The 144,179-nt window shown below is 39.7% G+C and overlaps 2 protein-coding genes and 6 non-coding genes across 8 annotated transcripts; 4 read left to right on the forward strand and 4 right to left on the reverse strand.

Annotated features, from left to right (window-relative positions):
- Positions 1–16,357: 16,357 nt before the first annotated feature.
- LOC130984823 (small nucleolar RNA R71) lies at positions 16,358–16,465 on the reverse strand. The gene has a single exon (XR_009088730.1). It is a non-coding gene; the product is annotated as a small nucleolar RNA R71 (small nucleolar RNA).
- A 21,287-nt stretch (positions 16,466–37,752) lies between these two features.
- Positions 37,753–37,860, forward strand: LOC130983933 (small nucleolar RNA R71). The gene has a single exon (XR_009087900.1). It is a non-coding gene; the product is annotated as a small nucleolar RNA R71 (small nucleolar RNA).
- A 7,801-nt stretch (positions 37,861–45,661) lies between these two features.
- LOC130984421 (small nucleolar RNA R71) lies at positions 45,662–45,769 on the reverse strand. Its single transcript, XR_009088359.1, has one exon. It is a non-coding gene; the product is annotated as a small nucleolar RNA R71 (small nucleolar RNA).
- Positions 45,770–51,945: 6,176 nt separating this feature from the next.
- Positions 51,946–52,344, forward strand: LOC130980737 (uncharacterized). The gene has a single exon (XM_057904387.1). It carries the CDS (start codon positions 51,946–51,948, stop codon positions 52,342–52,344), a length of 399 nt encoding a protein of 132 aa, XP_057760370.1.
- An 11,412-nt stretch (positions 52,345–63,756) lies between these two features.
- LOC130984681 (small nucleolar RNA R71) lies at positions 63,757–63,864 on the reverse strand. The gene has a single exon (XR_009088598.1). It is a non-coding gene; the product is annotated as a small nucleolar RNA R71 (small nucleolar RNA).
- Positions 63,865–84,911: 21,047 nt separating this feature from the next.
- Positions 84,912–85,019, forward strand: LOC130984623 (small nucleolar RNA R71). The gene has a single exon (XR_009088541.1). It is a non-coding gene; the product is annotated as a small nucleolar RNA R71 (small nucleolar RNA).
- A 23,671-nt stretch (positions 85,020–108,690) lies between these two features.
- On the forward strand, positions 108,691–109,143 carry LOC130980738 (extensin-like). The gene has a single exon (XM_057904388.1). It carries the CDS (start codon positions 108,691–108,693, stop codon positions 109,141–109,143), a length of 453 nt encoding a protein of 150 aa, XP_057760371.1.
- Positions 109,144–121,859: 12,716 nt separating this feature from the next.
- Positions 121,860–121,967, reverse strand: LOC130983399 (small nucleolar RNA R71). The gene has a single exon (XR_009087393.1). It is a non-coding gene; the product is annotated as a small nucleolar RNA R71 (small nucleolar RNA).
- Positions 121,968–144,179: the final 22,212 nt, after the last annotated feature.

Here is a 144,179-nt window from a genome sequence, read left to right on the forward strand (position 1 = left end):
AGGAAAACAAGGAACTTGCATCAATTTCTGCTATTTTTTTTTTCTTTCATTTTTTTTTGTTTCTCACGGTAATTTTTAACTCGGCAGACTAAGAACTAATCCGCTACAATACTGAGTTCTATTTAAGGGTTTATCGCTAACCAATAAGTTACTGCATGCACAAGGTAGAATTCGAACCCTCAATACTTGCTTAAACGAATTAATGAGTTATTCTTTTCTTTTCTTCTTTTTATTCACTTGATATTAATTGTGTCAATTGAGCCCAAAATTTTACAGCTAACTCTAAACCCTTTAACTTAATTTCAGTTCAAGACCCCAAAATTACAAAAATATATTTTACAATCTCTTAACATTAATTAAACACCCCAACCAAAAAAAAAGTTAATTAAGCACAAAAAAATTAAAATAGGGCTAGTCCTAAAATTTCTAAAATAAATTGGAGAAAATCCTACCTCAAACTTCAATGCCTCTTGTTTAGTCATATTTTCTTGTTCGAAAGGGTTCATTATTGTTGTCGCCATTGTTGTGAGTCTATGACATGCGAGTACTAGGGGTGGCAATGGGCGGATAGGGGTAGATTTTTGTCCTACCCGATACCACCCCATCTTACAATAACTCGCATAGAACTCGTCCCACTCCTACTTACGGGTAGAAAAAGGTTGAACCCTAACTTGCTCCACCCCTATAATTATTAAAATTTTTATAACTATAATCACATACATAACATAAATTAAAATAAAAATTTAAATATAATACAATATTATTAATTATTTTACTAATTATTTTACATATATCACATACATTATATATTAACATTTTATATATTATATATATACCGAGGGCGAGTAGAGACGGGTATTACCTAAATCTGATCCTGCACCTGCCCTGCTCAAGACTCCGCCTTGCACCTGAGCGGGTAGTTAGCTACAGATTCGGTTAGTGTTGCCAGTCCTAACGAGTACCTGGAGGAGATAAAATCGGTGGACAACATGGTAGCTATTTCTCCTCTCTGACGAGGTGAGTTTTTTCTTCTTCTCTCCCTCTCTTAAAGTTTCTGTTTTGTTTGTTTTTTCTCTCCTTTTATGTGATTTGAAAATAGAATTTTTTTAAAATGAGATTTTTCTTGTGCCGCTTGAACTGTGAACTCAAGTTCCATCCTATGAGTGGCATATTTTAAATAGATGCAGTTTAATATTATTTCTTGATTCTTTTCAACCTGCTCAAGATAAGAAGAGTTCAAAGGTCCATTTTTTGGAGATGTATAATTGGTGTTTTGTTCAGAATATCTATTTTGAGTCCTTTTCCTGTGTTGTGTGTATCTAATAATTGTTCTCATACTTTATTTTATGTTATCTCTATCTGTAGTTTATGGGTTTTAATTATCACATGAGATTAGAAAATTTATAAATGGTATTTTGATTGTCTAAATATGATTAAAAAATTTATAAATATGGATGATGAGATTGTTTCTAAGACTCTTGTTCAAGCATCTGGTTGTGTTGATTCTGGCAAAAAAACTAATGTTTAGAGATTTTTTAAGAAAATTTGAAAAAATAAAGATGGTGTTGAAAACGTTGCATGCAACTTTTGTAATCATGAATATAAAATTGAGAGAAACTCGAAAATAAAAAATAGTTACAGGACTTCTCATTTGAATTATTATATAGCTTTTTGTAAATCTATACTCCCTCAGTATTAGATTTGATGATAATATAGAGGGTCCTTTAACTAAAATTGACCAGAATGTTCATCAAAAAAAATTCGCTCAACCTATAGTAAATAATATAATCTTACTTATAGTTTTGTTGAGTATAAATCTATTAGAGATTGTATTAATTATATTAGTCCAATGGTTATGATGCCTTCTAGAAATACTTTAGTATCAGATTTTAAAATGATTTACTCAACAGAAAAAAAAAAAATTAAAGCAGAAGATGTCTAGTATACCTAATAGAATTTGTTTGACATCTAATGTATAGACAACATCTATCACTGTAGGATATATTTGTTTGGCAGTTCACTTTTTTTTTTGAGAATTGACGACTAGTGAGTAAGATTTTGAATTTTTGTCGAATGATTCCTACCACATTGCGACTGATTTGGAAGCAGTCTTATTTAACTCTTTAAAGTAATGGGTTATTGATTAAAAAGTATTCTCTATTATTTTAGACAATACTTCTTCATATGACAACATGTAAAACATCTTGAAAATCCACCTACATAAACAGAATAGTTTACTTTGCAATGGATATTTATGTATGTTGCTCCACTCTCATTTTAAAGTTAATTGTACAAGGATTAAAGGTAACTATTAAAGCTTTATTTAAAATATGTGAAAGTGTGAAATATGTGAAAGCTTCAGAAGAAAGAATGATAAAATTTAAAGGAATGTGTGCAGCAAGCAGAAATTAAAGATGATGATCTAAAATCAGATGTTCTAATTCGATGAAATTCTGCATATATGATATTAAAAAGTGCAATTAAATTTGAAAAAGTATTTGACATCTTCAATGTTGTAGATGGAGCTTGTAAACATTGTCCAATAAATGAAGAAAGGAGCTTAACAAAAAAAAGAGTGAATTTTTTGAGCCATTTTATAAAACTATAAACTTGATTTCGGGTTTATTATATCCAACATTAAATTAAATTTATATTTTATGCAAGTTTAAAAAATTAAATGTCTCTTAGAAGACAATTAAATTAGTGATGATCTTGCTATTATGAATATGACTTTGAAAACGAAGGTGAAGTTTGATAAATATTAAAAAGATTATAGCATTATCTTGACTTTTGAGACAGATTTTTATTCTTAATTAAAGTTAAAGCTCTTGAGATTTTATTAAAAAAAAAATTAGTTTCTTCAACCTCTTAATTTAAGGCAAATGAAGTATTGAAAAAATTTAAAGTTGTATGGAGAGTATATAAATACTTTTAGTGGTTTAACAATTTTTTAAAGTAGTAATTAATCTCTTAAGTCATCTGAAAAGGAAAGACTTACAAAGAAGAGCAAAATAGTGATAAAGGTATTTGATTCCAATCTAGTATTATTTTTCTCCTATTATGTCTATTCATTATTTAAATAATCTTTATACTACATTTTTTAGGAATTTAGAGAATTTGATTGTGAAACCCAAATATCTACGAATAAAGATGAGAGATTTAACTAAAAGAAAATTTGATTCATACCAATAAAGATGATTTGAAGTTTAATGTGCTGAATTTTCGGAAGACTAATGAGGATAGGTTTTTCACCCTATCAATTATGGCCAGAGATATTTTAAGTATTTCTATCACTATGGTAGCATCTGACTCTGTATTTAGTATTGGTGAATGTACTTTAACAAAATACAGAAGTTCCACTCTTTATGAGTATGTTCAAATGTTTATTTGCACAAGGAGTTGGTTATGTGAATTTGTTCTAAATTATGATGGTAAAAATTTGTATTTTTTTTGAAATAACATTTAAATTTATTTTTTAATTATTTTTTAATTGGTTGATTTTAGATGTGACATTGGTAAAATTCATGAAAAAGAAGTGTCAACAGAATTGATACATTCATAAATTTAGAAGATAAATTTTTATGTAAATTTTATTATAATTTTTTATTAGAGATATTATTAATAGTAGATAGTGATACTAAGAAAAAAGGTGATAAAATAGTAAATGTCATTTTTAATTTCTTGATGTATATAGTTAAAAATTAGATTTAATATAATTAATGCATATTATTTAATATTTATTTTTTAATTTTTTATTTTATATACATAAAAAAAGAGAAAGGGATAAAAGAAGTTAATGATTTTTAATAGTTTTATATGTGTTGTTAAGATAGAGAACAATGTATATATATAAAAAAAAAGGGTTAGATGGCCTGCAGATTAGCCCTAGGATTTTTGGCTGTACGGATTTTTTGAAAACTTGATTATAGGACCACTCATATTAACACCACTATTTAATATTCATTTGAGCAAATGGTTTATATTGTGGTATTTTGGTTTATATTGTGGTATTTTGGTGGGTGGGACGGGCTAGTCCACTGGCAAAAATTTTTTTTTAAATAAAAGAATAATTTATTTTATACAAATTAATAATTATATAATTTTTAAATATATTTTTTATTTTTTTATTATTTTTTATTTATTATTTGATTTTATTTATTTATTTTACATTCTCCTATATATATTTAAATTATGTGACTTGTTTTTTAAAATAAAGATGATTTTATTAATAGATATTATTTTAAACAATTTTATTAATGTTAAGAATTTTAATAAAATAATAAAAAATTATATCATAATTTAATTATTTTTTATTTATATTTAATATTTTAATTGTCATTTTTATTAATTTTTAATAAGAAGTTAAGCAGATTATCCCATCAATTTATCATAATAACGAAATGAACTAACACTTTAAATCCACTTTATTTAATGGGGTAGGATAGAGCAGGGTGGGGCAAGACGGAGCGGCCGACTACCCATTTTGCTACTTGTACTTATTTTTATAGTATTTTTATTTTGTTTTAATACTCGTGTAGTTTTTTATACTTGAGTTAATTTCGATGACTTACTTCTCATCATGATGAAATTTTTTTATTGAAATTTTAATGTATTCTTATAATTTTTACTTCTCATCGTGAGAAGACATTTTGTTTGAAGTCATAATGTATTCTTAGAAGTAGAAAATTGTGCATTGTATTTCTATAAAAGTATAGTGTCACGGTCTTGGACACACTCCAAAGCTATCGTGCCGGCATTCGAACTTACTCAACCTCTTGAGTTAAGACCAAGTTAGCCTAACCCTCAATACTTAGCAAGAAAGCTAAGAACACAAGAGAAAGGAAGCTTGGTGGAAAGAACACTTTATTGCTCAAGTGTTTGTTACAAATGATTCACACATGACTCACACTAACTCTCACCTCCTATTTATAGCCATCCACTTCCTTAATGGATGGTTAGGATTAAATCTAATCAACGGTCTAGATTAATCATCTAGAACCTTCTTTACAAATATCTATCCTACCATAACTTTCTAAATATTTCTAGATTATTTCATACCACTCTTTATACTTCTATATACATCTACACTCTTCTAGAATACTCTATGACCTTTCAGAGCCTTCTAGAATCTTCTAGGGTATTCTGAGACCTTCTTGGACTTTCTAGAATATTCCAGAACCATCTAGAGCATTTTCAAACACTCTAGAAAACTATACAAACACTGTTAAATTTAACCTTCTAAAATTTACCGTGACATTCTCCCCCACCGAATGCGCAGACGTCCTCATCGCGTTTTGTTCATGATAGCGCTCTAGGTGTTCTTGGAATTGCCACAGATCTTCACGAGCTTCCCAACTAGCTTCGGTTATCGGGAGCCCTTTCCACTTGATCAAGTATTGGATACTTGGTGGTACCCCTCTTCGTCGCACGATGCGATTAGCTAAGATCTCTTCGATTTCTTTATCAAAGGATCTAATCACCACGGGCGGAGCACGACTCAAGTCACCTCTACTCGGTTCGTCTTGGTCTCCATTATATGGTTCAAGCATACTCACATCGAAGACCGGGTGGATCTTCATAGAGGGAGGGAGTTGTATTTTGTAAGCAACCACCCCAACACGTCCAATGATCTCAAATGGCCCTTCGTATTTATGGATTAAATCCTTATGAACTTTGCGAAAGGATTTGAATTATTGTGGAAGAAGTTTGATCATTATCTTGTCTCATACTTGATAGCTTGCATGCCTCATCTTCTTATCTGCCCATTTTTTCATCCTCTTGGCAGCTTTGTCGAGGTAAGAACGAGTGACATTTTCTTGTTCTTCCCATGACTTAATTATATGATAAGCTCCAGGGCTCTTTCCTGAGTAAGAGGAAGAAAGAGAGTGAGGTGTAAGCGGCTGTTGTCCAGTCACAATCTCGAATAGGCTCTTCCCTGTAGACTCACTCCTTTGCAGATTGTATGATAACTGAGTAATATCTAGGAGTTTTGTCCAATCCTTTTGATTAGCCTTTACAAAATGCCTCAAGTAACATTCAAGTAAGGCATTCACTCTCTCAGTCTGCCCATCGGTTTGAGGATGGAAGCTTGTTGAGAAATGAAGCTCCAACCCAAGGAGTTTGAACAACTCTGTCCATAGTCGTCTTTTGAAGTGTGGATCTCAATCACTAATGATGTTCTTAGGCAATCCCCAGTACTTCACCACATTCTTGAAGAATAGTCATGCTGCTTCCTCTACAGTGCAGTCAGTAGGGGCAGGTATAAAGGTAGCATACTTCGAAAATCGATCCACTACCACGAGAATAGATCCAAACCCCTCGGACTTTGGTAATGCAGAGACGAAATCTAGAGAGACACTTTCCCATGGTCGCTCTGATGGAGGCAGAGGTTCCAACAACCTGCTTGGTGCCTTGTTTTTAATCTTATCTTGTTGGTACACAAGACAAGTCTTCACATAGCTCTCCATTTCATCTCTCATTTGAGACCAATAATAGGAAGATTCAATAAGTGCCAAGGTCCTTTGCTGACCTTGGTGACCAGCCCACTTGGTGTCGTGACATTCTCTCACTAATTTTCTTCTTAGATTTTCCCATTTAGGGACATATAGTTTTCTCCCTTTAGTGTAGAGAAGGTCGTTTTCTAGCCAAAATCTTTTTGTCTTACCTTCTCTAGCCAACTCCACTAACTTCTTGGCTAATGGATCGTGATGCAACCCTTTCTTGATGGTATGCATAATATCTCCTTCAACCATAGAAATGGCCGCTAACTCAGCCTTGCGACTCTTTGCATCTGCTACCACATTAGTCTTGCCTGACTTGTATTCAAATTTGAAATCAAACTCAGCCAAGAAATCTTGCCACCTAGCTTGTTTAGGGCTTAACTGCTTCTGAGTTTGGAAGTAGCTTGTAGCTACATTGTCTGTCTTGACGATGAAGTGTGAACCAAGCAAGTAGTAATGCCAAGTTCTCAGACAATGCACTACCACGGTCATCTCTTTCTCTTGGACGGTGTATTGCCACTCTGTATCATTCAACTTGCGACTCTCAAAGGCAATCGGATGTCCTTCTTGTATCAGAACCTCTCCAATAGCATAGTCAGAAGCATCAGTATGGACTTCAAATACCTTTGAGTAGTCAGGTAGTGCTAGTACTGGTCCTTCTGTGATAGCAGCCTTCAACTCATCAAAGGCCTTTTGACACTCCTTTGACCATTCCCAAGAGTGATTCTTCTTGAAAAGATCAGTTAATGGTGCAGTCTTGGCGGAGTATCCCTTGATAAACCTCCGATAGTAATTAGCTAACCAAAGGAATGACCTCAATTCAGATACCTTATTTGGTGACTCCCACTCTTTGATAGCCTTCACCTTTCCTTGATCCATACAGAGAGTTCCTTCTTTAATGATGTGTCCCAAGAAGTGGACTTTGTCCTTTGCAAAGGAACACTTTTCCTTCTTTACATATAGGTTATTCTCTCACAAAATCTTGAACACGGTTCGTAAGTGTTCTACATATTCCTTCAAGTATTGCTATAGACAACAATGTCATTCAAGTAGACCACTACAAACCAATCAAGGTAAGGTCGAAAGATCTCGTTCATCAAGGTACAAAAGGTCGCAGGAGCATTGGTCAAGCCAAAAGGCATACCAACCACTCATATGATCCATACCTCATGATGCACGTGGTCTTAGGCTCATCACCATCGGTAATTCTCACTTGGTGATATCCTGACCTCAAATCTAGCTTTGAGAACCACTTGGCTCTACCAAGTTGATCAAACAAATTGGCTATCAAAGGAATGAGGTATTTGTTTTTTATGGTTACCTTGTTAAGTACTCGATAGTCGATGCATAGTCTCAACGAACCATCATGCTTCTTTTGGAACAAGACTGGTGCGCCATAAGGTGCCTTCGATGGACAGATGAACCCAGCATCTAGTAAATTCTTGAGTTGTTTCTTTAATTCCTCAAGTTCTGGCAGTGCCATCCTATAAGGTGTTGAGGCAGGCGGCTTTGCTGCTAACTCCAATTCAATCTTGTGGTCCACCTTCCTCCTAGGTGGTAGCTGTTTTGGAAACTCGGGAGGCATCACATCCTTATTTTCTTCAAGGACTTCCTTGATTTTGGAAGGAACGTCTTCTCTTTTGGATGTTGACTCCTCTTATAATAGAGCCAAATATGTAATCTCTCCTTTTTTGAACCCTTTCTTGAATTGTATAGCAGAAAGTATCGGTGGTCCGCCAATTTTAGAGACTGTAGGGACCATGCATGGAGACTCTTTCCCATGACGCATTGATAAACCACTATTTTATGGTCTATCTTGTGCTCAATTGAGTGGTTTTTATCAAGTCTTTGCACACTTATTCATACTAATTGCATGATTTTTCAATTTCTTCCCAATTTTGTTCTATGAAAACTTGCTTCCTAAGTCTTTAAATTGTGTATTTTTAGTGTCCTTTTTATACCATTCGATGCCTTGATCTATGCATTAAGTGTTTTCAGAATTTATAGGGCAGAAATAGCTTAGAGGATGAAGAAGAAGCTTGCATAAATAGAAGGAGCACAAGAATTGAAGGAGATAGCCAGCGAGGAGCGATGCGTGCGCGTACCTGAAGCGTACGCGTGAATTGGAATTTGCACCGCGACGCGTGCGCGTACCTAACGCGTACGCGTGACACGCGAAGATGACCATTGACGCATACGTGTGACTGACGTGTACGTGTGACATGTGCCATGTGTAGAAAACGCATAAAACACTGGGGGCGATTTTGGGCTGAGTTTCGACCCAGTTTTCGGCCCAGAAATACAGACTAGAACCAGGGGATAGTAGAGACTCAGCAAACATTCACACATTGACTCATTCATTAGTTTTTAGTTTTAGTTTTTGAATCTTAGAGAGAAAATCACTACTTTCTCTAGGGTTCCTGACATTCATAGATTTCGAGTTTTGATGCTTTTGATGCTTTTACTTTGGATATTGAGAAGAGTTACTACCTTTGTGGAGCTCCCATTACTTTAGTTTGTTTCCTTATTCCTTTTCTCTTTTAATTGCCCATTAACCCTGTTCAGATACGTATGTTTATGGTTTTGGGACTTATTAATGCAAAGAACTATTTTTACCTTTAATCAATTTTCAGTTATTATTCAATTTATCATGTCCTCTCTTTATTCCCCTTATATGCCTATGAACGTAGTATTCATGTCAATAGAGTAGATTCCCAACTTGACTTGGGAGTTGATTAAGAGGAGAACCTTGAGTTGGAAATACTCAAGTGTTAATTTTAATTGGAAGTTGTTGGCTGACTTTCTAGTCTCTAACTCTAATCCTTCCTTATGATAGGATTAGGACTTCAGGATAAAGTTGGTTGGTTAGTTACTTGACTTTCCTTTATTCAGTAAAGGATAACCAAGTAGAACAACAATCTCTTACTATTACACTTGGGAACATCTGACAAGGATAGAACTTCCGATTAATCTTCTCCCAGTCATGGCTTTTTATTATAATTAATTAGATCTCTCTTTCATTTTCTTCGCTTTAATTCTATTCTTCAACTCTTAAATTTCTCGAAAAACTTCTGATTAATAAAATAGCACTCTTTTGTCAACTCGTTGGGAGACGACCTGTGATTCCTACTCCTAGTATTTGTATCTCTAAATTTTATGACAACCCTTTTAAATTGATACGCAGAATCTTCATTGGTTAAGAGCTATACTCGCAACATTAGTTCATTATAAATTCTTAATCGATAATTTTCCGCACGTTAATTTTTGGCGCCGTTGCCGGAGAGTTGCAACAGTGTGCCAAATTATTAGTTGGTGTACATATTTTTAATTTTTTGCATATTTTATTTTATTTTATTACCTTGAGCTGTATGTTTCTTTCATTGAATGATGCGTTCACTACCTGATCGGAGCTTAGCCATTTTTGATCCAGAAATTCAAAGGACTCTTTCACGTATAAGGCGAGCTCGGCGTCGGTTAGCCTCTGAGGGTGGTGAAGTGGTTACTAGCAATTCACCAGTCCTATCTGAGGACGAATCTAAAGCTTCATTTAAGGGAGAAACAAGCTCCTCTTTTACTAATTCTGTTGATCTATGCACAGATAACATGGCAGCACCCTGAAGGGTTACTCTCCAGGAAACAAGAGCTCCGAACTTTACACTACCCCCTTTCCAAGTGCGTCACCCAAATTTGGGTGCAGATGTTGAACTAAAAACTGGGCTACTCAATCTATTCCCTATGTTTTATGGCTTGGCTGCTCAAGAACCTCTCAAGTACCTCAGAGATTTTCAGACATCCTGCTCTACTATTAGGCGTCATGGTGCAGATGAGACTACTATTTTGCTATCCGCCTTCCCATTTTCTCTTGAGGGAAAGGCGAGGGAGTGGTACTACACTCAACCTGAAGCAGTTATTACTAACTGGGATACGCTCAGGAGAGAATTCTTAGAAAAATACTTTTAAGCTGAAGTGACTGATAGACTAAGGAAAGAAATTTCTTGCTTTATTCAAGGCGACAAAGAGACTCTATACGAGTATTAGGAGTGCTTCAAGAACCTCCTAGATGCTTGTCCCCATCACATGATTGACAAGTTGGTATTGATCATCTACTTCACACAGGGCATGAAGTCTCAGGACAAGACTACATTAAATGATGCAAGCAATGGTTCTCTGAAAAAGTACATGACCACGGATGAAGCATGGCAACTGATCGCTGACCTGGCTGAATCTTCTCAAAATGCCAGGCATAGGAACAACCATCCCAAGGCTGTTGCAGAGGTTTCTTCTAGTAGTGAGAATACTGCTCTCACATAGACGCTATGTGAGATGACCAACTTACTGAAGCAGATACATCTGAATCAATAACAACCTCAGCCTCCTCCATCACAACAAAGTCAACAGTTGGTTCCTCAAAGAGTATGCGAAATATGTGCCGATTATACTCATTACACTGATGAGTGTCTACAACTCCAACAGGAAGACAACACCTTGGCAGCTACTCATAATTTCTATAAGCGCCCGAATCAAGGATACTATCCACAAGGTGGCAATTATAACCATGGTGGAAACTACAATCAAGGTTGGCAAGACAACTCTAACCAGGGATGGAGAGATAATTCCAACCAAGGATGGAGGGACAACTACAACAGAGGGGGCAGAGACAACAATGGTGGAAATCAGAGATGGAACAACAACAACAATCAACAGAACCGGTCTCAGTAGAACCAGAACCAGCCTTACCGAGCACCTCACCAAAGGCAAAACCAGGGATCTCAAAACAACCAACAGCAAGGCCTGCCTTCCTCTTCTAATGATGAGTTGCTACACTCTATTGATCAGAGACAGAAGACCATGGAGAACACACTTACTTCTACCTTAAACGGTCTAAACTCTACTTTATAAGCTCTCGTCTCACAGATTGGATCAATAAATACCTCATACAATCAGTCAGCCAGCTCAAATACACTTCCTTCTCAACCTTTACCCAAACCCAAGGGAGGAATCAATGCCATTACTTTGAGGTCTGGGACTACACTGCCGAAGAGGAGTCATGAAGAGCCAAGCTCAAAAGCAGACAACCCAGTTGGGAATATTATTGAGGTAGAGGACGTTGAAGAAGAGGATGCATTACAGGAAGTGGTTGAAGAAGAAGAGGCTCCACCAAGGGATGAGGCACCAAAAGGCGCTGAGGCCACAGGGGATGCCATTCCTCTCCCATTTCCCCACCTTGCTAGGAAGCCTAGAAAGCATATGGAGTTAGACCCCAAAATGGTAGAAATATTCAAAAAGGTTGAGGTAACAATTTCCCTTTTTGATGCCATTCAGCAAGTACCTAAATATGCTAAGTTTCTAAAAGATTTGTGCATGCATAAAGATAAAATAAATGAATTAGAAACTATTCCTCTAGGTAGTTCTATTTCTGCTTTAATGGGTGCCATACCAAAAAAATGTGAGGATCCGAGTCCATGCATGGTTACTTGTGTTATTAATGGTGTACAATTTTCTGACTGCATGTGTGATTTAGGCGCATGTGTGAGTATTATGCCATTATCTGTATATGATGCTTTGAGGCTCCCTCCCTTAAAGAGGTCGGCAACACGTTTTGTTTTAGCAAATAAGAGCATTATTTCAGTGGCTGAAATTGCTGAGGACGTACTAGTGAGCATTAAGGGGCTAATATTTTCTATTGACTTCTACATTTTGGAGATGCCCCCTAATGAATCAGGTAGACCATCATCCATCCTGCTTGAAAGGCTATTTCTGAAGACTTCAAGGTTCAAATTGGATGCCTTCTCAGGAACCTACTCTTTTGAGATAAATGGCAGAACAGTGAGCTTCAATCTGGATGAAGCGATGAAGCACCCATTGGAAGATCATTCCATCTTTCCGTGTGATATTATTGATGAGTGATGAGCGGATAATTTGTATGCTTTTTGGCATTGTTTTTAGTATATTTTTAGTATGATTTAGTTAGTTTTTAGTATATTTTTATTAGTTTTTAGTTAAAATTCACTTTTCTGGACTTTACTATGAGTTTGTGTGTTTTTCTGTGATTTCAGGTATTTTCTGGCTGAAATTGAGGGATCTGAGCAAAAATCTGATCCAGAGACTCAAAAGGACTGCAGATGCTGTTGGATTCTGACCTCCCTGCACTCGAAGTGGATTTTCTGGAGCTACAGAAGCCCAATTGGCGCGCTCTCAACGGCGTTGGAAAGTAGACATCCTGGGCTTTCCAGCAATATATAATAGTCCATACTTTGCCCAAGATTTGATGGCCCAAACCGGCGTTCAAAGTCACCTCAAGAAATTCCAGCGTTAAACGCCGGAACTGGCACCTAATTGGGAGTTAAACGCCCAAACTGGCACTAAAGCTGGCGTTTAACTCCAAGGAGAGTCTCTACACGAAATTGCTTCATTGCTCAGCCCAAGCACACACCAAGTGGGCCCGGAAGTGGATTTTTATGTCATTTACTCATTTCTGTATACCTTAGGCTACTAGTTTTCTATAAGTAGGACCTTTTACTATTGTATAAGAGAGGCTTTTAATCGAGACTTTTGGTAGCTATCTTTGTTTTATGCTATCTTAGACTATTGGGAGGCTGGCCATTCGGCCATGCCTAGACCCTGTTCTTATGTATTTTCAACGGTGGAGTTTCTACACACCATAGATTAAGGTGTGGAGCTCTGCTGTACCTCGAGTATTAATGCAATTACTATTGTTCTTCCATTCAATTCCGCTTGTTCTTTATCCAAGATATCACTTGTTCTTCAACATGATGAAGGTGATGATTGACGCCCATCACCATTCTCACTCATGAACAAGGTGACTGACAACCATTCTTGTTCTACAAGCATTTGAGGCTTAGTGAATATCTCTTGGATTCCTGATTGCACGATGCATGGTTGATCGCCTGACAACCGAGTGCTCGCCTGACAAACGAGCCAACCATTCCGTGAGATCAGAATCTTCGTGGTATAGGCAGGACTTGATGGCAGCATTCAAGAGAATCCGGAAGGTCTAACCTTGTCTGTGGTATTCTGAGTAGGATTCAATGACTGAATGGCTGTGACATGCTTCAAACCTGTAACCTACTGGGCGTTAGTGACAGACGCAAAAGAGTGATTCTATTCCGGTAGGGGAGGGAACCAAACCGGTGATTGGCAGTACTGTGACAGAGTGCGTACATTAGCTTTCACTGCTCGGATGGGAGGTAGCTGCTGACAACAGTGAGACCCTACACGAGCTTGCCATGGAAAGGAGTAAGAAGGATTGGATGAAGGCAGTAGGAAAGCAGAGAGACGGAAGGGAAGGCATCTTCATACGCTTGTCTGAAGCTCTTACACCAATGATATACATAAGTATCACTATCCTTATCTTTATATTATTTTCGTTCATCATCACATACAATTGAGTTTGCCTGACTAAGATTTACAAGATGACCATAGCTTGCTTCAATGCTAACAATCTCCGTGGGATCGACCCTTACTCACGTAAGGTATTACTTGGACGACCCAGTGCACTTGCTGGTTAGTTGTGCGAAGTTGTGTAATGCCATGGAATTGAACCACCAAGTTTTTGGAGTTCATGACCGGGGATTATGAGAGTTGTGAAAAAGTATTGTTCACAATTTCGCGCACCAAGTTTTTGGCGCCGTTGCCGGGGATTGTTCAAGTTTTGAGCAAGCTTTTGGTAACAATGCCGGGGATTGTTCAGTTTGGACAACTGACGGTTCATCTTGTTGCTTAGATTAGGTATTTATTTTTTTCGAAATTCTTGAAGATGAATTCTAGAGTTTCATGATGATTTGTTGAAATCTGGCTGGCTGAGAAGCCATGTCTAATCTGATTGGACCGAGGTTTCAACTTATCACCACAAGAGCTTGTTGATTTTCATCAATTTTGCTTTTGGAGCAGTGATCTGCTAAGACTTGGCTGACCTTTGGTCATGTCTAGTGTTTTGGACCGAAGCTTTCTTTGAAAGCTTGGCTGGCTGTGAAGCCATGTCTAATTCCTGGACCGGAGTCTTAGACTAGCATTGCACTGATTCCTGGAATTCTCATTAAGAATTTTGATACCTTTTCCCACTTAATTTTCGAAAAATACAAAAAAAAAATTGTAAAACCATAAAATCCAAAAATATTTCTTGTTTGAGTCTAGAGTCTCATCTTAAGTTTGGTGTCAAATGCATGTTTTTGTTATATTTTTCGAATCCATGCATATATTTCTTGTTTTGATCTTTGAATTCTTTTGGCTTGAGTGTTTATGTGTCTCATATAGTGTCAGTAGTACACAAACTGCTAAGTTTGGTGTCTTGCATGCATTGTTATTTGCTTCTTGTGCATTTTGATTATTAAAAAATCCAAAAATATTTTTAATTTGTGTCTTTTCAAGTCAATAATACAAAGAATTGAAGATTCAGAACATACTGCAGAGGAATTATACAGAAAAAGCTGAGCATTCAAAAATGCCCAGTGAAGAAGGCAGACTGGCGTTTAAACGCCAGCCAGGGTACCTGGTTGGGCGTTTAACGCCCAAAGAGGTAGCATTTTGGGCGTTAAACGCCAGAATGTATACCATTCTGGGCGTTTAACGCCAGGATGGTGCTAGGGGGAAGATTTTGTTTTCAAATCAATTTTTTTTTTCAAGTTTTCAAAGTTTTTCAAAACCAAATCTTTTTCAAATCATATCTTTTCAATCAAATGTTTTCAAAATCAATTTCTTTCCTTTTTCAAAGATACTTACTAACAATTAATGATTTGATTGAACATTTTTTGCCTTTTCTATTAAGGAAGGTTTTATGTTTGAATCATATCTTTTCTTGTTAGGCAAGTCATCAATTTTTTTTAAAATCATATCTTTTCAAATTGTGTTTAAATCATATCTTTTAAAAATTGTTTTCAAATCATATCTTCTCAATCACATCTTTTTAAAACCATAACTTTTCAATCAAATCCTTTTAATCACATCTTTTTCAAATTAGTTTTCAATCAAATCTTTTTAATTTCTAATTTCAAAATCTTTTTCAAAAATCACTTGATTTCTTTTTCACTTTGAATTTTCGAAAATTATCAATCAAATTTTCAAAATGTTTTCAAAATCTTTTAATTGAATTTTCGAAAATCCTCTTCCCTCCTTCTCACATCCTTCTATTTATGGAGTACCACTCCTTCTAAATGCACAATTCGAACCTTATCTAATTAAAGTTCGAATTCTCCTTCTCCTTCTTCTTTCTATTTCTCTTTTCCTCTAACACTTCAAGGAATCTCTATACTGTGACATAGAGGATTCCACATTTTCTTTTTCTCTTCTCTTTCATATGAGCAGAAGCAGAGACAAAGGCATTCTTGTTGAAGCTGATCCTGAACCTGAAAGGACTTTGAAGAGAAAGCTAAAGAGAAGCCAAAGCACAACTCTCTTTAGAGGACCTGACCGAATTCTTCAAGGAAGAAGAACCCATGGCAGCCGAAAACAACAACAATGCCAATAATGCAAGGAAGGTGCTGGGTGACTTCACTGCACCTACTCCTGATTTCTATGGGAGAAGCATCTCTATCCCTGCCATTGGAGCAAACAACTTTGAGCTTAAGCCTCAACTAGTTTCTCTAATGCAACAGAATTGCAAGTTCCATGGACTCCCAATGGAAGATCCTCATCAGTTCTTAGCTGAATTCTTGCAAATCTGTGACACAGTCAAGACTAATGGGGTTAACCCTGAGGTCTACAGGCTGATGCTATTCCCTTTTGCTGTAAGAGACAGAGCTAGAATATGGTTGGATTCTCAACCTAAAGAAAGCCTGGACTCTTGGGAAAAGCTAGTCAATGCCTTCTTGGCAAAGTTCTTTCCACCACAAAGATGGAGTAAGCTTAGAGTGGAAGTCCAAACCTTCAGACAGAAGGATGGAGAATCCCTCTATGAAGCTTGGGAAAGATACAAACAATTGATCAGAAAATGTCCTTCTGACATGCTTTCTGAATGGAGCATCATAGGTATTTTCTATGATGGTCTCTCTGAACTATCTAAGATGTCCTTGGATAGCTCTGCTGGAGGATCTCTTCATCTGAAGAAGACGCCTGCAGAAGCTCAAGAATTGATTGAAATAGTTGCAAATAACCAATTCATGTACACTTCTGAAAGGAATCCTGTGAACAATGGGACTAATCAGAAGAAAGGAGTTCTTGAGATTGATACTCTGAATGCCATATTGGCTCAGAATAAAATATTGACTCAACAAGTCAATTTGATTTCTCAAAGTCTGTCTGGAATGCAAAATGCACCAAGCAGTACTAAGGATGCTTCATCTGAGGAAGAAGCTTATGATCCTGAGAACCCTTCCATGGAAGAGGTGAATTACCTAGGAGAACCCTATGGAAACACCTATAATTCTTTATGGAGAAATCACCCAAATCTCTCATGGAAGAATCAAGAGAGACCTCAACAAGGTTTCAACAACAATAATGGTGGAAGAAACAGGTTTAGCAATGGCAAGCCTTTTCCATCATCTTCTCAGCAACAGACAGAGAGTTCTAAGCAGAATACTTCTGACTTAGCAACAATGGTCTCTGATTTAATAAAGACCACTCAAAGTTTCATGAATGAAACAAGGTCCTCCATCAGAAATTTGGAAGGACAAGTGGGTCAGCTGAGCAAGAAAGTTACTGAACTCCCTCCTAGTACTCTCCCAAGTAATACAGAAGAAAATCCAAAAGGAGAGTGCAAAGCCATAAACATGGCCGAATAAGGAGAGGAAGGAAAGGAGGAGGACGTCACTGAGGAAGACCTCAGTGGGCGTGCACCAACCTCCTCTGAGTTCCCCAATGAGGAACCATGGGAATCTAAGGCTCAAATTGAGACCATAGAGATTCCATTGGGCTTACTTCTGCCTTTCATGAGCTCTGATGAGTATTCTTCCTCTGAAGAGGATGAGTATGTCACTGAAGAGCAAGTTGCTAAATACCTTGGAGCAATCATGAAGCTAAATGACAAGTTACTTGGAAATGAGACTTGGGAACCCCCTTTGCTCACCAAAGAACTGGATGACTTGTCTAGGCAGAAACTACCTCAAAAGAAGCAGGATCCTGGAAAGTTTTCTATACCTTGTACCATAGGCACCATGACCTTCAAGAAGGCCTTGTGTGACTTAGGGTCAAGTGTAAACCTCATGCCCCTCTCTGTAATGGAGAAATTAGGGATCCTTGAGGTGCAAGCTGCAAGAATCTCATTAGAGATGGCAGACAATTCAAGAAAACAAGCTCATGGACTTGTAGAGAATGTTTTGGTGAAGATTGAAGACCATTACATCCCTACTGATTTCATAGTCCTAGAGACTGGGAAGTGCATGGATGAATCCATCATCCTTGGTAGACCCTTCCTAGCCACAGCAAAGGCTGTGATTGATGTTGATAGAGGAGAGTTGATCATTCAAGTGAATGAAGAATCCTTGGTGTTTAAGGCCCAAGGACATCCCTCTATCATCATGGAGAGGAAGCATGAAGAGCTTCTCTCAAAACAGAGCCAAGCAGAGCCCCCACAGTCAAACTCTAAGTTTGGTGTTGGGAGGCCACAACCAAACTCTAAGTTTGGTGTTGAACCCCCACATTCAAACTCTAAGTTTGGTGTTGGGAGGTTCAAACACGGTTCTGAGCATTTCTGAGGCTCCATGAGAATCCTCTGTCAAGCTAATGACATTAAAGAAGCGCTTGTTGGGAGGCAACCCAATGTTTTATAGTTAACTAGTTTCTTTTGTTATTTTATCTTTTTTTGTAGGTTGATGATCATGAGAAGTCACAAAAACAATGAAAAAAGCAAAAACAGAATGAAAAACAGGAAGAAAAACAGCACACCCTGGAGGAGAAGAAGCTGGCGTTCAAACGCCAGTAATGCTAGCTGTTGGGCATTTAACGCCCAGTCTGGCACCATTCTGGGCGTTTAACGCCAGAAAGGGGCACCAGACTGGCGTTAAACGCCAGAAAAGGGCAACAACCTGGCGTTAAACGCCAGGAATGGGCACCAGCCCGGCGTTTAACGCCAGAAATGGCTCAAAATGTGAATTTTGATGCCACTTGGTGCAGGGATGACTTTTCCTTGACACCACAGGATCTGTGGACCCCACAGGACCCCACCATCACTCTCTCTCTTCTTCCCCCATTCACCAATCACCTCAAAACCTCTTCCCCAAACACCCTTCACCTATCAAATCCCATCTTTCTCTTCACCACTCACATCCATCCTTCATAAATCCCCACCAACCTCACCCTTCAAATTCAAAACCACTTTCCCTCCCAAAACCCACCCCTAATGGCCGAACCTTTACCCCCCTCTCTCCTATAAATACCCTTCTTCAACTCTTCATTTTCACACAACCTAAACACCCTTTCTTACCCTTCTTGGCCGAACACACTACCATCTCCCTCTTCCTCATTTCTTCTTCTTCTACTCTCTTCTTTCTTCTTTTGCTCGAGGACGAGCAAACATTTTAAGTTTGGTGTGGTAAAAGCGTTGCTTTTTCATTTTCCATAACCATTTATGGCATCCAAGGCCGGAGAAACCTCTAAAAAGAGGAAAGGGAAGGCAAAAGCTTCCACCTCCGAGTCATGGGAGATGGATAGATTCCTCTCAAGGGTGCATCAAGACCACTTCTATGAAGTTGTGGCCTTGAAGAAGGTGATCCCCGAGGTCCCCTTTTCACTCAAAAAGGGTGAATATCCGGAGATCCGCCATGAGATCCGAAGAAGAGGTTGGGAAGTACTTACCAACCCCATTCAACAAGTCGGAATCTTGATGGTTCAAGAGTTCTATGCCAATGCATGGATCACCAAGAACCATGACCAAAGTGTGAACCCGAATCCAAAGAATTATCTCACTATGGTTCGGGGGAAATACTTGGATTTTAGTCCGGAGAGTGTGAGGGTGGCGTTCAACTTGCCTCTGATGCAAGAAGATGAGCATCCTTACACTAGAAGGGTCAACTTTGATCAAAGGTTGGACCAAGTCCTCACAATCATATGTGAAGAGGGCGCACAATGGAAGCAAGATTCAAGAGGAAAGCCGGTTCAATTGAGAAGGCATGACCTCAAGCCCGTGGCTAGAGGATGGTTAGAGTTCATACAACGCTCAATCATTCCCACTAGTAACCGGTTCGAAGTTACCATAGACCGGGCCATCATGATCCATAGCATCATGATTGGAGAAGAAGTGGAAGTTCATGAGGTTATAGCCCAAGAACTCTACAAGGTGGCGGACAAGACCTCCACTTTGGCAAGGTTAGCCTTTCCTCATCTCATCTGTCACCTCTGTTATTCAGTTGGAGTTGACATAGAAGGAGATACCCCCATTGATGAGGACAAGCCCATCACCAAGAAAAGGATGGAGTACACAAGAGACCCCTCTCATCAAGAGATCCCTGAGATTCCTCAAGGGATGCACTTTCCTCCACAAAATTATTGGGAGCAAATAAACACCTCCCTAGGAGAGTTGAGTTCCAACATGGGACAACTAAGGGTGGAGCATCAAGAACACTCCATCATCCTTCATGAAATTAGAGAAGACCAAAGAATCATGAGGGAGGAGCAACAAAGACAAGGAAGAGACATTGAGGAGCTCAAGCACTCCATAGGACCTTCAAGAGGAAGGAAGAGCCGCCATCACTAAGGTGGACCCGTTCCTTGATTTCCTTGTTCTTTATTCTTCTGTTTTTCGAATTTTATGCTTATGTTTATCCACGTTTGTGTCTTGTGATCATTAGTGTCTTAGTGTCTATGCCTTAAAGTTATGAATGTCCTATGAATCCATCACCTCTCTTGAATAAAAATGTGCTTAATTGAAAAGGAAAGAATTGCATGAATTCTGAATTTTATAATAGTTTAATTATTTTGATGTGGTGGCAACACTTGTTCTCTGAATGTATGCTTGAACAGTGCATATGTCTTTTGAATTTGTGGTTCTTGAATGTTGGCTCTTGAAAGAATGATGAAAAAGGAGACATGTTATTGAGGATCTGAAAAATCATTAAAAATGATTCTTGAAGCAAGAAAAAGCAGTGAATACAAAAAAAAAAAAGAGAGAAAAACCGAAAAAAAAGAAAAGAAAGAAAAAGAAAGAAATAAAGTTGTGATCCAAGGCAATAAGAGTGTGCTTAAGAACCCTGGACACCTCCAATTGGGGACTTTAGCAAAGCTGAGTCACAATCTGAAAAGGTTCACCCAATTATGTGTCTGTGGCATGTATGTATCCGGTGGTAATACTGGAAGACAGAGTGCTTTGGGCCACAGCCAAGACTCAATAAATAGCTATGTTCAAGAATCATCACACTTTACTAGGAGAATCATTAACACTATCTGGATTCTGAGTTCCTAAAGAAGCCAATCATTCTGAATTACAAGGGATAGAGTGAGATGCCAAAACTATTCAGAGACAAAAAGCTAAAAGCCCCGCTCATCTAATTAATACTGATCTTCATAGATGTTTTTGGAGTTCATTGCATATTCTCTTCTTTTTATCTTATTTGATCTTCAGTTGCTTGGGGACAAGCAACAATTTAAGTTTGGTGTTGTGATGAGCGGATAATTTGTATGCTTTTTGGCATTGTTTTTAGTATATTTTTAGTATGATTTAGTTAGTTTTTAGTATATTTTTATTAGTTTTTAGTTAAAATTCACTTTTCTGGACTTTACTATGAGTTTGTGTGTTTTTCTGTGATTTCAGGTATTTTCTGGCTGAAATTGAGGGATCTGAGCAAAAATCTGATCCAGAGACTCAAAAGGACTGCAGATGCTGTTGGATTCTGACCTCCCTGCACTCGAAGTGGATTTTCTGGAGCTACAGAAGCCCAATTGGCGCGCTCTCAACGGCGTTGGAAAGTAGACATCCTGGGCTTTCCAGCAATATATATAGTCCATACTTTGCCCAAGATTTGATGGCCCAAACCGGCGTTCAAAGTCACCTCAAGAAATTCCAGCGTTAAACGCCGGAACTGGCACCTAATTGGGAGTTAAACGCCCAAACTGGCACTAAAGCTGGCGTTTAACTCCAAGGAGAGTCTCTACACGAAATTGCTTCATTGCTCAGCCCAAGCACACACCAAGTGGGCCCGGAAGTGGATTTTTATGTCATTTACTCATTTCTGTATACCTTAGGCTACTAGTTTTCTATAAGTAGGACCTTTTACTATTGTATAAGAGAGGCTTTTAATCGAGACTTTTGGTAGCTATCTTTGTTTTATGCTATCTTAGACTATTGGGAGGCTGGCCATTCGGCCATGCCTAGACCCTGTTCTTATGTATTTTCAACGGTGGAGTTTCTACACACCATAGATTAAGGTGTGGAGCTCTGCTGTACCTCGAGTATTAATGCAATTACTATTGTTCTTCCATTCAATTCCGCTTGTTCTTTATCCAAGATATCACTTGTTCTTCAACATGATGAAGGTGATGATTGACGCCCATCACCATTCTCACTCATGAACAAGGTGACTGACAACCATTCTTGTTCTACAAGCATCTGAGGCTTAGTGAATATCTCTTGGATTCCTGATTGCACGATGCATGGTTGATCGCCTGACAACCGAGTGCTCGCCTGACAAACGAGCCAACCATTCCGTGAGATCAGAATCTTCGTGGTATAGGCAGGACTTGATGGCAGCATTCAAGAGAATCCGGAAGGTCTAACCTTGTCTGTGGTATTCTGAGTAGGATTCAATGACTGAATGGCTGTGACATGCTTCAAACCTGTAACCTACTGGGCGTTAGTGACAGACGCAAAAGAGTGATTCTATTCCGGTAGGGGAGGGAACCAAACCGGTGATTGGCAGTACTGTGACAGAGTGCGTGCATTAGCTTTCACTGCGCGGATGGGAGGTAGCTGCTGACAACAGTGAGACCCTACACGAGCTTGCCATGGAAAGGAGTAAGAAGGATTGGATGAAGGCAGTAGGAAAGCAGAGAGACGGAAGGGAAGGCATCTTCATACGCTTGTCTGAAGCTCTTACACCAATGATATACATAAGTATCACTATCCTTATCTTTATATTATTTTCGTTCATCATCACATACAATTGAGTTTGCCTGACTAAGATTTACAAGATGACCATAGCTTGCTTCAATGCTAACAATCTCCGTGGGATCGACCCTTACTCACGTAAGGTATTACTTGGACGACCCAGTGCACTTGCTGGTTAGTTGTGCGAAGTTGTGTAATGCCATGGAATTGAACCACCAAGTTTTTGGAGTTCATGACCGGGGATTATGAGAGTTGTGAAAAAGTATTGTTCACAATTTTGCGCACCAATGAGACTGTAGCTGCAGTCCATCAGGAGGACGAAGAGGAGACGCTTATGGAGCAAGAGGCAAGTGTGGGGACACCCCCTGAGTTCACTGAAGAGACCTCGCTACCATGAATAGCTCCAGCTGATCAAGAGCCCCCCATGAGCGGAAAATGGAGTTGAAGTCCCTTCCTCCCCACCTCAAATATGCTTACCTTGAGGAGAATCAAAAGCTCCTAGTTATCATTGCAAGAGAACTCACCTCCCAACAGGAGGAGCAGTTGCTTATTGTGCTGAGAAGACACAAGAAAGCTATTGGATAGAGCTTGGCGGATATAGTAGGCATCAGCCCTCAAGTCTGTGAGCACCGGATATTTTTAGAAGTGGGAACAAGGCCTGTCCGTCAACCTCAAAGGCGGCTGAACCCCACCATTCTAGAGGTGGTCAAGAAGGAAGTAACCAGACTGCTTGAAGTTAATATCATCTACCCAATCTCGGATAGTGAATGGGTCAGCCCAGTACAGGTGGTTCCAAAGAAATTTGGAGTCACAACAGTGAAGAATGAGCATGGAGAGCTCATTACAACTAAAGTGCAGAACACCTGGAGAGTATGCATTAATTACAGGCGTCTCAACCAAGCTACCCGCAAGGATCACTACCCCTTACCCTTTATCGATCAAATGCTTGATCACCTGTCAGGTAAATCACACTACTGTTTTCTAGATGGTTACACTGGCTATTTTCAGATTCATATAACTTCTGAGGATTAGGAGAAAACTACTTTTACGTGCCCCTTTGGAACATATGCATATAACAGGATGCCTTTTGGCTTATGTAATGCACTGGCAACGTTCCAAAGATGCATGATGAGTATTTTCTCAGATCTTCTTGAGAACTGTATGGAGGATTTTATGGATGACTTTAGTGTGTATGGTGATTCTTTTAGCCTTTACTTGGATAGTTTAGCTAGAGTATTAGACAAGTGTGTTAGTTCAAACCTTGTATTAAATTTTGAAAAATGTCATTTTATGGTCCAACAAGGTATTATTCTAAGACATGTTGTTTCCAATACTGGTGTTTCAGTTGATCCAGCAAAGGTAGATATTATTTCTGGGTTACCTTACCCCTCTTTTATGAGGAAAGTCCGCTCGTTTCTTGGTCATGCAGGTTTCTACCGGTACTTTATCAAGGACTTTAGTAAGGTAGCATTGCTCTTATCCCGATTGCTGCAGAAGGATGTTGAGTTTCAGCTGAGTACAGACTACAAGGAGGCGTTTGATAAGCTGAAGACCGCCTTGACCCAAGTCCCTATTGTGTGGGGGCCTGACTGGAGTCAACCCTTTGAGATAATGTGTGACGCCTTGATGCCAGTGCATCTTGGCTAGTTTCACTGACTTTTTCTTTATTGTTTTAGGGTAGTTTCATGCATTTTCTTAGTAAATAAGAAAGTTTTGGATGAAAATACACTTACACCTTGATTCAAGAAAACATTTTGAACTTTACATGATTTCATGAGAATTAGGCAGGAATTGAATGATATAATTGATGATGCATAATTTCATGACTTGGAACAGAGTTTTGATGCACTTTAATTGCTTGATTTCAGGACAAAGGAAGCAAGAAGGAGCCACGTTAGTTGTCACATTAAGCTAATTAACGTAACCACTAACATGGAATGGGGACAAGCTTGTTGCGTTACTGGAAAAAGTGATCGTCAATAACGCCTTCGACGCCATCATAGCCCACGTTAGTTGCCACGTTAAGTACATTCACGTGGTAGCTAACGTGGAGGAAAAGAGAAGCTCCAACGTTAGTGGTAAAAGTGAATGCCACTAACGTTCCACAAAGGCACATTACTAACAAAGGCCAGACGTCAAGCTAATGACATTAAAGAAGCGTTTCATGGGAGGTAACCCATGTTTTATATCATTTCCTTTTAATCTTTGATAGTAGTTAATAAAGCAAGGTTCATGAATTTTAAACTAACCTTGACAAGCACTTATAAGAACCTCTACATGAAGCATATAGTGAATGACAAGTTTGGTGTTCAAGGCACACTAAGAGAGCTTGAACACAATTCATATTATGTCAACCTTAGAGCCTTAATCAAAAAATTTTTTTACCACATGATCACAAACTAAGTTTGGTGTCACCAACGTTGCATGCATGAGCACTTGATTGGTCGATTGGTTTGCATTCATGAATGGCTCTTAGTTAGCCAAAAGCAAATAAAAAAAGGGGAGTGGCTAGCCTCCAAAATTTATTTTTTACCGCCATAATTCAAACTAGTTTCTTGTCTCTTTTGTCTTGCAAGGATATTAAAGGGAATGTTGGAAGAAATTAAAGGGACAACCAATTGAAAGGGGGGTTCGGCCACTTCACCAAAGAAACTACATACTTGTCTTCAAGGGGAATACCTTGGGAAGTGTTGCCATGTAACATTGGGAGTAGGATAACCTTAGAGACCAAACCAATCAATTCATAAGGATGGTGATCCTTGTGCCCATCTAATGCTAAACCCCAACCGTCCATTATTGAGCCGTACCATTAATCCACACCCTTCAATCACCAATCATCCTCCTATATAAATGACCCTCACTCCATACCTCTCCATATTGAAACATCCGTCCATTCCATCTCTTGTTCTTCTTTCTTCCGAAACTTTACACCTTCACAATACCAATTCCCACTCATGGCATCATCGAGCTCTAAAAGAAGAAAAGGGAAGGAGCCTATGGAGCAACCCCCTTTTGATGAGAAAAAATTTAGAACCTTTTACCATGTATTACAATTTGGGTGGATGGCTGAGAAAGAAATCATATATGAGTTAGGCCTCCAAGTCACAAAAACTGAGTGCCCTGAAATCACAGAGAAGATGGTAAAGAGAAGATGGGAGCTCCTCACTGATCCGGTCACAAGAGTAAATACAACTCTTATAAGAGAGTTCTATGCAAACGCGGTCAGATATGATAAGGCAGATGAATCCTATATCAGCTTCGTAAGAAGGATGACAGTGGATTTTAGTCCCATGAGCATCATGAGGGTGTTAAAACTACAAATCATACCATTCAAAGAAGAGAGCTATCAATCCATAATAGATAGCAATCCCAACTATGACCAGATTGTAAAAAATATCTGCATACCAGGAGCAGATTGGGTAAGAGATAAGAAACCCAAATTCATTAAGAGAGGGGATCTCACCCCTGAAGCAAAAGGGTGGTTCAAAATTGTAAGGAGATCCATCCTTCCCGCCGAAAACAACTCAGAGGTAAACCTTAAGATAGCAACAATGGTACAATGTATACTCAAGGGGGGAGAGATCAAGGTTCACGAGCTCATAGCTCAAGGTATTCGGAGTTTGCTGAGAAAAGTGATTCTGGAGGAAGATTAGGCTACCCCAGCACCATTTTTCGTCTGTGTGCAAAGGCTGGGGTGGTGTTCGAAGATGGAAACCCCGAGTGGATAAAAGTCGGCATCCCAATTACCCTTCGACGGATGCATGCCGTTGCACCTCTCCTACCTCAACGAAGACTAAGAAAGAGGCCAGCCCATCAAGTGGAAGAAGGACGAAATCCGGAGGAAGAAGCCCCAACCACTTTAGACATGTATCAATTACAAGAAGCTATTGATGGCTTGTCTAGGCAATACATGGAAAATCAAGGGGCACAGAAGGAGCTTCAACTACAAATGATGGATCGCCAAGAAGAATCACTCTCTAGATAGATGAACCAACAAGGAGAGTGGCAAAAGCAATTGATGGAGTAGCAACTGGAACAAGGGAGACAGTGGGGTGAATCCTTCCATAAGTTGAACCAAAAGCAAGACCAACAACAAGAAGCCATCCAATAGCTAATCAACATCCAAGCACATCAAGGTGCACACATTCATGAGATGCATCGGAAACAAAGAGAATAGGCAGATCTCTTCGATGAATACAGAGCCTTCTCGGAAGGAGTCTATATGAGTGAAACCGGTTACCATGTAAACACTCAAGCCAAGCTCGGATACTTAGTCAGACAACTGCCTGTATTGCACCCTGGGATTACAAGGTATGAGGACGTAAAGGATGAATTAGCACGAGTGGAACGAGAGAGAGCCGAAAAGAGTCATTAATCAGTAAAGAAGGCACTGGAAGAGTGGAAAATAGCCAGAATAAATCGGATGCAAGGAAGTGCAAGTGGACATAAAGAGGACAAACAAGGGAGAGAGCATGAGCATTCCAATAAGTAAAAGGTGGTGGAGTTCCCTTTTCGTTTATCTTTTTTAAGTTTTAAATAAGGAAAATCATGTATGAAATAGAACATGCTTCCATAGTAGCTTAGGAACTGGTGCACGAAATTGTGATCATCAATGGCGCCATCAACATGGTATGCTCAATTGCAATCTCAACTCTTTATCAAAACTTCGCACAACTAACCAGCAAGTGCACTAGGTCGTCCAAGTAATAAACCTTACACGAGTAAGGGTCGATCCCACGGAGATTGTTGGTATGAAGCAAGCTATGGTCATCTTGTAAATCTCAGTTAGGCGAATTCAAATGGTTATGGATGATTTATGAATAAAACATAAAATAAAGATAGAGATACTTATGTAATTCATTGGTGAGAATTTCAGATAAGTGTGTGGAGATGCTTTGTCCCTTCCGTCTCTCTGCTTTCCTACTGTCTTCTTCCAATCCTTCTTACTCCTTTCCATGGCAAGCTGTATGTTGGGCATCACCATTGTCAGTGGCTACAGTCCTGTCCTCTCAGTGAAAATGTTTAACGCGCTCTGTCACAGCACGGCTAATCATCTGTCGGTTCTCAATCAGGTTGGAATAGAATCCAGCGATTCTTTTGCGTCTGTCACTAACGCCAGTCTTCAGGAGTTTGAAGCTCGTCACAATCATTCAATCCTTGAACCCTACTCAGAATACCATAGACAAGGTTTAGACCTTCCGGATTCTCTTGAATGCCGCCATCAATTCTAGCTTATACCAAGAAGATTCCGGTTAAAGAATCCAAGAGATATCCACTCAATCTAAGGTAGAACGGAGGTGGTTGTCAGGCATACGTTCATAGGTGAGAATGATGATGAGTGTCACGGATCATCACATTCATCAAGTTGAGGAACAAGTGATATCTTAGAACAAGAATGAGCTAAATTGAATAGAAGAACAATAGTAATTGCATTAATACTCGAGGTACAACAGAGCTCCACACCTTAATCTATGGTGTGTAGAAACTCCACCGTTGAAAATACATAAGAACAAGGTCTAGGCATGGTTGTGAGGCCAGCCTCCCAATGATCTAAGATAGCATAAGACTACTCAAAGATAGCTACTCAGATGAGAATACAATAGTAAAAGGTCCTATATGTAGAGAACTAGTAGCTTAGGGTTTACAAAGATGAGTAAATGACATAAAAATCCACTTCCGGGCCCACTTGGTGTGTGCTTGGGCTGAGCATTGAAGCTTCTATGTGTAGAGACTTTTCTTGGAGTTAAACGCCAGCTTTTGTGCCAGTTTGGGCGTTTAACTCCTATTCTTGTTCCAGTTCCTTTGTTAAACGCCGGGCAGTTTTGAGCTGGTTTGGAACGCCGGTTTGGGCCATCAAATCTCGGGTAAAGTATGGACTATTATACATTTCGGGAAAGCCCAGGATGTCTACTTTCCAACGCAATTGAGAGCGCACCAATTGGGCTTCTGTGGCTCCAGAAAATCCACTTCGAGTGCAGGGAGGTCAGAATCCAACAGCATCTGCAGTCCTTTTCAGCGTCTGAATAAGATTTTTGCTCAGGTCCCTCAATTTCAGCCAAAAAATACCTAAAATCACAGAAAAACACACAAAATCATAGTAAAGTCCAGAAAAATGAATTTTAACTAAAAACTAATAAAAATATAATAAAAACTAACTAAAACATACTAAAAACATACTAAAAACAATGCCAAAAAGCGTATAAATTATCTGCTCATCAGGAACCTTCAATTCTACCTTTAAGATTTCAGTGTTTAAGTCATAAGTGTATTGGTCTAAGTCCCTAGCTTTCATCTTCATCTTGCTTATATGTATTCTTGTCCTTTTAAGTCAATTAAAAAGAAAATAGTATGGAAAACAAGAGTGGGTTTATCTTGTGAAGTGAGCTCTTAAGTTTGTGGTATGGTAATTAATTAGCTAAGTTGGTTCACCAACAAGGTAATTAGGCAATTATATGCTCTAAGTCACATACTTGGAACACATCCTTTTGAGACTAACCAAATAACATGATCCTAATAAGAAAAGAGAAAGAATAACAAGAGTTTGAAAAGGAAAGGAAAACAATAAGAAATAAGGCTAGGCACCAAGGGTTTGAATATTGAGGCATATGTCTGTGGTGTTCCTGTGCAAGGAATATGCTTGGATGAATAAGCTCTCAAAGGTGCCTTATCTCTTGGTAACTGGGTTAACTAACCCGGGATTATCAGCTGAAAGTCCACTATCAAGAGCAACCTTTGCTACAGAGCACTTAGTAACCCAAAGAGGTGCTGGACCCCAAGGTCTCAAGAAAAAAAAAAAACAAACCATGTGCCTGTGGTATGCATGTATGGGGGAAAGAGACTTGAGGGAGAAAGTCCTTAGGGGTGTCTTAACACCTAGCACCTTGAACCAACTGGTTCGGGAGTGTTGGCTAAAAGCTTATCTTAAAGAGTCGCCCTCTCACAGAACACTTAGCCTAAAAAGAAAGCAATAAACCTTGGAAAAGAGGGAAGGATCAATAAATAAGAAGTCTCAAAGGATGCAATCAAGCAAGTATTCAAGGGCATTATAAGGACCTGAAGACCAGTGAAGGAATGAACCCAAGTTGCTATGCATGAAACCCCATAAACCAAGAACTTGACTTCTATAACAATGGATTGTTCATCTTGTTCTTTCATTCATTTTTTCTATGTTTCAGTACTTGCTTAGGGACAAGCAAGCTTTAAGTTTGGTGTTGTGATTCCAGGACATCTTGGCTAGTTTCACTGACTTTTTCTTTACTGTTTTAGGGTAGTTTCATGCATTTTCTTAGTAAATAAGAAAAAATTTTGATGAAAATACACTTACACCTTGATTCAAGCAAACATTGTGAACTTTACATGATTTCATGAGAATTAGGCAGAAATTAAATGATATAATTGATGATGCATAATCTCAGGACTTGGAACAGAGCTTTGATGCACTGTAATTGCTTGATTTCAGGACAAAGGAAGCAAGAAGGAGCCACGTTAGTTGTCACGTTAAGCTAATTAATGTAACCACTAACGTGGAATGGGGACAAGCTTGTAGCGTTACTGGAAAAAGTGATCGCCAATAACGCCTTCGACGCCATCATAGCCCACGTTAGTTGCCACGTTAAGTACATTAACGTGGTAGCTAATGTGGAGGAAAAGAAAAGCTCCAACGTTAGTGGTAAAAGTGAATGCCACTAACATTCCACAAAGGCACATTTAGCCACGTTAATCTAATTAACATGAACTCTAACGTGGGGGGAGGAAGCAATCGCCAACATTAGTGACACTCACCTTTGTCACTAACGTTGGACTAAGCCAAGAGTGCCCACGTTAGTGGTCACGTTAAGCCCACTAACATGAAGAGTAACGTGGAGCTAAGCTTGATGGGCCAACGTTAGTGTCACTCACCTTTGTCACTAACGTTGGAGATGGCAATCACCACCACGTTAGGGGTCATGTTAATCCAATTAACGTGAACTCTAACGTGGGAAGGAGACCCAAGAGCCAACGTTATTGAAAAAGGTGAACGCCAATAACGTTTACGAAGGACCAAGATGGCAACGTTAGTGGTCACGTTAGTGCCACTAACGTTGAAGTTAACGTGGATCACTAGTGGGTTGGAACATTAGTGGAAAAGGTGATCGTCACTAACGTTCTTGAACCCACATTCTCACTTAACGTTAACACCACTAACTTCCTAACTAACGTCCATGCCTGACTCACACTTTTCTGCAAGCAAAGCTGAGCCCACTAAAGATTGTAACTGCTTCAACTCAAGATCAAAGGCCCATATCCAAGACTTGAAGAACTAACTAGAAAATCAAGAAGAGTAGTATATATAGGAGTAGTTTTGAACTAGAAAGAAGCTTGGCAATTTGGAGAACTACACCTTGTATATTTACTTTTATGCACTTTACTGGGGAATGTACTCTTTTCTACCATTTTCCATTTCCAGAGCTATGAACAACTAAACCCCCTTTCATTGGGTTAGGGAGCTCTGTTGTAATTTGATGGCTCAATTATAGTTTACATTCTTCTTCCTCTTTCTTTTCTGTTGATTTACTAGAAAGCTTTCGATTTTAATTCAATTGGTTAGTTGTCTTGGAAGAGAAACTCTCCATAATTGGATCTCCTCTGAGCCTTGGAAAAGAGATGATGAGATCATGCTAGAAATGCTTTCTCATGTTGGACCAAATTGGGGTTTGGACGGATATACTGACATGTAATCCTCCCAACACTTTGATTTGGAAATACATGTGGTATAATCAGTGACCATACTTAATCTCTTCCCATGAGCAATTAAATCAAGGAATTGGGCAATTGTTCAAGCTTAGAGAGATTGGGTTGCCAAGGAATTGGGATCCAATCACCAAAGATTGCCAAGGAGATCAATGAATGCATTGATTGAGGAAAAAATGAGAATGAATTTGATCCGGAGAAGGCAACATCTCCTAAGCCCAATGAATCTCCCATTTCTGATCTTACCCATTGGTGTGCGAAATTGTGATCACTACTTTTCACAACTCAAATAATCCCTAGTAATGGCCCCAAGAACTTGGTGCTCAATACCATGGCATAAACACAACTTTGCACAACTAACCAGCAAGTGCACTGGGTCGTCCAAGTAATAAACCTTACGCGAGTAAGGGTCGATCCCACGGAGATTGTTGGTATGAAGCAAGCTATGGTCACCTTGTAAATCTTAGTCAGGCAGACTCAAATGGGTATAGGTGATAAACGCATAAAGCATAAAGATAAAGATAGAGGTACTTATGTAATTCATTGGTAGGAACTTCAGATAAGCGTATGAAGATGCCTTCCCTTCCGTCTCTCTGCTTTCCTACTGTCTTCATCCAATCCTTCTTACTCCTTTCCATGGCAAGCTTATGTAGGGTTTCACCGTTGTCAGTGGCTACCTCCCATCCTCTCAGTGAAAATGTTCCTATGCTCTGTCACAGCATATGGCTAATCAGCTGTCGGTTCTCGGTCAGGCAGGAATAGAATCCAGTGATTCTTTTGCGTCTGTCACTAACGCCCCGCCTGCTAGGAGTTTGAAGCACGTCACAGTCATTCAATCATTGAATCCTACTCAGAATACCACAGAAAAGGTTTAGACCTTCCGGATTCTCTTGAATGCCGCCATCAGTTCTTGCCTATACCATGAAGACTCTGATCTCACGGAATGGCTGGCTCGTTTGTCAGGCGAGCACTCGGTTGTCAGGCGATCAACCATGCATCGTGTATCAGGAATCCAAGAGATATTCACTAGAGCCTTGGTTGCTTGTAGAACAAAAGTGGTTGTCAGTCACCTTGTTCATAGGTGAGAATGATGATGAGTGTCACGGATCATCACATTCATCAAGTTGAAGAACAAGTGATATCTTGGACAAAGAACAAGCGGAATTGAATAGAAGAACAATAGTAATTGCATTAATACTCGAGGTACAGCAGAGCTCCACACCTTAATCTATGGTGTGTAGAAACTCCACCGTTGAAAATACATAAGAACAAGGTCTAGGCATGGCCGAATGGCCAGCCTCCCAAAGAGGGTTCAATCATCAAAACATGATCAAAAGCTCTCAAATACAATAGTAAAAGGTCCTACTTATAGAAAACTAGTAGCCTAGGGTGTACAGAGATGAGTAAATGACATAAAAATCCACTTCCGGGCCCACTTGGTGTGTGCTTGGGAGCAATGAAGCAATTTCGTGTAGAGACCCTTCTTGGAGTTAAACGCCAGCTTTTATGCCAGTTTGGGCGTTTAACTCCCATTTAGGTGCCAGTTCCGGCGTTTAACGCTGGAATTTCTGAGGGTGACTTTGAACGCCGGTTTGGGCCATCAAATCTTGGGCAAAGTATGGACTATCATATATTGCTGGAAAGCCCAGGATGTCTACTTTCCAACGCCGTTGAGAGCGCGCCAAATGGGCTTCTGTAGCTCCAGAAAATCCACTTCGAGTTCAGGGAGGTCAGAATCCAACAGCATCTGCAGTCCTTTCAGTCTCTGAATCAGATTTTGCTCAGGTCCCTCAATTTCAGCCAGAAAATACCTGAAATCACAGAAAAACACACAAACTCATAGTAAAGTCCAGAAAAGTGAATTTTAACTAAAACTAATAAAATATACTAAGAACTCAACTAAAACTACTAAAAACATACTAAAAATGATGCCAAAAAGGTACAAATTATCCGTCATCACAACACCAAACTTAAATTGTTGCTTGTCCTCAAGCAACTGAAGATCAAATAAGATAAAAAGAAGAGAATATGCAATGAACTCCAAAAACATCTATGAAGATCAGTATTAATTAGATGAGCGGGGCTTTTAGCTTTTTGCCTCTGAACAGTTTTGGCATCTCACTCTATCCTTTGAAATTCAGAATGATTGGCTTCTTTAGGAACTCAGAATCCAGATAGTGTTACTGATTCTCCTAGTTAAGTATGTTGATTCTTGAACACAACAACTTTATGAGTCTTGGCCGTGGCCCAAAGCACTCTGTCTTCCAGTATTACCACCGGATACATACATGCCACAGACACATAATTGGGTAAACCTTTTCAGATTGTGACTCAGCTTTGCTAGAGTTCCCAATTAGAGGTGTCCAGGGTTCTTAAGCACACTCTTTTTGCCTTGGATCACAACTTTATTCTTTCTTTTTCTTTCTTTTTCTCTTTCTTTTCTTCTTTTTTTTTCGCCTCTTTTTTTTTGTGTATTCACTGCTTTTTCTTGCTTCAAGAATCATTTTTATGATTTTTCAGATCCTCAGTAACATGTCTCCTTTTTCATCATTCTTTCAAGAGCCAACATTCATGAACCACAAACTCAAAATACATATGCACTGTTTAAGCATACATTCAGAAGACAAAAGTAATGCCACCACATCAAAATAATTAAACTGTTATAAAATTCAAAATTCATGCAATTCTTTTTCTTTTTCAATTAAGAACATTTTTTTTAAGAAAGGTGATGGATTCATAGGACATTCATAACTTTAAGGCATAGACACTAAGACACTAATGATCATAGACAAACATAAGCATTAATTTTCGAAAAACAGAAAATAAAGAACAAGGAGATTAAAGAACGGGTCCACCTTAGTGATGGCGGCTCTTTCTTCCACTTGAAGATCATATGGAGTGCTTGAGCTCCTCAATGTCTCTTCCTTGTCTTTGTTGCTCCTCTCTCATGATTCTTTGATCTTCTCTAATTTCATGGAGGATGATGGAGTGTTCTTGATGCTCCACCCTTAGTTGTCCCATGTTGAAACTCAGTTCTCCTAGGGAGGTGTTTAGTTGCTCCCAATAGTTTTGTGGAGGAAAGTGCATCCCTTGAGGAATCTCAGGGATCTCATGATGAGAGGGGTCTCTTGTGTGCTTCATCCTTTTCTTAGTGATGGGCTTATCCTCATCAATGGGGATGTCTCCCTCTATGTCAACTCCAACAGAATAACAGAGGTGACAAATGAGATGAGGAAAGGCTAACCTTGCTAAGGTAGAGGACTTGTCCGCCACCTTATAGAGTTCTTGGGCTATAACCTCATGAACTTTCACTTCTTCTCCAATCATGATGCTATGAATCATGATGTCCCGGTCTAGAGTAACTTCGGACCGGTTGCTAGTGGGAATGATTGAGCGTTGGATAAACTCCAACCATCCTCTAGCCACGGGTTTGAGGTCATGCCTTCTCAATTGAACCGACTTCCCTCTTGAATCTCTCTTCCATTGGGCGCCCTCTTCACAAATGTCAGTGAGGACTTGGTCCAACCTTTGATCAAAGTTGACCCTTCTAGTGTAAGGATGTTCATCTCCTTGCATCATAGGCAAGTTGAATGCCAACCTTACACTTTCCGGACTAAAATCCAGGTATTTCCCCCGAACCATAGTAAGATAATTCTTTGGATTCGTGTTCCCACTTTGATCATGGTTCTTGGTGATCCATGCATTGGCATAGAACTCTTGAACCATCAAGATTCCGACTTGTTGAATGGGGTTGGTAAGGACTTCCCAACCTCTTCTTCGGATCTCATGTCGGATCTCCGGATATTCACCCTTTTTGAGTGAAAAAGGGACCTCAGGGATCACCTTCTTCAAGGCCACAACTTCATAGAAGTGGTCTTGATGCACCCTTGAGATGAATCTCTCCATCTCCCATGACTCGGAGGTGGAAGCTTTTGCCTTCCCTTTCCTCTTTCTAGAGGTTTCTCCGGCCTTGGATGCCATAAATGGTTATGGAAAAACGAAAAAGCAACGCTTTTACCACACCAAACTTAAAAGGTTTGCTCGTCCTCGAGCAAAAGAAGAAAGAAGAGAGTAGAAGAAGAAGAAATGAGGAAGAAGGGAATGGCTTTTGTGTTCGGCCAAAGAGGGGGAGAAGTGGTGTTTAGGTTGTGTGAAGATGAAGGGGTGAAGAAGGGTATATATAGGGGAGGGGGAAGGGTAAGGTTCGGTCAAGTGAGGGTGGGTTTTTGGGAATGATTGAATGGGAGTAGGTGGGGTTTTATGAGGATGGTGAGTGGTGAAGAGGAAGATGGATTTGATAGGTGAAGGGTTTTTGGGGAAGAGGTATTGAGGTGATTGGTGAATGAGTGAAGAAGAGAGAGAGTGGTGGGGTTGGTGGGGATCCTGTGGGTCCACAGATCCTGTGGTGTCAGGAAAAGTCATCCCTGCACCAAATGGCATTCAAAATCACGTTTTGAGCCATTTCTGGCGTTAAACGCCGGGCTGGTGCCCATTCCTGGCGTTTAACGCCAGGTTCTTGCCCTTTTCTGGCGTTTAACGCCAGTCTGGTGCCCCTTTCTGGCGTTAAACGCCCAGAATGGTGCCAGACTGGGCGTTAAACGCCCAACTGCTAGCCTCACTGGCGTTTAAACGCCAGTGGGTTCTTCCTCCAGGGTGTGCTATTTTTCTTCCTGTTTTTCATTCTGTTTTTGCTTTTTCAATTGATTTTGTGTCTTCTTATGATCATCAACCTACAAAAAACATAAAATAACAAAGAGAAAATAGATCAAATATAATATTGGGTTGCCTCCCAACAAGCGCTTCTTTAATGTCATTAGCTTGACAGAGGACTCTCATGGAGCCTCAGAAATGCTCAGAGCAATGTTGGAACCTCCCAACACCAAACTTAGAGTTTGAATGTGGGGGTTCAACACCAAACTAAGAGTTTGGTTGTGGCTTCCCAACACCAAACTTAGAGTTTGACTGTGGGGGCTCTGTTTGACTCTGATTTGAGAGAAGCTCTTCATGCTTCCTCTCCATGGTGACAGAGGGATATCCTTGAGCCTTAAACACAAAGGATTCTTCATTCACTTGAATGATCAGCTCGCCTCTATCAACATCAATCACAGCCTTTGCTGTGGCTAGGAAGGGTCTGCCAAGGATGATGGTTTCATCCATGCACTTCCCAGTCTCTAGGACTATGAAATCAGCAGGGATGTAATGGTCTTCAATCTTCACCAAAACATCCTCTACAAGTCCATGAGCTTGTTTTCTTGAGTTGTCTGCCATCTCTAATGAGATTCTTGCAGCTTGCACCTCAAAGATCCTTAGCTTCTCCATTACAGAGAGAGGCATGAGGTTTACACTTGACCCTAAGTCACACAGAGCCTTCTTGAAGGTCATGGTGCCTATGGTACAAGGTATTGAAAACTTCCCAGGATCTTGTCTCTTTTGAGGTAATTTCTGCCTAGACAAGTCATCCAGTTCTTTGGTGAGCAAAGGAGGTTCATTCTCCCAAGTCTCATTTCCAAATAACTTGTCATTTAGCTTCATGATTGCTCCAAGGTATTTAGCAACTTGCTCTTCAGTGACATACTCATCCTCTTCAGAGGAAGAATACTCATCAGAGCTCATGAATGGCAGAAGTAAGTCCAATGGAATCTCTATGGTCTCATTTTGAGCCTCAGATTCCCATGGTTCCTCATTGGGGAACTCATTGGAGGCTAGTGCACGCCCATTGAGGTATTCCTCAGTGGCGTCCACTTCCTCTTCCTCCTCTCCAAATTCGGCCATATTGATGGCCTTGCATTCTCCTTTTGGATTTTCTTCTGTGTTGCTTGGGAGAGTACTAGGAGGGAGTTCAGTAACTTTCTTGCTCAGCTGTCCCACTTGTGCCTCCAAATTCCTAATGGAGGACCTTGTTTCAGTCATGAAACTTTGAGTGGTTTTGATTAGATCAGAGACCATGGTTGCTAAGTCAGAGATGTTCTGCTTAGAACTCTCTGTCTGTTGCTGAGAAGATGATGGAAAAGGCTTGCCATTGCTAAACCTGTTTCTTCCACCATTATTGTTGTTAAAACCTTGTTGAGGTCTTTCTTGATTCTTCCATGAGAAATTTGGGTGATTTCTCCATGAAGAATTATAGGTGTTTCCATAGGGTTCTCCTAGGTAATTCACCTCTTCCATTGAAGGGTTCTCAGGATCATATGCTTCTTCTTCAGATGAAGCATCCTTAGTACTGCTTGGTGCATTTTGCATTCCAGACAGACTTTGAGAAATCAAATTGACTTGTTGAGTCAATAACTTGTTCTGAGCCAGAATGGCATTCAGAGCATCAATCTCAAGAACTCCTTTCTTCTGATTAGTCCCATTGTTCACAGGATTCCTTTCAGAAGTGTACATGAATTGGTTATTTGCAACCATTTCAATTAGCTCTTGAGCTTCTGTAGGCGTCTTCTTCAAATGAAGAGATCCTCCAGCAGAGCTATCCAAAGACATCTTGGATAGTTCAGAGAGACCATCATAGAAAATACCTATGATGCTCCATTCAGAAAGCATGTCAGAAGGATATTTTCTGATCAATTGTTTGTATCTTTCCCAAGCTTCATAGAGGGATTCTCCATCCTTCTGTCTGAAGGTTTGGACTTCCACTCTAAGCTTACTCAATTTTTGAGGTGGAAAGAATTTTGCCAAGAAGGCATTGACTAGCTTTTCCCATGAGTCCAGGCTTTCTTTAGGTTGTGAGTCCAACCATGTCCTAGCTCTGTCTCTTACAGCAAAAGGGAATAGCATAAGTCTGTAGACCTCAGGGTCAACCCCATTAGTCTTGACAGTGTCACAGATTTGCAAGAATTCAGCTAAAAACTGATGAGGATCTTCCAATGGAAGTCCATGAAACTTGCAATTCTGTTGCATTAGAGAAACTAATTGAGGCTTAAGCTCAAAGTTGTTTGCTCCAATGGCAGGGATAGAGATGCTTCTCCCATAGAAGTCGGGAGTAGGTGCAGTAAAGTCACCCAGCACCTTCCTTGCATTGTTTGCAGTGTTGTTGTTTTCGGCTGCCATGTCTTCTTCTTCTTTGAAGATTTCTGTTAGGTCCTCTGTAGAGAATTGTGCCTTAGCTTCTCTTAGCTTTCGCTTCAAGGTCCTTTCAGGTTCAGGGTCAGCTTCAACAAGAATGCCTTTGTCTCTGCTCCTGCTCATATGAAAGAGAAGAGAACAAGAAAATGTGGAATCCTCTATGTCACAGTATAGAGATTCCTTGAGGTGTCAGAAGAACAGAAAAATAGAAGAAAGAGGTAGAAGAATTCGAACTTAATCAGAGAGAGTTCGAATTGTGCATTGAGAAGGAGTGGTACTCCATAAATAGAAGGATGTGAGAAGAGAGGAGGAGCTTTTTTTTGAAAATTAAGTTAAAGAATTTGAAAACATTTTGAAAAACACTAATTAATTTTCGAAAATAAGAGTGGGAAAGAAAACAAGTGATTTTTGAAAAAGATTTTGAAATTAGAAATTAAAAAGATTTAATTGAAAACTATTTTGAAAAAGATGTGATTGAGAAGATATGATTGGTTTAAAAAAAATGTGATTGAGAAGATATGATTTGAAAAACATTTTTAAAAGATTTGATTTTAAAAATTAATAACTTGGCTATCAAGAAAAGATATGATTCAAACATTAAACCTTTCTCAACAGAAAAGGCAACATACTTGAAATGTTGAATCAAATCATTAATTGTTAGCAAGTATCTTTGAAAAAGGAAAGAAATTGATTTTGAAAACATTTGATTGAAAAGATATGATTTGAAAAAGATTTGATTTTGAAAAACTTTGAAAACTTGCAAAAAAAAAATTGATTTGAAAACAAAATCCTCCCCCTTGTGCCATCATGGCGTTAAACGCCCAGAATGGTATCCATTCTGGCGTTTAACGCCAAAATGCTACCTTTTTGGGCGTTAAACGCCCAACCAGGCACCCTGGCTGGCGTTTAAACGCCAGTCTGTCCTTCTTCACTGGGCATTTTGAACGCCCAGCTTTTTCTGTGTAATTCCTCTGCTGCATGTTCTGAATCTTCAGTTCCCTGTACTATTGACTTGAAAATAGAACCAAGATCAAATAAATAATACATGCAAGACACCAAACTTAAAATTAGACACTAGACTCAAACAAGAAACATAAAATCTTTTTGGTTTTTTTTTTATTTTGAAATTTTTTTTGTGTTTTTTCGAAAATTATATGGAAATAGAAAATAAAAGTTCAGAATTCTTAATTTGGATTCCAGGAATCATTGCAATGCTAGTCTAAGACTCCGGTCCAGGAATTAGACATGGCTTCACAGCCAGCCAAGCTTTCAAAGAAAGCTTCGGTCCAAAACACTAAACATGGCCAATGGCCAGCCAAGCCTTAGCAGATCATTGTTCCAATAGCAAGATTGATAGAAATCAACAAGCTCTTGTGATGATTAGTTGAAACCTCGGTCCAATGAGATTAGACATGGCTTCTCAGCCAGCCAGATTTCAACAGATCATCATGAAACACTAGAATTCCTTCTTAAGAACTCTGAAGAAAAATACCTAATCTAAGCAACAAGATGAACCGTCAGTTGTCCATACACAAAACAATCCCCGGCAACGGTGCCAAAAACTTGGTGTGCGAAATTGTGATCACTACTTTTCACAACTCAAATAATCCCTAGTAATGGCCCCAAGAACTTGGTGCTCAATACCATGGCATAAACACAACTTTGCACAACTAACCAGCAAGTGCACTGGGTCGTCCAAGTAATAAACCTTACGCGAGGAAGGGTCGATCCCACGGAGATTGTTGGTATGAAGCAAGCTATGGTCACCTTGTAAATCTTAGTCAGGCAGACTCAAATGGGTATAGGTGATAAACGCATAAAGCATAAAGATAAAGATAGAGGTACTTATGTAATTCATTGGTAGGAACTTCAGATAAGCGTATGAAGATGCCTTCCCTTCCGTCTCTCTGCTTTCCTACTGTCTTCATCCAATCCTTCTTACTCCTTTCCATGGCAAGCTTATGTAGGGTTTCACCGTTGTCAGTGGCTACCTCCCATCCTCTCAGTGAAAATGTTCCTATGCTCTATCACAGCATATGGCTAATCAGCTGTCGGTTCTCGGTCAGGCCGGAATAGAATCCAGTGATTCTTTTGCGTCTATCACTAACGCCCCGCCTGCTAGGAGTTTGAAGCACGTCACAGTCATTCAATCATTGAATCCTACTCAGAATACCACAGACAAGGTTTAGACCTTCCGGATTCTCTTGAATGCCGCCATCAGTTCTTGCCTATACCACGAAGACTCTGATCTCACGGAATGGCTGGCTCGTTTATCAGGCGAGCACTCGGTTGTCAGGCGATCAACCATGCATCGTGTATCAGGAATCCAAGAGATATTCACTAGAGCCTTGGTTGCTTGTAGAACAAAAGTGGTTGTCAGTCACCTTGTTCATAGGTGAGAATGATGATGAGTGTCACGGATCATCACATTCATCAAGTTGAAGAACAAGTGATATCTTGGACAAAGAACAAGCGGAATTGAATAGAAGAACAATAGTAATTGCATTAATACTCGAGGTACAGCAGAGCTCCACACCTTAATCTATGGTGTGTAGAAACTCCACCGTTGAAAATACATAAGAACAAGGTCTAGGCATGGCTGAATGGCCAGCCTCCCAAAGAGGGTTCAATCATCAAAACATGATCAAAAGCTCTCAAATACAATAGTAAAAGGTCCTACTTATAGAAAACTAGTAGCCTAGGGTGTACAGAGATGAGTAAATGACATAAAAATCCACTTCCGGGCCCACTTGGTGTGTGCTTGGGCTGAGCAATGAAGCAATTTCGTGTAGAGACCCTTCTTGGAGTTAAACGCCAGCTTTTATGCCAGTTTGGGCGTTTAACTCCCATTTAGGTGCCAGTTCCGGCGTTTAACGCTGGAATTCCTGAGGGTGACTTTGAACGCCGGTTTGGGCCATCAAATCTTGGGCAAAGTATGGACTATCATATATTGCTGGAAAGCCCAGGATGTCTACTTTCCAACGCCGTTGAGAGCGCGCCAAATGGGCTTCTGTAGCTCCAGAAAATCCACTTCGAGTTCAGGGAGGTCAGAATCCAACAGCATCTGCAGTCCTTTTCAGTCTCTGAATCAGATTTTTGCTCAGGTCCCTCAATTTCAGCCAGAAAATACCTGAAATCACAGAAAAACACACAAACTCATAGTAAAGTCCAGAAAAGTGAATTTTAACTAAAAACTAATAAAAATATACTAAGAACTCAACTAAAACTACTAAAAACATACTAAAAACGATGCCAAAAAGGGTACAAATTATCCGCTCATCACCCATTCTCTTTAATTTCTGCCATTTATCTTCATGCTTATTTTTCCAAATCCCCATTTAAGATTCTGCAATTTACTTTTTGCACTTTACTTTCCCGCTATTTAAATTTTCTGTAATTCTCAACTCAATTGCTGTTAGCTCAACTAGCACATCTTTCCAACTAAAGTTGCTTGACCAATCAATCCCTGTGGGATGCGACCTCACTCTATTGTGAGTTTTTACTTGAAGACAATTAGGTATACTTGCCGAAGGAAAATTTGTTGAGAGACAAGTTTTCGTGCATCACGCCTCCAATTATGCAGTAGGAGTGGCACTGGCTCAGTGCGATGGTAAGGACCCTTTTATTATTGCCTATGCCTCTAAGACCTTAGATACTGCTCAGTCTAATTACACTACTGATGAACGGATAATTTATACATTTTTTGGCATTATTTTTAGGTAGTTTTTAGTAAGATCTAGCTACTTTTAGGGATGTTTTTATTAGTTTTTATGCAAAATTCACATTTCTAGATTTTACTATGAGTTTGTGTATTTTTCTGTGATTTCAAGTATTTTCTGGCTGAAATTGAGGGACCTGAGCAAAAATCTGATTCAGGCTGAAAAAGGACTGCTGATGCTGTTGGATTCTGACCTTTCTGTACTCAAAATGAATTTTCTGTAGCTACAGAATTCTAAATGGTGCGCTCTCAATTGTGTTGGAAAGTAGACATCCAGGGCTTTCCAGCAATATATAATAGTCTATAATTTATTCGCGTTTAGACGATGCAAACTGGAGTTCAACGCCAGTTCCATGCTGCATTCTAGAGTAAAACGCCAGAAACACGTCACAAACCAGAGTTAAACGCCAAAAACACGTTACAACTTGGCGTTTAACTCCAAGAGAAGCCTCTGCACGTGTAAAGCTCAAACTTAGCCCAAGCACACACCAAGTGTGCCCCGGAAGTGGATTTCTGCACTAAGACTTATTTCTGTAAACCCTAGTAACTAGTCTAGTATAAATAGGACTTTTTACTATTGTATTTTCATCTTTGGATTATCTTTTGATCCTTTGATCACGTTTTGGAGGCTGGCCTCTAGGCCATGCCTAGACCTTGTTCTTATGTATTTTCAACGGTGGAGTTTCTACACACCATAGATTAAGGTGTGGAGCTCTGTTGTACCTCGAGTATTAATGCAATTACTATTATTCTTCTATTCAATTCAGCTTATTCTTATTCTAAGATATTCGCTGCACTTCAACATGATGAATGTGATGATCTGTGACACTCATCATCATTCTCACCTATGAACGTGTGACTGACAACCACTTTCGTTCTACCTTAGATTAAGCGCGTATCTCTTAGCCTCCATTCCGAAAGATCGGAGTTTTCGTGGTATAAGCTAGAATTATTGGCGGCCATTCCTAAGATCCGGAAAGTTTAAACCTTTTCTGTGGTATTCCGAGTAGGATCTGAGATGGGATGACTGTGACGAGCTTCAAACTCGCAAGTGCTGGGTGTAGTGACAGACGCAAAAGAATCACTAGATTCTATTCCAACATGATTGAGAACCGACAGATGATTAGCTGTGCGGTGACAGCGCATTTGGAACATTTTCACTGAGAGGATGGGAGGTAACCATTGACGCCGGTGAAACCCAAACATACAGCTTGCCATGGAAAGGAGTATGAAGGATTGGATGAAGGCAGTAGGAAAGCAGAGATTCAAGAGGGATAAAGCATCTCCATACACTTATCTGAAATTTCCACCAATGAATTACATAAGTATCTCTATATTTATTTTATGCTTTATTATCTTTATATTCGAAAACCATTATAACCATTAGAATCCGCCTGACTGAGATTTATAAGATGACCATAGCTTGCTTCATACCAACAATCTCCGTGGGATCGACCCTTACAACGTAAGGTATTACTTGGACGACCCAGTGCACTTGCTGGTTAGTTGTGCGAAGTTGTGACAAAGTGTGATTCACGTTTAAGAGCTCCAAGTCTTTGGCGCCATTGTTGATGATCACAATTTTGTGCACTAAGTTTTTGGCACCATTGTCGGGGATTGTTCGAGTTTGGATAACTGACGGTTCATCTTGTTGCTCAGATTAGGTAATTTTCTTTTCAAAAAGTTGTCAAAAATCTTTCAAAAATTTTTTTATTTGTTTTTGTTTTTCAAAAAAAGAAATTTTCAAAAAAAAAATACAAAAAATTTATAAAATCATAAATAAAAAATATATATTTTTGTGTTTCTTGTTTGGGTCTTGTGTCAATTTTTAAGTTTGGTGTCAATTGCATGTTTTTAAAATTTGTGCATTTTTCGAAAAACTCATGCATGGTGTTCTTCATGATCTTCAAGTTGTTCTTGACAAGTCTTCTTGTTTGATCTTTAAGTTTTCTTGTTTTGTGTCTTTTGTTGTTTTTCATATGCATTTTTGCATTCATAGTGTCTAAACATGAAAAATTTCTAAGTTTGGTGTCTTGCATGTTTTTCTTTTCTTGAAAATTTTTCAAAAATAAGTCTTGATGTTCATCTTGATTTTCAAAGTGTTCTTGGTGTTCATCTTGACGTTCATAGTGTTCTTGCATGCATCATGTGTTTTGATTCATAATTTTCATGTTGTGAGTCATATTTGTGTTTTTCTCTCTCCTCATTAAAAATTAAAAAATAAAAAATATCTTTCCCTTATTTGTCTCATAAATTTTCGAAATCTTTGGGTTGACTTAGTCAAAAATTTTTTAAAATAAGTTGTTTCTTGTTAGTCAAGTCAAGATTTCAATTTTAAAAATCTTATCTTTTCAAAATCTTTTTCAAAATCAAATCTTTTCTTTATCCTTTTGTTATTTTCGAAATTTTTTTTAAATTGATTTTCAAATCTTTTTCTTAATTTTATTTCATAATTTTTGAAAACTTTACTAACAATTAATGTGATTGATTAAAAAATTTGAAGTTTGTTACTTTCTTGTTAAGAAAGGTTCAATCTTTAAATTCTAGAATCATATCTTTTAGTTTCTTGTTAGTCAAGTAATCAATTTTAATTTTAAAAATCAAATCTTTTTAATTTCCTTTTCAAATCTTTTTCAAAATAAATTTCAATCATATCTTTTTCAAATCATATCTTTTTCAAAATCAATTTCAAAAATATTTTCTAACTCCTTATCTTTTCAAAATTGATTTTTAAATCTTTTTCAACTAAATAATTAACTTTTTGTTTATTTCTTATCTTTTTCAAAACCACCTAACCACTTTTCTCTTTCTAATTTTCAAAAATCACCATCCATCTTTTTCAAAATTCTTTTTAATTAACAAATTGTTTCAAATTTTAATTTTGATTTAATTTTTGAAAATCACTAACCATTTTTCAAAAATAATTTTTGAAAACTCCTCTCTCTCACCTCCTTCTATTTATTTATTCATTTACTAACTCTTCTCTTCATCTAAAATTCGAACCCTCTCTTCTCCTCTGTGTTCGAATTTTTCTCATCCTTCTTCTATTCTTTTCTTCTTCTACTCACATAAAGGAATCTCTATACTGTGACATAGAGGATTCCTCTTCTTTTCTGTTCTCCTCTTTTTCATATGAGCAGGAGCAAGGACAAGGACATTCTTGTTGAAGCAGACCCTGAACCTGAAAGGACTCTGAAGAAGAAGCTAAGAGAAGCTAAAGCACAACAATTCAGAGAAAACCTTACAGAGAATCTCGAAAAAGAAGGAGACATGGCCGAACCAAATAATAATGCAAGGAGGATGCTTGGTGATTATACTACACCTACTTCCAACTTTTATGGAAGAAGCATCTCAATCCCTGCCATTGGAGCAAACAATTTTGAGCTGAAGTCTCAACTAGTTGCTCTAATGCAACAGAACTGCAAGTTTCATGGACTTCCATCAGAAGATCCCTATCAGTTTTTAACTGAGTTCTTGCAGATCTGTGATACTGTTAAGACTAATGGAGTAAATCCTGAAGTCTACAGGCTCTTGCTTTTCCTTTTTGCTGTAAGAGACAGGGCTTGAACATGGTTAGACTCACAACCTAAAGATAGCCTAGACTTTTGGGATAAGCTGGTTACGGCCTTCTTGGCCAAGTTCTTTCCTCCTCAAAAGCTGAGCAAGCTTAGAGTGAATGTTCAGACCTTCAAGCAAAAAGATGGCGAATCCCTCTATGAAGCTTGGGAAAGATACAAGCAGTTGACCAAAAAGTGTCCTTCTGACATGCTTTCAGAGTGGACCATTTTGGATATATTCTATGATGGTCTATCTGAGTTCTCTAAGATGTCACTGGACCATTCTGCAGGTGGATCCATTCACCTAAAGAAAATGCCTGCAGAAGCTTAAGAATTCATTGACATGGTTGCAAATAACCAATTCATGTACACCTCTGAGAGGAATCCTGTGAGTAATGGGATACCTCAAAGGAAGGGAGTTCTTGAAATTGATGCTCTGAATGCCATATTGGATCAGAACAAAATGTTGACTCAGCAAGTCAACATGATTTCTCAGAGTCTGAATGGATTGCAAAATGCATCCAACAGTACTAAAGAAGCATCTTCTGAAGAAGAAGCTTATGATCCTGAGAACCTGCAATGGCAGAGGTGAATTACATGGGTAAAGCCTATGGAAACACCTATAATCCCTCATGGAGAAATCATCCAAATTTCTCATGGAAGTATCAACAAAAGCCCCAACAAGGCTTTAATAATGGTGGAAGAAACAGGTTTAGCAATAGCAAGCCTTTTCCATCATCTTTTGAGTAATAGACAGAGAATTCTGAGCAGAGCCCCTCTAGCTTAGCAAACATAGTCTCTGATCTATTTAAGGCCACTTTAAGTTTCATGAATGAAACAAGGTCCTCCATTAGAAACTTGGAGGCACAAGTGGGTCAGCTGAGTAAGAAAATCACTGAAACTCCTCCTAGTGCTCTTCCAAGCAATACAGAAGAGAATCCAAAAAGAGAGTGCAAGGCCATTGATATTATCAAGATGGCCGAATACAAAGAGAAAGGGGAGGACGTGAATCCCAATGAGGAAGATCTAATGGGACATCCTCCAGATAGAAAGGAGTTCCTTATTGAGGACCTAAAAGAATCTGAGGCTCATATAGAGACCATAGAGATTCCATTAAACTTCCTTCTGCCATTCATGAGCTCTAAGAACTATTCTTCCTCTGAAGAGGATGAAAATGTAACTGAAGAGCAAGTTGCTCAATATCTGGGAGCCATCATGAAGCTGAATGCCAAGTTGTTTGGTAATGAGACTTGGGAAGATGCACCTCCCTTGCTCATTAGTGAACTAAATACATGGGTTCAGCAAACTTTACCTCAAAAGAAACAAGATCCTGGTAAATTCTTAATACCCTGTACCATAGGTACCATGACCTTTGAGAAGGCTCTGTGTGACCTAAGGTCAGGTATAAATCTCATGCCACTCTCTGTAATGGAGAAATTGGGGATCTTTGAGGTACAAGCAGCAAGAATCTCATTAGAGATGGCAGACAAGTCAATAAAACAAGCTTATGAATTGGTAGAGGATGTGTTAGCGAAGGATAAAGGCCTTTACATCCCTGCTGATTTCATAATCCTAGACACTGGGAAGGATGAGGATGAATGCATCATCCTTGGAAGACCCTTCCTAGCCACAGCAGAAGCTGTGATTGATGTTGACAGAGGAGAGCTAGTCCTTCAATTGAATGGGGACTACCTTGTGTTTAAAGCTCAAGGATCTTCCTCTGCAACCATGGAGAGGAAGCATGAAAAGCTTCTCTCAATACAGAGTCAAACAAAGCCCCCACAATCAAACTCTAAGTTTGGTGTTGGGAGGCCACAACCAAACTCTAAGTTTGGTGTTGAACCCCCACATTCAAACTCTAAGTTTGGTGTTGGGAGATCCCAACAATGCTCTGAACATCTGTGAAGCTCCATGAGAGCTCACTGTCAAGCTATTGACATTAAAGAAGCGCTTATTGGGAGGCAACCCAATTTTTATTTATCTATATTTCTATTGTTCTTTTATCTTTTATTAGGTTTATGATCATGTGGAGTCACAAAACAATAGCAAAAATTAAAAATAGAATAAAAAATAGCTGAAGAAAAAACACACCCTGGAGGAAGAGCTGTCTGGCGTTTAAACGCCAGAAACAAGCACCTGTCTGGCGTTTAACGCCAGAAACAAGCACCAAGCTGGCGTTTAACGCCAGAAACAAGCATCAGGCTGGCGTTAAACGCCAGAAACAGGCTACATATGGGCGTTTAATGCCAGAAACAAGCTACAGTGTGGCGTTAAATGCCAGGATTACACTGCAAGGGCGTTTACACACCTAATAGGAGCAGGGATGATAAATTCTTGACTCCTTAGGATCTGTGGACCCTACAGGATCCCCACCTACCCCACATTTCACTCTCTCCCTCCATCTTCTCCATTCTCTTCCTTCCTCCCCTTCATTCTTTCTTCTTTTGCTCGAGGACGAGCAAACATTTTAAGTTTGGTGTGGTAAAAGCATTGATTTTTGTTTTTCCATAACCATTTATGGCACCTAAGGCCGGAGAAACCTCTAGAAAGAGGAAAGGGAAGACAAAAGCTTCCACCTCCGAGTCATGAGAGATGGAGAGATTCATCTCAAGGGTCCATAGCTCAGTAGTAGAGCATTTGACTGCACATCAAGAGAGCCCACTCATGGACCTCAACAAGAGCATGAGGAATTCTCTCATCAATAAATCCTTGAGATACCTCAGGGGATACATTTTCCCCCACACAACTATTGGGAGCAACTAAGGATAGGAGCACCAAAATCACTAGGGATGGAACAACAAAGGCAAGGAATAGACATAGAGGAGCTCAAGAACACCATTTGTCCTTCAAGAAGAAGGCGCCACCATCACTAAGGTGGACTCATTCCTTAACTTTCTTGTTCTTATCTCTCTGTTTTTCGGTTTTTGAGCTTCATGTTTGTCTATGTTTGTGTCTTTATTACATGATCATTAGTGTCTAGTGTCTATGTCTTAAGGATATGAATAATTCCATGAATCCTTCACCTTTCTTAAATGAAAAATGTTTTTTAATACAAAAGAACAAGAAGTACATGAGTTTCGAATTCATCCTTGAATTTAGTTTAATTATATTGATGTGGTGATAATACTTTTTGTTTTCTGAATGAATGCTTAAACAGTGCATATTTTTTATCTTGTTGTTTATGAATGTTAAAATTGTTGGCTTTTGAAAGAATGATGAAAAAGAGAAATGTTATTGATGATCTAAAAAATCATAAAATTGATTCTTGAAGCAAGAAAAAGCAGTGAAGAACAAAGCTTGTGAAAAAAAAAAGAAGTGGCGAAAAAAAATTTAAAGAAAGAAAAAGAAAAAAAGCAAGCAAAAAAAAACTAATAGCCCTTAAAACCAAAAGGCAAGGGTAAAAAAGATCCAAGGCTTTGAGCATCAATGGATAGGAGGGTGCAAGGAAATAAATCTAGGCCTAAGCGGCTAAATCAAGCTGTCTCTAACCATGTGCTTGTGGCATGCAAGTCCAAGTGAAAAGCTTGAGACTGAGTGGTTAAAGTCATGATCCAAAGCAAAAAGAGTGTGCTTAAGAGCTCTGGACACCTCTAACTGGGGACTTTAGCAAAGCTGAGTCACAATCTGAAAAGGTTCACCCAGTCATGTATCTGTGGCATTTATGTATCCGATGGTAATACTGGAAAACAAAGTGCTTAGGGCCACGGCCAAGACTCATAAAAGTAGCTATTTTTAAGAATCAACATACTTAACTAGGAGAATAAATAACACTATCTGAACTCTGAGTTCCTATGGATGCCAATCATTCTAAAACTTCAAAGGATAAAGTGAGATGCCAAACCTGTTCAGAAGCAAAAAGCTACAAGTCCCGCTCATCTAATTAAGACTAATATTCATTGATATTTTGGGATTCATAGTATATTCTCTTCTTTTTATCCTATTTGATTTTCAGTTGCTTGGGGACAAGTAACAATTTAAGTTTGGTGTTGTGATGAACGGATAATTTATACGCTTTTTGGCATTGTTTTTAGGTAATTTTTAGTAAGATCTAGCTACTTTTAGGGATGTTTTTATTAGTTTTTATGCAAAATTCACATTTCTGGACTTTACTATGAGTTTGTGTGTTTTTTGTGATTTCAGGTATTTTCTGGCTGAAATTGAGGGACCTGAGCAAAAATATGATTCAGGCTGAAAAAGGACTGCTGATGCTGTTGGATTCTGACCTCCCTGCACTCAAAATAAATTTTCTGGAGCTACAGAACTCCAAATTGCACAGTCTCAATTGTGTTGGAAATTAGATATCCAGGGCTTTCCAGTAATATATAATAGTCCATACTTCATTCGAGTTTAGATGACACAAACTGGCGTTCAACGCCAGTTCTATGCTGCATTCTAGAGTAAAACGCCAGAAACACGTCACAAACCAGAGTTAAACGCCAAAAACACGTTACAACTTGGCGTTTAACTCCAAGAGAAGCCTCTGCACGTGTAAAGCTCAAGCTCAGCCCAAGCACACACCAAGTGGGCCCCGGAAGTGGATTTCTGCACTAAGACTTATTTCTGTAAACCCTAGTAACTAGTCTAGTATAAATAGGACTTTTTACTATTGTATTTTCATCTTTGGATTATCTTTTAATGCTTTGATCAAGTTTTGGAGGCTGGCCTCTCGGCCATGCCTAGACCTTGTTATTATGTATTTTCAACAGTGGAGTTTCTACACACCATAGATTAAGGTGTGGAGCTCTGCTGTACCTCGAGTATTAATGCAATTACTATTATTTTTCTATTCAATTTAGCTTATTCTTATTCTAAGATATTCGCTGCACTTCAACATGATGAATGTGATGATCCGTGACACTCATCATCATTCTCACCTATGAACGTGTGACTGACAACCACTTTTATTCTACCTTAGATCGAGCGCGTATCTCTTAGCCTCCATTCCGAAAGATCGGAGTCTTCGTGGTATAAGATAGAATTATTGGCGGCCATTCCTAAGATCCGGAAAGTCTAAACCATGTCTGTGGTATTCCGAGTAGGATCTGAGATGGGATAACTGTGACGAGCTTCAAACTCACGAGTGTTGGGCGTAGTGATAGACACAAAAGAATCACTGGATTCTATTCTAACATGATCGAGAACCGACAGATGATTAGCTGTGCGGTGACAGCGCATTTGGACCATTTTCACTGAGAGGATGGGAGGTAGCCATTGACGACGGTAAAACCCGAACATACAGCTTGCCATGGAAAGGAGTATGAAGGATTGGATGAAGGCAGTAGGAAAGCAGAGATTCAAGAGGGATAAAGAATCTCCATACACTTATCTGAAATTCCCACTAATGAAATTCCCACCAATGATAGGAGTGGTTCACAGAATTTAGTGGTAGACCACTTGAGTCGTCTAGAGTACATCAAGGATGACCCCACTCCTATCAATGATGCTTTTCCATTTGATAGGTTGTAGGCAATATTTGAAGTAACCCCTTGATATGCACCTATAGCTAATTATCTAGTTAGTCATACCTTCCCTCCTGATTTTACTAAACATCAAAAGGACAAGCTTAAAAGCAAGTCCAAATATTATATATGGAATGACCCATATTTATGGAGATATGCTGCTGACCAGTAATTAGAAGGTGTGTGCCTCAATCAGAACTCCAGTCAATTTTAGAGGCCTGCCACTCTTCTGAGAGTGGTGGACATTTTGGCCCTCAAAGAACAGCTAGAAAAATATTAGACTGTGGATTCTGGTGGCCCACCCTTTTTAAGGATGCTGTTGCCTTTTATAAATCTTGTTCCACATGCCAAAGATTTGGTAATATATCCAAGAGGGATGAGATGCCCCAACAGCTTATGCTGTTATGTGAAATTTTTGATGTTTGGGGCATTGACTTTATGGGTCCATTTCCAAACTCTAATGGTTTCTCATACATACTGTTGTTGTGGATTATGTTTCTAAATGGGTGAAAGCAATCCTGGCCGCACTGATGATGCTAACATTGTTGTCTCTTTTGTTAGAAATCATATTATCTATCACTTTGGATCACCATGAGCAATCGTGAGTGATCAAGGCACCCACTTTTGTAATAGGAGATTAACAGGCCTTCTAAAGAAACATGGCATCATTCACAAGATAGCAACAGCTTACCACCCCCAGATCAATGGGAAAGCCGAGGTATCTAGCAGAGAGATAAAGCGCATATTGCAGAAGATGGTCAAGCCCCATCGGAAGGACTGGAGCACCAGACTTGTTGATGTACTCTAGGCTTACCGGACAGCATACAAGACACCCATAGGAATGAGTCCATTCCGCCTAGTCTATGGCAAAGCTTGTCACCTTCCAATGGAGGTAGAGCACAAAGCTTTCTGGGCGGTAAGAGAATGCAACATGGGGTTTGAGAAAGCCGGAGCTGAAAGGAAGCTGCAACTACAAGAATTAGAGAACCTTCGCCTAGAAGCTTATGAGAACTCCAGGCTGTACAAAGAGAAGGTGAAGGCTGTGCATGATAAGCACATCAAGAGGAGAGAGTTTAGCCCTGGGGAATTAGTCCTCTTTTACAAATCCAGGTTGCGGCTCATGCCAGGCAAGCTGAGATCAAGATGGGAAGGTCCCTACAGAGTAGAAAAAGCAGAGCCATACGGAGTCTTTCACCTGAACCATCCTTCAAGCTCTAATTTCATCAAAGTCAATGGACATCGTCTGAAGCTGTATCATGGCGAGAAGATGAAGAACAACAAGGAGTTAGAGATCTTCCTCTTGGAAGATCCACCAATAGCAAAAGACTGAGCTTGTGGACCGTTGATGAGCGGATAATTTATACGCTTTTTGGCATTATTTTTAGTATATTTTTAGTATATTTTAGTTAGTTTTTATTATATTTTTATTAGTTTTTATTTAAAATTCACTTTTCTGGACTTTACTATGAGTTTGTGTGTTTTTCTGTGGTTTCAGGTATTTTCTGGCTGAAATTGAGGGACCTGAGCAAAAATCTGATTCAGAGGCTAAAAAGGACTGCAGATGCTGTTGGATTCTGACCTCCCTGCACTCGAAGTGAAATTTCTGGAGCTACAGAAGCCCAATTGGCGCGCTCTCAATTGCTTTAGAAAGTAGACATCCTGGGCTTTCCAGCAATATATGATAGTCTATACTTTGCCCGAGATTTGATGGCCCAAACCGGCGTTTGAAATCAGCTCAAGAATGCCCGGCGTTAAACGCCAGAACTGGCACAAAAGTGGGAGTTAAACGCCAAAACTGGCACAAAAGCTGGCGTTTAACTCCAAGAAAAGTCTCTACACATGAAAGCTTCAATGCTCAGTCCAAGCACACACCAAGTGGGCCCGGAAGTGGATTTTTATGTCATTTACTCATTTCTGTAAACCCTAAGCTACTAGTTTTCCATAAATAAGACCTTTTGCTATTGTATTTTTATCTTGGTTCTTCTGGTTCCCTCTCTGGGGCCGAAGCCAATGATCACCATTATCACTTATGTATTTTCAACGGTGGAGTTTTTACACACCATAGATTAAGGTGTGGAGCTCTGCTGTACCTCGAGTATCAATGCAATTACTATTGTTCTTCTATTCAATTCGGCTTATTCTTGTTCTAAGATATCACTTGTTTCTCAACTTGATGAATGTGATGATCCGTGACACTCATCATCATTCTCACCCATGAACGTGTGCTTGAAACCACCTCCGTTCTACTTTAGATTGAGTGGATATCTCTTGGATCCCTTAATCAGAATCTTCGTGGTATAAGCTAGAATTGATGGCGGCATTCAAGAGAATCTGGAAGGTCTAAACCTTGTCTGTGGTATTCTGAGTAGGATTCAAGGATTGAATGACTGTGACGAGCTTTAAACTCGTGATTGTGGGGCGTTAGTGACAAACGTAAAAGAATCACTGGATTCTATTCCGACATGATCGAGAACCGACAGATGAATAGCCGTGCTGTGACAGAGCGCGTTGAACATTTTCACTGAGAGGACGGGACTGTAGCCACTGACAACGGTGATGCCCAACATACAGCTTGCCATGGAAAGGAGTAAGAAGGATTGGATGAAGACAGTAGGAAAGCAGAGAGACGGAAGGGACAAAGCATCTCCATACGCTTATCTAAAATTCTCACCAATGAATTACATAAGTATCTCTATCTTTATTTTATGTTTTATTTATCTTTTAATCATTAATCCTCCATAACCATTTGAATCCGCCTGACTGAGATTTACAAGATGACCATAGCTTGCTTCATACCAACAATCTCCGTGGGATCGACCCTTACTCGCATAAGGTTTATTACTTGGACGACCCAGTGCACTTGCTGGTTAGTTGTGCGAAGTTGTGATAAAGAGTTGAGATTGCAATTGAGCGTACCATGTTGATGGCGCCATTGATGATCACAATTTCGTGCACCAAGTTTTTGGCGCCGTTGCCGGGGATTGTTTGAGTTTGGACAATTGACGGTTCATCTTGTTGCTTAGATTAGGTAATTTTATTTTATTTTGTTCTTCATAATTTTTAAGAATGAATTCTAGAGTTTCATGATGATCTGTTGAAGTCTGGCTGGCTGTGAAGCCATGTCTAATCTTATTGGACTGAGGTTTCAACTTATCATCACAAGAGCTTGTTGATTTCTACCAATTCTGCTGTTGTGAGTAATGATCTGCTAAGGCTTGGCTGGCCATTGGCCATGTCTAGTGTTTTGGACCGGAGCTTTCTTTGAAAGCTTGGCTGGCTGTGAAGCCATGTCTAATTCCTGGACTGGAGTCTTAGACTAGCATTTCAATGATTCCTGGAATTCTCATTAAGAATTTTGAAACCTTTATTTTACTTCTCCATATAATTTTCGAAAAAATCCAAAAAAATTATAAAATCTTAAAATAAAAAAATATTTTTATGTTTCTTGTTTGAGTCTAGTGCCTAATTTTAAGTTTGGTGTCAATTGCATGTTTCTATTCTTCTTGCATTTTTCGAATTCATTCATGTGTCTTCATTATTCTTCAAGTTGTTCTTGATGATTTACTTGCTCTGATCTTTAAATTCTCTTGTCTTGAGTGTTTTGTTGTTTCTCATATGCATTCTCAATTTGTTAGTGTCAATAGTATACAAACTTCTAAGTTTGGTGTCTTGCATGCATTATTTATTTGATCTTAGTTTCATTTTGATTATTCCTCATTATTAAAAATCCAAAAAATTTTTTTATCTGTGTCTTTTCAAGTCAGTAATACAGAGAATTGAAGATTCAGAACATACAGCAGAGGAATTACACAGAAAAAGCTGGGCATTCAAAATGCCCAGTGAGGAAGGAAAACTGGCGTTTAAATGCCAGCCAGGGTACCTGGCTGGGCGTTTAACGCCCAAAAGGGTAGCATTTTGGGCGTTAAATGATGTGTGGAAAACGATCCAACACAAAACTCACCGGCAAGTGTACCGGGTCGCATCAAGTAATAATAACTCACATGAGTGAGGTCGATCCCACAGGGATTGAAGGATTGAGCAATTTTAGTTTAGTGGGTGGTTTAGTCAAGCGAATCAAGTTTTGGTTGAGTGATTTGTGTTTAACAGAAATTAAATGACAGTAAATGTAAAGGGGGAAGGGAGAAATACAGTAAAATAAAGAACAGAAGAGTAAAAGTGCAGAAACTTAAAGAGCAAGAAAGTAAATGACTGAAACTTAAAGTGCAAGAAACTTAAATTGCAGTAACTTAAATGGCAAGGAAGATAAATTGCTTGAATGTAAAGGGGAATTGAGGAATGGGATTGCAGGATCTAAACAAAGAAGAAGTAAATTGCAGTAAAGAAGATAGCAGAAATGGAATTGGATGCAAACAGAAATTTAAACAGTAGGGAATTTAAAGTGCAGTAAAGGTTCACAGAGGAACCAAAAGTGATCTCAGGATCCCAAGGGCTTAGGTAGCAGAGCCTAAAACCCAATTTCCTTCCCAGATCTGAAGTTACTAAGCAATTGACAGAAAATTAAAGATGAAGCAGTAGAAGAACAGAATTTGGATTGAATTATGCAGAAAATAAAATGCAAAGAGTTTGAATGGGAATTGGGACAGAATTTCCCCAATTTCACACACCCAATACTCAGAAAACAGTAAGTAGAATTGCCCAAGGGAAATGAGGAAGGAGATCAAGCAATTCTCCTTTGATCCTCTTGATGCTCGGACCAATCTCTCAAGAAAGCTCAGAAAGGAAGTTCAAAAATTCAAAATGAAAGCCAAAAATGCAAAGCTCAAAAGTAAAGGTAACTAAAAGTCCTAATTACATCAAACTAAGTCCTATTTATACACTTTCTATTCTTGGATGATGGGATTTGGATGGGCTTTTGGATTGGTGAAGAAATGAATTCAAATCAATTTTTAATTTGAATTTTGGCCCAAAAACCACTCCCAGGAGGCTGCCCTGCCCTTGTGGAGGGCAGGGCAGAAAATTGATGCTTGGTGCTTGGAGTTGGTGCGGCCTTGGTGCTTGTGGTGCAAATTTGTGCGCGTCTGGTAGGAGGTTGGTGCGCCAGAGGCTGCCCTGCCCGCGCCAAGGGCAGGGCAGGAAGGCTGATGCGCGCGCTTGGTGCGCCATGTTTGAGGAGCGCGCGTGCGCGTGTTGTACGCTGATGCGCGGATGCTCCCTGCCCGCGCCAAGGGCAGGGCAGGAATGTGTTGATGCGCCAAGAAGGGGATGTTGCGCGCGGTTGGTGCGCCAGGAAGCAAATTTGGTGCGCCAGCTTTTGAATGCTGCCCTGCCCGCGCCAAGGGCAGGGCAAGGTTGCCATATTGCACGCCTCGGGTTCGACTCTGGGAGGAAGCAAACACGCTAGTTTTTCTTTGGATTTCTTGGCACGCTAGTCACCCTTAGTCCTTGGCTCCCTCATGGTCCCTTGCTCGAGCCTTGTAGCATGCATAATTGACATTTTTATCTTGATTTTTTTTCCTCATGGAGCCCGATCCTGCTCTCCACAAGGGCAGGGCAGAGTTTGCTTCTCTTGGCTCCAAGGCACCATTTTGTGCTCTGCCCTTGGAGTGGGCAGGGCAAGGTTGCCTTGTCTTGGTTTGGTCACTTGATGCTGCCCTTGTGGAGGGCATTCTGCCCTTGTGGAGGGCAAGATTGCTTCCACTATGAGTTCGGCACACTTCTCCCTTGATTCGGCCACGCTTTTCTTTCCTCGGCTACACTTTTTATGCCACGCTTTTTATTTTCTTTTCTTTTCTTCACCTACAATAAACCAAAACAACCACTCAAAGTATCACTAAATTCAAGAGGCTTATAAATCAATTAAAATGCAATTAAAATTAGCTTAAACCTCATGATTTATCATTAATTTCATAGTGGTTGCTTGATTTAGAGAAGTTATGCATTTTCACTCCAAATCACTAACTTAGGATGCAAGAAAGTGCATAAATGCTACCAAAACAAGTGAAATTAGCTTGAAAAATGGGTATATGATGACTTGTCATCACAACACCAAACTTAAACCTTGCTTGTCCCCAAGCAAGCATCAAAACTAAGAGAAAATGGGATGAATAAGAAAATAACATAAATCCTTATTATGCAGATAGCAGAACTTCAATATATGGGGCATTTATGCAGACAATGATACTCATTTATTATTGCTGCTGCATAATACACATTTTGCATCCAAGGTTTGCTAGACTTGCTGTTATAAGACTCTCCTTTTGATCACTCCCTTGCTAACTTCTTTTTGGCTTATAATGCTTTAACAAGCTTATTATTCTTTAAGAGGTTTGGTGTTAAATGTTGCAGCTTAGCCTTTGGCTTCATTTTCTTTTATTTTGCTCAACATCTTTCCACCACAGACACTTAGCTCACTAATTCTTCCTAGGATCATTGATGCCCAGCATCTCTTTGGATCACTAAGTGCTTTGTATCTAAGTTGCTCTTTATTGTGGATTTTCAATTGGCCATCCCAAATCAGTTGATCTAAGTGACCGGGTTTCAAAATACCCCTTAGAATTTACTCATCCAAGCAGATCTCAGTACAAGAACACCACAGGCATTTGTCCTAGGGTCCAAACCATTGGTGTCCAACCTTTATTCTTTGTTTTTCTTGCCATTTTGGCTTTTTCTTTCTTCCTTTTCTTTCTGTTTTTGTTACCAAGGGTGTTTCATTGTTGATAAAGGTCTATATAACAGCAAGCTAACTTACAATTGAATGAGAATGATATTATGCAACACTTATTTCATGAGTTATGCATTTAATCAAACACATGTGCCACCACCAACTTCCATTCATACTCATGCAACATTGGATCTTTCTCTTTTCAATTCAAACCAAACTCTTTTATTTAAGCATATGGGAAACAAAGCAAAATTTAAATCTGAGTGATGGATACAAGCATTATGCAGACTTATCATTTTCACAAACAATTTCACTTGCAACTAGATGAACACTTTAGCAAGGCATATAATGGTTTCCAAATTCAAAATATCACACAGCAGCAAGAGTTAAGTTCAGATACAACCTTTGTAGTTGCAGCCCTTTGATTTTTCTTTCTGCTATGTTCCCTTTGAGTCAAAATGCATAGTGTCTTCAATTATTGATTCATGTCCTGCATAATCCTCAAAGTTGCTTGCTTCTCAAGCCCTTGATCATATGGTTAGTAAGCATAACTGAGTGTGGTTTCAGGATTTGTTTTGGTGTGTGAACACCAAACTTAATTGTTTTGCCACTGTCTCAGATGTACAAAGTTAACCATATTTGAAACCATGTATCCTTGCTAAAGGTTAATGGAATTAAAGCTAGAAAACAATTTAACAGTTGAGTAATGTGGTTGATTGCTTGGAGTTAGAATCATGCAAGAGGTGAGAATGTATTAAATGATATTTTTGGTGGAACACCAAACTTAGAAGTTTTCATTCTTCCTCAATTTGTTTTGGTGTGCAACACCAAACTTAGCTCCTTGCAATCCATACCAATTACTCAACATTTTTTATTGAAGAGCTATGAAAAGAAACTACCTCAGGTTGGGTTGCCTCCCAACAAGCGCTCTTTTATTGTCATTAGCTTGACATCTTCATTTTTTTGCTTCAAGGAGGTTGAAAATCGCAGTGTCTCAGCTTGTCTTTCTTTACTGTGAATTTCCTTCCGGTTCCCTCTTTGATGACCTCTATAGATTCTTGTGGAAGAATCTTAGTTACAATGTAATGCTCAGGTAACTGTGGGGACACCTTCAAAGGTTGAATATTGATCATCACTCGATCCCCTGGTGAAAAATCTCCGGTGAGGATTTTTTTCTTTCCTTTAGTTTTATCCTCTGTTTCTTCTTGATAGAATTCCTTTTTGTGTTTTTCTTGGCTGGTGCTTCCTTTGTCTAGTATTTTCTCATTGTCCTCTATGATCTCTTTCCATCCTTTCTTCTTTGTAACATCCTTGTTATTGGTTGGTTTGCCTTCAATGGTTTTGAAGAAAGTATTTGGTTTCTTCTCACCTATATCTGCAAAGTGCTTTGCCACTTGAGCTATCCGCTCCTCAAGTCTTCTCATTAACATATCTTGGTTCTTTGCTGTCTCCTCTTGATGTTTCATCATTCTCTCCATTAGAATCTCCAGGTTTGTGATTCTCTGAGAGTCTTGTGAGGTTGGTTGGTTATGACATGTTAAAGGTAGGAAGGGTGGGTGTGGTGGAAGCATGTAGTGGTTGTTATTGCTGTAATGATGTTCTTGTTGATTTGTGAAGTTGTGGTTATTACAACTGAAATCCCTTGGTTTGTAGTCTTGGCATTCATTTCTTCTCCAGTTGAAATGAGTCTGGGGGTGTCTGTGTTGTGAATGTTGGTTTTGAATAATGTTGATGGTTGGGTGATGTTGATTGTCTGTGGTCATGGAGTTACCCTGGTGGAAATTTCCTTGTTCTTGACGTTGAGGCTCCCTCATTCTCAGATAAGAATGGGGTCTCCATGGTGGGAATTTGGTAATCTCTGCAGCAGATAGATCCATATTTTGCTGTGGTTGATGATGCATTTGTCTGTTTAAGTCATCTAACACAGTCACCCCTTCGATGTTTATTACTTCTTTTTCTGGGATTGCATTCTGTGATTTCTCAATTGAGTGTTGGTTGTTGACTCCTTTGTCATTGAAATCTGAAATTTCTTGGGTAGTTGTTGTTGCTTTGAGTAACCCATCTGAGAAGTGATCCACTGCTTTTCTTGTTTCTGGAGTGAGTCCTTCATAGAAAGCTCGGAAGCCCACTTTATCAGTTGCTTTCTTGTATCTTTCCCAGGCTTTAAAGAGCGGTTCTTCATCTCCTTGTATGAATAGATGTTCTTCCTTTTTCAGCTGGATGATCTGTCTAGATGGGGTGAATTTGGCCAGAAATTTGATAACCAAATCATCCCAACTAGTGATACTTCCTTGGGGAAAACTTTCAAACCATTGTGTAGCTTTACCCTTTAATGAGAAGGGAAATAGCAGAATCTTGTAAGTGTCTTGATCTGAACCATCGGTTTTGACTGCATTACAAGTCTTTAGAAAAGTGGATATGTGCTGCTGAGGGTCCTCCGACGGATTTCCTTCATAGGAACAATTGTTCTTGATGAGAGTGATGAGTGGTGGCTTCATGTCATGATATCCTTTGTCTGTAAGAACTTGATTTCCTGTGATATGCACACAATCAGGATGACCAAACAGCAACACGCTTGAGAATTAAGTGCAATTATTTGGGATAAAATGTTAGTGGGTTAATAGAGGCAATTTATCAAACAGTTAGTGTGTTAGTAGGAGTTAGAATAACAGAAAAAGAAAAAGTGCTTAATCTAGACCTCCACTTCACTTAATCATTGTCAATCTATTTCAATCCCCGGCAACGGCGCCAAAAACTTGATGTGTGGAAAACGATCCAACACAAAACTCACCGGCAAGTGTACCGGGTCGTATCAAGTAATAATAACTCACATGAGTGAGGTCGATCCCACAGGGATTGAAGGATTGAGCAATTTTAGTTTAGTGGGTGGTTTAGTCAAGCGAATCAAGTTTTGGTTGAGTGATTTGTGTTTAACAGAAATTAAATGACAGTAAATGTAAAGGGGGAAGGGAGAAATACAGTAAAATAAAGAACAGAAGAGTAAAAGTGCAGAAACTTAAAGAGCAAGAAAGTAAATGACTGAAACTTAAAGTGCAAGAAACTTAAATTGCAGTAACTTAAATGGCAAGGAAGATAAATTGCTTGAATGTAAACGGGAATTGAGGAATGGGATTGCAGGATCTAAACAAAGAAGAAGTAAATTGCAGTAAAGAAGATAGCAGAAATGGAATTGGATGCAAACAGAAATTTAAACAGTAGGGAATTTAAAGTGCAGTAAAGGTTCACAGAGGAACCAAAAGTGATCTCAGGATCCCAAGGGCTTAGGTAGCAGAGCCTAAAACCCAATTTCCTTCCCAGATCTGAAGTTACTAAGCAATTGACAGAAAATTAAAGATGAAGCAGTAGAAGAACAGAATTTGGATTGAATTATGCAGAAAATAAAATGCAAAGAGTTTGAATGGGAATTGGGACAGAATTTCCCCAATTTCACACACCCAATACTCAGAAAACAGTAAGTAGAATTGCCCAAGGGAAATGAGGAAGGAGATCAAGCAATTCTCCTTTGATCCTCTTGATGCTCGGACCAATCTCTCAAGAAAGCTCAGAAAGGAAGTTCAAAAATTCAAAATGAAAGCCAAAAATGCAAAGCTCAAAAGTAAAGGTAACTAAAAGTCCTAATTACATCAAACTAAGTCCTATTTATACACTTTCTATTCTTGGATGATGGGATTTGGATGGGCTTTTGGATTGGTGAAGAAATGAATTCAAATCAATTTTTAATTTGAATTTTGGCCCAAAAACCACTCCCAGGAGGCTGCCCTGCCCTTGTGGAGGGCAGGGCAGAAAATTGATGCTTGGTGCTTGGAGTTGGTGCGGCCTTGGTGCTTGTGGTGCAAATTTGTGCGCGTCTGGTAGGAGGTTGGTGCGCCAGAGGCTGCCCTGCCCGCGCCAAGGGCAGGGCAGGAAGGCTGATGCGCGCGCTTGGTGCGCCATGTTTGAGGAGCGCGCGTGCGCGTGTTGTACGCTGATGCGCGGATGCTCCCTGCCCGCGCCAAGGGCAGGGCAGGAATGTGTTGATGCGCCAAGAAGGGGATGTTGCGCGCGGTTGGTGCGCCAGGAAGCAAATTTGGTGCGCCAGCTTTTGAATGCTGCCCTGCCCGCGCCAAGGGCAGGGCAAGGTTGCCATATTGCACGCCTCGGGTTCGACTCTGGGAGGAAGCAAACACGCTAGTTTTTCTTTGGATTTCTTGGCACGCTAGTCACCCTTAGTCCTTGGCTCCCTCATGGTCCCTTGCTCGAGCCTTGTAGCATGCATAATTGACATTTTTATCTTGATTTTTTTCCTCATGGAGCCCGATCCTGCTCTCCACAAGGGCAGGGCAGAGTTTGCTTCTCTTGGCTCCAAGGCACCATTTTGTGCTCTGCCCTTGGAGTGGGCAGGGCAAGGTTGCCTTGTCTTGGTTTGGTCACTTGATGCTGCCCTTGTGGAGGGCATTCTGCCCTTGTGGAGGGCAAGATTGCTTCCACTATGAGTTCGGCACACTTCTCCCTTGATTCGGCCACGCTTTTCTTTCCTCGGCTACACTTTTTATGCCACGCTTTTTATTTTCTTTTCTTTTCTTCACCTACAATAAACCAAAACAACCACTCAAAGTATCACTAAATTCAAGAGGCTTATAAATCAATTAAAATGCAATTAAAATTAGCTTAAACCTCATGATTTATCATTAATTTCATAGTGGTTGCTTGATTTAGAGAAGTTATGCATTTTCACTCCAAATCACTAACTTAGGATGCAAGAAAGTGCATAAATGCTACCAAAACAAGTGAAATTAGCTTGAAAAATGGGTATATGATGACTTGTCATCATTAAATGCCAGAATGGATACCATTTTGGGCGTTTAACGCCAGGATGGCACAAGAGGGAAGATTTTGTTTTTAATTCAGATTTTTTTTCAAATCTCCATAATTTTTCAAAATCAAATCTTTTTCAAATCATATATTTTCGATCATATATTTTCAAAATCAATTTCTTTCCATTTTCAAAAATACTTGCTAACAATTAATGATTTGATTCAACATTTCAAGTATGTTGCCTTTTCTGTTGAGAAAAGGTTTAATGTCTGAATCATATCTTTTAAATTGTTAGCCAAGTCAATAATTTAAAAATCAAATCTTTTTAAATTGTTTTTCAATCATATCTTTTCAATCAAATCTTTTTAAAACCATAACTTTTCAATCATATCTTCTTAATCACATCTTTTTCAAAATAGTTTTCAATCATATCTTTTTTATTTCTACTTTCAAAAATCTTTTTCAAAAATCACTTTATTTCTTTCCCACTTTAATTTTCGAAAATCATGCTTCAATTTTTCAAAATTTCTTTTAATTATTTTAAAATCTTTTACTTTAATTTCAAAAATTCTTCCCCTCGTCTCACATCCTTCTATTTATGGACTAACACTCCTCCTCAATGCACAATTCGAACTCTATCCCTCTTGATAAGTTCGAATTCTTCTACCTCCTCCTTCTATTCTTCTTTTTCTCTGACACCTCAAGGAATCTCTATCCTGTGACATAGAGGATTCCATATTTTCTTGTTCTCTTCTCTTTCATATGAGCAGGAGCAAAGACAAAAGCATTCTTGTTGAGGCTGACCCTGAACCTGAAAGGACCTTGAAGCGAAAGCTAAGAGAAGCTAAAGCACTACTCTCTGTAGAGGACCTAACAGAAATCTTCAAACAAGAAGAAACCATGGCAGCCGAAAACAACAACAATGCCAACAATGCAAGGAAGGTGCTTGGTGACTTTACTGCACCTACTCCCGACTTCTATGGGAGAAGCATCTCAATCCCTGCCATTGGAGCAAACAACTTTGAGCTTAAGCCTCAATTAGTTTCTCTAATGCAACAGAATTGCAAGTTTCATGGACTTCCATTGGAAGATCCTCATCAGTTCTTAGCTGAATTCTTGCAAATCTGTGACACTATCAAGACCAATGGGGTTGACCCTGAGGTCTACAGACTTATGCTATTCCCTTTTGCTGTAAGAGATAGAGCTAGGATATGGTTGGACTCACAACCTAAAGAAAGCCTGAACTCTTGGAAAAAGCTAGTCAATGCCTTCTTGGCAAAGTTCTTTCCACCTCAAAAATTGAGTAAGCTTAGAAGGAAAGTCCAAACCTTCAGACAGAAGGAAGGTGAATCCCTCTATGAAGCTTGGGAAAGATACAAGCAATTGATCAGAAAGTGTCCTTCTGACATGCTTTCTGAATGGAGCATCATAGGTATCTTCTATGATGGTCTGTCTGAACTGTCCAATATGTCATTGGACAGCTCTGCTGGAGGATCTCTTCATCTGAAGAAGACGCCTGCAGAAGCTCAAGAACTCATTGAAATGGTTGCAAATAACCAATTCATGTACACTTCTGAAAGGAATCCTGTGAACAATGGGACGAATCAGAAGAAAGGGGTTCTTGATATTGATACTCTGAATGCCATATTGGCTCAGAACAAAATATTGACTCAGCAAGTCAATATGATTTCTCAAAGTCTGTCTGGAATGCAAGCCGTACCAGGCAGTACTAAGGACGCTTCATCTGAAGAAGAAGCTTATGATCCTGAGAACCCATCAATGGAAGAGGTGAATTACATGGGAGAACCCTATGGCAACACCTATAATCCTTCATGGAGAAATCACCCAAATCTCTCATGGAAGGATCAACAGAGACCTCAACAAGGTTTCAACAACAATAATGGTGGAAGAAACAGGTTTAGCAATGGCACGCCTTTTTCATCATCCTCTCAGCAACAGACAGAGAATTCTAACCAGAGCCACTCTGACTTAGCAATCATGGTCTCTGATCTAATTAAAACCACTCAAAGTTTCATGACTGAAACAAGGTCCTCCATTAGAAACTTGGAGGCACAAGTGGGTCAGCTGAGTAAGAAAGTTACTAAACTCCCTCCTAGTACTCTTCCAAGCAATACAGAAGAGAATCCAAAAGGAGAGTGCAAGGCCATTAACATGACCCACACAGACAAACATGGAGAGGAGGAAGAGGCGGTGATCGCCACTGAGGAAAACCTCAATGGACGTCCACTGGCCTCCAATGAGTTCCCTAATGAGGAACCATGGGAATCTGAGGCCCACACTGAGACCATAGAGATTCTATTGGATTTACTTCTGCCATTCATGAGCTCTGATGAGTATTCTTCCTCTGAAGAGGACAAAGATGTCACTGAAGAGCAAGTTGCTAAATACCTTGGAGCAATCATGAAGCTAAATGACAAGTTGTTTGGTAATGAGACTTGGGAAAATGAACCCCCTTTGCTCATCAAAGAATTGGATGACTTGACCAGGAAGAGATTACCTCAAAAGAGACAAGATCCTGGGAAGTTCTCAATACCTTGTACCATAGGCACCATGACCTTTGAGAAGGCTCTGTGTGACTTAGGGTCAAGCATAAACCTCATGCCTCTCTCTGTAACAGAGAAGCTAGGGATCTTTGAGGTACAAGCTACAAGAATCTCACTAGAGATGGCAGACAATTCAAGAAAACAAGCTTATGGACTTGTAGAGGATATTCTGGTAAAGATTGAAGATCATTACATCCCTGCTGATTTCATAGTCCTAGAGACTGGGAAGTGCATGGATGAATCCATCATCCTTGGCAGATCCTTCCTAGCCACAGCAAAGGCTGTGATTGATGTTGACAGAGGAGAATTGATCATTCAAGTGAATGAAAAATCCTTTGTGTTTAAGGCTCAAGGATATCCCTCTATAACCATGGAGAGGAAGCATGAAGAGCTTCTCTCAAAACAGAGTTAAACAGAGCCCCCACAGTCAAACTCTAAGTTTTGGTGTTGGGAGGCCACAACCGAATTCTAAGTTTGGTGTTAAACCCCCACATTCAAACTCTAAGTTTAGTGTTGGGAGGTTCCAACATTGCTCTGAACATCTGTGAGGCTCCATGAGGGCCCACTGTCAAGCTACTGACATTAAAGAAGCGCTTGTTGGGAGGCAACCCAATGTTATATTTATCTATTTTCCTTTGTTATTTTATGTTTTCTATAGGTTGATGATCATGGGAAATCACAAAAATAATTGAAAAAGCAAAAACAGAATGAAAAACAGAAAGAAAAATAGCACACCCTAGAGAAAAAGCTTGCTGGTGTTTAAACGCCAGTAAGGGCAGCAAATGGGTGTTTAACGCCCAGTCTGGCACCATTCTGGGTGTTTAACGCCAGAAAGGGGCACAAGACTGGCGTTTAACGCCAGAAAGGGGCACCAGACTGGCGTTAAACGCCAGAAATGGGCAGCAACCTGGCGTTTAATGCCAGGATTGGCAGAAAAGGCATTTTTGCACGCCACTTGGTGCAGGGATGAGTTATCCTTGACACCTCAAGATCTGTGGACCCCACAGGATCCCTACCTACCCCACCACTCTCTCTCTTCTTCACACATTCACCAATCACCTCAACACCTCTTCCCCAAAAATCCCTCACCTATCAAATCCCACCATTCTCTTCACCACTCACATCCATCCTTCATAAAACCCCACCTACCTCACCATTCAAATTCAAACCACTTACCCTCCCAAACCCACCCATAATGGCCGAAACCTACACCCTCTCTCCACTCCTATATAAACCCATCTTCACTCCTTCATTTTCACACAACCTAAACACTACTCCTCCCCCTTGGCCGAAAAATAAAGCCCCCCTCCATCTCCTCTATTTCTTCTTCTTCTACTCTCTTCTTTCTTCTTTTGCTCGAGGACGAGCAAACCTTCTAAGTTTGGTGTGGTAAAAGCGTTGTTTTTTGTTTTTCTATAACCATTTATGGCATCTAAGGCCAGAGAAATCTCTAGAAAGAGGAAAGGGAAGGCAAAAGCTTCCACCTCCAAGTCATGGGAGATGGAGAGATTCATCTCAAGGGTGCATCAAGACCACTTTTATGAAGTTGTGGCCAAGAAGAAGGTGATCCCCAAGGTCCCTTTCAAACTCAAAAAGGGTCAACTTTGATCAAAGGTTAGACCAAGTCCTCATGGATATCACTAAGAAGAGGATGGAGCAAACAAGAGATCCCACTCATGGACATGAGGAAATTCCTCATCATGAAATCCCTGAGATGCCTCAAGGGATGCACTTTCCTCCATAAAACTATTGGGAGCAAATCAACACCTCCCTAGGAGAATTGAGTTCCAACATGGGACAACTAAGGATGGAGCACCAAGAATATTCCATCCTCCTCCATGATCATTAGTGTCTAAGTGTCTATGCCTTAAAGTTATGAATGTCCTATGAATCCATCACCTTTCTTAAATGAAAATGTTTTTATTACAAAAGAACAAGAAGTACATGATTTCGAATTCATACTTGAAACGGGTTTAATTATCTTGATGTGGTGACAATACTTTTTGTTTTCTGAATGTATGCTTGAACAGTGCATAAGTCTTTTGAATTTGTTGTTTAAAGAAAGTTAAAATTATTGGCTCTTGAAAGAATGATGGAAAAAGGAGAAATGTTATTGAGGATCTGAAAAATCATCAAATTGATTTTTGAAGCAAGAAAAACCAGTGAATATTCAAAAAAAAGAAAAGAAAAAGCAAGCAGAAAAAGTCAATAGCCCTTTAAACCAAAAGGCAAGGGTAAAAATAAAAAGGATCCAAGGCTTTGAGCATCAGTGGATAGGAGGGCCCACAGGAATAAAATCCTGGCCTAAGCGGCTAAACCAAGCTGTCCCTAACCATGTGCTTGTGGCGTGAAGGTGTCAAGTGAAAACTTGAGACTGAGCGGTTAAAGTCGTGATCCAAAGCAAAAAGAGTGTGCTTAAGAACCCTGGACACCTCTAATTGGGGACTCTAGCAAAGCTGAGTCACAATCTGAAAAGGTTCACCCAGTTATGTGTCTGTGGCATGGATGTATCCGGTGGTAATACTGGAAAACAGAGTACTTTGGGCCACGGCCAAGACTCATAAAGTAGCTATGTTCAAGAATCAACATACTTAACTAGGAGAATCAATAACACTATCTGAATTCTGAGTTCCTATAGATGCCAATCATTCTGAACTTCAAAGGATAAAGTGAGATGCCAAAACTGTTCGGAGGCAAAAAGCTACTAGTCCCGCTCATTTAATTAGAGCTAAGTTTCATTGATAATTTGGAGTCCATAGTATATTCTCTACTTTTTGTCCTATTTGATTTTCAGTTGCTTGAGGACAAGCAACAATTTAAGTTTGGTGTTGTGATGAGCGGATAATTTATACGCTTGTTGACATTGTTTTTAGTATGTTTTTAGTATATTTTAGTTAGTTTTTATTATATTTTTATTAGTTTTTATTTAAAATTCACTTTTCTGGACTTTACTATGAGTTTGTGTGTTTTTCTTTGATTTCAGGTATTTTCTGGCTGAAATTGAGGGACCTGAGCAAAAATCTGATTTAGAGCCTAAAAAGGACTGCAGATGCTGTTGGATTCTGACTTCCCTGCACTCGAAGTAGATTTTCTGGAGCTACAGAAGCCCAATTGGCGCGCTCTTAGTTGCTTTGGAAAGTAGACATCCTGGGCTTTCCAGCAATATATGATAGTTCATATTTTGCCCGAGATTTGATGGCCCAAACCGGCGTTCCAAATCAGCTCAAGAATGCCCGGCGTTAAACGCCGGAACTGGCACAAAAGTGGGAGTTAAACGCCCAAACTGGCACAAAAGCTGGTGTTTAACTCCAAGAAAAGTCTCTACACATGAAAGCTTCAATGCTCAGTCCAAGCACACACCAAGTGGGCCCGGAAGTGGATTTTTATGTCATTTACTCATTTCTGTAAACCCTAAGCTACTAGTTTTCCATAAATAAGACCTTTTGCTATTGTATTTTCATCTTGGTTCTTCTGGTTCCCTCTCTGGGGCCGAAGCTAATGATCACCATTATCACTTATGTATTTTCAATGGTGGAGTTTCTACACACCATAGATTAAGGTGTGGAGCTCTGCTGTACCTCGAGTATCAATGCAATTACTATTGTTCTTCTATTCAATTCAGCTTATTCTTGTTCTAAGATATCACTTGTTTCTCAACTTGATGAATGTGATGATCCGTGACACTCATCATCATTCTCACCTATGAACGTGTGCCTGACAACCACCTCCGTTCTACTTTAGATTGAGTGGATATCTCTTGGATCCCTTAATCGGAATCTTCGTGGTATAAGCTAGAATTGATGGCGACATTCAAGAGAATCCGGAAGGTCTAAACCTTGTCTGTGGTATTCTGAGTAGGATTCAAGGATTGAATAACTGTGACGAGCTTCAAACTCGCGATTTTGGGGCGTTAGTGACAGATGCAAAAGAATCACTGGATTCTATTCCGACATGATCGAGAACCGACAGCTGAATAGCCGTGCTGTGATAGAGCGCGTTGAACATTTTCACTGAGAGGACGGGACTGTAGCCACTGACAATGGTGATGCCCAACATACAACTTGATATGGAAAGGAGTAAGAAGGATTGGATGAAGACAGTAGGAAAGCAGAGAGATGGAAGGGACAAAGCATCTCCATACGCTTATCTGAAATTCTCACCATTGAATTACATAAGTATCTCTATCTTTATTTTATGTTTTATTTATCCTTTAATCATTAATCCTCCATAACCATTTGAATCCGCCTGACTGAGATTTACAAGATGACCATAGCTTGCTTCATACCAACAATCTCCGTGGAATCGACCCTTACTCGTGTAAGGTTTATTACTTGGACGACCCAGTGCACTTGCTGGTTAGTTGTGCAAAGTTGTGATAAAGAGTTGAGATTGCAATTGAGCGTACCATGTTGATGGTGCCATTGATGATCATAATTTCGTGCACCAACCGTCCAACTTAAGGACGTAAAAGCAAAGTGCTAGGTGGGAGACAACCCACCATGGTATGATCGTTCCTTTTCATTCCTAACTCCATTTTATTTTTGTTTTTTCCTAGTGTTCATTCACAGTTTCTGCATATTCATCTGCATTAAAAAAAAGGGTGTTCTGCGCGCAAGCATCGTTGACGCGTACACGTCATGCGTGAAATCACAACACCAAGGAAGATAGCAAAGAGTTGGGCAGGAGTGGTGTTGGAAGTGTGCTTTGCGCACAGGCAAACCCACGCGTACGCGTACCTCACGCGTGCGCATCGCTTGCGCTTTCAGCAGCCCACTCGTAAGCGTCCCTGACGCGTATGCGTGCCTTTAGAAATCGGCGTAAATGGGTGTTGAACCCAAAAGTTGTGCTGGCTTGGGGCTGGAATTGTGCTAGAGGCACAATCTTTATCACGCGTACGCGTGCCTGACGCATGCGCGTCATTTTTACCTTGTCCCCATCCACATATGCGCGTACCTGACGCGCACGCGTCGTCTGCCTTTCTAGCCCTCGTGCGCACCAACCTCAGAGTTGTGCGTATGCAGGGCTGCCTTCGCGCGATTCGTACAATTTGAGAGCGCGCGGACGCCTCCTAGACGCATACGCGTCGCATGCGACGAATAATTAAAACAGCACGCCGCCCATATTTCTTTTCCTTCCCCCAATCCTAATTTCTTTCCTCCCCCTTTCTTTCTTCTTTCTTCTTCTATCTTTTCTATCTTCTTCTATCTTTTCTATCTTCTTAGTCTTTTTCTCCTCTTATTTCTTTCCCACTCACATCCTCCATTACCTCTCTCTCTTCATCTTCTTCTCAAGGTTCTTTCTTCCTATCTTCTTCTTTCCTTCTTACTATTTACCTATTCTTTTTGTATTCTTTTAATTGGTGTTAAAAATTTAAATGGATGATTGTTTTCATCTATAATTGCTTGCGGACATTTTAGGGAGTGATTTGACAATTAATATTAATTTTTGGGGTTGAATGCATGTTTGGATTTCATATTTTCCCTAACATATGTTACATGCATACCAAGTGTTTGTGGAAAAGCCCGTATGGCATTGTGCATTCTTAATTATTCTATTCTTCTACTCTACTGCCTGTTTTTCACAAAACCCTTGCAATCTTTTATTAATTAAATATAATTGTCCATACAAACGTGATTGTTAGTTTGTTACATTTGATAATCAAATTGAGCTTTTAATGCTTGATCTATGCTACTCATGCCTTTGCTGGCATGCTAATAAACATCTTGCATCTAATTATCTTAATTTATCATGCTATATTTCCATTGATGTCCTACTTACATGGAATCGTGACCATGTGTTTACGACATTCTTCTTTACCTTGGCATGGATTATCACTTGTACTTCCTCCTCCCGGTTCTAGCTATTTGATTTCATGTCCCTGTCTTTTCTCTCTTTTCAGGATGGCCACCAGGAAGGGTAAAGAGAAAGCCTCTGACAAGCCATCGGTGAGGAGAGGAACGAGGAGAGCACCAGCTGCGGAACCATCCTCAACATCGGTCAAGCCATCAACAAAGCGGGTCAAGAGGATCATCAAGGTCAATGAAACCGAGAAAGCCTTTCCAGCAAGAGACACTGCGCGGTTCACTAACCACTACTGTGAGCGGATGTTCCCCATCATGGCTAAGCGGAACTACAATAATGAGCACCTACTCATCCTCCCTACCAACATTGTTGATCTTGTAGAGCCCCGCATTGAGCACAGACAATGGGGATTCTTACGAAAGCAGCCACGGCAGGTCAACCTCTCATGGGTAGTAGAATTCTACTCCAATTTTCACATGCTAGCCCTGCAGTCTATCTATGTCCGTCAGAAGCAAATCCCATATCTGAAGGGGCCATTCAGCGAGCTTTAGATCTCCCCTCTGCTCCAGAAGAATTGGACGTATACCAAGAAGCTTCTGTCAAGCGCCAAACATACAAATTCAACTGGGACGACGTCCTCAGAGTTATAGCACAACTTGGCAGCAGATGGATCTACGGATACCATCGATCCCGACCTAAGGGCATATGGGCTTCAGCACTTACCTTAGAGGCTCGAGTGTGGGCACAAATCATGTCCCACTATGTCTTTCTGAGCACTCACGAGTTCTCCTTCACTGCGGACATAGCTGTTTTCATCTGGTGTATCCTTACAGACTAGCCTCTAAACTTACCGAGACACCTCTGGCAAGCCATGGGACACGTCCAGATTGTGGGCAACCTACCTTTTCCCGCATTGATTTCAAATCTAGTCGTAGCAGTCGGAGTTTCCTATAGAGCTGGGAACATCAAGGCCATGCTTTCTTGGGATGATCAGTATGTTCCGAATGGGAAGTACATCAGACCCCAAGCAGCCACTACAAGCCGTACTGAAGACCCGGCCAGCAGAATTTCCTCTCCTTTCACACCACAAGCACCTTCAACACATCAGCTGCTCCTTCAAACACATCAGAGGTTAAACCGGCTGAACCAGCAAGCAAAGTGAATGGAGTGCTGTAACAAGCACCGATTTAACTACCTCAAGGAATTGATTATTAGCAACCACTCACCTCAAGAAGAGCCAGATACTCCGGACTCCACTTCACCCACCAGCTCAGGGAGCCATGATGAGCCCAATTGTGGAGATGCTGTTACCAGCCCCGCTTTGTTCCTGACTAATGGCACTGAGGACGGTGCCAAGTTTTAAATGTGGGGAAGTTAGTACCTGACTTCCGGAGGTAATCTCTCTTTCTTAACACCAATATATTATTATTTTTTTAGATAGGATAGATTACATGTAAATAACTGCTTGCATGTATGATCTGCTTGGTTAAAAATAATGAGTTTCTTTTCAAGACTCTATTCTAGAATATTTTACTAATTAAAATTGAAAAATCTGTGTTAAAATAGTTTGGAGACTGTAATTTGGAACATAGATTATAGCTAAGAACATACAACCTATGAGATTTTGAGCTTAATTAGATGATTACATTATTTAACCATGAATTTTTATTCTTGTGTGTTTCCTTCTCTATGATTGCAATTCATGGTTTGTTCCATTCTGTATGTCCATTGTTTAGTGTACTCACATGCATACATATGATTGAGGCCATCATTTGTTATTAGCTCACTTATCCCAAATAGCCTACCATTTCAATTACCTTTGTTTGCCACTTTGAGCCTTTTAATCCACATATGTTCTTTATATTACCACATCACTAGCCTTAAGCGAAAAAACAATTAATGACCTGATTTGAATCATTGGTTAGCTTAAGATAGTGTGTTAACTAAGTGTGGGGAAATTGTGGAAACATGGGTTGATAGGAATGTGTTATCTTCCTATTTTATTTAAATATTGGGAATTTAGGTGCCTAATCATGTGAAAAAGGAAAAACCATATGCATTGAAATGTTATGTTTGTTTTCATGTTCAAAAAAAAATAAATAAATAATAAATAAATAAATAGGGGATAACATTACCCCAATGCTAAGTTTAATAAAAGATCAATGCATATGTGGTGAGATTAAAAGTTGATACATGAGTATGTGATGCAAAAGTGGGAATTTTGGGTAGCTAGGCATGATCTTAGAATTGCATAAAGTGTGTGTGTGTGTGTGTGTGTGTATGTGTGTGTTAGGTGAGAACTTAGGTTAGTCAAAGATTCAAGTGATAGCTCACTTAGCCATACATATACCCTCACCCTCATCTTAGCCACATTACAACCTTGAAAAGACCTCATGATATTTTCATTGGTACATTAAATATTTGTTGATTGGTTAGATGAAGAACAAAGTTTTAGAAAGCGTGACTAGAGAAGAGTAGAGTGATTAACCCTAGGCACTTGAGAGATTAGAGTGCATATACACTACCATGGGCTATTAAGTTCCCTGCTTTCATGGGCTATTAAGTTTGCTTGTTTTTATTGTATGATTTGAATTAGTGAAATTTGATTTATATTTGTCTTAGAGAACTTGTTTACTTTTAACCAAGTAGAAAAAAACATCTCAGCATATAGTTGCATTCATATATAGGTTGCATTTCATGAGTCTTACTTTCCCCTATTCATTCTTTTTGTCTCCTTGAGCTTAGCATGAGGACATGCTAATGTTTAAGTGTGGGGAGATTGATAAACTACTATTTTATGGTCTATCTTGTGCTCAATTGAGTGGTTTTTATCAAGTCTTTGCACACTTATTCATACTAATTGCATGATTTTATAATTCCTTTCTAATTTTGTTCTATGGTTGAAAACTTGTTTCCTAAGCCTTTAAATTGTGTATTTTTAGTGTCCCTTCATACCATTCGATGCTTTGATCTGTGTGTTAAGTATTTTCAGGCTTTATAGGGTAGAAATGGCTTAGAGGATGAAGAGGAAGCTTGCATAAATAGAAGGAGCACAAGAATTGAAGGAGATAGCCAGCGAGGAGCGACACGTGTACGTACTACGCGTGAATTGGAGTTTGCACAGCGACGCGTGCGCGTACCTTACGTGCAGAAAATGCAGAAAATGCTGAGGGCAATTTCAAGCTGAGTTTCGACCCAGTTTTTGGCCCAGAAACACAGACTAGAACTAGGGGATAGCAGAGACTCAGCAGACATTCACACATTGACTCATTCATTAGTTTTCAATTTTAGTTTTTGAATCATAGAGAGAAAATCACTACTTCCTCTAGGGTTCTTGACATTCATAGATTTCGAGTTTTAATGCTTTTGATGCTTTTACTTTGGATATTGAGAAGAGTTACTACCTCCGTGGAGCTCCCATTACTTTATTTTGTTTCCTTATTCCTTTTCTCTTTTAATTGCCCATTAACCCTGTTCAGATTCGTATGTTTATGGTTTTGGGATTTATTAATGAAAAGAACTATTTTTACCTTTAATCAATTTTCAGTTATTATTCAATTGATCATGTCCTCTCTTTATTCCCCTTATATGCCTATGAACGTAGTATTCATGTCAATGGAGTAGATTCCCAACTTGACTTGGGAGTTAATTAAGAGGAGAACCTTGAGTTGGGAATACTCAAGTATTAATTTTAATTGGAAGTTGTTGGCTGGCTTTCTAGTCTCTAACTCTAATCCTTCCTTAGGATAGGATTAGGACTTAAGGATAGATTTGGTTGGTTAGTTACTTGACTTTCCTTTATTCAGTGAAGGATAACCAAGTAGAACAACAACCTCTTACTATTACACTTGGGAACATCCGACAAGGATAGAACTTACGATTAATCTTCTCCCAGTCAAGGCTTTTTATTATAATTAATTAAATCTCTCTTTCATTTTATTTGCTTTAATTTTGTTCTTCAACTCTTAAATTTCTCAGAAAACTTCTGATTAATAAAATAGCACTCTTTTGTCAACTCGTTGGGAGACGACCTGGGATTCCTACTCCCAGTATTTTTATCTCTAAATTTTGTGACAACCCTTTAAATTGATATGCGGAATCTTCATTGGTTAAGAGCTATACTCGCAACGTCAGTTCATTATAAATTCTTAATCGCTAATTTTTCGCACGTCACGCATACTACGTCGTAGTATAGCATAGGTATTATATTTGCCTTCCTTTGCAAATCGAGCCCGATGACTATTTTAAAATCGTCCATAGGTGCTACTGAGAAATCCACAAGGCCCATCTTCAACCCAAGCCTCTTTGCTTCATCAGACGTGATGAAGTTGTGTGTAGCACCAGTGTCGATCATAGCCATGACAGCTCTTTCATTGATAAAGGCTTTGACATACATCAAGCCTTTCTTTTCTGCAGTGCTTACCTCTTTACCCTTCACAGCATTTATGTGTTGGATCGATCCAACACACTCAGTTACTTGAGTTTGAGCTTCTCGTTCCTCGGCGATAGATGCCAAAGTCCCTAGTTTGGGACAATCCTTCATTGGTGTGGTCCCTTGCACACGAAGCATCCTCCTTTGGGAATAAAAGCCTTCTTCTTTTCTTCGTACTCTTTCTTTGAAGAGTATTTTCCTTCCTTCTTGGTTGAGAAACTTTTCCCCTTGTCTCCTCCACCTTTAGCAGAACTAGATTTGGAGGAAGACTTGGGTTTAGAGTCTCCCCTATGATACTCAGTGAGTGATTTGGCCACCACGATGGCCTCATCGACATCCTTAATATTCCTTCTTTGTAGTTCTTGCTTTGCCCAAGGTTGGAGTCCATCAATGAAGAAGAACAATGCATCCTCTGATGCTATGTTAGGGATTTGAAGCGTGAGAGTAGTGAACTCCTTTACGTAGTCGCTAATCGTACTCTTGTGCTTCAACTCCCTTAACTTCTTCCTTGCTTCATAAACCACATTGTCTTTTCAACTCCCTCTTGAAATCTTCCCATGTGGCTATATTGCAAGTACCCTTTTTCATATCTACGCACTTTCTCCTCCACCACAAGGTAGCATTATCAGAAAGGTAGAGGACTGCAGTGTGTACTTTTATTGCTTCTTCGACCGCCCCTTGGCCTTCAAAGTAGCTCTCCATTTGCCGTAGGAAGTTCTCCACCTCTCGAGCGTCCCTCGCGCCCTTGAACTCCTTTGGCTTTGGGAGATCAATCTTTGTCGTCTCCTTTATAATGGTTGGTCGAGATTTTGCCTCCTCGAACCAAATGCGAACTTCCTCAAATAGCTTCAAGGAATTTTCAAGCTTCTCTTCGATTTGGAGCATGCTTTCTTTGAAAGCATATAGTTCTCCCAACACATGAGCCTCGAGGGTCTCCTTGTCATATTCTATCCTTTGGAAGCGCTCATCCATAGAGGATAGAACATTCTCCAACATAGAAACTCTCTCTTCTAAGAAGTTAGAGTCCTTACCTCTAGGCTCACTTGAAGAACGGACCTTCTTGCCTCCCCATTGAGAAGGAATAACATTCCTTCTCCTTTGAGACTCAACATGCTCCATGGTTACACTAGGAGCCATACCCACAAACCACTTGTGCTCTCTCTCGAGCTTGGCTCTGATGCCAAATTGTCACGGCCTTGGACACACTCCAACGCTACCGTGCCGGCACTCGGACTTAATCAACCTCTTGTGCTAAGACCAAGTTAGCCTAACCATCAATACTTAGCAAGAAAGCTAAGAACACAAGAGAACACAAGAGAAAGGAAGCTTGGTGGAAAGAACACTTTATTCCTCAAGTGTTTGTTACAAATGATTCACACATGACTCACACTAACTCTCACATCCTATTTATAGCCATCCACCTCCTTAATAGATGATAAGGATTAAATCTAATCAACGGTCTAGATTAATCATCTAGGACCTTCTTTACAAATATCTATTCTACCACAACTTTCTAAATATTTCTAGATTATTTCGTACCACTCTTTATACTTCTATATACATCTACACTCTTCTAGAATACTCTATGTCCTTCCAGAGTCTTCTAGAACCTTCTAGGATATTCCGAGACCTTCTAGGACATTCTAGAATGTTCCAGAACCATCTAGAGCATTATCAAACACTCCAGAAAACTATACAAACATTGTTAAATTTAACCTTCTAAAATTTACCGTGACAATAGTTTCGAGGATATTGATCAACATACTTGGAATATGAGATGACGCTAATACTAGTAAAATAATAAGTATGAATAGCATTAAAACATTGGTTGTTTGGTTGATTGTTAAATAATGTTTCCTGCATAAACATATGTCATATAATTAAATATGCAATTTTGGTTAACGGATTATTAACCAATTTTTTTTCTTTCACAGTACTGCTAATTAAGTTTCTTATAAAATTCAAGCAAGTTAATTATAGTTGTTTTTTTGGGTTAAGTACGAATTTGGTCTCTAAGAGAGGGGTTAAAATTTTTTTTCATCCCCAATTTTTTTTTACTTACAAAATTATCCCTAAGGTTTATCTTAGTTTTAAAACCGTCCTTTGGATTAAAATACCCCTTCTCCTTCTTTCCCAAAATCAAATACAAGCAAAAGCAGAACCAGAATCAGAACTAGAAGTAGGAACATGAGCAGAAGCAGAACCAAAAGTAGAAGCAGAAGCAGCAACAATGAAATAATGTAATAAATAGTAAAAAAATGAATAATAGATCAACAAATCTGTATAATAAAATAATGTAATCAAGCAGAAGTAGAAGTAAGAGCAGGAGAAAGAGCAAGAGCAGAACAACAACAAGAACAATGAAACAATGTAATCAACCAGAAGTAGAAGCAATCAAAAGCAACAATATAAAAGAACCATAATCAAAATTCAACAACATAATAGAAGTATAAGCAGAAGAATGGAATTAAAATTAACAACATAAAAGAAGTAGAAGCGCCTTTCTCTACCCTCTTCACCGCCGATCACCCTCACTCACTGAAGCATTTCCCCCCTGTTCGAACCCTAGTTTTGCCAACCAGTCCCAGTCAGCATCTCCGTCCACGCCGAGACGAGCCACCCGAACCACCCTCATTTCTCTTTTCTTCTTCATCTCCTCTTTTCTCTTTTCCTCTGTTCACTGTCCCCTGGCCAATCCGCCATCACAGTGCTGCCACCCTTTTCTTCTTCTCTTCGCGCTACCCTAGCGCCACTGTCACAACGCGAAGCCCTCTTCTCCTCCCTTGGCTCACCTCCAGTTCGTGCCATCTTCTTTGAGCTTCACCATCACTGTCGACCTCTTTGATGGTGGAAAAATCGCCGATAAAGATTTTTACAAAGATAATCACGTTGCAAGTATAGTTCTAAACCGACAATTCAACCTCAATCAAATTTAATTTGTTTGTCACTTAAGCAAATCCAATAAAATTAACCGAAGTATTAAACCTCGGGTCATCTCTCAAGGAATTACAGGGAAGTGTACTTACTATTGATTATGGGAAAATGTTTTTGGGTTTTTGAAATAAGGAACAAGGAAATAAAATGGCAAGAAATTAAATTAATAACTAAGAAAACTCTTAACTAGGATTGAGAGTTAGAAGTCATGTCCTCGTTATCGTCATCAATTGTGATGGTAAATGTATTTCGCGTTCACTTATTTAACCTCTAACAATGAAGGTAAGTCAAGTGAACAAAATCAACTTAGGTTCACAAGTCCTTATCAAAGATTAGATTTAGTGAAGCCTAAGCCAATAGCTATTTTCAATTATCCTTCAACAAGAGAATTTGATAACTCTATAGTCTCAACTAATCAATCCAGGTGGTGCACGAAATTGTGATCATCAATGGCGCCATCAACATGGTACGCTCATTGCAATCTCAACTCTTCATCACAACTCCGCACAACTAACCAGCAAGTGCACTGGGTCGTCCAAGTAATAAACCTTACGCGAGTAAGGGTCGATCCCACGGAGATTGTTGGTATGAAGCAAGCTATGGTCATCTTGTAAATCTTAGTCAGGCAGACTCAAATGGGTATAGATGATGAATGAAACATAAAGATAAGGATAGAGATACTTATGTAATTCATTGGTGGGAATTTCAGATAAGCGCATGAAGATGCTATGTCCCTTCCGTCTCTCTGCTTTCCTACTGTCTTCATCCAATCCTTCTTTACTCCTTTCCATGGCAAGCTTATGCAAGGGTTTCACCGTTGTCAGTGGCTACCTCCCATCCTCTCAGTGGAAATGTTCAACGCACCCTGTCACGGCACGGCTATCCATCTGTCGGTTCTCGATCAGGCCGAAATAGAATCCATTGATTCTTTTGCGTCTGTCACTAACGCCCCGCCCTCAGGAGTTTGAAGCACGTCACAGTCATTCAATCATTGAATCCTACTCAGAATACCACAGACAAGGTTAGACCTTCCGGATTCTCTTGAATGCCGCCATCAGTTCTAGCCTATACCACGAAGACTCTGATCTCACGGAATGGCTGGCTCGGTTGTCAGGTGAGCACTCGGTTGTCAAGTGATCAACCATGCATCGTGTATCAGGAATCCAAGAGATATTCACCCAATCTAAGGTAGAACGGAGGTGGTTGTCAGGCACACATTCATAGGTGAGAATGATGATGAGTGTCACGGATCATCACATTCATCAAGTTGAAGAACAAGTGATATCTTAGAACAAGAACAAGCGGAATTGAATAGAAGAACAATAGTAATTGCATTAATACTTCGAGGTACAGCAGAGCTCCACACCTTAATCTATGGTGTGTAGAAACTCCACCGTTGAAAATACATAAGAACAAGGTCTAGGCATGGCCGAATGGCCAGCCTCCCAAAGAGGGTTCAATCATAAAAACATGATCAAAAGATGAAAATACAATAGTAAAAGGTCCTATTTATAGAAAACTAGTAACCTAAGGTTTACAAAGATGAGTAAATGACATAAAAATCCACTTCCGGGCCCACTTTGTGTGTGCTTGGGCTGAGCAATGAAGCATTTTTGTGTAGAGACTCTTCTTGGAGTTAAACGCCAGCTTTTGTGCCAGTTTGGGCGTTTAACTCCCACTTTGGTGCCAGTTCCGGCGTTTAACGCTGGAATTTCTGAAGGTGACTTTGAACGCCGGTTTGGGCCATCAAATCTTGGGCAAAGTATGGACTATATATTGCTGGAAAGCCCAGGATGTCTACTTTCCAACACCGTTGAGAGCGCGCCAATTGGGCTTCTGTAGCTCCAGAAAATCCACTTCGAGTGCAGGGAGGTCAGAATCCAACAGCATCTACAGTCCTTTTCAGTCTCTGAATCAGATTTTTGCTCAGGTCCCTCAATTTCAGCCAGAAAATACCTAAAATCACAGAAAAACATACAAACTCATAGTAAAGTCCAGAAAAGTGAATTTTAACTAAAAACTAATAAAAATATACTAAAAACTAAACCAAATCTACTAAAAACATACTAAAAACAATGCCAAAAAGCGTACAAATTATCCGCTCATCACAACACCAAACTTAAATTGTTGCTTGTCCTCAAGCAACTGAAAATCAAATAAGATAAAAAGAAGAGAATATGCAATGAATTCCAAAAACATCTATGAAGATCAGTATTAATTAGATGAGCGGGGCTTTTAGCTTTTTGCCTCTGAACAGTTTTGGCATCTCACTTTATCCTTTGAAATTCAGAATGATTGGCTTCTTTAGGAACTCAGAATCCAGATAATGTCATTGATTCTCCTAGTTAAGTATGATGATTCTTGAACACAGCTACTTATTGAGTCTTGGCCGTGGCCCAAAGCACTCTGTCTTCCAGTATTACCACCGGATACATTCATGCCACAGACACATAATTGGGTGAACCTTTTCAGATTGTGACTCAGCTTTGCTAAAGTCCCCAATTAGAGGTGTCCAAGGTTCTTAAGCACACTCTTTTTGCCTTGGATCACAACTTTATTTCTTTCTTTTTCTTTTCTTTTTCTTTCTCTCTTTTTTTTCGTCTCTTTTCTCTCTCTTTTTTTTTGTATTCACTGCTTTTTCTTGCTTCAAGAATCATTTTTATGATTTTTCAGATCCTCAGTAACATGTCTCCTTTTTCATCATTCTTTCAAGAGCCAACATTCATGAATCACAAATTCAAAAGACATATGCACTGTTTAAGCATGCATTCAGAAAACAAAAGTGTTGCCACCACATCAAAATAATTAAACTGTTATAAAATTCAAAATTCATGCAATTCTTTTTCTTTTTCAATTAAGAACATTTTTTTATTCAAGAAAGGTGATGGATTCATAGGACATTCATAACTTTAAGGCATAGACACTTAAGACACTAATGATCATAAGACACAAACATGGATAAACATAAGCATGAAAATTCAAAAAACAAGAAAATAAAGAACAAGGAGATTAAAGAACGGGTCCACCTTAGTGATGGCGGCTTGTTCTTCCTCTTGAAGGTCTTATGGAGTGCTTGAGCTCCTCAATGTCTCTTCCTTGTCTTTGTTGCTCCTCTCTCATGATTCTTTGATCTTTTCTAATTTCATGGAGGAGGATGGAATGTTCTTGGTGCTCCACCCTTAGTTGTCCCATGTTGGAACTCAATTCTCCTAGGGAGGTGTTCAGTTGCTCCCAATAGTCTTGTGGAGGAAAGAGCATCCCTTGAGGCATCTCAGGGATCTCATGATGAGAGGGGTCTCTTGTTTGCTCCATTCTTTTCTTAGTGATGGGCTTATCCTCATCAATGGGGGTGTCTCCTTCTATGTCAACTCCTACTGAATAACAGAGGTGACAAATGAGATGAGGAAAGGCTAACCTTGCCAAGGTAGAGGACTTGTCCGCCACCTTATAGAGTTCTTGGGCTATAACCTCATGAACTTCTACTTCTTCTCCAATCATGATGCTATGAATCATGATGGCCCTGTCTAGAGTAACTTCGGACCGGTTGCTAGTGGGAATGATTGAGCGTTGGATAAACTCCAACCATCCTCTAACCACGGGCTTGAGGTCATGCCTTCTTAGTTGAACCGACTTTCCTCTTGAATCTCTCTTCCATTGGGCGCCCTCTTCACAAATGTCAGTGAGGACTTGGTCCAACCTTTGATCAAAGTTGACCCTTCTAGTGTAAGGATGTTCATCTCCTTGCATCATAGGCAAGTTGAATGCCAACCTTACATTTTCCGGACTAAAATCCAAGTATTTTCCCCGAACCATAGTAAGCCAATTCTTTGGATTCGTGTTCACACTTTGATCATGGTTCTTGGTGATCCATGCATTGGCATAGAACTCTTGAACCATTAAGATTCCTACTTGCTGAATGGGGTTGGTAAGAACTTCCCAACCTCTTCTTCGGATCTCATGTCGGATCTCCAGATATTCACTCTTTTTGAGTGAAAAAGGGACCTCGGGGATCACCTTTTTTAAGGCCACAACTTCATAGAAGTGGTCTTGATGCACCCTTGAGATGAATCTTTCCATCTCCCATGACTCGGAGGTAGAAGCTTTTGCCTTTCCTTTCCTCTTTCTAGAGGTTTTTCCGGCCTTGGATGCCATAAATAGTTATGGAAAAACAAAAAGCAATGCTTTTACCATACCAAACTTAAAAGGTTTGCTCGTCCTCGAGCAAAAGAAGAAAGAAGAGAGTAGAAGAAGAAGAAATGAGAAAGAAGGGAATGGCGTAGTGTTCGGCCAAAAAGGGGAAGAAGTGGTGTTTAGGTTGTGGGAAAATGAAGGAGTGAAGATGGGTATATATAGGAGTGGGGGAAGGGTTATGGTTCGGCTATGGAAGGGTGAGCTTGGGAGGGAAAGTGGTTTGAATTTGAATGGTGAGGTAGGTGGGGTTTTATGAAGGATGGATGTAAGTGGTGAAGAGAAAGATGGGATTTGATAGGTGAAGGGTTTTTGGGGAAGAGGTATTGAGGTGATTGGTGAATGGGTGAAGAAGAGAGAGAGTGGTGGGGTTGGTGGGGTTGGTGGGGATCCTGTGGGGTCCACAGATCCTGAGGTGTCAAGGAAAAGTCATCCCTGCACCAAATGGCATGCAAAATTGCGTTTTTAGCCAATTCTGACGTTAAACGCCGGGCTGGTGCCCATTTTTGGCGTTTAACGCCAGGTTCTTGCCCTTTCCTGGCGTTTAACGCCAGTTGGTGCCCCTTTCTGGCGTTAAACGCCCAGAATGGTGCCAGACTGGGCGTTAAACGCCCATCTGCTAGCCTTACTGGCGTTTAAACGCCAGTAGGTTCTTCCTCCAGGGTGTGCTATTTTTCTTCCTGTTTTTCATTCTGTTTTTGCTTTTTCAATTGATTTTGTGACTTCTCATGATCATCAACCTACAGAAAAAATAAAATAACAAAGAGAAATATATAAAATATAACATTGGGTTGCCTCCCAACAAGCGCTTCTTTAATGTCAGTAGCTTGACAGATGGCTCTCATGGAGCCTCACATTTTCTCAGAGCAATGTTGGAACCTCCCAACACCAAACTTAGAGTTTGAATGTGGGGGTTCAACACCAAACTTAGAGTTTGGTTGTGGCCTCCCAACACCAAACTTAGAGTTTGATTGTGGGGGCTCTGTTTGACTCTGGTTTGAGAGAAGCTCTTCATACTTCCTCTCCATGGTGACAGAGGGATATCCTTGAGCCTTAAACACAAAGGATTCTTCATTCACTTGAATGATCAGTTCACCTCCATCAACATCAATCACAGCCTTTGCTGTGGCTAGGAAGGGTCTGCCAAGGATGATGGATTCATCCATGCACTTCCCAGTCTCTAGGACTATGAAATCAGCAGGGATGTAATGGTCTTCAATCTTTACCAGAACATCCTCTACAAGTCCATAAGCTTGTTTTCTTGAATTGTCTGCCATCTCTAGTGAGATTCTTACAGCTTGTACCTCAAAGATCCCTAGCTTCTCCATTACAGAGAGAGGCATGAGGTTTACACTTGACCCTAAGTCACACAGAGCCTTCTTGAAGGTCATGGTGCCTATGGTACAAGGTAGTGAAAACTTCCCAGGGTCTTGTCTCTTTTGAGGTAATTTCTGCCTAGACAAGTCATCCAGTTCTTTGGTGAGCAAAGGAGGTTCGTTCTCCCAAGTCTCATTTCCAAATAACTTGTCATTTAGCTTCATGATTGCTCCAAGGTATTTAGCAACTTGCTCTTCAGTGACATACTCATCCTCTTCAGAGAAAGAATACTCATCAGAGCTCATGAATGGCAGAAGTAAGTCCAATGGAATCTCTATGGTCTCATTTTGAGCCTCAGATTCCCATGGTTCCTCATTAGGGAACTCATTGGAGGCTAGTGCACGCCCATTGAGGTCTTTCTCAGTGGCGTTCACTTCCTCTCCTTCCTCTCCAAATTCGGCCATGTTGATGGCCTTGCACTCTCCTTTTGGATTTTCTTCTGTATTGCTTGGAAGAGTACTAGGAGGGAGTTCAGTAATTTTCTTGCTCAGCTGTCCCACTTGTGCCTCCAAATTCCTAATGGAGGACCTTGTTTCAGTCATGAAACTTTGAGTGGTTTTGATTAGATCAGAGACCATTGTTGCTAAGTCAGAGTTACTCTGCTTAGAACTCTTTGTCTGTTGCTGAGAAGATGATGGAAAAGGCTTGCCATTGCTAAACCTGTTTCTCCCACCATTATTGTTGTTGAAACCTTGTTGAGGTCTCTGTTGATCCTTCCATGAGAAATTTGGATGATTTCTCCATGAAGAATTATAGGTGTTTCCATAGGGTTCTCCTAGGTAATTCACCTCTTCCATTGAAGGGTTCTCAGGATCATAGGCTTCTTCTTCAGATGAAGCATCCTTAGTACTGCTTGGTGCATTTTGCATTCCAGACAGACTTTGAGAAATCAAATTGACTTGTTGAGTCAATATCTTGTTCTGAGCCAGAATGGCATTCAGAGTATCAATCTCAAGAACTCCTTTCTTCTGATTTGTCCCATTGTTCACAGGATTCCTTTCAGAAGTGTACATGAATTGGTTATTTGCAACCATTTCAATTAGTTCTTGAGCTTCTGTAGGCGTCTTTTTCAAATGAAGAGATCCTCCAGCAGAGCTATCCAAAGACATCTTGGATAGTTCAGAGAGACCATCATAGAAAATACCTATGATGCTCCATTCATAAAGCATGTCAGAAGGACATTTTCTGATCAATTGTTTGTATCTTTCCCAAGCTTCATAGAGGGATTCTCCATCCTTCTGTCTAAAGGTTTGGACTTCCACTCTAAGCTTACTCAATTTTTGAGGTGGAAAGAACTTTGCCAAGAAGGCATTGACTAGCTTTTCCCATGAGTCCAGGCTTTCTTTAGGTTGTGAGTCCAACCATGTTCTAGCTCTGTCTCTTACAGCAAAAGGGAATAGCATAAGTCTGTAGACCTCAGGGTCAACCCCATTAGTCTTGACAGTGTCACAGATTTGCAAGAATTCAGCTAAGAACTGATGAGGATCTTCCAATGGAAGTCCATGGAACTTGCAATTCTGTTGCATTAGAGAAACTAATTGAGGCTTAAGCTCAAAGTTGTTTGCTCCAATGGCAGGGATAGAGATGCTTCTCCCATAGAAGTCGGGAGTAGGTGCAGTAAAGTCACCCAGCACCTTCCTTGTATTGTTTGCATTGTTGTTGTTTTCGGCTGCCATGTGTTCTTCTTCTTTGAAGATTTCTGTTAGGTCCTCTACAGAGAGTTGTGCCTTAGCTTCTCTTAGCTTTCGCTTCAAGGTCCTTTCAGGTTCAGGATCAGCTTCAACAAGAATGCTTTTGTCTTTGTTCCTGCTCATATGAAAGAGAAGAGAACAAGAAAATGTGGAATCCTCTATGTCACAGTATAGAGATTCCTTGAGGTGTCAGAGGAAAAGAAAATTAGAAGGAAGAGGTAGAAGAATTCGAACTTAGTAAGATAGAGTTCGAATTGTGCATTGAGAAGGAGTGGTACTCCATTAATAGAAGGATGTGAGCAGAGAGGAAGAAATTTTCGAAAATTAAGTGAAAGATTTTGAAAATATTTTGAAAATCTTTAATTGATTTTCGAAATCCAAGAGTGGGAAAGAAATCAAGTAATTTTTGAAAAAGATTTTGAAATTAGAATTTAAAAAGATATGATTGAAGATTATTTTGAAAAAGATGTGATTAAAAAGATATGATTAAAAAAATTAATGACTTGGCTAACAAGAAAAGATATAATTCAAACATTAAACCTTTCTCAACAGAAAAGGCAACATACTTGAAATGTTGAATCAAATCATTAATTGATAGCAAGTATCTTTGAAAAAGGAAAGAAATTGATTTTGAAAACATTTGATTGAAAAGATTTGATTTGAAAAAGATTTGATTTTGAAAAACTTTGAAAACTTGAAAAAAAATTGATTTGAAAACAAAATCTTCCCTCTTGTGCCATCCTGGCGTTAAACGCCCAGAATGGTGCACATTCTGGCGTTTAACGCCCAATGCACTACCTTTTTGGGCGTTAAACGCCCAACCAGGTACCCTGGCTGGCGTTTAAACGCCAGTCTGTCCTTCTTCACTGGGCGTTTTGAACGCCCAGCTTTTTCTGTGCAATTCCTCTGCTGCATGTTCTGAATCTTCAGTTCCCTGTACTATTGACTTGAAAATAGAACCAAGATCAAATAAACAATGCATGTAAGACACCAAACTTAAAATTAGACACTAGACTCAAACAAGAAACATAAAATATTTTTGGTTTTTATGATTTTGAAAATTTTTTTTTTTTGGATTTTTCGAAAATTAAGTGGAAAAGAAAATAAAGGTATCAAAATTCTTAATGAGAATTCCAGGAATCATGCAATGTTAGTCTAAAGCTTTAGTCTAAAGGAATTAGACATGGCTAACCAAGCTTCAGCAGGATATTGCATTCAAGAGCTAAATTGATGAGAATCAATCAGCTTTGGTGATGGTAAGAACATCACCTTGAAACACTAGAATTCACTCTTTAGAATTCTGAAAAATACCTAATCTAAGCAACAAGATGAACCGTCAGTTGTCCATACACGAAACAATCCCCGGCAATGGCGCCAAAAACTTGGTGCACGAAATTGTGATCATCAATGGCGCCATCAACATGGTACGCTCATTGCAATCTCAACTCTTCATCACAACTCCGCACAGCTAACCAGCAAGTGCACTGGGTCGTCCAAGTAATAAACCTTACGCGAGTAAGGGTCGATCCCACGGAGATTGTTGGTATGAAGCAAGCTATGGTCATCTTGTAAATCTTAGTCAGGCAGACTCAAATGGGTATAGATGATGAATGAAACATATAGATAAGGATAGAGATACTTATGTAATTCATTGGTGGGAATTTCAGATAAGCGCATGAAGATGCTGTGTCCCTTCCGTCTCTCTGCTTTCCTACTGTCTTCATCCAATCCTTCTTTACTCCTTTCCATGGCAAGCTTATGCAAGGCTTTCACCGTTGTCAGTGGCTACCTCCCATCCTCTCAGTGGAAATGTTCAACGCACTCTGTCACGGCACGGCTATCCATCTGTCGGTTCTCGATCAGGCCGGAATAGAATCCATTGATTCTTTTGCGTCTGTCACTAACGCCCCGCCCTCAGGAGTTTAAAGCACGTCACAGTCATTCAATCATTGAATCCTACTCAGAATACCACAGACAAGGTTAGACCTTCCGGATTCTCTTGAATGCCGCCATCAGTTCTAGCCTATACCAGGAAGACTCTGATCTCACGGAATGGCTGGCTCGGTTGTCAGGCGAGCACTCGGTTGTCAGGCGATCAACCATGCATCGTGTATCAGGAATCCAAGAGATATTCACCCAATCTAAGGTAGAACGGAGGTGGTTGTCAGGCACACGTTCATAGGTGAGAATGATGATGAGTGTCACGGATCATCACATTCATCAAGTTGAAGAACAAGTGATATCTTAGAACAAGAACAAGCGGAATTGAATAGAAGAACAATAGTAATTGCATTAATACTTCGAGGTACAGCAGAGCTCCACACCTTAATCTATGGTGTGTAGAGACTCTTCTTGGAGTTAAACGCCAGCTTTTGTGCCAGTTTGGGCGTTTAACTCCCACTTTGGTGCCAGTTCTGGCGTTTAACGCTGGAATTTCTGAAGGTGACTTTGAACGCCGGTTTGGGCCATCAAATCTTGGGCAAAGTATGGACTATATATTGCTGGAAAGCCCAGGATGTCTACTTTCCAATGCCGTTGAGAGCGCGCCAATTGGGCTTCTGTAGCTCCAGAAAATCCACTTCGAGTGCAGGGAGGTCAGAATCTAACAGCATCTACAGTCCTTTTCAGTCTCTGAATCAGATTTTTGCTCAGGTCCCTCAATTTCAGCCAGAAAATACCTGAAATCACAGAAAAATATACAAACTCATAGTAAAGTCCAGAAAAGTGAATTTTAACTAAAAACTAATAAAAATATACTAAAAACTAAACCAAATCTACTAAAAACATACTAAAAATAATGCCAAAAAGCGTACAAATTATCCGCTCATCACCAGGTCAAGAATATAAAAAGCTAAATTAAAATCCTTCCAATCATTTTGTCAAACACTTGGAAGGCACAAAATAAAAACATAGAAAAATAATAAGAGATAATAAAATCTAAGATATCCAATTGCAAGACAACAATAACAAATGAAGAGAGAAACAACAAACATGAAATACCTCAAATTGCATTAATAAGAAATTGAATCTAACATGAAGAATTCATAAACCAAATTAGCAAAATAAGAAAATCATAAAGGGAAATAGATAACTAAAGTACTAGAATAATAGAATGTAGAAGAGAAACTAAATTAAAGCAACATGAAAATCTGAATTGGGAAAGAAATAAAACTAAAAATGTAACGACCCAACTTCCAGAACGTCATGATCGTACCGAAAGTAAGGTGTTACCAACCTACTTTCCTTTATTAACTATTTACTATTGAGCCTTTAGTTCGATATCGCGATTTAGTTTTATAGAAAATTCCAGAAAAATTTTGTTTTTATTAATTAAAAAATCACATAGCAAACATCACCAAGTAATAATAATCATAAACTTATTAATAATGATAAATATGATACAAAAGAATTTAAATAAAATTCAGATACAACTCCTATCCCTCTGCATAAAATAAAAACTAAAGCTACAAAGGTGAAGGAACTCTATGAAAGAAACTCAAGTCATAAACTTAACTCGTAAATAAGTTCTATAATCGCTCGCAGCTTCAAATGGAGTCTTCAAACCTGTGTCACTGAAAGGGTGGAAATTTATGGGGTGAGAACAAACCACACGTTCTCAGTAGGGAATGGGAATGCCATAAAAATAATGATTACCATGCAAATAATTAACATACTCAAGGAAACTACATTTTTATCAAAACTTTTTGAAAATACTACTCTTGGTTTTACTTTAGCTAGTTAATTACCTCTTTCAAAATCTCTAAACTCAAAACAAATTCTAAAATATAAAGGTTAGTCACATTAACAATTTATCAGCCACAAACAGCATCGCTCAATCATTGCGATAACTAAATAAACCAGCAACATAAGTAATATAGCCGAACCAAAATTCATGAATATCACTCCTCAATACTTTACTAAGTTCACAGCTTCAACAAAAATATTCAATCAAACACACAAGCAAGTCACCAAGACAAATAGTACAATCACAAGGGAAAAAGATAAGCAACACAATCAAATGCAAATACACAAACAAGGATGATGCATGTCTAGCCCTAGTGCAGGTAATGAGCTCATCTGTCGGTTGCTAACCCGCTCCCGACGTTATCCAGCAACCTCTGTCTGGATAAAGCTTTCCTATTGGCTATACCCCTGTGTACAGGAAATAACCCCTCCGCCACCACAGGGTCCACTGCACGCAGGAAATAACACATCTGCCACTGCAGGGATGTACGCCGACACACCTTCTGTATACAGGAAATAACCCCTCTTCCACTACAGAAATGGAACAGGTGGTCATGGTACTTCTGTAGCAGAAAATAACCCATCAGAATTAAAATATGAAACTGTACCGCAGGAAAGCGTTCTTAGTGGTCGCACCACTATCTATCTGACTACCTTAATGCAGCAGATCATCACATAATCATTCTCTTTACCATCATTCATTATCATTCTCATTATTCATCATCACTTTCACATTCTTATGCAGTACCACTTTCTTTCTCTGTTCAATCATACTATACAAACTTTACATCTTTCCTTTTTCTTTCATAATTGCAAATACGCAAGCGGGACAAGACCCACGCCTTTGCCAACAATCTTGTATACCAAATAATTTCTTCTTAAAAGAATCATTGAAGTTTTTATCATTAAATAAGCTTTAAATATTGATTTTGATTAAGTCCTTATACTTTTATAAAAATTTGGACATGATCTCTTTTGAAAATAGGACTTAACCACCCTTACAGGTCTAAACCAAATAATTTACCAAACTCTTCTCAACCTTTCCAGCATCACATCATTTTAGAATCAAGCAAGTTTCAACATTAAATCAGCCATATAACACTAAGGTTCATCTTTAGTTTAATAAACTTACAACTGTCACTAAGACATCCTCAACACTCTATCTTCTTTTCTGTTTTTAATGTAGCAAATAAACTCGGAATTGCGTAAACTTTATGTCTTCTAACAAATCAAAGATCATAATTTTATGATTTCTCTAGCATTAGGAATAGAAGAAAAACCGTGATTGCTCTGCAGTACGTAAAACCAGAAAAATAGCAGTAGCATATGATATTCAAAATTCAATATAAAATCCAAGTTAAATCCAATGACTTTAAAAATTTATATGGTTCAACCTCACTCATCCGGGATTCGTTTCCAATTGATTCTAGGTTAATATCATTTTTAATAAAGGAGTTATGTAACTCGGAAGTTGAGTAGTTTCCTACAGAATTCTGTTTAAAAGTCAATAAACATATCCTCTTCCAAGTCCCATAACTCACTCATTAAAACATGAAAAACCATGAAATTTAAATAATATATGCTAAACATACTCAAATTTCACCTCCAATTGATTGCATCTTAATATCACTTCAGAATTAAAAATTATAAAGTCTCAAAGTTACTGACATAGAAAACAAAACCTGATTTTTACTACATAATACATCTTACTTTAAAAATCCATATCTTTAAGACCATAACTCCACAAATTCTGAATTTTTATGAAAGTTTCATTTAAAATTGGTTTCACTTCAAAATTCAAACTAGAGAATTTCTAATAGAGGAAACAAGTTGCTGCTGTGTTAAGTGTTCTGCAGAAAACCAGATTTGACATCCATAATTCGAAAATTCACCATAAATCATAAACTTAATGAAAAAGTCTCAAATTCACCAGTCCAGCTTCCTATATTCCCAAGCTTAATCCAGACTTGGTCCCACACAATTCAAATCATCACAGAATTAGTTATAGATTTTCAAAGTCTCTGGCTTCATTTAAAAGTAATGCAGAAAATTAAGTTTTACATTTTAACTTTGAAAAATCATAACTAGTTCTATAGTTAATTCAAACTTCTCCAAATTGAATCCCAACAACAACTTTTATTATAGTTTACTCATCTTTTACTCTCACATCATTTCGATTTATCGTTGAATAACTGATTTACTTCCAAAGTCATCTTTTAATTTCAAAAATCAGATTTTCAGCAATTAGTTCAACACTTCAAGATTCAGTCTTCCAATTATTCCTTAAGCCCAACTTTAATTAATCACTAACTAAGTCCATTAAAGTAAACTAACTTAATAGCAACAGTTTCAATTTGATCCATCAAAATACAGAAATCATAATAATCTCTCATCAAACAATTTATAATTCAATTTCACAAAATCAACGAATTCAACCAAAGTTCCAATAAAAAATCTCAATCATTTCAATCATAATTTCAGCCACACAACTCAACTAATTCAGTATAGAGTCAGAACTTTTCAACAATTCCATTGAAATCAGAAAAACCAATATCAATTACAGCTTCTGTTGAGTTAAGAAATTAACTAAATTAATTAGTGATGACAAACATTATTTTTGGACAAAATAAATAATTAGTGTTGATCAATTTTAATGGCATATTACTAATTATTTATTTCATGTTGCAGGCCAAATTCATTTAAGCAGCCCAAATGGTATAAAGACAATATAGCAAGGCTGATGGGTAAAGCCCAAACAAAAGCAAAGAAAGAAGCCAAAGAATCTGATGGGCCAACCGAGTTGCTTAATGGAAATTTAATCCAAATCCATCACACAAAGCTTCTCTTGCAAGATTGAAGTCTTCTCCCTCTTGAAGTGCAACGTTCTTCTACTCTCTGACCAAGTCAAATCAACTTCAGAAAAGTAAGAAAGAGAGAGAGAGCTTCCTCACCAAGATAGTCATCAAAGAAGCAAGAAAGAGAAACTAAGCTTGAAAGGCAGAAATCATCTCAACAAAATCTAAACCAAATCAAGCTTAGGTTATAGGTAAATCTTTTCCTCATTCATACAACTCGGTTACATCTCTTCTTCCCAACTCTCTGCTCTATCCGAAATGAGATACAAGGGAAAGAGGATTTCTGTTCTTCCCTGGTGTGTATCTACGGTCTTAAACAAGACTTGGGGACCAAGTTGGTTTTCAAAGGCTCAGATCAAGTTGACTATTGAAAGATATCTGTGGTTGCTGTGTTATGGCTTTCGGTCAAGGAAAGGAAGTCAGAGGGAAAGTTTCTTCTCTAAGGATTAAGGTGAAAAAGTGAATCTGTGGGTTGGCGAAGCTCAAGGCTCAAGGTGTTGACCTTTGAAGAAGAACCAAGAAACATGCAAGGAGATAAATGAATATTGCTATTCATTCAGAAAGTAAGGAGAGAAAACCAGAGTTTGGTGAGTTGTGTTCTGTGAAGTATTCCCTGTGAAGTTCCTCTACTTGGATAATGTTTTCTATCAAAGAAGCATTCGACCAATACTGAAGAACTAAATCAGAGGTTTGCAAAGCTGGTTTTTCACATAGCAAAGAGGCTGTTTGATGAAGTCAATCTCCTTCATGTTTTACAGATTGTGATGTATTTTTCTAAGCTTATCTTTCTGTAATTTCTTGAGAGAAAAGGCATTGTGAGAAAGCTTGAGAAAAAGCCAAGAGTTGAAAAAGGCTGAGAGATACACTTTAGAGAAAAGCCTAGAGTTGTTTTCTGATTTCTTTAGGTGTGATTGTGTCTTGTATCTTGTACCTGTAAAGTATCCTTTCCTTAGTTGGGTTAGCACTAAGAGGTATAGTTAGGTATTAGCATAGCCAATGTCAAGTTAGGTTAGAACTTGAGTGTGAAAGGATTGGGTCAATCCTATCTTATTGGTGTATGTAATATCGTTAACTATAGTGAAATTCTTCCATAGTTGTGGAGGAGACTGGATGTAGGTTGCATAGCACAAGGCAACCGAACCAGGATACTTGCTGGTGTTAGCTTTTCTCTTCTCTGCTGTGTTCTGTTTTATGATTTTCATGAGACAAAAATAAATTGCCTCATAAATTTCTGCTGCTCAGATCAAACAGAATCAAAATAGCAAAGGTATTTCAAAAAGGGTAACAACAGAAATTAAAAGGAAGGCATAGATTCAACCCCCCTTCTCTAAGCCTACCACAACCTTCAATTGGTATCAGGAGCTAAGGTCTCAAGAATCAAGCTTAACCGCTTGGAGCAAAGATCCAATGGCAAACAACCTGGGCACAACCACAGTTGCCTACACCCTCACTGAAGGCCAGTCAAACAACCGGCCACCTTTCTTTAACGGAAAGAACTACTCCTACTGGAAAGAAAGGATAAGGATCTTCATCCAATCCATTGACTACAACCTATGGAAGATCGTTGTGAGTGGTCCCAAGATCCCAACAAAAACAAGTGCTGATGGAGTGGTGACTCCGAAAGAAGAAGCTGAATGGAATGAAGATGACAAGAAGAAGATAGAGCTGAACGCTAAAGCAATCAACCTTCTTCACTGTGCTATCAGCTTTAAAGAATACCGGAAGGTGTCTAGATGCAAGACAGCCAAAGAAATCTGGGAAAAACTCCAGGTTACACATGAAGGCACTAAACAAGTCAAAGAAACGAGGATTGATAAGATGCGAAAAGAGTACGAGATGTTTAGCATGAAGGATGGAGAAAGCATTGATGAAGCGTTTGAGAGATTCTCAATCATAATCAACAACCTTGATGCTATGGGTACAAACTATGCAGAACAAACCTTGGTGAGAAAACTCCTTAGAAGCCTCACAAAAGAGTGGGAAAACATTGCCACTGTCCTAACCGAGAGTAACAATATAAGTCCCACAACCTATGATGAGCTGAGAGGAAAACTCCTTGCCTATGATGCCACACACACAAACACAGACTCAAAGAAAAAGGGAATAGCCCTTAAGTCACAAATAGAACCGAAAGAGAGTGAGTCTAGTGATGGTATTTCAGATGACGAGCTTTTGTTTTTTGCTAGGAAATTTAGAAGGATGATGAAAAGCAAGGGCAAATACAAAGGTTCAAGTTCAAAGGAGCATAAGATAAACTTGAGCAAGGTGACGTGTCATCATTGCAAGGAAACTGGACACTTCAAGTCAAATTGCCCAAAGCTCAAAAAGGAGGACAAAGGAAAGAAGGAAAGGAAGAGAGTACTCATGGCAGCTTGGGAGGATCTTGAGAATGACTCAAATGAAGAAGAAGAATCTGAAGGAGATGACAAGGACTGTTTCATGGCTAGAAACAACAATCTTGATGAGGTAAACTATTATGACTTAACCATTGAAGACTTGCATGCTATTATTGATGATCTCACTTTAAATACATCAAAACTGCTTGACAAATATAATGAGTGTAGATCTGAAAGAGATGTGTTAAGAGCTGAAAAAGAATTTTTAAAAGAAAAAAGTAAAGGAAACTGAATGTGCTTTGGACATCATTGAAGAAAACAGATTTCTAAAATCTGAACTTGAAAAATTAAAAGGAAAGCACATTATGAATCCTTCTCATGAGTTAATTGCTGAAAATGAAAGATTAAATGATATGATTAAAAGGCTAAATGGTGACTTGGCAAAATTTGCTCAAGGTTCTAGTAACTTAGACAAATTACTTGCAAGTCAAAGACCATTGTTTGAAAAATCTGGTTTAGGCAACATAGCCAAGGAAGATGCAGTTTCCAACACTTCCTCTATGAAATTTGTGGCCTCTTCATCAAATACTAAATCCATACCAAACAAATCAGGTATCGGATATGTTTCAACTTGTGAAGAAAAATCTGATGAAGAATACACAAATGAAGCTGAGCCGTCACCAAGAACTGGTCCGAATTCAAACCGGCCAGGTTTGGGTTATATTTTGAAAAATAAGGCTGCTTTCAAGAAACCATTTTTCTATAACAAAACCTCATTCTCGAAAAATCCAAAGAGTTTTAAAAATTCTGGTGAAAACAGTTTTGCAAAGAGGAACAATTATAACAAAAATCAATTTGTTAAAGGAAATGTGTCTCCTCCAAAAACCAGAAAATTTCAACCATTTAATCACTTCAAGCAATTTAACTCACCTAAGTTTCAGTGACACACACCAGAAAATCATTGTGTTAATTGCAAAAAATTTGGTCACTCACATGCACAATGTTCATTGAAAAGAGAGTTGTAGGAAACAAAGTCTACAATGTTGTTTGTGATTTCAATGCACTTGGGCAACCAATATGGATTAACTTCAAAGGATCCAAATTAATTTGGATACCTAAGGCTACCTGAAACTCATCATGCAGATTTGCCTAGCATCCAAGAACAAAAAGGACATGTGGTACATGGATAGTGGATGTTCAAGGCACATGACTGGAAGGTCAACCTACTTCATCAAACTAAATAAGTATGACGGAGGTTTTGTGATCTTTGGAGATGATGGTAAAGGTAAAATCATTGCTGTTGGAAAAGTAGGTAATGAGCAATCTACTTTCATTGATGATGTGCTTTTGGTTTGTGGATTAAAGCACAATCTTTTGAGTATAAGTCAGCTGTGTGATTTAGGATATTTAGTTGTGTTCAAAAGGCTTGAATGCTGTGTTGTTAATGAAAAGACAAATGAAGTGATGTTTGTTGCCAAGCGTTTCAATAACATGTATGGACTTACTCTTGATGAACTAAAGGATCAAAATGTAGCTTGTCTTCACTCTAAAGAATCTGAAAAGTGGTTGTGGCACAAGAGATTGGGCCATGCAAGTATGTTTCAAATAAACAAACTTGTAAAGAAAGAATTAGTAAGAGGTCTTCCTTTGATAAAGTTTGACAAAGACATCACTTGTGATGCTTGCCAAATGGGAAAACAAACAAAAAGTTCTTTTAAACCTAAGGAAGACATCTCTACTAAAAGACCATTTGAGTTGCTACACATTGATTTATTTGGTCCAACAAGAACTCAAAACCTAGGTGGTAAATATTATGGTTTAGTAATTGTGGATGACTACACTAGGTTTGGTTGGGTTTTATTTCTTGCACACAAAAATGAAGCCTTTTCGGCTTTTGAACCTTTTTGCAAGAAAATTCAAAATGAAAAGAATTTGAAAATCTCTTCTATAAGAAGCAATCATGGAACTGAATTTGAAAATAATTTGTTTGAATCCTTTTGTGAGGAATTTGGAATATCTCACAACTTTTCTTGCCCTAGAACACCACAACAAAATGGTGTTGTGGAAAGAAGAAATAGAAACTGTTCCGGGGGTTACCTGAAACGTGTAGCTCGGTCGTCTGGAGATGCCCGAGGTGGGGGTCAGGGACCCGAGCTTGATGTGTTGGCGATTGGTGGTTGTACCTGCAATGACACTCCGATGCTTAAGTTAGCATGGGTCCAAGCAGATATGTGTAGAATGTGGAATGAATGCCATACCTGGGTGCTCCAGTGTATTTATAGTAGTTGGTCGTGATCTTCCCTGGATAAGATATTCTTATCTTTATCTTATCTTTTGGGAGTTTTACCTCTATCTTTGTGGAACCGCCTTTCCTAGGCCTTTTCGGCCTTTAGGTTTTGGGCTGCGTTCCTTTTGATGGGCCTTATTTGCTTTATTGTCCGAGGTCCGACCTCAGGTGTGGGCCTTGGGATGAGGTCGGACCTTTCATGGATTTTGCCGAGTTGGAGGAGCTCGGTCAGGGTATGAACAGTGCCCCTGCCCGAGTTCGTCCTTTTTGGGAGGTCGAGCTCGGGCATAGTTGTTTTTCAAAATTCAAAAATGGCCGTTCCTGCATTTATTGCATTTTACCGTTTCTCCTCGATTTCCGTTCGGGCTCTGTGAAGGCATTATTTATTTGCTCCCTTCCTTTTTCTTCGTTTATTCTGTTCCTTCCTGTTTTTCTAAGTTTTCGCCATCTCTTTTTCGAGCACCGCTTCTTCTTTCTCTTTGTTCTTCTTCCCCGAATCTTTCCGTGCGTCTTTCCGGGGTTTCCTCTGTGCCGCCGTTTGCTTCGGAGCTCGTCGTCTTCTTTCTTTCTTCCAGGTTTGTTCCCGTCTCTTTTCTTTGTGCACATATGCTTTCTGTTCTTTTGTGTGGCTCTTTGTCTGTTTCTTCTTTCTTTATGTCTGGGTTGCCCCAAAAAGAGGCGCCGCCGTTGTTGTTTGTATATGGGGGGGGCTCTTTTTTGCTCTCTGGCGTTTTGCTGAATGGGTTTTTTGCTGTCTTCTCTATGTGATTTTTGCTTTGCTGTTGTATTTCTTCCTTGTAGGTAAAAATTTTATGTCTCGAAAGGTTCTTCAAGCGATGTCGACCAAGATTCCAAGTGGTCTTGGTTGGGTAGACCCTCTTCCTCTAAGAGTCCCTTCTGTGGTAGATTCTGAGTATTTAGCTAGGTTCCGTAGGCACTGTAGCATATGTGAAAATAGAGAGTCAGAGGGATTATGAACTAGTAGCCCCGGATTCCGAGGAGAGAGTGTGCTTCCCGCCTTTAGATAGTTCCGAGAAGCTCTTCTTTTATGCTTATGATTGTTTTTTCTCTAAGCTGAATGTCCGACTTCCCTTTACCGATCTGGAGTCCGAGGTGTTGTGGTCTTGTAACCTTGCCCCTACGCAGCTCCATCCGAATTCTTGGGCGTTTTTAAAGCTGTTTCAACTTTTGTGTCAGTTTTTGGGCGTCTCTCCCTCGCTTGCTTTATTTTCCTATTTGTTTGTGTTGACGAAGCCGGGGTCGGGTGGAGGGAAGGTATCTTGGGTTTCTTTTAGGGCTAACCAGGGAAGGAAGTTTTGTACCCTGTATGATGAGTCCTTTCATGATTTTAAGAATTTTTATTTCAAGGTCCGGGCTACTGGAGACGTCCGACCTTTCTTTCTAGATGAGAGTGGGGAGCCTTCTTTTCCTCTTTGTTGGCAGGAGAATGTAGTGTCTGCTAAGTATACTTTTGAGAGTCTAGATGAGGTGGAGCAGGCTTTTGTGGGTGTGGTGAGCAGTTTATGGGGTCGGGCACCTCACTTGGACACGAAGAAAATGTTGGGAGATCCAAGCCTTCTCCGTTCCGAGTTAGGTAGTTCCCGACCTCTTCGAGATTCATCTTTTCTTAGTATTTTGGCTTTGCTTGTTTTGGTGGAATTTCTGTTGTGGTAATCCTTTCCTTTTTATTTCTGCAGAGATGTCTTCTCAGGCGGATTCCATGAAGTTTCTTCGTCGTACGAAGAAATCTGTGGCTGCTCGAAATATCGAGGCTGGGGAGGCCTCTGCCCGATCTTCTCCGCAGAAGACTACTGTGGGTGTCCAGACTCGGTCGAAGACTATTCCGACTCCCCAGTTCCGAGCTATAAGTCAAGATCCTCCGACCTCCGGGCCTGCTACCTCTTCTCCTCCCCCGTTCTCGGGTCCTCCCCCCAAGGAGCAGAAGACCTCTCAAGAGCTTGCGGGTTTTAATGATAAGGATTTCGATGCTCTCGGTTGGATTGAACAGCATATTCTCCCTCAGACTTTTATCTCTACTGATGACGTGTCTATGGAGCATCATTTTCAGTATATGGCGCGGAGTTGTGTTCGGATGGCCAGTCTTCATGCTGCTATTGCCCGGGAGTTCAAGAAATCCCCCATTGGCGCGACCAGCTCCCGACTTGAGAAGGCTCAGTCCGAGTTCGAGAAGATTAGTGAGCTGAAGGCTGCTAGGATTACGGAGCTGGAGGCCTCTTTGGAGAAGGAGAAAGCTAAAGCTACCGCGGCTGTGGCGGCAGCGAAAGCGTCCGAGGAGATGGCGAAGGCGGCGACGGAGAATTATACTCGGATATATGCCGAGCTTGTGGAGACAAGGGAGAAGTTGCAATCTGCTCAGGATGATTTTTACGAGCTGGAAGGTCATGTGGCTAAGGGTATGGATGCCATGTTCGAGAATTTGAAGGCTCAGGTCCGGGTTCTTGCTCCTGACCTGGATCTGAGCTTATTCAGTACGGATAACGTTGTTGTGGAGGGAAAGATTGTTCCTGCTCCCAATGAGGATGAGGTTCCGGTGTCCGATCCCAAGGTTCCGGTGTCCGACCTCAAGGTTCCGGTTGCGGACCCGACTTCACCTTTGGCCGGGGATGGATCTGGTGTGGAGGTTTCAAGCCGGGATGACGGTGCCGTTGATGCAGTCCCGATTTCTATGTTTCCTCCGCAGCCTTCTGTTGATGTGGAGTCCGGAAAGGACCTTGATCCTCTGTAATCTTTTATTTTTGGTTTTTTGCCCGGCCTGTGGGCTCTTTTGCTTTTGGATGGTTTTTGTGAACGCTTTGGACACCTTTTTGCTTTTAGCTACTTGTAGTAACTTTTTAGCTTTATTATGCGGTGTTTTATTCGCGTTTTGACTTTTTGTTCCGCTTTTATGCTTTTTTAGTTGTTTTTGGATAACAACTTTTTTTAGCTAGCGCTTTGAAACTTTGCTTTGCCTCTTCCTTCGATTTCGTTTTTTCGCTTGTACTTTTTAGTTGTATTTGTATAGCAACTTTTTAGTAAGCGTTTTCGAAATCTTGGCTTTTGCCGTTTTAAGGCTTCTTTCTTGGATCCGGGTTTTTCCTCGGACCTCGGGTGTTCGAGTACTTCCCTTTGTTGGGTCCGACCTTGTCGTTGGTCGGCCTTTTAAGTTATTTTTGTAATCTCTTTTTATTTGGCTTTTTGAACCTTTTCAGAGTTACTTTATAACTTCTCACATTAATTTGAACCTCGTTGCTTTATCTTTGCCGACCTTGTGCGGTCTCTTTGGCAAATGATTTTTTGCGTTTTGCCGAGCATAAATTAATGCGCCTTGGCGGGGTACTTTGATTTGTTTCATCATGAGGAAGAAGAAAAGAAAATAGAGAAATTTGATTAGTATTAAAAAAGAAAGAATATTTACAGAGTGTTTTACCCTTGACTAGGTCGGGTGTCTTACTTAACCGGGTGTCTCATTAAAAAACCCTTGTAGGGAAAAAGAGTACACCTCGGGTTAAGTTTTTCTAGCTGTAGTACCGTCTTAGATTACAGGCGTGCCAGGCCCTGGGCAGCTCATTGCCTTCTAGGTCGGATACTTTGTAATAGCCTGTCCCTAAGACTTCCGTTACCTTGTAGGGTCCTTTCCAATTTGCAGCTAGCTTTCCTTCTCCCGACTTTTGTGTTCCGATGTCATTTCGGATTAGAATCAGGTCGTGAATGGAGAAGCTTCGCTTTATTACTTTCTGATTGTATCTGAGGGCCGTTCGCCGTTTTAAGGCTTCTTCTCGGATCCGGGCTCTTTCTCGGACCTCGGGGAGGAGGTCGAGTTCTTCCTTTTGTGCCTGCGGGTTACCTTCTTCGCTGTAGAAGATGACTCTGGGTGACCCTTCCTCTATTTCGATAGGAATCATTGCCTCCATCCCATAAGATAGTCGGAATGGCGATTCTCCCGTTGTAGAGTGTGGAGTTGTCCGATATGCCCATAGCACCTGGGGGAGCTCTTCGGCCCATGCCCCTTTGGCTTCTTGGAGTCTCCGTTTTAACCCGGCCAAGATGACTTTATTTGCAGCTTCTGCTTGTCCATTGGCTTGCGGGTGCTCGACTGAGGTGAATTGTTGTTTGATTTTTAGTTCGGCCACCAAGTTCTGAAAACTTGTGTCCGTGAACTGTGTTCCATTGTCTGTTGTGATAGAGTAGGGGACTCCGAACCTCGTGACAATGTTTTTGTATAGGAATTTGCGACTTTTTTGAGCTGTAATGGTGGCTAAGGGTTCAGCTTCGATCCACTTTGTGAAGTAGTCGACCCCTACTATGAGGTATTTGACTTGCCCCGGTCCTTGGGGAAACGGGCCGAGTAGGTCAAGTCCCCATTTTGCGAAGGGCCATGGTGCGGTGATGCTGATAAGGTCTTCGGGTGGTGCTTTGTGAAAATTGGCGTGTTTTTGGCAGGGGGGCATATTTTCACAAATTCCGTTGCGTCTCTTTGTAAGGTCGGCCAGTAGAACCCGGCTCGGACTACTTTCTTGGATAACGCCCGAGCTCCGAGATGGTTCCCACACATGCCTCCGTGGACTTCTTCGAGGACGCTCTTTGTTTCTGAGGTCGGGACGCACCTAAGGAGGGGGTTTGAGAATCCTCTTCTGTATAATACGTCGTGAATTAGTGTATAATTCTGGGCGTCTTTCGTGAGTCTTTTAGCTTCCTTTCTTTCGGTGGGGAGAGTTCCCGACTTCAGGTAGTTGAGTATGGGGGTCATCCATCCCTGCTGTTGGTTGGATATATTTAGCGTTTCTTCCTCTCTTATCACGGAGGGAGATTGTAAGGTTTCCTGGAGGAGGCTTCTGTTGTTGCCTCCGGGCTTGGTGCTGGCGAGCTTTGAGAGGGCGTCTGCCCGGGCGTTTTGTTCCCGAGGTATGTGCTGGATCTGTATTTCTGAAAAGTGGCGTAATTGTGCCTGTGTTTGGTCCAGGTATTTCTTCATAGTTGGGTCTTTGGCCTGGTAGCTTCCATTTACTTGTGATGTGACGACCTGGGAGTCGTTGAAGATCGTGATTTTCTAGGCTCCGACCTCTTCGGCTAGTTTTAGGCCTGCTAGTAGGGCCTCGTATTCGGCTTGGTTGTTCGAAGCCTGGAACTCGAATTTTAGGGATAGTTCTATCCGCGTTCCTTGGTCGCTTTCGAGTATAACCCCTGCTCCACTTCCTGTTTTGTTTGAGGACCCGTCGACATACAGGTTCCATGAGAGTGGGGTTCCAGGGGTCTCAGTGTATTCTGCGACGAAGTCGGCTAGATACTGAAATTTTATGGCAGTCCGGGCTTCATAGTGGAGGTCGAACTCGGACAGTTCCACCGCCCATTGTAGGATTCGTCCCGCCAGGTCTGTTTTTTGTAGGATGTGTCTCATGGGTTGGTTTGTCCGGACTTTGATGGTGTGGGCTTGAAAGTAGGGACGGAGCCTCCGAGCTGTGAACACTAGGGCGTAGGCGAATTTTTCTATTTTCTGATAGTTTAATTCGGCCCCTTGTAGTGCCTTGCTTACAAAGTATATGGGGTGTTGTCCTTGGTCATTTTCTCGTATTAATGCTGAAGCGACTGCTCGATGTCCGACCGAGAGGTATAGTACGAGCTCTTCCCCTTTTAAAGGTCGGGTTAGGATTGGTGGCTGCCCGAGAAATTCCTTGAATTCTTGAAAGGCTTTTTCGCACTCCGGGGTCCATGAGAAGGGTTTCCCTTTCTTTAGGAGTGAGTAGAGAGGTAGTGACTTTATCGCTGATCCTGCCAAGAATCTTGATAGGGCGGCCAGCCTTCCATTCAGTTGTTGTATTTCTTTGACACACGTCGGGCTTTTCATATTGAGTATCGCTTGGCATTTGTCCGGGTTTGCTTCGATGCCCCTTTGAGTCAGCATGAAGCCTAAGAATTTTCCGGCTTCTGCGGCGAAGGTGCACTTCGTCGGGTTAAGTCTCATGTTGTGTTTTCTGAGGGTGCCGAAGACACTGGTGAGGTCGGTCAGCAAGTTTCTGTCTTCTTGTGTTTTTACCAGCATGTCATCGACGTACACCTCCAGTTGTAGTCCGATGTGCTCTGAGAACACTTTGTTCATTAGTCTCTGGTAGGTTGCCCCTGCGTTTTTCAGCCCGAAGGGCATTACTACGTTGCAGTAGTTTGCCCTCGGGGTTATGAACGAGGTTTTTTCTTGGTCGGGTCCGTACATCGGGATTTGATTGTATCCCGAGTATGCATCCATGAAGGAGAGATATCTATAGCCTGAGGCTGCGTCTACTAAGGCGTCGATGTTTGGTAGTGGATATGGGTCTTTGGGGCAGGCTTTGTTGAGATCCGTGTAATCGACGCACATCCTCCATTTTCCATTGGGCTTTTTCACCAGGACCACGTTTGCGAGCCATAGGGGGTATTTTACTTCCCTAATGAACCCTGCATCTAGTAGTGCTTGTACTTGTTCTTCTATTGCTTGCATGCGTTCGGGTCCGAGCTTCCTGCGTCTTTGTTGGACAGGTCGGGATCCCGGGTACACTGATAGCTTATGGCACATCAGGTCGGGGCTTATGCCTGGCATGTCGGAGGCTTTCCAGGCGAAGAGGTCGGAATTTTCTTTTAAGAGGGTTATGAGTTCCTCTTTTAGGCCTGCTTCGAGGTTTGCTCCTATGTTTGTTACTTTTTCAGATGTGTTCCCGATCTGGACTCTTTCGGTTTCTCCCTCTGGTTGTGGCCGAAGATCTTCTCGGGCTTGAACTCGCCCGAGTTCTATTGTGTTGATCTCTTTTCCTTTTAGGCTCAGGCTTTCGTTGTAACATCGCCGTGCTAGTTTTTAGTCGCCTTTTAGGGTGGCGATTCCTTTGGCGGTAGGGAACTTCATACAGAGGTGTGGGGTCGAGACTATAGCTGCCAGTCTATTTAGGGTTGGTCGCCCAATGAGGGCATTGTATGCTGAAGTGACGTCGACTATAATGTAGTCGATGCTTAATGTTTTAGATTGCTCGCCTCTTCCAAAGGTAGTGTGTAGCGAGACGTATCCTAAGGGATGGATTGGGGTATCCCCTAGCCCAAATAGGTCGGTGGGATAGGCCTTTAGTTCTTTTTCTTCAAGTCCGAGCTTGTCGAAGGCCGTTTTGAACAGGATATCTGCTGAGCTTCCCTGGTCAATCAGGGTTCGATGTAAGTTGGCGTTTGCTAGGATAATGGTGATTACCATTGGATCGTCGTGCCCGGGTATTATCCCTTGAGCATCTTCTCGTGTAAACGAGATAGTAGGTAGTTCGGGCAGGGGACTGTCTTCTCGGACGTGGTAGACTTCTTTGAGGTGTCTTTTTCGCGAGGATCGGGATGTTCCTCCGCCTGCAAACCCTCCATTTATCATGTGAACGTGCCTTTCGGGGGTTCGTGGGGTTTGTTCGGCCCGATCTTCGTTATCTCCCCGCCTCCTCTTCCTGGTCTCTTCTCCTTTCCCTGCTATGTATCTGTCGAGTTTTCCTTCTCTGGCTAGTTTTTCTATAACGTTTTTTAGGTCGTAGCAGTCGTTAGTAGAATGACCGTAGAGCTTGTGATATTCACAGTATTCGGACCGATCTCTCCCCGCTCTCTTGTGTTTTAGAGGTCGGGGCGGTGGAATTTTTTCGGTGTGGCATACTTCTCTGTAGACGTCTACCAGGGAGACTCGGAGGGGGGTGTAGTTGTGGTACTTCCGTGGCTTGTCCGAGTTGGGTTCTTCTTTCTTCTTCTGTTCCCGATCTCGATCTCGGAGTGGGTAGGTTGATTCCTTCCTAGAAGAGTCTCTTAGCTGGGAGGTTTCCTCCATGTTGATATATTTTTCTGCCCGCTCCTGTACCTCGTATAGGGAGGTCGGGTATCGTTTGGATAGGGATTGGCTAAACGGTCCCTCTTTTAGGCCGTTTGCTAGTCCCATGATGGCCGCTTCAGTGGGCAAGTGTTGTATGTCCAGGCAGGCTTTGTTGAATCGCTCCATGTATTCTCGGAGAGTTTCTTGGTTACCTTGTTTGATCCCGAGCAGACTGGGGGCATGTTTTGCCTTGTCCTTTTGAATGGAGAACCTTGTTAGGAATTTTTTGGTTAGGTCTTCGAAGCTGGTGATTGATCTTGGTGGCAGGTTGTCGAACCACTTCATGGCTGACTTGGTGAGAGTGGTGGGGAAGGCTTTGCACCGAATCGCGTCGGAGGCGTCAACTAGGTACATTCTGCTTCTGAAGTTGCTGAGGTGGTGACTTGGATCGGTGGTGCCGTCGTAGAGATCCATATCGGGTGGTTTGAAGTTTCGCGGTACCTTCTCCTTCATGATCTCTTGTGTGAAGGGATCATGGTTGCCTTCGGGGGTGGTGTCGCGTTCTGTCCGATCTTTCAGGTTGGCCTCTATTTTCCGCAGTTTTTCTTCTAATTCTCTGCGCTTGCGAGCCTCCCTTCTCAGATCTTGTTCAGTTTCTTTTTGCTTCTTTATGTCCTCTTCGAGTTGTTTCAGTCGGTTTTGTTGTGCCCGGACTGCTTCTAGAATTTCCGAGCTCTTTTCTTTTTCGGGATTTTGTGGATCTTTGTTTGGGAGTGATGTATTTGGGCGATTCTGTTTGTTTCCTCCTGGAGTGCGTGGTGATAGAGGGCTGTCCGGTCGTTCTCCGGTGTCAACTTCCTCCTCTTGTTCTGATGCAGCGTGGTCATTGTTGAGAGGGTCGTCCGCCATGGTAAAGGGATGACTTCCAGGTCCCCGGCAACGGCGCCAATGTTCCGGGGGTTACCTGAAACGTGTAGCTCGGTCGTCTGGAGATGCCCGAGGTGGGGGTCAGGGACCCGAGCTTGATGTGTTGGCGATTGGTGGTTGTACCTGCAATGACACTCCGATGCTTAAGTTAGCATGGGTCCAAGCAGATATGTGTAGAATGTGGAATGAATGCCATACCTGGGTGCTCCAGTGTATTTATAGTAGTTGGTCGTGATCTTCCCTGGATAAGATATTCTTATCTTTATCTTATCTTTTGGGAGTTTTACCTCTATCTTTGTGGAACCGCCTTTCCTAGGCCTTTTCGGCCTTTAGGTTTTGGGCTGCGTTCCTTTTGATGGGCCTTATTTGCTTTATTGTCCGAGGTCCGACCTCAGGTGTGGGCCTTGGGATGAGGTCGGACCTTTCATGGATTTTGCCGAGTTGGAGGAGCTCGGTCAGGGTATGAACAGAAACATACAAGAGATGACAAGAGCTATGCTTTGTGAGAACAATGTTCCTAAATTCCTTTGGGCTGAAGCAGTCAACACAGCTTGCCACATTTTAAATAGAACAATCATAAGGAAATTTTTGAAAAAAAACCCCTTATGAACTTTGGAAAGGCTACCCACCAAACTTAGATTACTTGCACATCTTTGGATGCAAATGTTTTGTTTTAAATAACAAAGAAAACCTGGGGAAATTTGATCCAAAATCTTATGAGTGTTTGTTTGTAGGATATTCCACAACTAGTAAAGCATATAGAGTTTATCATCAAGATGATAGAATTATTGAAGAATCCATACATGTTACATTTTGTGATACTAACTTGGTGCAAAGCATTTTGGAAGATGGTGATGCAGGAAATCAAGCTCAAAAGGAGGATGAAACTGCTCAGAATCATGGAAAAGAAAATTTTGGACAAGCTGAACCAGAAACAGCAAATGCTAAAAATTCAAGAGACAATTCCATTTTGTCTCATGAATATGAAGAAAATTCTGCAGACAGCAGCACACAGAATCCCTTGGTGACTGAATCTGCCTCCAAGTCCACCAGACCTCGTGAATGGAGATTCTTGAAGAATTATCCTGAAGAATTTGTAATTGGGGACGTGTCTCATGAAGTGCAAACTAGGTCTTCCACTAGAAAGGCAAATGAAGGTTCAAACATTGCCCTTATTTCACAAATGGAGCCTCAAAATGTCAAGGAAGCCCTTAGTGACCCCTCATGGATTAAGGCTATGGAGGATGAGCTTCTTGAGTTTGAAAAGAACCAAGTATGGACGTTGGTTCCAAGGCCAAGTGGAAAGAAAGTGACCGGCACCAAGTGGATATTCCGGAACAAGTTGGGAGAAGATGGTAGCATTGCAAGAAACAAGGCAAGGCTAGTGGCACAAGGATATGACCAAGAAGAATGAATAGACTTTGATGAATCCTTTGCCCCTGTTGCCCGAATGGAAGCCATAAGACTTCTCCTAGCCTATGCTGCATTTTGTGGTTTTAAATTATACCAAATGGATGTGAAATGTGCATTTTTGAATGGTGTGATAGATAGAGAAGTATATGTGGAGCAGCCTCCTGGTTTTGAAAATAAAGAGCTTTCTAATCATGTTTTTAAATTGTCTAAAGCTCTCTATGGTTTAAGACAAGCTCCTAGAGCTTGGTATGAGAGACTTAACTCTTTTCTTTTAAAAAATGGTTTTCAAAGAGGCACCACTAATACAACTCTATTTATCAAAAACTCTAATAATTCTTTTATTTTAGTCCAAATATATTTTGATGACATTATTTTTGGATCAGCAAATGAATCCCTTTGTACTGAATTTGGAAAGCTCATGACAAGTGAATTTGACATGAGTGTGATGGGTGAACTTAATTTTTTCCTTGGGCTACAAATTAAACAAACTGAAAATGGTATTTTCATTCATCAAGAAAAGTATGCCAAGGAATTAGTTAAGAAATTTGGTATGGAAAATGCCAAACCCATGGGAACTCCCATGCATCCTAGTTCTAAATTAGATAAGGGAGATACTGAGAAAGATGTTGATGAGACTAGGTATAGAGGGATGATTGGTTCTCTTATGTACCTAACTTCCTCTAGACCTGATATTGTGCAAAGTGTTGGATTGTGTTCTAGGTTTCAATCCAAACCTAAAGAGTCACATCTTTCTACAGTTAAAAGGATCATTAGATATGTTCATGGCACATCTAATATTGGTCTTTGGTATCCTAAGATTGATGATTTTTCTGCAGTTGGTTATTGTGATGCAGATTTTGCTGGTGATAGAGTTGATAGAAGGAGCACTTTTGGTTTATGTTGCTTTCTTGGGAAGTCCTTAAATGTTTGGTCAAGTAAGAAGCAACCAACAGTGGCCTTATCCACTGCAGAGGCTGAGTATATAGCTGCTTCTTCTTGTTGTTCTCAGCTTTTATGGTTAAAAACACAGCTTGCTGATTACAAATTAAATGCTGAAAATATTCCCTTAATGTGTGATAATATGAGTGCCATCAATATTTCTAAAAATCCAGTTTTGCTCTCTAGGACTAAGCATATTGAAGTGAAATTTCACTCAATAAGAGAACATGTCCAAAAAGGGGATATATGCATTCAATTTGTTAAATCTGAGGAGCAATTAGCAGATATTTTTACAAAACCATTAGCTGAGGATAGATTCTGCATGCTTAGGACCTGTCTAGGCATTTTGAGTTATGATTCTCTATTTGAAAAGTGCTGATGTATTTGCTGGAGATTTTTGTCTCATAAACAGGTATGAGACAATTCTGGGCAGATGATGAATGTTTCCTCCAAGTCAGCGTGTTCTGCGCTTATTGCAAGTGAAAAATCAATTTGGGCCAACCTCAATTCAGATTTGGGTAGTCCTATATGTTCCATTAATTCAAACCACATCTGGGCCCAATATGAATGTTACATTCTTGCTTGCTTATATTCTTACTTGTGTGTTTAAGTTTTCATTAAAAGTTTTTTTTTTTGTTTTTGTGGACCGAAAAAGTTTTTTTTGCTAACTTAATTTTTGACTTTGGTCCAAAAGGAGTTTCAATTTAATTTTGATTGCCTTTCAAAATTTAAAATTAATTTCCTGTTTTAATTTAAAGATCAAATAAAATCTTCTCTTTTATGAGGTCATGTCTTGTCAAGTCTTTTCAAATGGTGATGCAGTTGCATGGTTTTGGAAATTTGCTTTTGGGTACGGTTACCAACAATCCCTCTCTTCCCTCCATAACTTTTCCACAACCCTTCGGTTTCTTCCCTCTCACACCACTATCTCTCTTCTATCAAAAGCATCAATTTAACCAAAATGGGGAAGAAAGTCATTGCCAAAAGAGCACCTCGTGAGAAAATCCATAAACTTCCAGGTTTTCCTAGACCATCAACCCGTTCTCAAGACACCACCTTCACTCCCTCACTTTCTCCTCCTACCTCTCCTCCTCGCTGTGACCTCATGGCTCGGACCAAGAACACTCCAAGGTATCCTGCTCCTGCCAAACCGCCAGCACCATCGAAGGCAACGCCATCCAAACCAAGTTCCACAAAACCGAGTTCATCCAAGGGTAAGCGTCCTACTGTTGAAGAACCTGTTCCTGAGCCTACAAAACCTAAGTCAAGGTCTGTTCCTGTGCGTTCACAAAGAGGTAACCCTCATCACCCTCTCAAATCTGTTAGCGAACCAGACATTGATCCCTTTGCTCACAAATCACACTTCATGACATCTCACTCAGACTATAACCCCATCATTTCAAATCTGCCATGAACCATGACTTTTATGAGGGAGTTATTCAGTACCGTCATCTATGTCCCTCTTTTCTTGCTGATTTACCTGATTTGAAAAAGAAAGGATTTCCTTTTGTTGAAAATCTGAAATTTTTAGACTGGAATCACCTTTTCAAAATCAAAAAACCAGTATATCCTAAGTTAGTCAAAGAATTTTATGCAAACATGACTTACCATGAAGGAAGCGTGCATTCTTATGTTAAGGGCAGAGACATTATCTTGAATAATGAGACAATCAGTGACTCCTTGAAGTACACTGATGTAGGGCCGTGTGCTTATACATCTGTGAAGTGGGATGAAGGTGTTGGTATCTCTTACCATGATGCTCTTGCTCACATTTGTGAACATGTTTCTTTAATTGATGGCATCACACCCACTCACAAAGTCCTAGGATATGAACGTGCTCAGTTGAATCGTATTATCAACCACATTTTAATTCCTTAAAGTGGTTCATATCAAAGGGTTTCTTACACGGACACACTTGTTTTGTATGCCCTAATCACTAAAACAGAAATCTCTTTTGCCTATTTGATGGCTAGATACATGTTTGATTCTGTTAGAAGTGTGAAAGATAAAGCACTACCTTATGGCATGTTTTAAACTTGCATATTTGAAAATTTTGGTGTTGACCTGTCAAATGAGGATTATGAAAACAGACATTCATACCTAAAAGGGGGTGGTTCAGTGAAACAGCAAAAAGGGCCAACTAGATCTGAGAGAGTGGTTTTAGATGATGATGATGATGAAGAGTACATACCAAATGACTCTCCTCCTCCTTCCACTGAGGGTACTTCCATTTCCACTGGGAAGAAATCTGCTCTGCTGAATGTAGTCAAGGATGTTGCTCAAGAGTTTGTTTCACAATCAAATCACTTAATTGCCATGAGCAAGGAACAAAGGAAGCTAGCTAGCAAGCACGAGAACTTCCTGAAGAAATCAAGAGATAGGGTGGCTGTGCTCATGACCTTCATTGATAACCTTAATAATGATGAAGACATTGCCACCGATGTTGAAGAGGAAGCTGCTTCGGAGGGGGATGGTTCTGATGCCTAAGATTTGTCTCATGAAAACTGCTGCTGCTGCTCTCTTTTTGTCTCATGAACTCTATTTATTTTGCAACTGTTGAACTGTTTTTATTTTGGATGACTGTAATAACTCTAAATACTACTGCACTTTTGTTGTTCTAGTTAGAACTTTGGACCGTGATCTAACCTTTTTTGCAGGATTTAAGGTGTTGTTTTTTATTGATCTTGCTCTTTATCCGCCCTTGATGACAAAAGGGGGAGAAATAGCTGCTGAATTTGACCTTTGATGCTTGACCTTTGATGCTACTAATTTTTGTGATTGTAAATTTCTTATTGCTGCTTATGATAGTGTTGAGCATATAAATTTTGGGCTGCACCTGTGCTATTGAGGGAAGGAATTGACATGCAAGTTGGAAATTGCTTTTATATGATATCAGTCTACCCTTGATTAACCTTGATACTTTGTTTTTGCTGTTGACATGATATGTTGGGATGATTATGTGGTATTCCTTAGATAAAATAATTGTGTATAGCTCTCTATTGTGTTCTCTTTAAGTACAATGTAAAACAGGAACAAAGAGAAAAGCATAAATCCAGGGGGAGCTACTCTTGAAAAGAAAAGGGGGAGCAACATAAAAGCAAATGACAAAAATCAAAGGGAGTTTCTAAACCTTACTCAAACTCATTTCCTTTTGATTATTGCTTAAATTATGTTTGTCATCAAGGGGGAGATTGTTGAGTTAAGAAATTAACTAAATTAATTAGTGATGACAAACATTATTTTTGGGCAAAATAAATAATTAGTGTTGATCAATTTTAATGGTATATTACTAATTATTTATTTTATATTGCAGGCCAAATTCATTTAAGCAGCCCAAATGGTATAAAGACAATATAGCAAGGCTGATGGGTAAAGCCCAAACAAAAGCAAAGAAAGAAGCCAAAGAATCTAATGGGCCAACCGAGTTGCTTAATGGAAATTCAATCCAAATCCATCTCACAAAGCTTCTCTTGCAAGATTGAAGTCTTCTCCCTCTTGAAGTGCAACGTTCTTCTACTCTCTGACCAAGTCAAATCAACTTCAGAAAAGTAAGAAAGAGAGAGAGAGCTTCCTCACCAAGATAGTCATCAAAGAAGCAAGAAAGAGAAACTAAGCTTGAAAGGCAGAAATCATCTCAACAAAATCTGAACCAAATCAAGCTTAGGTTATAGGTAAATCTTTTCCTCATTCATGCAACTCGGTTACATCTCTTCTTCCCAACTCTCTGCTCTATCCGAAATGAGATACAAGGGAAAGAGGATTTCTGTTCTTCCCTGGTGTGTATCTACGGTCTTAAACAAGACTTGGGGACCAAGTTGGTTTTCAAAGGCTCAGATCAAGTTGACTATTGAAAGACATCTGTGGTTGCTGTGTTATGGCTTTCGGTCAAGGAAAGGAAGTCAGAGGGAAAGTTTCTTCTCTAAGGATTAAGGTGAAAAAGTGAATCTGTGGGTTGGCGAAGCTCAAGGCTCAAGGTGTTGACCTTTGAAGAAGAACCAAGAAACATGCAAGGAGATAAATGAATATTGCTGTTCATTCAGAAAGTAAGGAGAGAAAACCAGAGTTTGGTGAGTTGTGTTCTGTGAAGTATTCCCTGTGAAGTTCCTCTACTTGGATAATGTTTTCTATCAAAGAAGCATTCGACCAATACTGAAGAACTAAATCAGAGGTTTGCAAAGCTGGTTTTTCACATAGCAAAGAGGCTGTTTGATGAAGTCAATCTCCTTCATGTTTTACAGATTGTGATGTATTTTTCTAAGCTTATCTTTCTGTAATTTCTTGAGAGAAAAGGCATTGTGAGAAAGCTTGAGAAAAAGCCAAGAGTTGAAAAAGGCTGAGAGATACACTTTAGAGAAAAGCCTAGAGTTGTTTTCTGATTTCTTTAGGTGTGATTGTGTCTTGTATCTTGTACCTGTAAGGTATCCCTTCCTTAGTTGGGTTAGCACTAAGAGGTATAGTTAGGTATTAGCATAGCCAATGTCAAGTGAGGTTAGAACTTGAGTGTGAAAGGATTGGGTCAATCCTATGTTATTGGTGTATGTAATATCGTTAACTATAGTGAAATTCTTCCATAGTTGTGGAGGAGACTGGATGTAGGTTGCATAGCACAAGGCAACCGAACCAGGATACTTGCTGGTGTTAGCTTTTCTCTTCTCTGCTGTGTTCTGTTTTATGATTTTCATGAGACAAAAATAAATTGTCTCATAAATTTCTGCTGCTCAGATCAAACAGAATCAAAATAGCAAAGGTATTTCAAAAAGCGTAACAACAGAAATTAAAAGGAAGGCATAGATTCAACCCCCCTTCTCTAAGCCTACCACAACCTTCAGCTTCAAACACTCACAATAAAGCCCAAAAACATTCACAACCATAACCTGAATTCAATACTCCAATTGAAACACTAAAACATCATCAAACTTAATCCAAATTTCTCAACCTCAAACCAAGCTTATTTCTATCAATTAGTTTCTCATAACAACAAAACCAATTACATTCACAGCAACAATCCAAACTTAATTCATCAATTAACCATACGACAACTTTTCAATAATTAACTCGGCATATTTCAATTTAGTAAATTATACTAAATCATTGTTCACAACAGCATCTAAATTCAATCACAACTCAGAATAATCACAACAACAACTAATTTCAAATGCATTTCAAGTCATTCATGTCAATTAAGAAATTCTTATCCATTATTAACCATTTTCACTTATCCAAATAACTTTGTAGGCATTCTAAATTAAAAACGTTTAACTTTAAAAATAAATTCCCTACCTCAGTGTCGCATTAACAATGCAATCAAACCAAACACCAGCCTCACTGACGTTTTCCTATGAATTCCCTTCCTCTGGCAACAACACAGCAGCTCGGAACCGATGAATCTGGCCCGGTTTCAGTAGTGTTTCTCCGATGATAGTGCTCTGGCGAAGGCTGAACAGAGAATAGGGACGAGCAGGAACCCGGACAAGCTGCAGCAGAATCAGAACGGCAGCTCTAACTAACCCTAACAAACTTCTAGTGGCAGCGCCGAGGGCATCTACGGCAGAAATGGAGGCAGCAGCAACGTGAGGTGGCCACGACAGCAAGTAAGAACGTTGAATTCAAAATGGATAAAAGGAACAATTATGGAAATTCAAGGCTAACTCAAATTGAGATAACAGCAAGGATGTCTTACAACAATTAGAAAGTAATAACAGAACAAAGAAGTTGCGGCAGCAATATGGGTAACTGCAACTGCAAGCTCGGATGGTGGAAGAGCAATTACCTCCTCCATCACGTGACAGTGACGATGGCAGAACAGCAACCCAGCAGCAGCGGCTCCTCTCGTGCATCATCTTCCTCCATCACTCAGCGATGGCGACGCGTCTCCATGGAAGGGCAGCAGCGACAGAGCATGAACAGCAACGGCTCTAAGGGAGACAACGAGCAAGGACAGCAGTGGCTCCTCAGACGGCGACGCGCGCGACGGATCCAGCGGCGGTGGGAACAGTGGAGGTGACAGCGACGCAGGCTCCACGGAGGTCACGACGGCTGGACTACGCAACGCTGTAGCTCGCGTGGATGACAACGACGGTGACGGCGAAGAACCCCCAGCGGCGGCTCTGGCGACTGAACGGTGGCTGCTTGGATCACACTCTGATTTCCTCTCTTTCTCCTTATCTGATTCCGTTTCAGCGTTAGGTTTAGGAAGAAACGGGGTGGAGGCTGTGTTCAAAGGCTGAGGAAAGGGAAACATTAGGGTTAGGATTTTTGGGATTTGGGAATTAGGGTTTCTGATTCAATTTGAGAATTTGGGATTAGAAATTAGGATTTTATAAAAGAATAAAGGATATCTATGAATAGATATTTTGATAAAATTGAAGGGTAGAGTAATTTTAAAATTAAATATACTCTCTTAAAAATATTTAAGAATATTTTTTATCAACATATTGCTAAGTTCAATCAATTATTTCTAATTTAAATTATAAAATAACCATACTAATCACATTTTTATAAAATATAGTTTTAACTCAATATTAATTATTCAAATTAAAAGATATAACTTTTCTTTACTTTTCTATCTCTGAAACTTTAATTTCAATTTGTAAAATAACTAATTATAATAAAAATTGTACACAAATATTAATTGACTTAAATTTAAAGTATTTATAAATATCAATATAATCATTTCTAATAAAATAATTTCTCGGAGTTCAACATAGTTCATTCAAAATAGAATTTATTTAAATTAAATTATACAATTCTTCTTATTTTTCAATTATCAAAATTATAATTTCAATTATACTAAATATCCAATAAATATTATATAAAAATTCTAATGAATTTAAACTCCAATTATGATGAAACTCCATTTAATTATCTTTAGTAAAATAATTTTCTTAAAATAAAATTATCAACAAATAAAATAAATCACAAATAACTAATTATTTGATTTTCAAAAACTAAGGTTGTTACAAAAAACCTAAAACCTAGAGAGAGGAGAGAGCCTCTCTCTCTAAAAAAACTACATCTAAAACCTAATGTATGAATAATGATTATTGAATCATTGATTCCTCCACTCTGCAGCCTCTAATCTGTATTTTCGGGCTTAGAACTGGGCCAAAAAGAGCCCAAAAATCGCCCCTAGCGAGTTTTGATATTTGCAGCACGTGACGCTTTGTCACGCGTACGCGTCGATGCGAAAAATTCTGGTCACACGTACGCGTTGCTCGTCTTCTGTGCTAGTCACGCATACGCGTTGTGCACGCATGCGCGTCGTTGCCAGCTTCTCAAAACTTCTTTTTTCTTGTGTTCCTTCCACTTTTGCATGCTTCCTTTCCATCCTCTAAGTCATTCATACCCTTTAAACCCTGAAAACACTCAGTAAACATATCACGGCATCGAATGGTAATAAGGAAGAATTAAAATTAGAAAAATTAAGGCCAAAGAAGCATGTTTTCAATCATAGTAAAAAATTAGGAAGAAAAATGTAAAACATGCGAATTACATGCATAAGTGTGAGAATAATGAATAAAATCCACTAAATTAAGCACAAGATAATCCCTAAAAATGGGGTTTATCACTCTCCTCCACCCACCATCATAAAACCACTGAAGCCTTCTCCTGTTCTTGCCTCGAACCAGAACCTACCGCCGTCGAGCACCTCCGCCGAGCCGAGAGGAGCAGCGGTGAGATCCCCTTCCCCACCTTTCCTTCCCCCTCTTCTTCCCTGGAACCCCTCCCAGCGTGATTCCTTTCCCCTGTTCCCATCCTTTTAACACGTTTTTCTTTTTTTTTTTTCTTTTATATATTTTTTTAATTAGAGGTAATTTGGTAATACAAATTAAAATTTTGCTAAAAAAGACGAAACTAAGTTAAACCTTAGGGACAATTTTGTAAGCAAAAAAAGGTTACGAAAAAAATTTTCAGCCCCAACCTTAGTCTTGGAAAAACTCAACAAAGGTTCAAACAAGAACCTGTCTAACAGCGGAAGCACCAAAAATAATTTTCTCACAATCTATGCAATTAAATAGACAATACCAAAGATACTCCAAGCAGCAAATACAATGGAAGAAATTAAATAATCAAACACCTAAATTTTAACGTAGAAAAACTCCCAAAAGAGGGACAAAAAACCCATGGGACTTAGTCCAGTAAAATCTTCCACTATCAGAATAATGGTTACACAAACAGTCTTCCTAGTGACACTAGGGCATCTCAACAATCAATAAAATACATCATCAAAACTGATGAAATCCACATAAACCCTTCACAAAAGTGGGTATCTCAAATCAGCCAAAAGAGAAGGCAATACGACTAGCAAGTTATATCCTAATGTTCATCTCTACACCAGGAATAACATACTAAAATTTCATAAGAAATTAAGCAAGTTTACCAGTTCAATCAGATCAAAATGGCATTGCTCTTTTTCCCCAATTTCATTCTTCTCTTCGGCGTCGAAAACCCATTCTCTCCCTTTACTGTTTCTTTTTTTTCTTTTTCAAAAAAGAGAGCCTTACTCTCGTTCTCTCTCCCTCGCTGCTTTATCCCACCTCCTTTCTTTTTTTTTTAAACTTATGGGCTCCACTTAGTTGGGGACCCACCAACAAATCTCTCCCTTACCAACTCAAGTCGGGATAGGCTGCTCCACCAAGCCCGCCTTCTCTTTGCAGGAATCAAACTTCACTGCAGGTAAACTCTTAGTTATCATATCTGAACCATTATCATCAATATGGATCTTCTCAAGTGCATATGACTTCATCTCAAGCGCTTGACGTATCCAATGATACCTCACCTCTATGTGCTTCGATCGAGAATGAAACATCAAATTCTTGCTAAGATGGATAGCACTCTGACTGTCACAAAATAACACAAACTTCTCTTGATTGATGCCTAACTCTTGTAGAAATTTCTTCATCCATAAGAGTTCCTTAGAAACTTCAACAACAGCAATGTATTCTGCCTTTGTAGTAGATAAAGCAACACATTTCTGAAGTCGAGATTTGATGATTGGATTTTTGATGGTTTAGAATTTCACTAATGAAATCTCGTTGTAAAGTATAGTCTCTAAACCAACAATAATTCTTTCATACAAAAATTTGTTTGTCACAAGTACAAACCCCTAAAATCTATAAACCGAAGTATTTAAACCTCGGGTCGTCTCTCAAAGGACTTGTAGGGTAGTGTTCTTGTTATTGGTTATGAACTTGTTTATTTTGGGGTTTTAGATGAGAAACATGGAAAGTAAATGGAAATGAAATTCTATTAACAAAATAGTCTTGGCAAGGTTTGATGATCAAAGATCTCTATCATTATCACTAGCCACAATTATGATAGTTGCAAGGATTAATCCCACTTAGTCATCCTCTAACTAATAGCAAAAGAAAGTCAAGTGAGTTATATCAATCCAAGTCCATAAAGCCTAGCTTTCCACTAATTGAATTAATGAAGGCTAGAGTCAATGGCTATCAACTATCAATCACTTGGATATTAGTAACTCTAGAGTTCCTAAGTTATCTTTCCTAAGCCAAGAACATAAAATTCTACTCTAACATCCTTCCAAGCATTTCATTAAACACTTGGAAGGTACAAAACAAAAGTATAGTAGATTACAACAAGAATGAATTCTAACTACAATTGAATGCAAAGAATTAACAACAACAATCAAGGAAATCACAATTATCATGAATTACCTCAAATTGCATTATTAAAAGAAAACAAAAGAACAAAATATAGATCCACAACAAAGTGAAGAATTATAAGAATTGAAATACAAAACTAGAGAGAAGGAGAGTAGAGGAGTAAGAATTGATAAAGGAAAAGTAAACCAAAGTATGAATTGAACCTAGATCTAAGGGGAGACATTAACCTAATCCAAATCCTAATTCTAGAGAGAAGTGAGAGCTTCTCTCTCTAGAAACCACTCTAAACTAATCCTAATGTGAATGTATGAACTAAACTAAGCTAGAATGCAAAAGTGAATGCCTTCCCCCTTCAATCCTTGGTCCTTTAAAGTGCTTTGGCGCCAAAATTAGTTGTGACTGGGCCCCACAGCTTCCCATAAATCGATGGGCATGTTTTCTATTTAAAATTCACGTGCGGCCTTCGGCGTGGACTTGCACAGTACGCGTACGCATCCCTAGCCGATTTCGCAATGTGCGCACGAGCGCCTTGTTGATGAGCGGATAATTTATACACTTTTTGGCATTGTTTTTAGTATGTTTTTAGTATGATCTAGTTAGTTTTTAGTATATTTTTATTAGTTTTTAGTTAAAATTCACTTTTCTGGACTTTACTATGAGTTTGTGTATTTTTCTGTGATTTCAGGTATTTTCTGGCTGAAATTGAGGGACCTGAGCAAAAATCTGATCCAGAGACTCAAAAGGACTGCAGATGCTGTTGGATTCTGACCTCCCTTCACTCGAAGTGCATTTTCTGGAGCTACAGAAGCCCAATTGGCGCGCTCTCAACGGCGTTGGAAAGTAGACATCCTGGGATTTCCAGCAATATATAATAGTCCATACTTTGCCCAAGATTTGATGGCCCAAACCGGCGTTCAAAGTCACCTCAAGAAATCCCAGCGTTAAACGCTGGAACTGGCACCCAAATGGGAGTTAAACGCCCAAACTGGCACCAAAGCTGGCGTTTAACTCCAAGAAGAGTCTCTACACGAAAAATGCTTCATTGCTCAGCCCAAGCACACACCAAAGGGGCCCGGAAGTGGATTTTTATGTCATTTACTCATTTCTGTACACCTTAGGCTACTAGTTTTCTATAAGTAGGACCTTTTACTATTGTATTAGATATATTCGGATCTTTGGAACCTTTTTCTTTAGATCTTTTGATCACTTTGGGAGGCTGGCCATTCGGCCATGCTTAGACCCTGTTCTTATGTATTTTCAACGGTGGAGTTTCTACACACCATAGATTAAGGTGTGGAGCTCTGCTGTACCTCGAGTATTAATGCAATTACTATTGTTCTTCCATTCAATTCCGCTTGTTTTTTATCCAAGATATCACTTGTTCTTCAACATGATGAAGGTGATGATTGACGCCCATCACCATTCTCACTCATGAACAAGGTGACTGACAACCATTCTTGTTCTACAAGCATCTGAGGCTTAGTGAATATCTCTTGGATTCTTTAAAAGGAATCTTCGTGGTATAGGCAGGACTTGATGGCAGCATTCAAGAGAATCCGGAAGGTCTAACCTTGTCTGTGGTATTCTGAGTAGGATTCAATGACTGAATGACTGTGACGTGCTTCAAACCTGTAACCTACTGGGCATTAGTGACAGACGCAAAAGAGTGATTCTATTCCGGTAGGGGAGGGAACCAAACCGGTGATTGGCAGTACTGTGACAGAGTGCGTGCATTAGCTTTCACTGCGCGGATGGGAGGTAGCTGCTGACAACAGTGAGACCCTACACGAGCTTGCCATGGAAAGGAGTAAGAAGGATTGGATGAAGGCAGTAGGAAAGCAGAGAGACGGAAGGGAAGGCATCTTCATACGCTTGTCTGAAGCTCTTACACCAATGATATACATAAGTATCACTATCCTTATCTTTATATTATTTTCGTTCATCATCATATACAATTGAGTTTGCCTGACTAAGATTTACAAGATGACCATAGCTTGCTTCAATGCTAACAATCTCCGTGGGATCGACCCTTACTCACGTAAGGTATTACTTGGACGACCCAGTGCACTTGCTGGTTAGTTGTGCGAAGTTGTGTAATGCCATGGTATTGAGCCACCAAGTTTTTGGAGCCATTACCGGGGATTATGAGAGTTGTGAAAAAGTATTGTTCACAATTTCGCGCACCAAGTTTTTGGCGCCGTTGCCGGGGATTGTTCAAGTTTTGAGCAAGCTTTTTGTCCGGTAACATCAGTGCCAAAATCCGGCAACAGCACCAAGTTTTTGGCGCCGTTGCCGGGGATTGTTCAAGTTTTGAGCAAGCTTTTGGTAACAATGCCGGGGATTGTTCTAGTTTGGACAACTGACGATTCATCTTGTTGCTTAGATTAGGTATTTATTTTTTTTCGAAATTCTTGAAGATGAATTCTAGAGTTTCATGATGATTTGTTGAAATCTGGCTGGCTGAGAAGCCATGTCTAATCTGATTGGACCGAGGTTTCAACTTATCACCACAAGAGCTTGTTGATTTTCATCAATTGTGCTTTTGGAGCAGTGATCTGCTAAGGCTTGGCTGACCTTTGGTCATGTCTAGTGTTTTGGACCGAAGCTTTCTTTGAAAGCTTGGCTGGCTGTGAAGCCATGTCTAATTCCTGGACCGGAGTCTTAGACTAGCATTGCACTGATTCCTGGAATTCTCATTAAGAATTTTGATGCCTTTTCCCACTTAATTTTCGAAAAATACAAAAAAAATTTGCAAAATCATAAAAAACCAAAAATATTTGATGTTTCTTGCTTAAGTCTAGTGTCTCATCTTAAGTTTGGTGTCAAATGCATGTTTTTGTTATATTTTTCGAATCCATGCATATATTTCTTTGTTTTGATCTTTGAATTCTTTTGGCTTGAGTGTTTATGTGTCTCATATAGTGTCAGTAGTACACAAACTGCTAAGTTTGGTGTCTTGCATGCATTGTTATTTGATTCTTGTTGCATTTTGATTATTAAAAATCCAAAAATATTTTTAATTTGTGTCTTTTCAAGTCAATGATACAAAGAATTGAAGATTCAGAACACACTGCAGAGGAATTATACAGAAAAAGCTGAGCATTCAAAAATGCCCAGTGAAGAAGGCAGACTGGCGTTTAAACGCCAGCCAGGGCACCTGGTTGGGCGTTTAACGCCCAAAGAGGTAGCATTTTGGGCGTTAAACGCCAGAATGTATACCATTCTGGGCGTTTAACGCTAGGATGGTGCTAGGAGGAAGATTTTGTTTTCAAATCAAATTTTTTTCAAGTTTTCAAAGTTTTTCAAAACCAAATCTTTTTCAAATCATATCTTTTCAATCAAATGTTTTCAAAATCAATTTCTTTCCTTTTTCAAAGATACTTACTAACAATTAATGATTTGATTGAACATTTTTTGCCTTTTCTATTAAGGAAGGTTTTATGTTTGAATCATATCTTTTCTTGTTAGGCAAGTCAGCAATTTTTTTTAAAAAAAAAAAATCACTTCTTTTCAAATTGTTTTCAAATCATATCTTTTAAAATTGTTTTCAAATATATCTTCTCAATCACATCTTTTTAAAACCATAACTTTTCAATCAATTCTTTTCAATCACATCTTTTTCAAATTAGTTTTCAATCAAATCTTTTTAATTTCTAATTTCAAAATCTTTTTCAAAAATCACTTGATTTCTTTTTCACTTTGAATTTTCGAAAATTATCAATCAAATTTTCAAAATGTTTTCAAAATCTTTTAATTGAATTTTCGAAAATCCTCTTACCTCCTTCTCACATCCTTCTATTTATGGAGTACCACTCCTTCTTAATGCACAATTCGAATTCTATCTAATCAAGTTCGAATTCTTCTACCTTCTTTTCTTCTATTTTTCTTTTCCTCTGACACTTCAAGGAATTTCTATACTGTGACATAGAGGATTCCACATTTTTGTTCTCTTCTCTTTCATATGAGCAGGAGCAGAGACAAAGGCATTCTTGTTGAAGCTGACCCTGAACCTGAGAGAACCTTGAAGCGAAAGCTAAGAGAAGCTAGAGCACAACTCTCTGTTGAGGACCTGACCGAATTCTTCAAGGAAGAAGAACCCATGGCAGCCGAAAACAACAACAATGCCAACAATGCAAGGAAGGTGCTGGGTGACTTCACTGCACCTACTCCTGATTTCTATGGGAGAAGCATCTCTATCCCTGCCATTGGAGCAAACAACTTTGAGCTTAAGCCTCAATTAGTTTCTCTAATGCAACAGAATTGCAAGTTCCATGGACTTCCAATGGAAGATCCTCATCAGTTCTTAGCTAAATTCTTGCAAATCTGTGACACAGTCAAGACTAATGGGGTTAACCCTGAGGTCTACAGACTGATGCTATTCCCTTTTGCTGTAAGAGACAGAGCTAGAATATGGTTGGATTCTCAACCTAAAGAAAGCCTGGACTCTTGGGAAAAGCTAGTCAATGCCTTCTTGGCAAAGTTCTTTCCACCACAAAGATGGAGTAAGCTTAGAGTGGAAGTCCAAACCTTCAGACAGAAGGATGGAGAATCCCTCTATGAAGCTTGGGAAAGATACAAACAATTAATCAGAAGATGTCCTTCTGACATGCTTTCTGATTGGAGCATCATAGGTATTTTCTATGATGGTCTCTCTGAACTATCCAAGATGTCTTTGGATAGCTCTGCTGGAGGATCTCTTCATCTGAAGAAGACGCCTGCAGAAGCTCAAGAATTGATTGAAATGGTTGCAAATAACCAATTCATGTACACTTCTGAAAGGAATCCTGTGAACAATGGGACTAGTCAGAAGAAAGGAGTTCTTGAGATTGACATTCTGAATGCCATATTGGCTCAGAACAAGATATTGACTCAACAAGTCAATTTGATTTCTCAAAGTCTGTCTGGAATGCAAAATGCACCAAACAGTACTAAGGATGCTTCATCTGAGGAAGAAGCTTATGATCCTGAGAACCCTTCCATGGAAGAGGTGAATTACCTAGGAGAACCCTATGGAAACACCTATAATTCTTCATGGAGAAATCACCCAAATCTCTCATGGAAGAATCAAGAGAGACCTCAACAAGGTTTCAATAACAATAATGGTGGAAGAAACAGGTTTAGCAATGGCAAGCCTTTTCCATCATCTTCTCAGCAACAGACAGAGAGTTCTAAGCAGAATACTTCTGACTTAGCAACAATGGTCTCTGATCTAATAAAGACCACTCAAAGTTTCATGACTGAAACAAGGTCCTCCATCAGAAATTTGGAAGGACAAGTGGGACAGCTGAGCAAGAAAATTACTGAACTCCCTCCTAGTACTCTCCCAAGTAATACAGAAGAAAATCCAAAAGGAGAGTGCAAAGCCATAGACATGGCCGAATATGGAGAGGAAAGAGAGGAGGTGGACGCCACTGAGGAAGACCTCAATGGGCGTGCACCAACCTCCTCTGAGTTCCCCAATGAGGAACCATGGGAATCTGAGGCTCAAATTGAGACCATAGAGATTCCATTGGACTTACTTCTGCCATTCATGAGCGCTGATGAGTATTCTTCCTCTGAAGAGGATGAGTATGTCACTGAAGAGCAAGTTGCTAAATACCTTGGAGCAATCATGAAGCTAAATGACAAGTTATTTGGAAACGAGACTTGGGAGGATGAACCTCCCTTGCTCACCAAAGAACTGGATGACTTGTCTAGGCAGAAACTGCCTCAAAAGAGGCAGGATCCTGGGAAGTTTTCTATACCTTGTACCATAGGCACCATGACCTTCAAGAAGGCCTTGTGTGACTTAGGGTCAAGTGTAAACCTCATGCCCCTCTCTGTAATAGAGAAATTAGGGATCCTTGAGGTGCAAGCTGCAAGAATCTCATTAGAGATGGCAGACAATTCAAGAAAATAAGCTCATGGACTTGTAGAGAATGTTTTGGTGAAGATTGAAGACCATTACATCCCTACTGATTTCATAGTCCTAGAGACTGGGAAGTGCATGGATGAATCCATCATCCTTGGCAGACCCTTCCTAGCCACAGCAAAGGCTGTGATTGATGTTGATAGAGGAGAGTTGATCATTCAAGTGAATGAAGAATCCTTGGTGTTTAAGGCCCAAGGACATCCCTCTATCATCATGGAGAGGAAGCATGAAAAGCTTCTCTCAAAACAGAGCCGAGCAGAGCCCCCACAGTCAAACTCTAAGTTTGGTGTTGGGAGGCCACAACCAAACTCTAAGTTTGGTGTTGAACCCCCACATTCAAACTCTAAGTTTGGTGTTGGGAGGTTCCAACACGGTTCTGAGTATCTCTGAGGCTCCATGAGAGTCCTCTGTCAAGCTAATGACATTAAAGAAGCGCTTGTTGGGAGGCAACCCAATGTTTTATAGTTAACTATTTCCTTTTGTTATTTTATCTTTTTTGTAGGTTGATGATCATAAGAAGTCACAAAAACAATGAAAAAAGCAAAAACAGAATGAAAAACAGGAAGAAAAACAGCACACCCTGGAGGAGAAGAAGTTGGCGTTCAAACGCCAGTAATGCTAGCTGTTGGGCGTTTAACGCCCAGTCTGGCACCATTCTGGGCGTTTAACGCCAGAAAGGGGCACCAGACTGGCGTTAAACGCCAGAAACGGGCAACAACCTGGCGTTAAACGCCAGGAATGGGCACCAGCCCGGTGTTTAACGCCAGAAATGGCTCAAAACGTGATTTTGAGCAACAATTGGTGCAGGGATGACTTTTCCTTGACACCACAGGATCTGTGGACCCCACAGGACCCCACCATCACTCTCTCTCTTCTTCCCCCATTCACCAATCACCTCAATACCTCTTCCCCAAAAACCCTTCACCTATCAAATTCCATCTTTCTCTTCACCACTCACATCCATCCTTCATAAATCCCCACCAACCTCACCCTTCAAATTCAAACCACTTTCTCTCCCAAAACCCACCCCTAATGGCCGAACCTTTACCCCCCTCTCTCCTATAAATACCCTTCTTCAACTCTTCATTTTCACACAACCTAAACACCCTTTCTTACCCTTCTTGGCCGAACACACTACCATCTCCCTCTTCCTCATTTCTTCTTCTTCTACTCTCTTCTTTCTTCTTTTGCTCGAGGACGAGCAAACATTTTAAGTTTGGTGTGGTAAAAGCGTTGCTTTTTCGTTTTTCCATAACCATTTATGGCATCCAAGGCCGGAGAAACCTCTAAAAAGAGGAAAGGGAAGGCAAAAGCTTCCACCTCCGAGTCATGGGAGATGGATAGATTCCTCTCAAGGGTGCATCAAGACCACTTCTATGAAGTTGTGGCCTTGAAGAAGGTGATCTCCGAGGTCTCCTTTTCACTCAAAAAGGGTGAATATCCGGAGATCCGCCATGAGATCCGAAGAAGAGGTTGGGAAGTACTTACCAACCCCATTCAACAAGTCGGAATCTTGATGGTTCAAGAGTTCTATGCCAATGCATGGATCACCAAGAACCATGACCAAAGTGTGAACCCGAATCCAAAGAATTATCTCACTATGGTTCGGGGGAAATACTTGGATTTTAGTCCGGAGAGTGTGAGGGTGGCGTTCAACTTGCCTATGATGCAAGGAGATGAGCATCCTTACACTAGAAGGGTCAACTTTGATCAAAGGTTGGACCAAGTCCTCACAATCATATGTGAAGAGGGCGCACAATGGAAGCAAGATTCAAGAGGAAAGCCGGTTCAATTGAGAAGGCATGACCTCAAGCCCGTGGCTAGAGGATGGTTAGAGTTCATACAACGCTCAATCATTCCCACTAGCAACCGGTCCGAAGTTACCATAGACCGGGCTATCATGATCCATAGCATCATGATTGGAGAAGAAGTGGAAGTTCATGAGGTTATAGCCCAAGAACTCTACAAGGTGGCGGACAAGACCTCCACTTTGGCAAGGTTAGCCTTTCCTCATCTCATCTGTCACCTCTGTTATTCAGTTGGAGTTGACATAGAAGGAGATACCCCCATTGATGAGGACAAGCCCATCACCAAGAAAAGGATGGAGTACACAAGAGACCCCTCTCATCAAGAGATCCCTGAGATACCTCAAGGGATGCACTTTCCTCCACAAAACTACTGGGAGCAATTGAACACCTCCCTAGGAGAGTTAAGTTCCAATATGGGACAACTAAGGGTGGAGCATCAAGAACACTCCATTCTCCTCCATGAAATTAGAGAAGACCAAAGAATCATGAGGGAGGAGCAACAAAGACAAGGAAGAGACATTGAGGAGCTCAAGCACTCCATAGGACCTTCAAGAGGAAGGAAGAGCCGCCTTCACTAAGGTGGACCCGTTCCTTGATTTCCTTGTTCTTTATTCTTCTGTTTTTCGATCTTTATGCTTATGTTATCTATGTTTGTGTCTTGTGATCATTAGTGTCTTAGTGTCTATGCCTTAAAGTTATGAATGTCCTAAGAATCCATCACCTTTCTTGAAAAAAAAAAAAAACGTGCTTAATTGAAAAGGAAAGAATAGCATGAATTCTAAATTTTATAATAGTTTAATTATTTTGATGTGGTGGCAACACCTTTGTTCTCTGAATGTATGCTTGAACAGTGCATATGTCTTTTGAATTTGTGGTTCATGAATGTTGGCTCTTGAAAGAATGATGAAAAAGGAGACATGTTATTGAGGATCTGAAAAATCAAAAAAAAAAATGATTCTTGAAGCAAGAAAGAAAGCAAGCAAACGAAAAAAAAAATTCGAAAAAAAAAGAAAAAAAAAAGAAAGAAATAAAGTTGTGATCCAAGGCAATAAGAGTGTGCTTAAGAACCCTGGACACCTCTAATTGGGGACTTTAGCAAAGCTGAGTCACAATCTGAAAAGGTTCACCCAATTATGTGTCTGTGGCATGTATGTATCCGGTGGTAATACTGGAAGACAGAGTGCTTTGGGCCACAGCCAAGACTCAATAAATAGCTATGTTCAAGAATCATCATACTTCACTAGGAGAATCATTAACACTATCTGGATTCTGAGTTCCTAAAGAAGCCAATCATTCTGAATTACAAGGGATAGAGTGAGATGCCAAAACTATTCAGAGACAAAAAGTTAAAAGCCCCGCTCATCTAATTGATACTGATCTTCATAGATGTTTTTGGAGTTCATTGCATATTCTCTTCTTTTTATCTTATTTGACTTTCAGTTGCTTGGGGACAAGCAACAATTTAAGTTTGGTGTTGTGATGAGCGGATAATTTATACACTTTTTGGCATTGTTTTTAGTATGTTTTTAGTATGATCTAGTTAGTTTTTAGTATATTTTTATTAGTTTTTAGTTAAAATTCACTTTTCTGGACTTTACTATGAGTTTGTGTGTTTTTCTGTGATTTCAGGTATTTTCTGGCTGAAATTGAGGGACCTGAGCAAAAATCTGATCCAGAGACTCAAAAGGACTGCAGATGCTGTTGGATTCTGACCTCCCTGCACTCGAAGTGCATTTTCTGGAGCTACAGAAGCCCAATTGGCGCGCTCTCAACGGCGTTGGAAAGTAGACATCCTGGGCTTTCCAGCAATATATAATAGTCCATACGTTGCCCAAGATTTGATGGCCCAAACCGGCGTTCAAAGTCACCTCAAGAAATCCCAGCGTTAAACGCTGGAACTGGCACCCAAATGGGAGTTAAACGCCCAAACTGGCACCAAAGCTGGCGTTTAACTCCAAGAAGAGTCTCTACACGAAAAATGCTTCATTGCTCAGCCCAAGCACACACCAAAGGGGCCCGGAAGTGGATTTTTATGTCATTTACTCATTTCTGTACACCTTAGGCTACTAGTTTTCTATAAGTAGGACCTTTTACTATTGTATTAGATATATTCGGATCTTTGGAACCTTTTTCTTTAGATCTTTTGATCACTTTGGGAGGCTGGCCATTCGGCCATGCTTAGACCCTGTTCTTATGTATTTTCAACGGTGGAGTTTCTACACACCATAGATTAAGGTGTGGAGCTCTGCTGTACCTCGAGTATTAATGCAATTACTATTGTTCTTCCATTCAATTCCGCTTGTTCTTTATCCAAGATATCACTTGTTCTTCAACATGATGAAGGTGATGATTGACGCCCATCACCATTCTCACTCATGAACAAGGTGACTGACAACCATTCTTGTTCTACAAGCATCTGAGGCTTAGTGAATATCTCTTGGATTCTTTAAAAGGAATCTTCGTGGTATAGGCAGGACTTGATGGCAGCATTCAAGAGAATCCGGAAGGTCTAACCTTGTCTGTGGTATTCTGAGTAGGATTCAATGACTGAATGACTGTGACGTGCTTCAAACCTGTAACCTACTGGGCGTTAGTGACAGACGCAAAAGAGTGATTCTATTCCGGTAGGGGAGGGAACCAAACCGGTGATTGGCAGTACTGTGACAGAGTGCGTGCATTAGCTTTCACTGCGCGGATGGGAGGTAGCTGCTGACAATAGTGAGACCCTACACGAGCTTGCCATGGAAAGGAGTAAGAAGGATTGGATGAAGGCAGTAGGAAAGCAGAGAGACGGAAGGGAAGGCATCTTCATACGCTTGTCTGAAGCTCTTACACCAATGATATACATAAGTATCACTATCCTTATCTTTATATTATTTTCGTTCATCATCATATACAATTGAGTTTGCCTGACTAAGATTTACAAGATGACCATAGCTTGCTTCAATGCTAACAATCTCCGTGGGATCGACCCTTACTCACGTAAGGTATTACTTGGACGACCCAGTGCACTTGCTGGTTAGTTGTGCGAAGTTGTGTAATGCCATGGTATTGAGCCACCAAGTTTTTGGAGCCATTACCGGGGATTATGAGAGTTGTGAAAAAGTATTGTTCACAATTTCGCGCACCACTTGTGCACGTGCGCGTCCTTGGCCGAGATCAAGTCTTTGGCTTTTTATGCTTCTCTCCACTTGCATGCTTCCTTCCTTGCTCCTTTGATCCATGCCTAGCCTATTTTAACCTGAGATTACTAGCAAAGACATCAAGGCATCTAATGGAATCAAGGATGAATTAAAATTACCAAATTAAAGGCTTAAAAAGCATATTTTTACATTCAAGCACAAATACGGGAGAGATTACAAAATCATGCTAATTCATTGGCTAAATGTGAGAAAAGGTTACCAAAATGCTCTAAATTTAACACAAGATAAACCCTAAAACCGGGGTTTATCAAGATTGCCACGACACAGCTCCCCCTGCAAAAGTCATCATATAACCAGAAGTAGACTTCCTTGAATCAAGATCTCCAGCTATATTCGCATTTGTGTAACCATCCAACACAGGTTGGCCACTTCCAAAGCATAAACAAACTCTGAAAGTACCATTAAGGTATCTGAAAATCTACTTCACTGCTTGCCAGTGTTCCTTGTCAGGATTAAAGAGAAACCAGCTAACAACTCTAATGGCATGAGCAATATCTGGCCTAGTGCAAACCATAGCATACATCAAACTGCCAATTGCATATGCATATGAAATCTTCTTCATTTTTGCTTTCTGTTTCTCACTTGTAGGATAGATCAAGCATTAAAAATTAAAAATATATTATTACTTGTAACAAACCGACAATCACGTTTGTATTGACAATTATAATTAATGAATATAATGTGGAAAGGGTGTTATGAAAAAAACAGGCATTAAAGTAGAAGGATAGAATAATGAAGAATGCACAATGTCATACGGGCTTTTTCACAATCACTTAGTATGCATGTTTAATATGATAGGGGGAGAATAAAATTGGAACATGCAAGCATTACGAAAATAATTAATATGAATTGTCAAACAACTCCATAATAATCCACAAGCAATAGTGGAAGACCTAAATGAAGTTCCAACACCAACATAAAAATGCATGAAGAAGAAAGAAGAAGAGACCCTAAATAATTATACTAAAAAGAAAATTAAGAAAAAATAATTAAATACAGTAATTAAAAGATGAATGAAAGTATGCAAATAAATTAAGTAGAAGAAAGTGAAAGAGAATAGGGATGAGAAGGGAGGGGAGGAAAGTGCAAAAGGTAGAAGAAGAATGAAGAAGAGAAGAGGGAGGAATAGAAGAAAGAAATAGGATTTGAAAAGAGAATAAAAGAAAATTGATTAGGCGGCGTGCTGCGTGCAAGGCGCACGGCGCTAATGGCCCAAACGCGTCACACACGCGGACACGTGGGTGAGCGTATAGGGGAGGGATGCAAGAGCGTCCCTCACGCGCACGCGCGATTAGGGATCGTGCAAAACGCATGAGGCCATCCGCATTCCCGCACAACTTTCTGTGCGAAACCCCAATAATGCCGATTTACACACCCACGCGGACGTGTCGGTAACGCTTACGCATGGGTTGAACTTTTTGCAGGGGGCGCGTACGCATGTGGCACGCGTTTTCCTTGCCACGCGTGCGCGTCAGGCATGCGCTCGCGTCGTTTGCGCGAACTCCAATCCACGCGTACGCGTCAAGCACGCGTACGCGTCGCTGTGATTTTGTCCAATTCGCACGCACGCGTCAGCCATTCGTGCGCGTCGCTGTTCGCTGGTTGTCTCCTTTATTTCTTGTGCTCCTCCCCTTTTTGCAAGCTTCCTCTCCATTCTCTAAGTCATTCCTGCCCTATGAAGCCTGAAACACTTAACTCACAGATCACGGCATCGAATGGTATAAAGGAGAATAAAAATATACAATTAAAAGATCTTTAGGAAGCAAGTTTTCAATCATATAACAATTTGGGAAGGAATTGTAAATACATGATAATCATATGATGTGGGTAAAGACTTGATAAAAATCACTCAATTAAACACAATATGAATCATAAAATAATGGTTTATCAATCCACTACCACTATCTGCTCGAACACATTTCAATTTCCTTTCTGTTTCTCTTTCAACACTTGCATGAAAGTTTTTGAAGATTCTGAGCACCTGGTCTTTAGATTTCAAAACAAAAGCCCACACTTTTTGAGAATAATCATCAATAAAAGTAACAAAATATGATGCACCACCTAGTGTCTTAGCATCTATAGTGCAAACATCAGTGTGAACTAAATCTAGAACATATGATCTCCTATGAGGTCCAAAACTATGAAATGATACTCTAGCATGCTTTCCAACAAAACAATGAGTACAAGTATTTAAAGTTGTACCTTTCACGAAAAGTAAGTTCTTCTTGGCTAACACGTTTAGTCCTTTCTCGCTCAAGTGACCAAGACGTATATGCCATAAATCAGAAGAGGAATCATAGCTACATTCACCTCTTCTTTGCAGAACTTTGCTTGCAACCAGTAGAGAGTAGTGAGACTATTGTCTTCTCTAGCAACAATGAGAGCCCCTTTGGTAATCTTGCATTTTTCACTACCAAAGGAAGTGTAATACCCCTCTTGATCCAATGCCTTTACTGAAATAAGATTGAACCGCATATCTGGCGCATGCCTAACGTTCTTCAACTGCAACTTGCATCCCATATTGGTCTCAAGCCACATGTCACCGATACCAATGATATCCTTTATCTCCCAATTTGATCTTGCCAAAATTTCTAGCAGTATAAAAAGTAAAAAATTTACATTTCGGAGTGACATGACATGAGGCACCATAATCCATAATCCAACTGGAATCATCATAGACAATATTCACATAATTTTCATCATATGTGATAAGAGCATCTTCATAAACAATAGCAGCAGTTTCTTTATCACTATCTTTACCTTTGTCTTCGTTTTTTTCTTGATTATTCTCTTTTCAAGAACCTACAATACCTCTTGATATGCCCTGGCTTGCCACAATGGTGACAAATGAACTTCTTTCTTGGCTTGTACTTTTCTCTTGACTTGCTTCGACTCTTTAACTTGTCAAAACTGTGAGGTTTTCTACTTTCACTTCTCCCCCGTGACTTTGAAACAAGTACTTCTAATTGGGAGGAGGCATTAGTCAAACCTCGCTCTCTTCTTCTAGCTTCTTCATTCAACAAACTCTTTTTATTCATTGCTAATGTTAACTTTCCATTTGGAGCTGAGTTAGTCAGTGTCACAACCAGAGCTTCCCAACTATCAGGCAAAGAGCTGCACAACAACAAGGCTTTCAACTCATAATTCAAAGTGATTTCATTATTTGTCAGTTGGTTCACCGTCTCCTAAAAAGTGCTCAAGTGCTCTGGTATTGATTTGCCTTCAATATACTTCATAATAACAAGCTTCCTAATCAAGAATGCTTTATTTTTCACATTCTTCCTCTCATATAACTCTTTCAATTTATTCCACATTTTTTTGGGATTCGTTTCAATGTCAACATGTGGATACAAGCTAAGATCAAGCTATTGTCTAACCAAATTAAAGCAACTGCCTTCTGATTCAACTTCTTCCATTCAGCATCAGATTTAGTACCTTTGGATTTATCCCTGTCCACAGGATCCTACAAGTCCTTGCTATACAACATATCTTCCATGAAGGTCTTCCAAATTGAATAATTTTGGGAATTTAATTTGACCATATTCGGTCCATGAGTATTTTTCTCCATTTAATCAGCACAGAGATAAACAACCAAAGCTCTAGATACCACTTTGTTGGAAAAACTCAACAAAGGTTCAAACAAGAACCTGTCTAACAACGGAAGTATCAAAAATAATTTTCCCAAAACCTGTGCAATTAAATAGGTAATACCAAAGATAATCCGAGTAACAAATATAATGGCAGAAATTAAATAATCAGATACCAGAATTTTAACGTGAGAAAATTCCAAAAGAGGGACAAAAAATTTATGGGACCTAGTCCAGTAAAATCTTCCACTATCAGAATAATGGGTACACAAACAGTCTTCCTAGTGATACTATGGCATCTCAACAATCAACAAAATATATCATCAAAACTGATGGAATCAACGTAAACCCTCCACAAAAGTGGGTATCTCAAATCAGCCAAAAGAAAAGGCAATACAACTAGCAAGTTTTATCCTAATGTTCATCTCTATACCAGAAATAACATACTAAAATTTTATAAGAAATAGAACAAATTTACCAGTTCAATCGGATCAAAATGGCATTGCTCTTTTTCTCCAATTTCCTTCTTCTCTTTGGCGTCGAAAACCCCTTCTCTCCTGTTACTGTTTCTTTTTTTTTTCTTTTTCAATGAAGAGAGCCTTACTCTGGTTCTCTCTCCCTCGTGGCTTTATGCCACTTCTTTTCTTCTTTTTTTTTAATTTGTAGGACCACTTTATTGAGACCCACTAATATTTAGGGACTAAAATTGTAGTTAACTCTTTTTTTTTCTATATTACGAAAAATTGTATAAATCTCAAAAGTAATAATGCCTTTGGTGTTATACACAAATATTGAAAAAAATCTAATTCAAACCATTTAAATTAAAGCTTAGCATCTTTTAAAATTTGAAAAATAAGAAATAGATAGTCTGTTTTGTGAGGAATGAAAATGAAAGTGAGAGGTGAGAGTAATTGAAAGAGAGATGCAAGTATGAGAGAATAAATCAGACCGTCTTATTTTTTGGAAAAACAAAACTCATGGTCTGATTTTCTTAATGGTGTTTTGCAGCACAATAATTTGGTATTACACCATACACATCCAATAATAAAGGTGCATGACACTACCCTTCACCCCATTCTTAAAATAAATTTTGCACTAATTACGATTGCTGTATGCATCCTTAGCAGAATAAAATTTGTAGAATCTGTAATACTTGTAATTACTATGTACTTAAGCATGACCAAGAATATGAAAAAAGTGAAGAAAGAATCCTTAAGAAATGTGAGCAAGAGGGGCCAATTTCCATTGTAATACAAAAGAAAACTTTTCGAAATGTACTGTGGTGCACGAAATTGCAATCACACTTTTGCAATCCACACAACTAACCAGCAAGTGCACTGGGTCGTCCAAGTAATACCTTACGTGAGTATGGGTCGAATCCCACGAAGATTGTTGGCTTGAAGCAAGCTATGTTTATCTTATTATTCTTAGTCAGGATGCCAACAACAGTGTTTTTCAAGTTCAACAGAAAAAGGAAAAAGGGCATAAAATAAATACTTATTGTGCAATAATGGAGAATATGTTGGAGTTTTGGAGATGCTTTGTCTTCTGAATTCCTGTAACATAATGTTTCCTCTCATGCAAAAGTGCAAAGTTCCTTCCATGGCAAGCTCTATGTAGGGTGTCACCGTTGTCAATGACTACTTCCCATCCTCTCAGTGAAAATGGTCCAAATGCTCTGTCACAGCACGGCTAATCAGCTGTTGGTTCTCGATCATGTCGGAATAGAATCCATTGATTCTTTTGCGTTTGTCATCACGCCCAACACTCACGAGTTTGAAGCTCGTCACAGTCATCCAATCCCAGAATCCTACTCGGAATACCACAGACAAGGTTTAGACTTTCCGGATTCTCATGAATGCCGCCATCAATTCTAGTTTATACCACAAACATTCTGATTAAGGAATCTAAGAGATACTCATTCAATCTGATGTAGAATGGAGGTGGTTGTCAGGCACACGTTCATGGATTGAGGAAGGTGATGAGTGTCACGGATCATCACCTTCTTCATAGTGAGGCGCGAAAGAACATCTTAGATAGGAACAAGCGTATTTGAATGGAAAACAGAAATAATTGCATTAATTCATCGAGATGCTGTAGAGCTCCTCACCCCCAACAATGGGGTTTAGAGACTCATGCTGCCAAAAGGTACAAATTTCAGATCTAAAAATGTCATGAGATATAAAATAAGTCTCTAAAAGTTGTTTAAATATTAAACTAGTAGCCTAGGTTTACAGAAAATGAGTAAACTAAGATAATTGGTGCAGAAATCCACTTCTGGGGTCCACTTGGTGTGTGCTGGGGCTGAGACTTAAGCTTCTCACGTGCCTGGGCTGTTTCTGGAGTTGAACGCCAGGTTGTAACCTGTTTCTGGCATTGAACTCCAACTTGTAACCTGTTTCTGGCGCTTAACGCCAGACTGCAACATGGAACTGGCGTTGAACGCCAGTTTACGTCGTCTATCTTCGCGCAAAGTATAGACTATTATATATTGTTGGAAAGCCCTGGATGTCTACTTTCTCCAATTGTGAGCGCGCCAATTATACTCCTGTAGCTCCAAAAAATCCATTCCGAGTGCATGGAGGTTAGAATCCAACAGCATCAACAGTCCTTTTTCAGCCTAAATCAGAGTTTTACTCAGCTCCCTCAATTTTAGCCAGAAAATACCTAAAATCATAGAAAAACACATAAACTCATAGTAAAATCCAGAAATATGATTTTTGCTTAAAAACTAATAAAATTCTATTAAAAGCTAATTAAAACATGCTAAAATCTATATGAAATTACCCCCAAAAAGCGTATAAAATATCCGCTCATCACAACACCAAACTTAAGCTGTTGCTTGTCCCCAAGCAACTAGATAAATAAAATAGGATAAAAATAAATTAAAAATCAATAATATCTCAGAGTTTTAAGTGAAGCTCAGATTCTAATTTAGATGAGCGGGGCTAGTAGCTTTTTGTTTCTGAATAATTTTGGCATCTCACTTTATCCTTTGAAATTCACAATGATTGGCATCCATAGGAACTCAGAATTCAGATAGTATTATTGATTCTCTTAGTGTAATATGTTGATTCTTGAACACAGCTACTTTATGAGTCTTGGCCGTGGCCCTAAGCACTTTGTTTTCTAGTATTACCACCAGATACATAAATACCACAGACACATAATTGGGTGAACCTTTTCAGATTGTGACTTAGCTTTGCTAAAGTCCCCAATTAGAGGTGTCCAGAATTCTTAAGCACACTCTTCTATTCAATTCGGCTTATTCTTGTTCTAAGATATCACTTGTTTCTCAACTTGATGAATGTGATGATCCGTGACACTCAACATCATTATCACCTATGAACGTGTATCTGACAACCACCTCCGTTCTACTTTAGATTGAGTAGATATCTCTTGGATCCCTTAATCGGAATCTTCGTGGTATAAGCTAGAATTGATGGCGGCATTCAAGAGAATCCAGAAGGTCTAAACCTTGTCTGTGGTATTTTGAGTAGGATTCAAGGATTGAATGACTGTGACGAGCTTCAAACTCGTGATTGTGGGGCGTTAGTGACAGACGCAAAAGAATCACTGGATTCTATTCCGACATGATCGAGAACCGACAGATGAATAGTCGTGCTGTGACAAAGCGTGTTGAACATTTTCACTGAGAGAACGGGACTGTAGCCACTGACAATGGTGATGCCCAACATACAACTTGCCATGGAAAGGAGTAAGAAGGATTGGATGAAGACAGTAGGAAAGCAGAGAGACGAAAGGGACAAAGCATCTCCATACGCTTATCTGAAATTCTCACCAATGAATTACATATGTATCTCTATCTTTATTTTATGTTTTATTTATCTTTTAATCATTAATCCTCCATAACCATTTGAATCCGCCTGACTGAGATTTACAAGATGACCATAGCTTGCTTCATACCAACAATCTCCGTGGGATCGACCCTTACTCGCGTAAAGTTTATTACTTCGACGACCCAGTGCACTTGCTGGTTAGTTGTGCGAAGTTGTGATAAAGAGTTGAGATTGCAATTGAGCATACCATGTTGATGGTGCCATTGATGATCACAATTTCGTGCACCAACCGTCCAACTTAAGGACGTAAAAGAAAAGTGCTAGGTGGGAGACAACCCACCATGGTATGATCGTTCCTTTTCATTCCTAACTCCATTTTATTTTTGTTTTTTCCTAGTGTTCATTCATAGTTTCTGCATATTCATCTGCATTAAAAAAAGGGTGTTCTGCACGCAAGCATCGTTGACGCGTACACGTCATGCGTGAAATCATAACACCAAGGAAGAGAGCAAAGAGTTGGGCAGGAGTGGTGTTGGAAGTGTGCTTTGCGCACAGGCAAACCCACGCGTACGCGTACCTCACGCATGCGCGTCGCTTGCGCTTTTAGCAGCCCACTCGTAAGCGTCCCTAACGCGTATGCGTGCCTTTAGAAATCGGTGTAAATGGGTGTTGAACCCAAAAGTTGTGCTGGCTTGGGGCTGGAATTGTGCTAGAGGCACAATCTTTATCACGAGTACGCGTGCCTGACGCATGCGCGTCATTTTTACCTTGTCCCCATCCACACGTGCGCGTACCTGACGCGCACGCGTCGTCTGCCTTTCTAGCCCTTGTGCGCACCAACCCCAGAGTTGTGCGTGTGCAGGGCTACCTTCGCGCGATTCGTACAATTTGAGAGCGCGCGGACGCCTCCTAGACGCATACGCGTCGCATGCGACGAAAAATTAAAACAGCACGCCGCCCAGATTTCTTTTCCTTCCCCCAATCCTAATTTCTTTCTTCCCCCTTTCTTTCTTCTTTCTTCTTCTTTCTTTTCTATCTTCTTCTATCTTTTCTATCTTCTTAGTTTTTTTCTCCTCTTATTTCTTTCCCACTCACATCCTCCATTACCTCTCTTTCTTCATCTTCTTCTCAAGGTTCTTTCTTCCTATCTTCTTCTTTCCTTCTTACTATTTACCTATTCTTTTTGCATTCTTTTAATTGGTGTTAGAAATTTAAATGGATGATTGTTTCATCTATAATTGCTTGCAGACATTTTAGGGAGTGATTTGACAATTAATATTAATTTTTGGGGTTGAATGCATGTTTGGATTTCATATTTTCCCTAACATATTTTACATGCATACCAAATGTTTGTGAAAAAGCCCGTATGGCATTGTGCATTCTTAATTATTCTATTCTTCTACTCTACTGCCTGTTTTTCACAAAACCCTTGCAATCTTTTATTAATTAAATATAATTGTCCATACAAACGTGATTGTTAGTTTGTTACATTTGATAATCAAATTGAGCTTTTAATGCTTGATCTATGCTACTCATGCCTTTGCTGGCATGCTAATAAACATCTTGCATCTAATTATCTTAATTTATTATGCTATATTTCCATTGATGTCCTACTTACATGGAATCGTGACCATGTGTTTACGACATTCTTCTTTACCTTGGCATGGATTATCACTTGTACTTCCTCCTCCCGGTTCTAGCTATTTGATTTCATGTCCCTGTCTTTTCTCCCTTTTTAGGATGGCCACCAGGAAGGGTAAAGAGAAAGCCTCTGACAAGCCATCGGTGAGGAGAGGAACGAAGAGAGCACCAGCTGCGGAACCATCCTCAACATCGGTCAAGCCATCAACAAAGTGGGTCAAGAGGATCATCAAGGTCGATGAAACCGAGAAAGCCTTTCCAGCAAAAGACACTGCGCAGTTCACTAACCACTACTGTGAGCGGATGTTCCCCATCATGGCAAAGCAAAACTACAACAATGAGCACCTACTCATCCTCCCTACCAACATTGTTGATCTTGTAGAGCCCCGCATTGAGCACAGACAATGGGGATTCTTACGAAAGCAACCACGGCAGGTCAACCTCTCATGGGTAGTAGAATTCTACTCCAATTTTCACATGCTAGCCCTGCAGTCTATCTATGTCCGTCAGAAGCAAATCCCATATCTGAAGGGGCCATTCAGCGAGCTTTAGATCTCCCCCCTGCTCTAGAAGAATTGGACGCATACCAAGAAGCTTCTGTCAAGTGCCAGACATACCAATTCAACTGGGACGATGTCCTCAGAGTTATAGCACAACTTGGCAGTAGATGGATCTACGGATACCATCGATCCCGACCTAAGGGCATATTGGCTTCAGCACTTACCTTGGAGGCTCGAGTGTGGGCACAAATCATGTCCCACTATGTCTTTCTGAGCACTCACGAGTCCTCCTTCACTGCGGACATGGCTGTTTTCATTTGGTGTATCCTTACAGACCAGCCTCTAAACTTACCGAGACACCTCTGGCAAGCCATGGGACACGTCCAGATTGTGGGCAACCTACCTTTTCCCGCATTGATTTCAAATCTAGTCGTAGCAGCCGGAGTTTCCTATAGAGTTGGGAACATCAAGGCCATGCTTTCTTGGGATGATCAATATGTTCCGAATGGGAAGTACATCAGACCCCAAGCAGCCACTACAAGCCGTACTGAAGACCCGGTGGTACACGAAATTGCAATCACACTTTTTGCAATCCGCACAACTAACCAGCAAGTGCACTGGGTCGTCCAAGTAATACCTTACGTGAGTAAGGGTCGAGTCCCACGGAGATTATTGGATTGAAGCAAGCTATGTTTATTTTATTAATCTTAGTTAGGATACCAATAGGGTTCTTTAGCCTCGTATAAAGTAAAAAGGGCATAAAATAAATAGTTGTTACTTTAATAATGGAGAATATGTTGGAGTTTTGGAGATGCTTTGTCTGCTTTATTTTAGCTTTTCTCTTGTAATCCTCTTCCCACACGCAAGGTTCCTTCCATGGCAAGCTCTATGTAGGGTGTCACCGTTGTCAATGGCTACTTCCCATCCTCTCAGTGAAAACGGTCCAAATGCTCTGTCACAGCACGGCTAATCATCTGTCGGTTCTCAATCAGGTTGGAATAGAATCCAATGATTCTTTTGCGTTTGTCACTAACGCCCAGCCTTCAGGAGTTTGAAGCTCGTCACAGCCATCCAATCCCAGAATCCTACTCGGAATACCACAAACAAGGTTTAGACTTTCCGGATTCTCATGAATGCCGCCATCAATCCAGCTTATACCACGAAGATTCTGATTAAGGAATCTAAGAGATACTCATTCAATATGATGTAGAACGGAGGTGATTGTCAGGCACACGTTCATGGGTTGAGGAAGGTGATGAGTGTCACGGATCATCACCTTCTCCCTAATTAAGCGCGAATGAACATCTTTAGATAAGAACAAGCGTGTTTGAATGGAAAACAAAAGTAATTGCATTAATTCATCAGGATGCTGCAGAGCTCCTCACCCCCAACAATGGAGTTTAGAGACTCATGCCGTCAAAGTGTGTAAAATTCAGATCTGAAAATGTCATGAAGTACAAAGTCAATCTCTAAAAGTTGTTTAAATAGTAAACTAGTAACCTAGGTTTACAGAAAATGAGTAAACTATGATAGATGATGCAGAAATCCACTTTTGGGGCCCACTTGGTGTGTGCTGGGGCTGAGACTTAAGCTTCTCACGTGCCTGGGGCTGTTTTGGGCGTTCAACGCCAGGTTGTAACCTGTTTCTGGCGTTGAACTCCAGCTTGTAACCTGTTTCTGGCGCTGGACGCCAGATAGCAGCATGATACTGGCGTTGAACGCCAGTTTATATCGTCTATCTTCGCGCAAAGTATAGACTATTATATATTGATGGAAAGCCCTGGATGTCTACTTTCCAACGCCGTTGAGAGCGCGCCAATTGGACTCCTGTAGCTCCAGAAAATCTATTTCGAGTGCAGGGAGGTCAGGATCCAACAGCATCAGCAGTCCTTTTTCAGCCTAACTCAGATTTTTGCTCAGCTCCTTCAATTTCAGCCAGAAAATACCTGAAATCACAGAAAAACACACAAACTCATAGTAATGTCTAGAAATATAATTTTTGCCTAAAAACTAATAATATTTTACTAAAAACTAATTAGAACATACTAAAATCTACATGAAATTACCCCCAAAAAGCGTATAAAATATCCGCTCATCACCCGGCCAGCAGCATTCCCTCTCCTTTCACACCACAAGCACCTTCAACACATCAGCTGCTCCTTTAAAAACATCAGAGGTTAAACCGGCTGAACCAGCAAGCAAAGTGAATGGAGTGCTGTAACAAGCACCGATTTAACTACCTCAAGGAATTGATTATTAGCAACCACTCACCTCAAGAAGAGCCAGATACTCCGGACTCCACTTCACCCACCAGCTCAGGGAGCCATGATGAGCCCAATTTTGGAGATGCTGTTACCAGCCCCCCGTTGTTCCTGACTAATGGCACTGAGGACGGTGCCAAGTTTTAAATGAGGGGAAGTTAGTACCTGACTTCCGGAGGTAATCTCTCTTTCTTAACACCAATATATTATTATTTTTTTTAGATAGGATAGATTGCATGTAAATAACTACTTGCATGTATGATCTGCTTGGTTAAAAATAATGAGTTTCTTTTCAAGACTCTATTCTAGAATATTTTACTAATTCAAATTGAAAAATCTGTGTTAAACTAGTTTGGAGACTGTAATTTGGAACATAGATTATAGCTAAGTGATGTGTGGAAAACGATCCAACACAAAACTCACCGGCAAGTGTACCGGGTCGCATCAAGTAATAATAACTCACATGAGTGAGGTCGATCCCACAGGGATTGAAGGATTGAGCAATTTTAGTTTAGTGGTTGATTTAGTCAAGCGAATCAAGTTTTAATTGAGTGGGTTGTATTTAACAGAAGATAAATTGCTTGAAATGTAAAGGGAGAAGGAAAATTGCAGTAAATTAAAGAGCAGGAATGTAAACTTGCAGAATCTTAAAGAACAAGAAAGTAAATGACTGAAACTTAAAGTGCAAGAAATGTAAATAGCAGTAACTTAAATGGCAAGAAATGTAAATTGCTTGAATGTAAAAGGGATTTGAGGACTGGGATTGCAAAAACTAAACAAAGAGAAATTAAATTGCAACAAGTAATTAAGTAGAAGATGAATTGGATCAAACAGAGATTCAAACTGAAAATGAAATTAAAGTGCAGCAGGGTTCACAGAAGAACTAAAAGTAAAATTGGGTCTCAGGTCTCAAGAGACTAGGTAGCAGAGCCTAGATCTCTATTTGCCTTCCTAGATCCAAGCTCTCAAAGCAATTGGAAGATAATTGAAGAAGAAGCAGTAAAAGTAACAGAAGTGAAATTGAATTGTGCAGAAACAGATTTGAAGAGAGTTTGAATGGGAATTGAGACAGAATTTCCTCAATTTCTCACACCCAAAACTCAGAAACAGAAGAGTAGAATTGCCCGAGCAAGAATGAGGAAGGAGATCAGTCAATTCTCCCTTAATCCTCTGAACTCTCGGTCAAGTCTCTCAAGAACAATTGCCAAAAATTCAAAGTTCAAAGAGAGTGCAAAATTCAAAAGCTAAGCCAAAGATCAGTCAAAAAGTTCTAATTACATCAAACTAGCTCCTATTTATACACTTTCTAATCTTGGATTTTGGGATTTGGATGGGCTTTTGATTTGGTGAAGAAATGAATTAAAATGGGGTTTTAATTTGAATTTTCGGCCCATGAGAAGTTGCTCCCAGGAGGCTGCCCTGCCCTTGCGGAGGGCAGGGCAGGATTTGGAGTTTGGTGCGTTGTTGGTGCGGCGTGAATCAAGAATTGGTGCGCCAGAATTTGCCTTGGTGCATAGGATGCTGCCCTGCCCTCGCGGAGGGCAGGGCAGAATAATATGGTGCTGCCAGGATTGAGTTGTGATGCGCGCTGGTGCTGCCAGGAGAGTGATTTGGTGCGCCAGAAATGTCTCTTGGTGCGCCAGATCCATGCACCAACAAAATACTGCCCTGCCCTCGCGGAGGGCAGGGCAGTGTTTCCACTTTGATGTCCCGTGTTCGAAACACGGCTGGAATACACGCTCAATTAATTTCCTTGGTTTCTTGGCACGGCACTCAACCTTAGTTCCTTGCTTCTTCCTTGTTCCGTGTTCGATTCTTGTGGCATGCATGGGTGACATTTTTCCTTTGATTTTCTTCCTTGGTGAGCCCGATACTGCCCTTGTGGAGGGCAGGGCAAGGTTCTCTTCTTCTTGGTTCCAAGGCACAATTTTGTGCTCTGCCCTTGTAGTGGGCAGGGCAGAGTTGCCTTCCTTGCTTGGTTCCCTTATGTTGCCCTCCTAGAGGGCAGTGTGCCCTTGTGGAGGGCAATGTTTGCCTCCCCCTTTGCATGCGGCACACTTCCTCTTGCTTTGACCACACTTTCCTTTCCTTGGGCTACACTTCTTAGGCCACGCTTTTCCTTTTCTTTTCTTTTCTTCACCTACAATAAACCAAAACAACCACTCAAAGTATCACTAAATTCAAGAGGCTTATAAATCAATTAAAATTCAATTAAAATTAGCTTAAACCTCATGGATTAACATTAATTTCATGGTGGTTGCTTGATTTGAAGAAGTTGTGCATTTTCACTCCAAATCACTTACTTAAGAAGCAAGAAAGTGCATAAAGACTAACAAAACAAGTGAAATTAGCTTGAAAAATGGGTATATGATGACTTGTCATCACAACACCAAACTTAAATCTTGCTTGTCCCCAAGCAAGCATAAAAAATTAAGAGTAAATGACATGAATAAGAAAAGAACACATATCCTTATTAGGCATATAGCAGAACTTGATTTATGGGGTCTTTATGCAGACAATGACAACTCACTTATTGTTGCTGCTACATAATACACATCTTTCCTCAAAGGCTTGCTAAACTTGCTGTTAGAAGACTCACTTTTTAATTACTCCCTTGTTAACTTTCCTTGGCTTACAATGCTTAACAAGCTTATTATTCTTTTGGAGGTTTGGTGTCAAATGTTGCAGTATTAGCCTTTGGCTTTATTTTCTTTTTCTTTTTACTCAACATCTTTCCACCACAGACACATGGCTCATTAATTCTTCCTAGGATCATTGATGCCCAGCATCTCTTTGGATAACTAAATGTTCTGTATCTAAGTTGCTCTTTATTGTGGATTTTCAATTGGCCATCCCAAATCAGTTGATCTAAGTGACCGGGTTTTAAAATACCCCTTAGAATTTACTCATCCAAGCATATCTTAGTACAGGAACACCACAGGCATATGTCCTAAGGTCCAAGCTATTGGTGTCCAACCTTTATTCTTTGTTTTTCTTGCCATTTTGGCTTTTTCTTTCCCTTTTCTTTCTGTTTTTGTTACCAAGGGCTTTTTCATTATTGATAAGAGTCTTTGTAACAGCAAGCTAACTCACAATTGAATGAGAATGATATTATGCAACAATTATTTCATGAGTTATGCATTTAATCAAACACATATACCACCACCAACTTCCATTCATGCTTATGCAACATTGGATATTTTACTTTTCAATTCAAACCAAACTCTTTTATTCAAGCATATGGGAAACAAAACAATTTTTAAATCTAAGTGATGGATAACAAGCATTGTGCAGACTTAGCATTTTTAACAAACAATTTCACTTGTAGCTAGATAAACACTTTAGCAAGACATACAATGGTTTCCAGATTCAAAACATTTCACAGCAGCAAGGATTAAGTTTTAGATACAACCTTTGAAGTTGCAGCCCTTTGATTTTTCCTTCTGTTGTGTTTTCTTTGAGTTAAGATGCATAATGTCTTCAATTGTTGACTCATGTCCTGCATAATCCTCAAAGTTGCTTGCTTCTCAAGCCCTTAATTGTATGGTTAGTATGCATAAACTGAGTGTGATTCCAGGATTGATTTTTGGTGTAGGGACACCAAACTTAATTGTTTGCCACTACCTCAGATGCAACAAGTCAACCATATTTGAAACCATGTATCCTTGCTAAAGGTTAATGAAATTAAAGCTAGAAAACAATTCAACAGTTGAATAATGTGTTGATTGCTTGGAGCTAGAATCATGCAAGAGGTGAGAATGTGTTTTTAAATGATATTTTTGGTGGAACACCAAACTTAGAAGTTTTCATTCTCCCTCAAATTGTTTTGGTGTGCAACACCAAACTTAGCTCCTTGCAATGCATACCAATTATTCAACATTTTTATTAGAAAAGCTATGAAAAAGAAAACTACCTCAGGTTGGGTTGCCTCCCAACAAGCGCTCTTTTATTGTCACTAGCTTGACATCATCTATTTTTGCTTCAAGGGGGATTTAGGTTCTGGACCTCCTTTTCTTTGTTCCATTGCCCCCCTATGTACAGTTTTGCTCTATGACCATTTGCTGTAAACCGACTCTTTGTTGCTTCATCTAACAATTCAATACTCCCATAAGG

This window comes from Arachis stenosperma, chromosome 5, assembly GCF_014773155.1.
Source record: "Arachis stenosperma cultivar V10309 chromosome 5, arast.V10309.gnm1.PFL2, whole genome shotgun sequence".
Classification (NCBI taxonomy): domain Eukaryota; kingdom Viridiplantae; phylum Streptophyta; class Magnoliopsida; order Fabales; family Fabaceae; genus Arachis; species Arachis stenosperma.

Coding starts and splice junctions, on each gene's coding strand:
- LOC130980737 (XM_057904387.1), top strand. CDS start 51,946: ATGGGGTTTGAGAAAGCCGGAGCTGAAAGGAAGCTGCAACTACAAGAA.
- LOC130980738 (XM_057904388.1), top strand. CDS start 108,691: ATGGGGAAGAAAGTCATTGCCAAAAGAGCACCTCGTGAGAAAATCCAT.